This window comes from Triplophysa dalaica, chromosome 23, assembly GCF_015846415.1.
Source record: "Triplophysa dalaica isolate WHDGS20190420 chromosome 23, ASM1584641v1, whole genome shotgun sequence".
NCBI classification, from domain to species: Eukaryota; Metazoa; Chordata; class Actinopteri; order Cypriniformes; family Nemacheilidae; genus Triplophysa; species Triplophysa dalaica.
In genome coordinates, this window is record NC_079564.1 from 5,612,936 (window position 1) to 5,742,576 (window position 129,641).

General features: G+C 37.0%; 8 protein-coding genes and 1 long non-coding RNA gene across 18 annotated transcripts in view; 2 read left to right on the top strand and 7 right to left on the bottom strand.

Annotated features, from left to right (window-relative positions):
• The window catches only part of LOC130413216 (uncharacterized), a 21,255-nt gene extending 9,980 nt beyond the window's left edge, over positions 1 to 11,275 (bottom strand). Inside the window, exons 1-4 of the long non-coding RNA XR_008905465.1 lie at positions 11,115 to 11,275; positions 5,858 to 5,894; positions 5,322 to 5,396; positions 4,833 to 5,190 (exon numbers count right to left, since the gene is read on the bottom strand). This is a non-coding gene — a long non-coding RNA (uncharacterized LOC130413216). The remainder of the gene's footprint in view (positions 1 to 4,832; positions 5,191 to 5,321; positions 5,397 to 5,857; positions 5,895 to 11,114) is intronic.
• Positions 11,276 to 25,233: 13,958 nt separating this feature from the next.
• LOC130413455 (polyunsaturated fatty acid lipoxygenase ALOX8-like) lies at positions 25,234 to 32,107 on the bottom strand. The gene is made up of 14 exons (XM_056738685.1): positions 31,826 to 32,107; positions 31,365 to 31,578; positions 31,172 to 31,253; positions 29,879 to 29,968; positions 29,674 to 29,789; positions 29,361 to 29,533; positions 29,033 to 29,176; positions 27,216 to 27,419; positions 27,035 to 27,121; positions 26,780 to 26,949; positions 26,553 to 26,674; positions 26,288 to 26,388; positions 25,967 to 26,137; positions 25,234 to 25,767 (listed from the first exon to the last, which is right to left on the bottom strand). The coding sequence occupies exons 1-14, from the start codon at positions 31,997 to 31,999 to the stop codon at positions 25,588 to 25,590; spliced, it is 2,028 nt and encodes a 675-aa protein (XP_056594663.1). The 5' UTR covers positions 32,000 to 32,107; the 3' UTR covers positions 25,234 to 25,587.
• A 5,357-nt stretch (positions 32,108 to 37,464) lies between these two features.
• Positions 37,465 to 54,469, bottom strand: nrbp2b (nuclear receptor binding protein 2b). 6 transcript variants are annotated; one of them, XM_056738050.1, is made up of 19 exons: positions 52,845 to 52,971; positions 49,520 to 49,654; positions 44,453 to 44,575; positions 44,241 to 44,342; positions 43,968 to 44,057; positions 43,729 to 43,769; positions 43,546 to 43,640; positions 43,238 to 43,261; positions 43,033 to 43,119; positions 41,760 to 41,842; positions 41,559 to 41,654; positions 41,228 to 41,360; positions 40,566 to 40,668; positions 40,334 to 40,384; positions 40,115 to 40,250; positions 39,499 to 39,552; positions 39,282 to 39,345; positions 39,113 to 39,168; positions 37,465 to 38,684 (listed from the first exon to the last, which is right to left on the bottom strand). In XM_056738050.1, the coding sequence occupies exons 2-19, from the start codon at positions 49,568 to 49,570 to the stop codon at positions 38,601 to 38,603; spliced, it is 1,473 nt and encodes a 490-aa protein (XP_056594028.1). In that variant the 5' UTR covers positions 49,571 to 49,654; positions 52,845 to 52,971; the 3' UTR covers positions 37,465 to 38,600. The 6 variants fall into 6 exon arrangements, with proteins under 6 accessions (XP_056594028.1, XP_056594023.1, XP_056594027.1 ...); XM_056738045.1 differs by lacking the exon at positions 49,520 to 49,654 and having other exon boundaries at positions 43,974 to 44,057; positions 52,845 to 54,469; XM_056738049.1 differs by lacking the exon at positions 49,520 to 49,654 and having other exon boundaries at positions 41,760 to 41,815; positions 43,033 to 43,107; positions 52,845 to 54,469.
• Positions 54,470 to 54,613: 144 nt separating this feature from the next.
• On the bottom strand, positions 54,614 to 57,115 carry zgc:195173 (uncharacterized protein LOC792613 homolog). The gene is made up of 4 exons (XM_056738051.1): positions 56,743 to 57,115; positions 56,131 to 56,241; positions 55,589 to 55,690; positions 54,614 to 55,101 (listed from the first exon to the last, which is right to left on the bottom strand). Exons 1-4 carry the CDS (start codon positions 56,935 to 56,937, stop codon positions 55,012 to 55,014), a joined length of 498 nt encoding a protein of 165 aa, XP_056594029.1. The 5' UTR covers positions 56,938 to 57,115; the 3' UTR covers positions 54,614 to 55,011.
• A 448-nt stretch (positions 57,116 to 57,563) lies between these two features.
• Positions 57,564 to 59,039, bottom strand: si:ch1073-406l10.2 (uncharacterized protein LOC100536977 homolog). Its single transcript, XM_056738052.1, has 4 exons — positions 58,802 to 59,039; positions 58,570 to 58,680; positions 58,360 to 58,461; positions 57,564 to 57,966 (listed from the first exon to the last, which is right to left on the bottom strand). Exons 1-4 carry the CDS (start codon positions 58,988 to 58,990, stop codon positions 57,874 to 57,876), a joined length of 495 nt encoding a protein of 164 aa, XP_056594030.1. The 5' UTR covers positions 58,991 to 59,039; the 3' UTR covers positions 57,564 to 57,873.
• A 5,338-nt stretch (positions 59,040 to 64,377) lies between these two features.
• Positions 64,378 to 97,056, bottom strand: slc4a2b (solute carrier family 4 member 2b). 4 transcript variants are annotated; one of them, XM_056737895.1, is made up of 25 exons: positions 96,941 to 97,056; positions 96,482 to 96,584; positions 89,115 to 89,174; positions 85,653 to 85,801; positions 79,628 to 79,793; positions 79,229 to 79,470; positions 79,001 to 79,128; positions 77,402 to 77,601; positions 75,379 to 75,515; positions 74,466 to 74,646; positions 73,792 to 73,927; positions 72,125 to 72,308; positions 71,747 to 71,852; positions 71,479 to 71,663; positions 71,167 to 71,383; positions 70,191 to 70,397; positions 69,729 to 69,877; positions 69,347 to 69,541; positions 69,026 to 69,271; positions 68,803 to 68,892; positions 67,932 to 68,098; positions 67,566 to 67,819; positions 67,261 to 67,430; positions 66,943 to 67,116; positions 64,378 to 66,346 (listed from the first exon to the last, which is right to left on the bottom strand). In XM_056737895.1, the coding sequence occupies exons 4-25, from the start codon at positions 85,698 to 85,700 to the stop codon at positions 66,266 to 66,268; spliced, it is 3,663 nt and encodes a 1,220-aa protein (XP_056593873.1). In that variant the 5' UTR covers positions 85,701 to 85,801; positions 89,115 to 89,174; positions 96,482 to 96,584; positions 96,941 to 97,056; the 3' UTR covers positions 64,378 to 66,265. The 4 variants fall into 4 exon arrangements, with proteins under 4 accessions (XP_056593873.1, XP_056593871.1, XP_056593874.1 ...); XM_056737893.1 differs by lacking the exon at positions 96,941 to 97,056 and having other exon boundaries at positions 96,482 to 96,599; XM_056737896.1 differs by lacking the exons at positions 85,653 to 85,801; positions 89,115 to 89,174; positions 96,482 to 96,584; positions 96,941 to 97,056 and adding an exon at positions 84,219 to 84,377.
• A 141-nt stretch (positions 97,057 to 97,197) lies between these two features.
• On the top strand, positions 97,198 to 108,032 carry si:ch73-173p19.1 (uncharacterized). 2 transcript variants are annotated; one of them, XM_056738958.1, is made up of 17 exons: positions 97,198 to 97,331; positions 98,197 to 98,303; positions 98,670 to 98,803; positions 99,011 to 99,156; positions 99,243 to 99,401; positions 99,483 to 99,939; positions 100,023 to 100,124; positions 101,676 to 101,772; positions 102,213 to 102,430; positions 102,557 to 102,799; positions 103,428 to 103,526; positions 103,608 to 103,801; positions 103,899 to 104,073; positions 104,714 to 104,870; positions 105,973 to 106,126; positions 106,208 to 106,319; positions 106,397 to 108,032. In XM_056738958.1, the coding sequence occupies exons 1-17, from the start codon at positions 97,317 to 97,319 to the stop codon at positions 106,570 to 106,572; spliced, it is 2,745 nt and encodes a 914-aa protein (XP_056594936.1). In that variant the 5' UTR covers positions 97,198 to 97,316; the 3' UTR covers positions 106,573 to 108,032. The 2 variants fall into 2 exon arrangements, with proteins under 2 accessions (XP_056594936.1, XP_056594937.1); XM_056738959.1 differs by lacking the exons at positions 97,198 to 97,331; positions 98,197 to 98,303 and having other exon boundaries at positions 98,799 to 98,930.
• A 280-nt stretch (positions 108,033 to 108,312) lies between these two features.
• Positions 108,313 to 120,167, bottom strand: si:ch73-173p19.2 (V-type proton ATPase 116 kDa subunit a 1). Its single transcript, XM_056738236.1, has 17 exons — positions 120,051 to 120,167; positions 119,358 to 119,436; positions 118,329 to 118,426; positions 117,571 to 117,699; positions 114,631 to 114,713; positions 113,459 to 113,552; positions 112,644 to 112,856; positions 112,159 to 112,309; positions 111,709 to 111,842; positions 111,442 to 111,602; positions 111,093 to 111,186; positions 110,376 to 110,494; positions 109,927 to 110,134; positions 109,731 to 109,838; positions 109,104 to 109,221; positions 108,851 to 109,022; positions 108,313 to 108,403 (listed from the first exon to the last, which is right to left on the bottom strand). The coding sequence occupies exons 1-17, from the start codon at positions 120,165 to 120,167 to the stop codon at positions 108,313 to 108,315; spliced, it is 2,169 nt and encodes a 722-aa protein (XP_056594214.1).
• Positions 120,168 to 122,173: 2,006 nt separating this feature from the next.
• tmeff1b (transmembrane protein with EGF-like and two follistatin-like domains 1b) overlaps positions 122,174 to 129,641 on the top strand; it is a 15,503-nt gene continuing 8,035 nt past the window's right edge. Inside the window, exon 1 of the mRNA XM_056737720.1 lies at positions 122,174 to 122,762. Coding sequence (XP_056593698.1) covers positions 122,618 to 122,762 — 145 coding nt within the window. The 5' untranslated portion in view covers positions 122,174 to 122,617. The remainder of the gene's footprint in view (positions 122,763 to 129,641) is intronic.

Below are 129,641 nucleotides of genomic sequence, written 5' to 3' on the forward strand. Positions count from 1 at the left end.
AAGGTTATATAACGTGTCATTCATTCAAGAGTGTGAATCAGAAGTTTCTGCATCCTGAAATTATTACACAAAATCTCAGACATGCTTCCAAATCCAAAATCAAAAGTCTCTTAGAGACAAGCTTAAATCTTTCTTTCATGTTTCATGTCTGAACACATTCATTAACTATTATACTGTATTTCTGTGGTCAGTTTAGTTTCCTTTTCAAGTTAAAGATAGTCAAGTGAAATCTTTATGATGTGTTCTGAAGTTGCTCATGGCTTTCAGAATGATCTGCTCTACAGAATATGACAAACTTTGAAAAAGAAAAATGGGAACGAAATGTGTTTACTTTCTTTATACTTCAGTTAGCATTTCCTTTTTAAAAATGCCGCAAAGTGAACCACACTTTTTGCTGACAGTCACAACTCTAAGACAACTCATGTTTAATGTATTCAAATTTCAGGAATAAGTTATGAGAGTCATAGCAAAATACACATTTACTCTTTCTAGGTATGTTTTTAGGTAAAAAAAAAAATTCATTCTGTGAACTACAAAGAATATCTCTCCCAAATTTCCAATAAAAATATTATTTCTATTTGCATTTATTTGCAAAAAATGAAAACTGCTGAAACAGTTCAAAATAACAAAGATGCGGATTATTTTTACAGTCCTCAAATTCGGCGAAAAAAAAATTATATTCACTCTTAAGCAATAAAGAAATCATTTTTGTAAATATTTTTTTTTTAGGAAAGTTTAAAAAAAGCTATATCTTTTTTTACAAGAAATCCTCGATTTTTATCACAGTTTTAGCTTCTTGTCATGCTGTCAGTCTTTCACATTGCCGTTGTTGGATGACTTTGTCACTCCTGAGGTTTGATTTTGTTGTTGACACTGGACTGGAATGAGCACAATACATCTAGAAATGCTGACTTTGTGAAAATTTTGAAAAGGTTCTTAATGTTTTGCGTCTGTATGTCGAACTGATCACAAACCATTTAAAAGCAACGTGAACCAGTTTGTTATACTAAAAACAGTAACAAGGTTAGACCGAGAGTGAGCTAGACTCTCTGTGACACTTAAATCTTATCAAAGAGACAAGTCTCAACATAAAAGACATGTCAGCTTCCCATGGGAAGAACCGTGTGGTTCTACTGGGGAGGGGTTCCACTGATCTACAACTCTTCAAAGGTCACTCACTGCACGACTCTGTACTCATAAAAGAGACAAGATACAGATGAAAGACAAACTTGCTAATTTAAAAACGGTGAAGACACAACCAGCTGTGACGATGAATTAAGTTTTCATTAGTTGAGTAACACATAAACAGAGAAGTTATGAGTCTGCATGTGGATGTCTTTATTCTTGTACTATTGTGTTTTCTTTCAGCAATCCACTTCAGAGAAAAGATAAGAAGAGTGAATTTTAAATGCAAGCTGCAGAAGTCGCAGCTGTCACAAAACATACAGAGCCGAGCCTGGAGCGAATTGATCGTGGACTCTGTAGATCACGATGGATGAGGAGTGCTGAGATATCAAAGACAAATTGCAAATATACAATCTCACGGAAATTTATAACAACTTTACGAGGTGACCAATTCATATGAATTTTTACAATCATATTCGTACGTTTTAATGCGATTTGTGATTTCACACCAGTGACATTAGGTTTAGGGGTGGGGTTGCGGGAGGGGCTTCAGTATTCCGTATTTTTTATATTTGTACTATTTACATCGTACAATTAAATTGTTAATATGTGTTTAACAAACGTGAAAGTGAAACGTTAGATGGTTATATCCATTCTATAAAGCATTATTTTATCACATAATATGAATTATTAAGCAAGTATATCATTGCTGTATATTAGACATGCACCGATAAATCAGCCAGTAATCGGTATCTTATGATAGTTTCAAAAACAGCTGATGATCAGGGCCGACATATCCTGTCGATCAAAAGAGGACTGGAAAATGCAATGAATTTGTGTTCTGTGACACCACCAGTTTGATGTTAAAATTAACAGTCATTACTGTAATGAATTAATAAGATTCAGAAAATTAATCATGTAATCATCAGAATCTGTATCGCCATCAACAGATATTACTCTGAATAATCGGTTTATCGGTGGAGAGGTTGAGTATCGGTGCATCTCGAATGTATATTGGATTTTTCTTCACTATAGTGCAATGTCATTTGTTTAAATTCAAGCCTTGAATTGAATGGGAAAATAATCCCGAAGCCTTTCATTTGTGATGTATTCAACTCACTAGATTACACAACAATAAGCATAAGCACATGGTTGTTGAAAGGACACAAGTAAAATAGTTTTAAAACCCTTAGGGGTGTTAACAACATTCGGATGTGACCCTGGCACTTATGAAACACGGGGTCTGGGAATACGTCAATGCGGCGAACAACTTAAAATGCCCGGGTGGAGATCTGACCTTTTCATGGAAATCGCACGGTTAGCAGGTCATTCATTCAACAGTAAGTCATGAAATGAATACACATTTTCTCACATATAAAGCGGCTTCTCCGAAATCTACTTTAGACTTTCAATGCCTATAAGCCATACACCCCAAGCTTTTCACACAAACTCTTACAGAAACACAATGCTTTTCTACTGTTTTGATGATATTATATTCATATTGATCCTCTGGTTTTATTACCCTACTCTTCCAACACTCGTCTTGGTCGTAAATGAATAATTACAACCAACAAGATCCTTCTCGTCAGTTGCTTTGCTAAGAAAACATCCTCTTAGAAAATAATTTACATTTTAATCAGATGTGGCGTTGAGCTGTAAATTCAGGTTTTATGTGCACAGAAAAAAAAGTTGTATTTTTCGAGCATGGGGCCTTGTTTAAATGTTCCCCCTTTTTTTTAACAACGATGCTGACAACTGTAACTTAAAGTTCTAAAGACTTCAAGTCACATTTGATTTGAGGAACTATGAATACACTCGCATGCTGTGAGCCTCCACCAGGAATCTGTCAAGGACTCACGCTGGGTCTTCTGGGACACGCGGAGACGTGAGACGTACCCTGTTGTCTTATAAACTTGAACAATGAGATGTCTTTGAAGTAAAGGCTAAAGGCTGAACGTCAGCCTGTGTGACTGCAGATTCACTACAGAACCAGAAGAAATATTCACTGGCTCAACCTCAAGGCAGAAGATTTGAGATGACGGACTCCATTTCATCTACAAATCCAAAAGGTCGTAGTTTCTGCTTCTATGTTTTCAAGGGGAAAATGCTGAAGACGAAAATGTAACTCTGTTTTTATATTCTGCATGTTTTTATCAGTCCACCATTGAAAAGAACTGCTTCTGTTTTAAAACAGGTTAACCAACATATTCACCCAGCAAAAAAGGGTTTTGGTCACATTTTATTCCTCTAGATTTTGTCTTAACTGAGCTTTTCTTAATATAAATAATAAAACTGTAGTATCAATAGTAATGTAATGCCATCCATACTATAAATAATTGTGTCATTGTGAGGTTTTGGTTTTCTTACAAAAAAATACAAAATACAACATGTGTATCATAGTGGCCAAAAATGATGTAATTTGTCCAATATTTGCTCACTCAATTTACATTTTTGCCAAGTCTTAAGTTATTATCGAAGCTGAGCTTTAGTTTATACTCCAAATACAACTATCCAACATGAATACAAAGTTTTTAATATATCTTAAAATATATATTTTTCCTAAGATGGACATCACTTTTGCGAGAACTTTATGCATAAAAACGCACAATTATGCAACCCTCCATCCCTCCATCCTCTGATATCACTTCGAGGTAAAACGTTGAAATAGGCACAGAATGTACAATCAAGAATCAAGAACATAATCACAGTATGCATGATGCAAGATGTAGACTGTGACAACCTAGACCAAAGGTACAAGAAGTCAATTGTGTTGCATTTGGTACAATCTGTGTCGAGTGTCAAGGCCACCAGAGATGAAACACAGAACATCCAGGCTCTGGATGATGGGCTGATAATGGAATTACTCCGATAGCTGCCGACAGCACACAGGAAGCGGCACCTATTCCCTCAAATCCTTCGGGACAACCAGATATAGAAAAACAAGCACATACCGGCCAGCGAAGCAAATGTTTTGATGAGAAGCAGTGAGTAGTGGTTATAGGTACAGGGATTTAAAAAAACAGGATGTTTTTAGAAATTGGAAAGATACCGGGAGTGTACAAAATCACTAGGCACATTTTCTAAATCAATCATTTGGTGACTAACCTAGAATTAGGTTTTGGGTTCACATAATTCCACTTACATGTTTAATAGAGCACATTCTTGCTTTCCAAAAATAGCAGGATGTAACACAAAAAAAGGAACATAACACAATGTTTTTCTACCAAAAAGGACTTTTTTTAACTTAAAGGGATAGTTCATCCAGAAATGAAAAATCTGCCATCATTTACTCACCTTCACGTTGTTTCAAACCTGTATACATTTAATTGTTCCAATGAACACAGAGAAAGATATTTGGAAGAATGTTAGACATTTTCAGTTCTGGGACATCATCCACTACCATAGTAGGAAAAAAAATGTTTATGGTTCTTTTGAAACACATACTGAGATATTTTGAAGAATTTAGGAAAACAAAACATTCTCGGGCACCTTTGACTACCATTTAATTCTGCTATGGTAATCAATGATGTCCTTGAACCGAAAATGACTTACATTCTTCCGAATATCTTTCTCTGTGTTCATCAGAACAAAGTCATTTATAGAGATATGAAATGACATGAGGGTGAGTAAACAATGACTAAATTATCTAGCTAATATTACAACAACATATCTTGGTTCTAACAAAGAGAAAAAACAATGTTACTCACATACTGATCCGAATCAAAGCAACATCCACGGGGTAGATTTAAGGATGATCTTTCTCTCCAACGTCTCTTTACTGGAAAGTATCTCCAAAGATATCTTTAGGTATCTCCACTAAAAGCCTTAGGACCACCGGTCCTAAAAGCATCTCTGCTGGAAAGCCCTTATAATCTTACATCTTTATATAATTTGAACTCTTTCTACAGTCTTTCTAATGCCTTCATGATCTCTTCCCTGCATCAACATGAGAAGACGGTCTCAGCCTACGACATCTTTTTGTACTGTGAGGGCCATGTCGTGTTTCGAAAGGGAGCATCCTCAAGTTTCTGGTTGTATCTCATAATTCCATACACAGCCAAGCACCTGAGGCCCCAAAATAAATAAAGATATTAGTTCAACCATATGAAACATTTCATGCAAAAACTCTCAATAGCTCAAAAAGCCACGTTAATGATCTAATGGAAAATTATATATGAAAGGAAATACTTTCATACCATGTTCAAAAGGGAAAATCTCGAGCACCCTTGAGATGTTTGCCTTTAAGACTACAGCAAACATTCTTACAGTTCCTGATGGACACATCAAAGTCACAAGGTGATTAGCATTGGCAGTAAAATGTGCGAGAGGCAGCTAGAAGCATGCATTTCATAGGGACTTAAATCAGCACTGAAGAGATGGATCTCATTTACAAGCTCACTTCGCTCTCTTTCAGCTAGTATATCATGTTGCGAGGGCAATAAGGATGTCAAAACTTCACCAGCTACTTATTTCTATTACACGATTTTGGAAACTCTTGGATGTGCCGGTTTGAGCACGCAGTAGACGCGAAGAAAAACTAATAGTAAGCTGTGATGCATACTATGGACAAGAGTGTTAACACATATTGCTTTCTAAAAACAAGTATTCCCTTCTGTACCAGAATGAACAGAATTGTAAACTATTAAAGAAAGATAATGGTCTGCCGTTGAAGTCGAATAACAAACATCAATTTATTTTCACCCAAAAATAACAACTCTTATCATTTACTCACCCTCATGTCATGTCAAATCTGTATGACTTTCTTTCTTCTGCAAAACACAAATGAAGATAGTTTAAAGAATGTTGTTAACCAAACATCGGCCCTTACCGACTTCCATCGTGTTAACAGAAAACCACTTAGACATTCCTAAAAATATCATAGTTCACAACATGTCTTCTGCTGAGTAAAACATTTTTTTATTTGCATGTTACGTCAGTCTGTTGGATCGCTTTCCCTCAAATCCCAAAATGGACTAAAGATATTGCCATTTATAAAAGTATTCACTATTAAACATTACAGTTCAAATGAGGTTTATAAAGGAGAAATATTAAAGTATTCACTTAACATTACAGCTCAAATGTGCTTTATAAAGTAGAAATACTGCAAAAGTATCGTACAAGCAGAAAGAATACAGATTAGGGGAATTAACTGCGCTGGTCCAAGGCACTGAATCAGCATTTTGCCTCTAAGCCTGGAATGAAAACTGCTCATTTTCTTTCTTCTCGCAAATAATGAAAGAAAAGCTATTTTTTCCCTGCAGAATAAATAGTTTAGTGGGACGTACGCAGCTAAGCTGAATCTCTCTTGCTCGTTTTAATTCCATTACGGCCATGGTTGGGAGAAAGACGTTCCTCGTGAGTTTAATTGGAAGTGAGTTGATTGATGGACGATCTGCTACCCTTAACATTTCCCAAACACCTGCCTGCTCATTACTACCGCAGTACTGCAGAAGAATCAATCACTAAATGAGCCAGGTACACTCCGACAGAGTGAGCGAGAGAGAGAGAGAGAGAGAGAGAGAGAGACAATAAAGCTCTCGCTTCCAAAGATGAAGAGAGATGTTGTATGGGTACGTGTGTCACGTGTCAAGCTGTTAGAAAGCTTGTATACACACAGGTGACTGCACAATTTGCACAGTTTGTAGACTGTAGATGATTCATAGACTCTTTTGATTGTTACATTGTTTGACAACCGCAAATAATACATTTTTAATAAAGAAGGCTTTTGTGGCTTCAAAAGACTTAAAGGGACAGTTCACCCAAAAATGAACATTCTGTCATCATCATTTCCTCACCCTCAAGTTGTTCCAAATCTGCATACATTTCTTTGATATGATGAACACAGAGAAATATATTTGGAATACTTGTAACCAAACAGTTCTTGGGCACCATTGACTAACAAAAATGACAACGGTAGTGGTCTCGATAGTTTCCTGTAGCTCAGTGGTAAGACCATTGTGTTAACAACGCAAGGTTGTGGGTTCGATTTCAGGGGATTGCAGATAGCTAAATATAAATGTACAGGATAATACAGTGTAAGTCGCTTTGGATAAAAGCGTCTGCCAAATGCATAAATATAAATGTTGTTTGGTAAATGTGCACCGGAACTGCTTTCCTACATTCTACAAAATATATGTAACAGAACAGAGAAATGTACAAAGCAATTTTATTTTTTTTAATGTACAAAGCACGTTAATTTTTTCCCTTATGTGGCAAGTAGCCGTGTAATGAGCGGGATAATGTACAAGCAGCCGACTGTTATTGGGAAATATACACTGTCTGGGCTTATTTCTGCGATAACAACCGGCTGCCTGTACATTATCCCATACATAACAAATCTTCTTTTCTCATCAGACCGAGATCTTGAGGCTGAAACTGTCTTGAAAAGAATCTATCAAACGTACAAATGAGGAAGTCCCTCTCAAAATAGGCACCCAGCATGGTGGCGTCTCTTTCGTCTGGCAAGATGGTTAGGATGTTCTCCTGAGGGTCCTAAGGCCCATTAGAGCTCAGATTGATATTGCTTGAGATGGCAGGAAATCTTTAAGCTTGGGTCCACGTTCAGGTGGCTATCAATCAAATTTTTGTTCTCTCGATTGAGCAGGGCCTGCTCTGCTAGGAGGAAGCGGAGCAGGGAAATGCACCAATCGGGAGATGGATCATGCGAACAGGAAGCATTTTGTGACTTGGAAAATCTCCATCTTTCTGACAGCTGGTCAATATCATCAGTGGGCTAACATTCGGTCAACTGTGACTTTGTTCGGGGAACATTTAATATGAGGTTTGTGAAGCTCTGCTTTGTGTTACTGACTGACAATGCAACAAAATATCGAAACTCATTAAAGGTTGACGGGGTTTGAGAAAATAAAAGTGCTGAGCTGTGTGGTTCAGAAGCAATGCTCGCCTGCCTTTGGTTACCAGAACAGTTGCTTTGGAGATCTTTAAATAATGCATATGCTCAATATAGAGAGGGTTACATATATTTATGGGTCAGATATGCAGAATAGCTCTCTTTTAGAGCCAAATATCACCTGTAGATAGCCCATAATATATACAGTCGTGTTCAAAATGTACAGTACACCCGTTCTGTATACAGGACACCTAAGTCTGCGTCACTATTGTGCATGTAATTTCTAATCGAATCATGACAAACTATATATCATTGGAAAGGTCTAAGACTCTAGAATACAGATTTCTTCGGTAATTTTTTTAATAATTTATGTAGGGAGAGTAATTGATTATTTTTTTAAAGAGTGTACTTAGATTTTTTGTTATCCTTTTGCGACCAGCATTTTTTTAATGTATTTTTTTAATCAAAGAAAAACATAAACTTTTTTAATATGTTTTTTACAATAAACCTAACTGCAGCTACTTTTCTTTTTTCAAATGAGACCAACCGTAAGTCTGTATTCCAAAGAATTCACAAGTTTTCGCCCTTTTAGTTCCAACATGCGTTTTCATGTGTAGGCTTAAAAAGGGCTCCGACAGTTAATGTCTATTGACCTTCAGAAAACTCCTCCAGATCCTTCACAATCTTTGCTATTCCAGCATCTTCTACATATGTGACTCATGTCCAGTATAAAGATCTGTAAACACTGAGAATTGAGAAACACATACACAACTATTAAAAACGATAAAAACATTCCCTGATGCTTAAGTAATCAACATGAAACATTAAAAGTCAGGTGGGTGTAAACATTGAAAAAATTATCATTGGAATTAATTTTTATTTGTATTCTGTGAAATGATAAGATAATAACAATTTACACCAATCCAAGAGATCACATACACCTGGCCTGAATGTAATGTAATGTACACTAATCAACTGTTGATCAAATAAGTCTAAATGTTTCATCCTGCTATGTGGTAAAATACAGAACAAGTCTGAAACACACGAGCAAAGCCAGGATTCAGGCTGAAAATGAAGATCGTATCTAATGGCCCGCAAATGGCTGGATCCTTTTAAGGTAGAAAGAATGATGCATTGCAGTAATTAGTTGAATGCTCTGGCACTGATACCCCCCCCCCCCCCACACACACACTTTCTTTTTCCCCTCTCTTCAGGTGTCTCTGTTCAAATGAGCTGATAGATTTAGAATGATGCCAGAAGAATGAGGTCAGGCTATGTGAGGCCGCTGGATCGTAGCGCGTTATCTTCAACAAACACATGTCTTTTACATCAATTACACTCCAGCTGCAAATGGAGCCTCTGACTCCCATCCACACACGGACACACACACACACACACAGCATTGCTCTTTCAATTAGCAAACCATTTCAGGCCATGTCCACATATACACCTCCAAACCAATGGCAAACCACCAATGTCCATGCATACCACGTGAAAGTGCTCCACCCACACGCCGTGACATCGGGCAATCTCTTGTATTAGAGTATATATATCTATAGGTACATTATTTTGGGCAAATCTAGTTTATCTTAATATTATTATCTTTATTTCTTAAGATTTATTATGTGTATTAATCATTTTATGCCAGACAAGTAAATGGCCCTGTAATTCTGCCTCCAAGATACACCCAAAAACTAAGAAGCAATCGCACAAACCTTGCGAGACGTGGGGTGATAACATAATTTCAGAAACGGATTTGCTGTACACAAAAACGGAAGGGTGTCCTTTTTAGATTACTCCATTCTGGGACCTTGTTTCAAGAAATAGCGGTTTCAGACTCCCAAAACACTGGGCTCCTATTTTGATCATCTTTTTAGTAGGCATGACGAAGAAATTTACCAAGAAAACTTTTCCTACACTATAAAAATTATTTGTTGTTTTAACTTATAAAAAAATGTGTTACGCAGCTGCCATAAATATTTTGTAAATTCAACTTAGAAATATTGGTTAAATATGACCATTTTGCATCAAATTCACATAATAAGCATTTTTTAAGGTTGAAATAACTCAAAATGTTAAGGCAGCCAGATAACTTACTTTTTTAAGTTGAAACAACAAATCTTTTTTTTACAGTGTACTGTACTATGGAACTAAAAGTGGCCAAGAACTGTTTGCTTTCCTACATTCTTCCAAATATCTTTCTCTGTGTTCATCAGAACAGAGAAACAGATTTGGAACAAGTAGAGAGAGTAAATTATGACAGAATTTTTATTTTTGGTACTACTTCTAACACTGTACAATGGATCAGTAACATTAAATGTTGGTCTCCATTGAATTCTTATTTACAAGGACATGCCCAATTCTTTATCAGTAAAAGGGCTTCTGTTTTAGATCTGTACATGACAGAACCACTCCACTCATCACCATCGCTCTGATCAAAACTGTCATCAGACTATCACAGTTTTCACACCCGCAGGTCTTCTCACCCTTCTCACCATTTACTTATCTCGTTTTATTTACAATCCAGTCTACAGTTTTTTCATTCTTCACTCTCTGTCCCTCCTTCTCTCTTATTAGTTCTCCTTCTGTCTTTTACTACATCAAGTTTTCATGATGCAGCTCCTCTGAGGTTTAGCCCAGCGCATGCTCCTTCTCAAAACCATGCACAATTTATGTGCTGGCGGGACGTGCAGGAATCCGACTTCACTTCGAGCCTTAGATGTTTCCGTCCATTCTCAGCCCTATGCCCAAGGGCGCTTGAAACGCGTTATGTTATGGATTCAGAGGAGTGATTCCCAAAGTTTAAAATCATATGTTCAAGTTGCACAGTGCTGACCTGTTTTATGATAGAGATTAAAACTTACATCAATGATCCTTTCTTATTTATTTATTTCTCTTCATTTCAATTCACCATCCCGCATGCAAAACTTGGGAATTGAAGAACATCCTCAAATCATTGTTAATTCACATTTAAAATGTTTAAAACATGTCCTTCTTGCAATGTTTTTGTATGATTTCAACTAAAAGCTCGACCTGTAATAAATTTGGACAACCTCATCCAGTGTCATTTCAAGGTCGCGGCACAGATCTAACGAGCAACCTCGCACCCAACAATGTGTCTTAAAATTCAACATCATACCTTCAAGTTCTGGCCCAATTTTTGATGAGGTCTCTGTATATACTGGACGCAAGGAATTGTGTTCTTTAGAACTGTTCTGCATGGTCCGCTGAACTCTCTAGCTTGAAGAGCTCGTCGTCTTTAAAGTCCCTTTCAAAACAGAGGGGGATTTATGCAGCTGAGCTGTCATGGTTGTATTGTTCACAGAGAATCATATTAGAAACCACAGGGGTGCCATCCTGAAAACATTACAGCGTAATATGAAGATATGATACACACTCTAGTAATGTCACATCAGATTAGGTGTAAATGCAGAAAGGGTTTAAAAGGGGACGTCTCGTAGAAAATCTCTCTTGTTGTTTTTATATACAGCTGTATGGAGACGCACATCAAAACTCAAATCTCAGAAGCATTTACTTCAACAACTCTTCAATAGGGTCTAATTTGAAAAATCGGTTATCATCACAAGCATGAGCACACGTGACTGCCTCATTTACATATCTACAAGGACTAATCAAATTATTTTTATTAAACAATAACACAATAAGCTGAATAATTAAATAAAAGCCCCTGAATCAAGAGAATTTAATTTGATTATTGTAATAGACAAAAGCACTAAATAGACATTACAATGTGTCTTTTATATTGAATTATTATATGTTTATGATTGTTGTTTTTAAACACAAGAAGACATTGCGTGCATGGATCCTTACCCAATCGGTACTACCAGCTCTCGATTTAAAGTAGTTTCTCTTGAGGAACTTTTATGTTGTAGTCTATGAAGAAGATAAATAAGAGACAATTTCATTTGGGATACTATCAGACATCACTTACATGTATAAATATAAGCAAGCCTGAAGAATTTTGACATTTTAAGTGGGAAAAAGGCATTTACATTTATGGATTTTATTCAAAGTGACTTACATTACACTACAAGGTATACTGTTATCGTTGTATATATCATTGATATGATACAAAAGAAAAATAGTGTAGCATATGGTGCCTTTAAGACCTGCTGTCAATGCATATTCCTAAAATAAGCTCCGTTCAGTTTTAATTATGGGCTGCGTAGGTTTGTCCCATATCAACATACCGGTTCTAGAAGGGGCCAAAAACATCTGATCGTCCTTTCCGACCAGCAGATCTTAAACAAGCAACAAGCTCGGTCTCCACATCCTATGCACACAACCGATTCTCATTTTTCAATGAATTTCAATCCCCATTGAACACTTGTGTTAAATGAAAAATTATATTTTCTTAATTAGCACTAAGCTGCTTAGCCTGCTACAACTGAAGGCTTTTTAAATTCATCTGCCACATTCAACGTGCCTTCACAACACCGGGTCAATTTTGAGATCAATTTGCATATGCATGTACGCCATTGTTTGCATTTGAATATGATTTGATGATGCGTTACATTCGCGAGTGCCTCGGATTCACGTTGACAGTCTGTGAATGGCAGAAGCTCATAAATAATGAATCAATTCGGCCGCGATGAGAACGCGCCGTCACTCTAAGTTTGAGAAGAGACAGAAAACAATTCAGAGCCCACTGTAAAGAAAGTAGAACAAAGGTGTATTTTCTCTAAACTGTTAAACTCCATTTATCAGCACAACCAGTTTAGGTACTTCACTTAGAGTTGATGTAAAGGTCTGAGCTGCTGAAATGACTGCAATGTGACGGTTTTATTCTCTGTGCGTTCATACTAATGTGTTGTCTGTTAAAGGGACAGTTCACCCAAAATTGAAAACCTTGAGTTGTTCCAAATCTGTATACATCATGTTGTTTTGAAGAACACAGAGAAAGATATTTGGAAAATGTTAGCAACAGACAGTTCTAGGACTACCACATTAGAAAATTTATTGTATCACTTTTTCTGATAGACACAAAATATGATAGTTTGAAGAATTTAGGAAAGCAAACATTTCTGGGGCACCTTTGAAAAACATTTTATATTTTCTAGTATGGGAGTCAATGATGTCCCAGGACTGTCAGTTGCTAACATTCTTCCAAATATCTTTCTTTGTGTTCATCAGAACAAATACATTTATTCTGGTAACTTGAGGGTGAGTAAATGAGAACAGAATTTTTTTATTTTTGTATGAACTGTCGCTTCAAGTCATTAACCTCTTTTTAGACAAACATTTAAAAACATGGGGAAAAAAATGTGTTCTTAAATTGGGGCTGATATATGAATTGGAAGCAAATAATAAATAAACTATCCGTTGCAAATATAAACAGCTGATTTCACCATCAATACTGCCACAAAAAGAGACACGTTTCAAAAGATGTAAATCGCCAAACTTCTATAGTACTTTTATTGTTTTTCATATATCACTTTCATATCTCACCTTTATCGAGTGATATTTCGCTGAACACAATCATTGTGACATTCCTCATCGATGCCTGTTGGGTCAGGCAAAGGGCTTTCCGAGCCTATGAGAGCAGGAAATGAAAATCTAAATTAACACACATTCGATCTAAGCCAAAACATCAATGTTGAAATGAGTTCCAATTTGTGCTGAAATCCATCAATATGCAAATGTACACAGCGGAAAATGCAGGACTACGCTGAAAACTCCAAAAGCTCTCCGGATAGGAGACTGATGCTGTGGAGGTGTCTTTAGTTTCATCTTACAGGTTACAGTTGTTCATTTATGCACTGTGGTAAAATGAGAAAGTACCAGACTGTTTCAAATATATCAAAGTCAATCAGTCAGAGTCAGAGGCGGGAATGCATTATGCACACAAGCATAATGCCGAGCCATATAAGCGCGACACGCTGAATATTTCATGTGGAATATTCTGTACTGTGTTACAATCATGCTACGAGTGTTCTTTTCACTTTGCTTGCTGCAAATAAAAAACAAACAGACACAGTTCCCATTACCACAAAACAAACAAAAGGAAAGGAAAGAAACACATTGTGCAATGATAATCAGTGCATGGTTATGTCTTTGCATTAAATACCAGCAGTTAACTACTGGATATTGTGCGTAACCACTTCTGAATGAAAAAGAAATACGATCTTACTCATGCAGCTTGGATCAATAACATTTACAATCACACAATTAACAACGAAATAGACGGCCAAAGTAACATCATCAACGCATTTAACTCCGGCTCACGTTTAAAAGCATGAAAAGCAAAGCGGTGATATTATAAATAATGTGAACATCATAACACTGTTTTGTTTTCAACATCACTCATATGAAATAAATGCAAGAAAAAAATAATCATGGGGCTAATGAGATCATCCTGTTAGGTTACTAACAGGATGGTAAAAATATCCTGTTAGTAAAAATACCTAAATTGTGTGTGCGCATGTGATAAGAAGCAGGATGAAAAATATACCTAAATAGCAAGTGAGTGACACAACATGATGCTATAAATCAGTGAGGTTGTCCACTTGAGAAACAATGAATAGAAATTGTTTAGTGTTTCAAGTCTGAATAGTTCACGCTGAGTGCAACTTTGTTTAAATAAGTGGTGATGCAAATTGATCGACAACCAATGGGAGTGCAGTCAGTAAGGAAAGAATGACTTATGGTCACACTGTAAAAAGTCAAACTTGCAAAATGTTCTCCCAAAAAAGGGTAAATAAGTAACTTGAACATAATTTTTTTTGTTAAAGGGGTCAAATTATCGTTTTGCATATCCTACACAAAATTAGCCCAAACATTTCTTAATGAAGATTATTTTGTTGACTGGAAGTTTTTGGCCAAATTGCGTCAGAAAGTTTGCCGAACTTACATAATAGTGTGTTCTGAACAGACAATATTGCAAGAGTTTGAAAGTTCCCAAGATACATTGCAACATGTTAAATTCTGTGTTTCTTATTTGTTTTTCTTTTAAAGATTAATGTTTACTTCTTGGTGGCTTCATTTATGCTCTAATATCATTGTTGTCAGTTATCTGTTGTATTCAGAGTTTTTTTAATGAAAGATGTTTTTTTATTGTTAACATGGTTAAGGTTTGTGTGTTCAATGTTGAGGTGTAAGTGCATGACACAAGCCCACAAGCGATACAAATGTACTCATCACAAACTGATTACACAGTTATTTGATAAAAATGTGGTCTGTTTGAGGCAGAAATCAAGCAGCCTACAATTAAAAGACAAATATGATTTTTTTTAATAACCAATCTATATTCTCTATTCAAGCTAGGCCAACAACTTTGTTTGTTCTGTTGTTCATTAGGTAATCTTGACTATGGTGTGAAAACCAAGGACTTAAACATAATTTTTTAAGTTGGGTGGACTTTAGTCTCTGTTTGTTGAGTTAACTCAAGAACGTGTTGTGATAAGTTGCCTTATTATTTACTATAAGTTGACTTAACTATATTTTACAGTGTATTTTGTCATAGGGATGTTAACGATTATCAATATTGATTCATTAATTGTCAATAATTTAATTAATTAATCTTATGTAAAGGTCCAGTGTATGAAATTTAGCGGCATCTAGCGGTACTTTTCTACAATTGGCAAAATATATCATAATTTGAGTAAATGTGTATAGTTAAGGATCCGAAAAACAAGAAAACAAGTGACCCTAAATGGTTAGTGTTACCCTAAACAGTAGTGTACATCATACATCACTGAAGTCACTCCAATTATGTGGACTTATTTAAAGATCCCTGTTTGTGTTTAGTTGCATTAATGATTTTTCAAAAAATTGCTGGATCATTTAAATGAAAATCGATAAAAAATATTGCATACCTACCTGGAAAACTGTGTCAGTGTAGTTTATAGTTGAAACATTCTTGTTTGTTGCGTCCCTATTGATGAAGAAGAAAGAGGCAGAAACTGTCTCCATATAATAAATAGATTCTGTAGAATAGATTAATCTTAAAAATTCATCCTAATGCATTATATTTTCAGTAAATTACTGAATATATTAAAATGTTTAACATTAATGGACTGCATCTTGCACTAATTTACAGAATCTGCTTCCTGTCTAACTCAACAGTCAACAGGCTGCACATTTTCCCTCTAGAAAGCATCTATTAAAGGTGAAAGCTAATGACTTACAGGGTTATTAAAGGTCAAAGGTAACAATAATTACAGTGCGCCTGACACTCATCATGTTGCATTCAGCCATAGAATAATTACGATGTTCAGTCATTGTAGCAATTGCTTAATTAATAATTTGAATTATTCACACATGGCTAGAGATGTAAAATATATATTTCAAAAACTCAACACTGGAAAAGATTGCAGTCCGTGATGATATCTTTCAGATGTTTTTTCCTCTTTTCTACTTTTGTGTTTAAAACAACTTTGGATAGAAATGTGAATTTCACAAAAAAGTTTTGTTTGCACATAGTAATATACAAACACACCAGCCTGAAATAATGAGGCACCGTGGGGCTAAACCCTATTCTTTAATTTGTATTATTTACTTATAAAGACAGATTACATCCGTCTCTTAGTTGTGGAGTTATTATTCCTGTGCCTTCATGGTATTGTTCTTCAAACAGAAGCCAAAGTGTTATTTTTCATAATAATATTACCCACAATGCACTGCACAAATGTATTATTGAGGCTGCATCTGCCATGTGCTACTTCTATCCCTGGTGACCCTTAAGATTTTCAGAGGTTCTAAAATTCATAAAATCTTCAAGTGTTTACTGAATCAGCCAGGCTTATGAAAAATGCTGAAAAACTTTCTCCTGTTCACTTGACATTCAGCCAAACTAAGTCCAATATGAAGTTTGTTGGGTGTTTATTAGTGGAACGCCTTTTATTTGTTTCCAGTCTATAAAGGTAGGATGATCTCTGATCTGGTTTCATATTTATATTAGAATATAGCTCAGACAGCATCTTTTGGGCTGTTTTAAGGCCTAAAGCTATCTAAGAAGACAACATTTCACCACTTCATTTGTTGTTAAAGATATTAAAGAGAGCTCACTATTGATTTTGCTTTCCTATGGGCAAGACCATTCTAAAAAGTCAAAGTAGACAACATTTTTATGATAAATCTAATTTATTCAGTGATTAAAACTATTGTTAATTGTCTTTGTAGGGTTTTTAATCTTTAATAGTGTTGTTAGTTAGCAGTAAACACCAAATTCAGCTGAAGTCAATTGGAGTGCCGAGACTCTAGTATTGTACCACAAATAAAAGCAGGTTATAGCCACTTCACACCACTTTGCCTCCATGCCTACAATGTGACGTAATGCCTCCAGTGGCATATTTCTTAGTACACAATCCAAGTAACAGACCAAAACTCAACATCCCGTCTGAAAAATGCAAAAGAGAGAAATGAAAAACCTGAAGTACAGCACAGAAAACCGACTCTAAGGGTTTTAAAGTACTGATGACATGAAATCCTAGGCTGATTATGGCAGAATGGGATTACATGGATGAAAAACCAGGAAAAGAGGACGCTGGATGCTCACACTGCAAGCGTCCAGAATCATCATCACATCCAGCTGGATTACTCACGACAAAAGCTCACAGGAAAAACCTCAGACATTGACTTTCCATTGCTGTCGCTGACTGATCATTCAAGCATGAAGCAACAGGAGCTAGGAGGATTTTTTCACCACACAACCAACAATATAACAATAATAGGCTAGAAAACCAATGTTTATCTCCATAAATGTGTTTACTTAACTTTTGGCCCTGTGTACTTCAAAAGAATTGTGTATTTTCACACTCTCTCTAAATAAAGATTTATTTTTACAAAGCATTTACATAATATCATTTCCAGTAAGTCTCAAATTGTCCATTTATTTGGACGTTTTGGGGAATTAAACAGAGCCATTTGCATTATTTATTATAAATGCACTCACCAAAATCATGTTTTTTGCTACTATTTTGTTTTTTTCAATCACGGTCTTCATTCTCACTGTTACATTAGTAACCCAATACTTCCTTCTAAACCTTGAATGATCTTTGAAAATAATGTAACAAATGAGCCATGGTTGGTATTTATGTAATAAATTATACAAATCGTTTTCATTAAATGTTGAAATGGTTTGAGATGACTTCACTCTTACTTAATGGAATGTTTTTCCTATAGTTAAATCGAATTTCATTAACGTTTACAGTGTTTTCTTTTTTTTTGGTGCTCTTAAAGTTCATTTTATATGTAGATTTCTTTGTTTTATCCTTGTTTTAAATTATCAAGGGTCACTATAAAAATGTTGTTACATTTTAATATGGTCATTTAAAGACACAGATCCCTCAAAAATGATTATTCTGTCATATCTTATTCAAGCTCTTCTTAATTCAACCCAGTATGACTTTCCTTCTTCTGCAGAATACAAAAAATATGTTTTTATAACATTGGTAACAAATCAACAGCGGTATCCATTGACTTGCATTGGTTTCGTTTCCATACAATAGATGTGAAAAGGGATCAAGAGTTTTTGGTTACCAACATTCTTCAAACTATATTTTCTATGTTCTGCAGAAGAAAGAAAGTCATAAAGGTTTGAAATGAAAAGAAAGTGAACTAGGCATGCAAGGACCGTAGTAAAATGTAGTAAAAAAAAAACACGATTTTCAAAGAATGAAATCTACGCATAAATTGCATGTGTAGAGTAGCAAGTGAAAAGTGAAAACATTGTCAAACGTTGTAATGGAATTCTAGAAGGTGTCAAAAAATTCAACCCTCGAACCTAAACATGCCCACATCTGGTCCCACCAACAGACATCCAAAGGAGATGAGTTTTCTTCATCTCTGCTATTCTTCACTATGCAGTACTAGCAAAACACAACAGCTTCAGCCTAAGCCAGCGCGGCATTGTGTACACAAATGGATCAGACAGGAAGTGTGGACCGCGGCAGTAAACATCAGCCGTGGCCCAGATTTACAGTCCTAATGTCAGATGCAAGGAAAATACCCTTGTGCGCTCTGGAGCAGAAGCGTGGATTCCGTGGATTTATTTTGCTTCATCCTTTTGTCCATGACAACACCCATTATTTTAAGATCACTAACTGCGACTTAGTCGTATCCTAGTCATTCTAAAGAAATTGCTGTGGATCATACACGTTCTTTTAGAATGGATCATTCCTGCGGAAGCTTTCTTGTAGGATGATTTGAAGGACATCCAGCCTGTTTTCTGCACTCCATGCGGTGCCTGTTGTCATATGTTTATTGGGTTGTAATTTGTTAAGCCATCCTAAATTATGATAATTAATTTGAGATAAAGATAGTCAAATTCGAGGTAATCAATAAGACAGATCTTTTTTGCAGAAGAACTGGCATTTACTGAGCTCAACATAAGGGAGGAAATTTTTCATTTTTGTGTGACCTATCCCTTTAAAAAATGAGCAATATGTTTAGGAAAGGCTCCATTTCTCCCATTCATGAGTTTTTAATTACTGAACATTATCGGTTGTACTGCTCCTATACCGCATAAAAATGCATGAGACGTTACCGGCCCCAGCATAAAAATGAGACGTGTCCCTGATCATTCTCCTCACGTCTCCTTTTGGATATTATGCAGCATTACCAATTATTTCTGCTGAATAAACACTGTGTCAAGGGAGGTGCCACAAGGTGCATTTTCCTACAAATTAGTCAGAAAAAGATCAGCCCTTCTCTGCACAAGTGACAGTGTAATCGATATTTTAACGTCTAAAGCTCCGCTTTGGACACAAATAAGCAGTTTAGTATTCTGATATTGTTCTTTTATAACCACTCATTGTCGCAGTTGTGTTGCAAACCGTCTCTGCAATTTCTGGTAGTGTTGAGTGAAATGCCAATGCGGGAAGTACAGGCGGTGACAGACTAGGATGGAGCAGATAGGGATCATAGGGCTCATAAATTCAGCCAGGGAATCAAGGCTGTGTAATGTGTGTATGTGTGTATGTGTAGAAGGGAGATTGTTGACTGAATTTAAGTGTCAGAATGGTACTGCTGTAAACTTGGAGAGGGAACAGAAAAAAACTGAGATAACTTATTTCTTGAGATGTAAAAACAAACAGTGGCTTTGAATGTTTTATAAGCAAAGTATATTTTTTAAGTGACGAAAAGCATTCCGTCATGGGATCGATCCTAGATAACAAACTAACCAATACAGAGAAAAGCATCTTTACATCTTTTAGTTTGTCAAGAAAATAGATGCGCTGTTTTTGGAAAAGTGCACATCCGCATGACACGCGTGCTCTAGGACCCTGGGGAATCCCTGGGGGGAGTTACGTTGGAGGAAATGTATTAATTAAATAAATATTGTAGAATAATTAAGAAGGATTAATTAGAAGACGGTATTACTCCCCCACCTATGTCACACCATACACTATGTTGTTGAACCAATGTGGTTTAAACAACAGATGTGCTCCCACAAAGTTACTATGTTTTCGGGAAACAGTCGTGAGTAGATAGTAAGTTTCTGAAACGATGCATCGTACTATGGTGGTTAACCATAACTGAGTTATGTCGTTGTTTGGGAAACGCACCCCAGAACGCCTTGGAGCCTGCATAGCAACACCCTGGCAATGCAGAGTTTTTTAAACACATGGTTTGATAAAATATGGGCTAACTGTTGGTTTAAATTAATCTATGAAATGATGAAACCATGCGTTGATATAACCCAGCACTGTGGGTTGAAACAACCAAGCAAAGATTAACCTAAACCCAACTACTGGGTTTGTTCATATACAGTATATTTTTGCTTGGGCAAGCATCACAAATTTACACTCAATTTGCACACAAAGTGCTGGTTTGTGTTTAACCCATGGTTGGGTCAGATCATTTATTCCAACAGATAGGTTTCTCCAAATTTCGACCAAACCATGGATTGAAACAACCCTATTTTCATAGTGTTGTTTCCTAAAACGGTTACTCCAGCATTTCACAGCATTAACATTTTACACAGCATTATCGTTTAACATACGTCATTAAAATCACTTATACTGCGTATTATTCTGAAACATTAAAAAATATACTGCATCATTCCTTATGTACTCAGTCTCCTGCTTCAGCTCTTTATTGTACAATTTCCATATTTCCAGCATTGTAGATAATGATTGATATTACATAATTAGTTTGCAAAATGTCCAAGCCCAAAGTTTTGTCTCAAAAAGCAGGGAAATTAACAACTGTGACACTTAAATTCAAACCAAAACCATTTGCAAATTGATTATTTATGACTTCAAGAAAAATTGTTCCCCACATAAAACCAACCATGGTAGCTAATGAACAGTTTCTATTTTGTTCACTGGGTGTCATTGTGATATATAAAAGAGTGCTGGTTATTGACTCATTAATGAAACTGTTAATTAAGCACAACATTACTAAGCTTAAGTTTTGTGCCGAATGCCTGACGGGAAAAGTATAAATCCATCGTTTAACTTCTACTGAATAAAAAGCACTGAATGAGGAACGTAGCTAAGCATTACATCTCACAGATGTGATAATTGGCTGTTTGTGTTTCAGAAAATGTACCAGTTTCAGCTAATCGTAGACACACATAAGAGTCACAATGCGTAACAAATCGAGTCTATTGTCTTCCTCAGCACATTTTTTTGACATAGACGTTGACACTTTTTTAGCCCTAGTAAAAAAACTTGTCAACTTGTTTTAACCACTTCTGGTGTGTTCGTAAAAGCATTAGGGAATTATCAGCATAGTTATACGTCATTATCAAAGACATATATAATTATGCTTAAACATATCTCATTATTAGACACCATTTTGCATAATCATATGTTAATGCTCTTTGTGTCATTTTGGGATTCCCTCTAGATTCCCCCAAAAAATTTCAGGGATGATTGGAAAAAATGACGGGAAATAAAATTACTATTCATTCATCATGTGATTGGAACAAATGTTAGCGGGAGTGGGTAGTACCGGGAATAGACAAATATACCTTTGATATAAATAAACATATAATCTTCTGTTTGCATTGGTGTGGCTGGTTAAGTGAATGAGGTGCTCCCCAAAACCGTAACAGTTGGTAGCAGTAATGCATCAAGTTAGTACACAATAATAGAAGAGAAAAGGGCGAATTGCCCATGCAGTCACTAGACTGTACTAGACTCCAAAATGGAGTCAGACCCCTTACAGCGACTGCTCAGTGAAAATGATGCTTCTGTCGTGCTCAACGACATTTCTGTGCGGTCTAACTTTATTTTTTCTGTTACTAACAGATTTCGGACAAAAAAAAACGCGGGAGTGTGAGTCATTCCTCTGGGATCGGGACAGAACGGGATTTCCCCCGGTTTATCGCGGGATTGGGATGGGACGGAATTTTTTTGGGGGGGGGCAGTGGGATGGGAGAGATTTAAAAATGTACTTTAATAAAAAAGAAATAAATAGAATTGACAAAGAAACATGCTCCTATCAGTAATAGTTGACAGTCATAAACTATACTTAAACATATTAACTAAACAAAACTTGTAAACCCACACACTGCTCAGGTGCACTTTTTGTATAGCGACAATGAACATTTGAAGGTATTTCAATAGCATAAAATGTCATTTTAAGTATCAAAAAATGCTTTACAGGAGCAAAGAGAAAGAAAATCCTGTCACATTTACTCACCCACAAGTAAATGCAAACCCCTAACGAATGTGTAATTGGATGTAACGAAACGTAGTCCAATTTCCCTCGTCTTCTAAAGTCGTTTGCTGCATTTGTTTGTCAAAAATTCATATATTATTATTGTAATTTTTCTTCGTGCACAGTGTGATTTGATCACGTGACACTATGAGACTTGTAAATACGTTCACGTGCGGCTAAAACTAGTTTCGACTTGTAAACACGGAATTATCTGTGTTCGACTGCGCAGACTCGTCGACGTGTGGTATCAAAATATCGCGAGAGCGACTCGGAAGCATACGAAGCATCTGCTCTCGGTTTGTTCTCGCGATCCTTTGATGTCATACGCCAATTATGCTGCATTCACGTGCTGTCGGAAATCTTATCTGTCCCACTACTCATGTGAAGATTCTGAGCTTCTGTACCTATAAAACCTACTGCAGAGGCTTGTTTTACTAGCCAGTTTTATTGATGACTATTCTGCAATCTTGGTGAAATTCATGCTATTTCATCGCAGTGTATAAAACATACAGTATGCTTCAAACGGTTGCTCGTATATGTAAATATACTAATTTAACGACAAGAAGCTGTTGCGGAAAAGAATAATAAATTAAATCTGTCACAGCAGAAATCCTTCTCCAATCCGCCATGTTGATTTTGTAAGCCCCGCCCATTTCGGGAACATCATAAGGCGTTCATGTGTCATTTTTACCTCGGAAAATCATATTTCCTATAATTCCGAAAGCATGTGAAGACAGGGCACTACTTACTCATTTGACGTATAGGCTGAAAAATAAAAGGGCTTCCTTTAAGAATAAAAGCAATTTATCATTTTTGTCTGAATTTTTGTTCAATTGTGTGATTAAGTGTGTGATTACGTGATGACACATAACAAACATCTTGCATGTGAATGTTTTTATATGACAAATCTTGAGTTAAGGCCAAGATGACTGCATTGAAAATGAATAATGGAAAGGGGCTTTTATAGTGCAGGCAGGCATTTGCTGTTTCGGTAAAGGGGATATGTAGAGTGAGACGTTCCCTCTGTCCTGTGTACAGTATCCGGTCTTATCTGCATCTTTCAAACTGCACTCTCAGGATTCTGATAGGGGATGGGAGTAAAGCAGCTCTCCTTACATCAACAGAAATGCCTTATTGCCTGTGATGGCATTTTAAAGGCATTTCAGGCAGGCCAGGAATTTGCCTTCAACAAAATTCACACGTGCTTCAGCATCGTGATGGCACAGAACTGGCCTACACTAAAGGAGGCATTAATGCAAAGTAGTGCACATTATTGGGAAATTTGTTTCAAATGTATGAGGTCTCGAAGGTAAACGCTTTTTGATCTGTATATTGATTTTTCACTCTGAGAATGTATACAGGTTTATACATTTCTTCTGGAAGTCGGTGGTTTGAGGCGCTGCTAAGGAAAACAGTGAATATTGTACATAGGCCTATCTCAGGTGGGAATATTTTTCAAAGAAACAGCCTACTAAATTGTATATGGAAAAACATGATAATAGTTTGAATGTGTACTGATATCTCCTGTGAAATGTAGTCTGTCAAAGATAGAAAATACTAGCCACAATGAGTTAAGCAGCCTGATAAACATGAGACATGTTAAAATCCATCAACTATATTTGTGAAATCTCAAGAATTGCATAAAAGTACTCGGAGCATTGTGCAGTTTTAAAACGAAATCCATGAAAAACGCTTTATCGATTTAAGGGAAGGAAAAGCAATTGTCCTTATCACAGCTAGTATCTTCACCTCTTCATCAGTGTTTCCTTTAAAGAGACATTTTCTCATAACCACAACAGTGACAACGTCTGACTTATATCATTGTGCCTGTACAAAGACAATAAAGAGATGAATCTAGACTGAAAATAATATACAAGAAAAAGTTATGGAAAAACAGTACAGTTAAAATGATCTAAGACGGTAGGAATGCCATACAAATAGGAGATGTGCGCTGCCTAAAATAACATTATTGCATAAACAGGTTACACAGAACCAAAGTGTGTCTAAGAACAAGACCTGAGAAAAGTTACTTAGTTTGTTGCTCTACTTTAAAACCTTTACAACCACATAAAACGAAAAGTGTGATGAGAAAGAGAGTCAAAATATAACAGCAGTTTACAAAAATACCTCCATTTATATCACAAATGCAATGCTTTCAAGATCCTGTAAAATGATGTGAGCAACATTATAAGGATGCAGTTACCATAGTATTGTATTTTACTGTACTGTCATCTAGTGACCGTATGGAGTATTGACCGCTTGAATATCCACTGGTAAACGTTCCTCTTTATCCTTCTGGTAAAATGCATAGGCTTTCGATCCAGCGCAGCGCTTACTTCCGGGTTAGCCTACAAAAATACGTCATCTCTGAGCCTCTCCATAGTGGACGTGTGCGCATGCGCAGTCATAGAATGACTGAAGAACAGTTTCATGATTAATGATCTCTCTTTTAAAGCAAGTGTAGGGTACAAACGCGGACTATTTGTAAAAATGATACCGTTTATGATACAGTCCAATTCCAGCACACTCTTTGAATGACGCTCACTCCCATTTGGCCTTTTATTGTAAATGACTAAAATGTATTAACATTGACCGCACACTAGAGGGAGCGCGTGTCCTTTGTTTCTGTGACAAATACATCAATTCGGATTAAATGTCATTGTGGTTCATTTTAAAATACCTTTTTGAATCACACATGTAGAACAGAAACAAAAATGTATCAGACTTTTTCTATATATTGCGTTATATGTACTAATACATTTTTAAACGTAATAATGCATTTATTGGTTAATTCACAGATACTAACATATTTAAAAATGCAAATTTCAAAATAAATGCAGTGGTACTTTAACCATGTGTAGTGTTTATTTTTATGCAATGTTTACTTATTTCTAAAATCCAGAAAACCTGTTTAACCCCAGTTTAACACCTCAATGATAGGCCTACTGCTTCTAAAGAAGTAACTGCTTGATTTCTTATACTTAGATAGCCAAATTGTTTTCAATATTATCTGGGGACAGATAAGTGTAGGGTAACTCCAGCTGTTTGTTTCTCTTTGCGATGTCTCTTGCTATCTTCTTCAACTCCTTCTGTACTTTCTCCACAAGCCTGAGGATGGCACCACTGCGGAAGTACCACTCCTTATAGTGGCACAGGGGCAACTACATAAGAGGGGAAATCTAGATAAGCACTACACATGCACAATCATGTATGTTGACAAATCCAAAGAGGCTCAAACTGTCTACAGCTGCATAAAGTGAACATACACATGAATAATATATAGATACATATGTAAAACAATAGACACGTCAAGTAGATTAACAGTGTACAGTTCACAGAGTCCAGTCAACTACCACTTACATAGTCAATGGCATGTTGTGAGAGTATACTCAAGATGCGAAGGATGTGACAAGAGGAATTCACTCCTGGAAGGAAGGACACAAGCTCATCCTCAGTTATAAGCCCTTTGGTCTGAGGAGGAGGGCGTACCAGAGCTGCTGGCGTGTTTGGTATCCAAAGGTTGTAATCCAGCTAAATGTTGAGATGAATTGGGAAAGATAAACACATGATTACTGAATCGAAATAATGTATACTGTCATTCCGTATATTAGTTAGGTAGTACTTAGGAGTGTCTAGGGCTCTTTAAAGGTAGATTATACTATTCATGAACACTGAACATGCCTGAGAGAAGTTCACTGCTGAGTGAAGCGCAGAGCAGGTGAAGACCACCATAGTGACAAACTTGCACATTTCAGCAATAGTCTGAAATGACTGTGGAATTCCTGGAAAATATGACATGGAAGAAAAGGAATAATTCTCAACAATTAATAAAACCATTGTAACTGGTTCTGTGGGGAAACAAACATGGTTCTTCCATGGCATCGCTGTAAAATGTTTTTTTTTGACAGTTTTGTTATTGATTGTGTGCTTTTATTAGGGTGTTAACCTATTTGACTAAGACCAAGGAATCCCTCCATGAAGATCTCTCTAATCCAGTTCTGCAGCTCACAGTCCTGCTGGACGTCCTCATCATTACAGTAGTACAAACTACTCCAGCCCTCAACAAACCTGTATGCAAATCATGTATTATCTTCACACACTTCAAATTAAACATGTCTCATTCATAATACCAAAATATGCAACCATGTCGTCAGTCTTCCTAATGTTCTGTACCTGTGTAGAGCATCCCACACCCTGTTAGCATCTTGTGCGTAATAGCAGATGGGGAGTGTATCCACTCCACGGAATCTCAGGTCATCTGGCACACACATTGAGCTATAGCGCAGGTGTTGAGTTCCTCGAACAAACAGCAGCTTCGCTGCATCCAGACCACAAGAGATAGACTTCATAGAGAGGAAAGCATAATTTGTTAACTAACCATCAAGAATAAATGCATTCAATAACTTTCTCAATATATATTAAAGGAACCTTGTCAAAAACACCATCTTTGGCCAGAAGAGTCGCTCTACCATGAATGTTGATCTGAAGAGTAGTCTGAATATTTGGCATAAGGAGCTAAAAAAAAAAAAGGTCATAATCACTGAATTGTTATGAACTATCTAGAAGTAGTTTGTTCTGCTTCATTGTTTTGTAAGATGGCTTATGGTACCTGGTACAGTGGATGAATCTCTGGCAGCTGTCGGAGTGTGGCTGTACAAAACACCTCCCCTACAAAATGAGTCCGCAAGAGGTGGGAAACCACCTGATGCACTACAAAATCTGAATTACGCACCCACATCTTTGCTAACAACCAATCCGCTGTAGAATCAGAAGGCAAGAAAACAGGGTTCTCTGCCCCACGAACCTGTTGAAGCTAAAATGAGATAATTATTTCTTTGTTGATTTTAGTATAGATATTGTATTTCCTTATTCACACAATTTCAATTTAAGAATTGATTTCAGTGTTAAAAAATACATGTAAGGAGAGATTAAGGCCCAGTTAAACAGACAAAGAATTAGCTCAAACCAGCACTATGCCTTAGTTATTTTAGGAAATTTAAGTCCATTTACGGAAGCTGTCATCATTTGCTCACCCTTCAGTTGTTACTAACCTGTATACATTTCTTTGTTGTGCTGAACACAAATGAAGATATTTTAATGAAAGTTTGTAAATAAACTGTTTTGGGTCACCATTGACTCTCACAGTAGTTTTTGTCCTACTATTGAGGTCAATGGTGACCCAAAACGGATTTGTTACAAACTTTCATTGAAATGTCTTCACTTGTGTTCTAGTAACTAGTAAAAACATTTATGTGAAACTCCAGTTGAAGTGAAACTATAATTTAAATTCTAGCTCCTATTTGCGTAAACCCTATGGCCTTTAGTGTCAGTTTTTGATTTATAGTAGCCTACTTGACAGCAAACAAATGCCTAAATAATCGTTACTTGTTATGCAGGTCTTGCAAATTATCTTAGTGTGCATCGGAAAAACTGGGTGTGCCTAATTAATTGTCAGATGAATGGCAACCCCCCCCACTCTGTGCATCAGTAATGTTACAGAATAGAGTGGGTGCCTAAAACTAGGCTCGCCTGAAATGGAAACACATTTGCCAAATAAATTCTGACGTAGCGAACAATAAACCCACCAATTTCGAGCGTAAAAACTTTATTTGAGAATGAGGGAGTTTCATTTCGAAATTTGGCACTTTCATCACTAGGTTCTGACTCGAAACGTCAAAATGCAAAGCTGAAAACAAGCACTCCACAGAAAAGCTTGTAACCATCAATGCAATGTGAACAAAACACACAGTAAACTGTTCACATTGGGGGGGAAAGTCTTAATCACACGAGTCGAAAAGTTTGAGGAGTTGTTACCTTCCTCTTCAAGTCTATCCACCTTATTTTTGACGTAAATGTGGGTGCCGCCGTCTTTGAGCGGTTTGTGTTTAGACTTCCGGTAAGCCGCTATGGCAGTCGTATTGCGAGTGAGAAGAGTGTGCAGTTTTGACTGTCAACTTAATATTTATTATGGAACTTACATGTACAAGCTTAATGTGTGCAGTTAGAGGTTGCCATAAGTTCCAGTACAAATGTAAAAAATGTCTACAAAACATTTGTTTTGACCTTAATCCACGCACCAAAACTGAATATGGATGTCGCGCACCCTATGATCTGCAACCATTATTCTTTGGTTGTTCTTTCTCCTGGACAATTGATCTACTTGACTACAATAACTAAAACATCGTTCAAAGGCATGGATTTACGGGCAGAGTGACACTAAATATAAAAAAATATATAGTAGAATTGCTGCTTGCTCCAGCTTACTTATTGCTCCTATTGCTATTTCATAGCTAGGTTACTGCCATTTCATTGCATTTGCAGTACTTGTCCAGCCCTGTATCATTTCACACCACAGAACAGGTCGACATTGGTTATTAGAATATAGATGTAGTCACATTTGCAAAGGGGCAAACTATAAACCCATACCTGTATGGCAATTGGCTTCAGTTCTTCATTTTGGTTGTAATACAGCAGACATAAAGGAGCAGTCAAGTACGTCTGCTTGCCATTGACAGTATTGGCAGGCAATTTATCCAGAATCTCATAATCCAGAAGATAAACACGTCCTTTCTGTAATATATGCAACATTATAAAATGGTCAGTTCTGGTCCTTGATTCTGATTGGCTGAGCGGAGTTCTAAACTGTTATAAAATACCCCAGTAACCTGCTTCTTGGGTCTTATTGCTTTAACAACAATTACAGTTAGAAAAATCCAAATGCCTCATAGTATATCACACATGCACACGAACACACCTCCATCTCACGCTTCAGGGAAGACCCCTCCGGCAAAAAAGATCTGACCATCTTTGAAGAGACAGCGAAGTTGGGTGGCAGGCTGCGGATCTGTTTGACACACAGCGGATTGGAACCGTTGAGGCATTGATATCCAAAGAATGCATCCTCTTTCCAATGGGCCTGAATATATTCTGCAAGTGAATGAATGACAAGAAACTATCAAACTAAAACAAAAACACAGCTGAGAGTATTTTTTTAAGAGGAGGTACCGTTTGCAAAATAAGCAGTAGATATTGTGGTTATTTATTTGACGTAATGTATTTGTTCATACTTGCAACTGTGTTCTCCCTTCCATTGAACAGGAAGAACGTCTCAAGTTCTTGTAGACTATTCCAAGATGTTCCTCTTTCAGTAAAACCTTCTAAATAGTGCATGTTGTTGACTGGACTGACAGACAAGTGAAGCACATTGTCAAATTCAAAGAACTAATCAATAGTGAATAACTATTCTTGTTGTTTAAGAACAGTAAAGCGTACCTTTGACGAATGTGAGTCAGATTGGGGCCTAGAGCTGCCAAACTGGGCATGTCCACACAACGAACGACGCCGTCAATAAATGTGGTAAACCTAGAGAGAATTGTTTTTCTTATTAGCTGTGAGAAAACTGCTTTAAAGGGATATTTCACTACGGAATCAAAATTTTCCCATGTTTTACTCACACTCCAGGCATCCTAAACCAATATCACTTTCTTCTGGAAGAACAATGCAGTCATTTTTTATAATCCCAAGTATTTTGGGAATATAGGATGTCGCTCCTATATGAGAAACATTTGTTACCGCCTTTTGCGAAAAGCAAGCAACAGTGCAGTCGTAGCCCGAGAGAAAATGGAAGCTAAACATCGACGTAAATAGCGCTGTCAATATGGATATTTCTCTTAAACAAATGCATCAATTCGCATCAGAAGACCGTTGTTCAATCCACAGAGCTGTGTCGAGCCGTTCATTGATCGATGGATGTACTTTTTGGATCACGAAAAGTCAACTACCACCCACTCCCATTCTACTGCTTGAAAGTAAAATGATACTTTGATTATAACAACGACTGCATTGTTCTTCCAGAAGAAAATAATTTGTTTAATGATGCCTTGAGGGTGAGTAAAACATGGGGAAATTTTTAATTTTTAATAAAATTTCCCTTTACAGGAGTAATTCACCTTAGCAATTCATACTCCGTATGCAATACATGCAGTGGATAAAATAAGATTGTGTATGCTTCTCTGAGAAACAGACTGTTCAAACATTGAATCATGGGACAAATAAAGAGTTTGGTTCCAAAATAAGGTAACTCCATTTTGTCATGTTTTGATTATGTTATCATGTTTTTATTGTGTTAGTTAGCTATATTTTCTTAGTTATTTTGGTTTAAGTGCAAAACATACCAACTACAGTTTGACTGATATAAATTGGAATGCATAATAAAAAAACATGATTTTTGAAATAAAGACAAAGTCATCTCATTTTGGAACCAAACTCTTCAAATAGTCTCTCCTCACTGTGGTCTTCATCACGTTTTTTACCAAGTGCACCAGCTTACCTTTTACCTGAACTGTGAAATTACCAAACGGTAATACCATATCTGATTATGCTCTCTATAACCGCCGGATAAAACAACCACATGATTATCTGGTCCACTTCATAAAGCCTAAATCTATGCAGGAAATACAATCTTTGCTGCACACACAAACAAATTGATGCCAGATTTTTCACTTTGAGGTTAACTATTCCTTTAATAAATACGAGTGGCGAACAAACACCAATAAAACGGTGTACCTGATATACTGCTGTTTGTTCTTAAGAGCCTTCTCCCTGTGAGCTGTTAGGATTGCCAATGTCTCCTCCTTTCTCAGACACACTAAGGATTTTATAAGAAAGAATTTCAGATATAATGATGATTTGATGTCTCTAGAGTGTAAATAAACTGAATATTTTGTGGGTTTTCTTCCTGAAAATAGAAACACCTCACCTCCATCGTTACGAAGCTCAACACAGCCGTCTGCGCTCTGAATCCATTTATGGCAAGGAAAAATGTCCACATTGGGATCTTCACAACACTGTCTCACCTCAACATCCTGACAGTGCCATTTCATATCCGGAAAACCAGGCTGAGCCTCAAGACGCAGTTTCAGTAAAACCAATTTGCCAACTTCCTTTGTTGGTGTGATGACAATGGTATGGACCTGTTTCAAAGACAAAAGTTGTTCATGTTAGATTCTTGTACAAAAATGAAAACCTGTTCTTATGCCTTTTTTATAATTCTGAATTGACCAATCTATTCAATGACTTAAACTACATACACATTACATTTAGCAGATGCTTTAATCCAAAGACTTTCAAGTTGACTCAAGTGGATTAAGTTCCTGCTCAACCTCATTTCAAACTGTATCTGTATTTAGAGATGCGAGACATTTTCTATAAAGGTCTTACTGAGCTTGGCAGGAGACGATGTTGTTCTGGGTTCACTTTCACTGGAGGGGTCTCGCAAAGAGTACCGACCAGAGAGATCCAAACACTGCCATACGTTCCTGAGAGAGGTAATATGGAGGTACGAATTGTCACGTGAAATTTATCCATTTGGCTCATCATGAGGTTCCTTTGCATTGAAAAAGAAAATATTATTTTGAAACTGTTAAAGTTGTTATGATGTTAGTTCTATAGTGGGACAGGTTGTTATACATAGCCAGGGTTGGGAATCGTTTGAATTTTATCGATTCCAATTGTAATCCCAGGTCACTAGTCCGCAATTGCGTATGGAAGTAGCATAACACGTATATGATGCGTATTAATAGCCCCGCCTATTATTTTAGCGTCATGGTTCGCACGTGTGACGGATTGATAGAACATCAATGTGTAATCATTAGAATAATAAGCAAAGAGAGCGAAATTTCAATCAGAAATTAGAAGTCGAGTTATTGAAAGAAACTAAAAGCTGCTTGTAGCAAAAGCATGACGGAACGTATATCAGATTAGTCAATAGATCGTTGGTTTAACGACGCAGGTCGGAAAAGCTAATCAATCTGATTAGCATCATAGAATTGAATTTCTTCGCTAAAGAGCTGTTTCAATTGTTGTTGTAATTTTCTTGGTGAGTTTGCTTATTACTGTATTTAATTATATAATGGTTATTGTATGCTTTAACAAAAAAAGAGCAGTTATCACTCAGTAGAAATGTCGCGTGTTCATTGAAAATGTGGTTAATACAAAATGTTGTTAAAATATCTGTGAGAACAGTAATGTTTAAGATGGGATTTATCGTTAAAACCTAAATGTTGGGCTATTAACCTACATGTGGGAAATGTGTTGTGTTTAGCTCACGTGCGAATTGCTAATTGTGTGCTGGTAGCATAAAGCGTGGGTAGAGCTCTGTGTGCGTCGTGTTGAATGCATGCAGATGTTTAGAGTTATATTCGTAACAAGGGAAATTAGCTATATATATGTATATGTATATGTATATGTATCAGTTAAAATGCATTATTGTGTGAATTATGCTGTTCAACTGTTTATGGAGATAGGTCTGCATCTATATGACAAATAGACACTGTCCTAAGCCTTGAGATGAAAGGGTCCACATAAGGTCCTTATGGTTTATTTTTTTATTGGGTCTGGAGGAGAGAGGGGGATTGTGTAAATTTAGTGTCAAAGGCTCTGTGAATTATAGCCACTTTCCTATTGCAGTTGCATTAATCTCATATACTGAACAATTGTTTCCTTTTCAAAAAGAAACATTTTTCAAAACAACATTAACTGACGCACATACCAGACATGCAAAAGTTTTCATCTTCTGTCAAAATTATTTATGACCCTTGATTTATGACCTATCCCATGGAATATTTAAGACCTGTTAAACTTGTCTTTGAAAATGCTTATCAGTCATGCTTGTTGACAGATTTAGCTGTCACTTTGTATTGGCACCTATTGTATTATTGCTCCTGTATGACATGTCGCTTATTGCTCGCTTAACTCTTGGTTAGTCGCTTTTGGATAAAAGCTTCTGCTAAATGTAAATGTCCCAGGACCCTTTAAACTGGCCATCATTAAGCCTTTTATCAAGAAACCAAACTTAGACCCCAATGAACTAAGACCGATTTCAAATCTCCCTTACCTGTCTAAAATACTAGAAAAAAAGTGTTCACTGAGTTGTGCCCTTTCTTACAAAATAATAATATACAGGAAAAATTTCATTCTAGTTTTAGACCGCATCAAACTGTGCTTGTTAAAAACAACCTGCTTTTAGCATCATATAAAGGTAACATCTCACTCCTAGTCCTGCTTGACCTTAGTGCTGCGTACGATACTGTAGACCAGTGGTCACCAACCCTGCTCCTGGAGATCGACCGTCCTGCAGACTGTAGCTCAAACACTGCTTCAGCACACCTGTCTGTAATTATCAAGCAAACCTGAACACCTTGATTAGATAGTTCAGGTGTGTTTGATTGGGGTTAGTGCTGAAATCTTCAGGACGGTCGATCTCAAGGTGTAGGGTTCGTGACCACTGCTGTAGACCATAACATACTTTTAGATCGCATACACAATTATACCAGTACTCATGGACAGGCACTACAATGGTTTAGATCTTAAGAGTATATTTGAATTGTAAATACTGGTACATCATATATCATCATCATAGCATTCAACTAGAAATTCAGTGTTATTTAATATCATTATTGACAGAAATCTAAATAATCTCTGATAATGAACACTGTGGACATCTAAGCCTTTCAGTTAACATTAAAAAACACCAGTCTTAATCAGATAATAAATATATAGGCAAAAACAGAAATATATTATTTAGTGAACTTTTCCAAACTATCCAAAACAAAAGTTTAAATGTACATAGATATGTAATAAGTAAAATTTTGTGTTTATGTAAATGAAATCTGCACATCAAGAATTTTTTATGGATCTGCAGTTCAAGCATATTGACAATGTTAATACATCTGTCAATATAAAGTCCTAGAAAACACGCACAGAAGAATTGTATTGACTTACCTTGTGTGCTCCCTGAAGATGTGAATCAAAACGCACAGTTCACTTTTGGTTTATGCACTCGTGCACTCCGCCTCTCCGTGCGTCTTTCAATATTTTTTTTTCTCATATACAGTAATATGGGCTATGGGCCTGATGTATGAGTTTGAGCACTTGAACACCTGCACACACACCAAATATTTAATCGCACTAAGACAGGAACTGCACGTCCAACTCACATTCTTTTGTAGACATGTTTAATTAATCGCAGGAAGTCACGGGGTTGCTCATTAATACACTAAACCATGTTCCCAATTTTACACTGAATCATTTGCCAGAGTAAAACTGTGATAAATCATGTATTGTCCGATAAGCCCAAGAAATGAGTCTGGGAAATGTGTAGTTTGAAGTGCACATGATATCTGTGTATTTCTTTTTAAAATCCTGAGAGCCGCTCGCCACGAGTAAATTCTTAAACTGTGGGCCGGAAAGATAACTGTGGCAAGCAAGAACAGGACGGGCAAATAGAAAAAGATGTTCTCTTGTGAAACCTGATTGGCGAACACTATGAAAAACAACCTGAGATTCTATAAAAGTATGGAGTCAGATGTGTATTTGGTAGATCACTTCAGATGAACTCTGAATATCTCACTTTGTGCAAATAAAGTTTAACTCTTGGCATCTGGAACACTGGTCTGCGAGATTTCTTTCTGCGTTGGAAGGCCAATTCGCCACAACATATTGGTGACCCCTTGACGTGATCCAGGCTAGAGGCTGACGGCCATGACGGGTGAACCAAACAGCTGATCGCACAATATCAGGGCCCTAAAAATAAGGTCAGCGTTTTGCTTAAATAGTAGTGTGTTGTGTGATGTTAAAGGTAAGCCCTGAATGCCGTTGGTCCTCCTAGTCCTCTCCTAAATTGAATAAAATGTAGTTTTAAAAATTGCATTCGCCTGAGAAGATTTTAAATTATCCAGACCTCAAGAAAAGTGTGTGTGAGAGAGTGCAAGAAACGTACTGTGCCAGAGGTGCTGCGTAGATACCAAGAGGGCATTAATCCTGTTTAGGTAAACGGGTCCCGCCAAAGGGGACATGCCGCTTGGGACACAAGATTGCTAAAATCCTGATAGGTCTCAACAGGGAATCATTTCTGAATCCTGTTCTCAATGCTAAAATGACGAAATTACATTTTGTCAACCCTCATCTTGTAGGCCTGGTGCCTAGTCTGCCTGCACACAGAGAGAGCTTTTATAAATTCATAATGTGTGTCTGTCTAATATAATGAAGTCTGTCTCCCATTAAATTGAAATTAGCCTGTGTGTCTATACAAACATCACATTTGTTCCTCCCAGAAGTGAAACTTACATTTGCATGAGCATCATTGTGGAATGTTTGTGTTATTCTCAGAACAACACTGCGACCAGATGTTCACTGTCCCAAAGGGGATTTGATTTGTTTTGGATTTGTAAATAAATGATGTGCATAGCATGTGAACCCTGTCGTTCACAGGGGAATCAGAGAGCAGTTTGCTTACAGATCTCGCCATGACAAATGATATTCTTGATCTTCATCTAGACTCTTTTTGTGCAAGGTGACCATCTATCAAATGATCAGCTCTTTATTTAAACATCTATCCTAACATCTTTATTTTCTTTGCAGATTGCAGTGCACAAGTTACTCAGACCCCATCCATAAAGATTATAGAACCAGGACAATCCATTACGATAACATGTAAAACCAGCATTAGAGTCAGTGACTGGTGTAATAATAAATATTGCTTAAGCTGGTACCTCAAGAAACCTTGAGAAGCTCCTAAACTTCTCATCTATAGAGCAACTGTCCGATATTCCTCAGTCCCATCGCAATTCAGTGGACGTGATTTTGTTGATAGTTATTTCCAACTGACCATCAGTGAAGCTCAGAAAAAAGATCTGGGAGAATATTACTGCTTCTGTGACCTCGGTGCTTCTAGATATACGCAATGATAAGAGTCGTACAAAAACCTCTGTTATTTAGAATCCACTAGCAGATGCTGATAAATAAGGATGTTAAACACCAATTGCATATGGAATGAAGTATAAGCTTTGTCAGATGCAGCTACTTCTTAACACTGTGAAACGTGCTGGCTTCTCATGCTTAACATGGTCAACTTGTTAAAAAAACGAGTTGGACGTATGACGTAGTATTTCCATGCTTGATACACTCCCCCAGCACTCCAACTTGTTTCCGAACGTTTTTTAAAAGTTTGGATCCCTGTTTCGATTCGATTCCAATTTTCCCGGAAAGCACAGCAAGGCGAAAGAAAGAGCCCGCCCACGAGCCAACCAAAGAATCAAGATCTGAGACGCAGCTTGTGGACTGAAGTTTAGCTGTGTCTGTTTGTTCACATTATTTCCGTGATGGATGTTATATAAACTGTGGATAAAATGCTGGATTTGGAGATCGTTTGAAATTTATAGATGGCGTAGTCCCAATGCTAAAAGATGCCGGACATGAACAGCACTCAGTAAGTGAAACTAAGTCACTTGTCTGTGTTTTGTTGTCAATCAGCGCCAACGTGCATAATTCTATGCAGTAGTTCCGCCCACTTTTTAAGTATCTTTTAAAAAAAAAACGTAATTATCCTAATTTAAATAAGGCTGGTTTAAAATAATCCTTGAACGGAAACCGTCCCTAAATTAAGTTTGTCATTTTGCTATCAATGGAAAGAAAAAACTACAATCTTTATGCTTCCAGGCGTTTTGAATGGACTCCAATGACTTTGAATTGACTGCCGACTAAAGCTTATTTTAATCAGACCCTTGTCCTCTTCCCTACTGACCATTTTTATAGATTTATACATAAATACTAATTTTATAAATCCTAATCCACACAAAAAACCTTTTCAATAGAGGAATATATATTTGGTAAATGGACAGTCAATGTAACTCAAGAGAAGCTTCCCTCTTCCAATACTACGTAAACATTTCGGTTTTACTTTCTTTTTTGTTCTTAAAGTATGATTTTTTGCTTAACTGCTTCGATTTGTGTAGCACTTTTTACCATACATACGACAAATACAAGCAACAAATACAAGCACAAAAACAAATATTTACACGTTAGAGTTCATTTTCATTTTATTCATAATGATGTTTGAAACTAAAATAAATCACAACCAAAATTGTGCAGTCAGACGGCATGGTTAGCTGGCTGACTAACCAAGATCCTACACGTGGTTTTATATGAAATGTATCATTCTCTAAATTATTTTTATTTATAAGACACCGGCAGACAGCAAAGTTACCCAAGGCAATTTATTCCTCAACATGCATCATACAAAACACTTCAGCTGCATATTTAAACATTCTGATTGTGGAGAAATGCATTTGATTGCAAAAAACGTACAATCAGTTTTTTGTCTTCTGTCTGAAACCATTGGTTATCGCATCCTCATTCAGATAAGCATTTGGAAGATAGCATTGCGGGTAACTGTCATGTTAAAATATCACAGATAATATCATTGCGTTCCAATATGTGTCGTGATGCGACGATAACTAATATCATCCAGTTTAACAGATGTGACTGGTAATGCCACAAAGAGGCCGGCCCATAGGTCTTATCAACACACGTAACCGCAGTCAAAATGCATGGAAATGTTATCGGACTGCTTTCTTCAGGTATTATAAACTTAAAATATAGTTAAACTATCGACATGTTTATACCCATCTACTTAAAAAATAACACATCTGGTTTAATGGCACAGATAAGGTAACTCTTTCATACCCTTAAGTTATTAGGTTTGTTAATGTTGCGGAAACACATGAAATCGTGTTTTGTAAAAAGTGATAAGAATGGCAATATTGAAAGCTAAATTGTTTTTCACCCTTATATATCATCTGACTCAATTACTCACGATGGACACTTACTATACCACACACACCTCTAAAAGAAGGAGTAAATTGTGTCGTCGCAGATTAGACCCAAAGCACCCCATGGGATTGTGGGAAGGACAGTTCCTATAGGACACTTGGGATTACTGGACGGGGAGTTTAGCACAATCACTTTAGACCGGCATTTCTGGGGCCCCCAAACCTGTCCATCACATGTTGTCATAGAAACAATGCCATGTCTTTCAATCACAGGTCCAATTCTTTATTGGCTACCTATACTGCCCCTCTTCTATCTACTGATGGGCCTTCCTCCTAGTTCCAATGGCATGTCAACGTCCATCGCCATAGCAACAGACCGTTGTTGTTCATATTGTTGTTACGGGATTCGCTGACCCACGGTGGCGACTTAAGGCATCCTCCAAGAACGCCACAATCTTGTCACTGTCGTCCTGTGAAACGGGACAGAAAGTAAAATTGTAGCTGTATTATAGTTTTATTAATTTTTTAACCAACTTTTATTTTTATTTTACATTTTTGTAAGATGCTTTTGTCATTTTATTATTTATTTGTGTATCGCTATATAGGATTAAGTTTTATTTTGGTTGTTATTATTACAATTTCCATTTTTTATTTCGGTTAATTTCTGTGGCAACATTTCAATTGTTCGATTAGTTAGGTTTTTCCAATACTTTCTTGGCCAGTATATTATTTAATGTCAAAGTTTTATCATAAGTAAACTAAAATAGCCTTGAGGCTTCTACGTATGTGTTTTAATTTGTCATAAATCTAAATGTGTGTATGTCTCCAAGCAGATCAAATAAATGGAATTAAACCCTTTAAAGGCACCTGAAGGAAACATCGTGTTTTTTAGTCTTACCTCACTGATGAAAGCATAATGGATAAGTTCATTGACCAAATCTCTTGAACTGTCAGCTAGACATAGAAATATAATGTTATTTTAAATATGTTAATATCTATGTAGCTTCATGTTCTTAGAAAAACGGTTTATTCCATTTAATAAGAAAAATGGGTGACGAGTCTCTTACTTGGCACAATATCACAGCTGAGCTGGCGATGAAGTTTATCGTCCAGCTTCAGGAACAGGGTGAGCTATAAAAGCACAGTATATAAAACACTTAGGTGCTTTCTGTGTCCATTGAAGTATAAGCATACTGCTGTCCTTATAACTTTTAGATGCTTGTAGTTTAAATCACTTTGGATCAATATCTTTATCCAAAAAGAAATGAGAAATAGCAAACTCACATGAATTTTAGTCAAATCGTCATTAGACTCCAGGTTACAATGCATCTGTACCACCTAGAACAAAGTCAATATTTTCCATTTAATTCAATTTTAATGACTGCATTCAAAAGACACTTTAATCCAAAGCAAATTACAGTGCATTTGATTCTATCGGTATGTGTTTGCTTCCTTGAATTGAACTCAAATGGAAAGCTACAATTTGTGCTGCAGAAATAAACAACTGAAGTGAATTGTCAACGCGCTTAATAAGCCTGATGTCACGCCCCAACGTATATGGAAGGTAATATAGTCAGGCATGTGATCTGCCAAGGACTAAAAAGAGGTAAGACTTCATGTTTTCAATGTCTTTAATGATACTATCTGACTTTATCATCATAACGAAATCCCACAAGGCCAGTCACCGATTTGTTTTTCATAATTTATCCAAATATTGATGTCGGAGATTCTGTGAGCCAGGTGACTGTAGTGTATACTTTGAGTTCACACGTTTCGCTTAAATGTGCAATATGTGTAAACAGTGCTCATAAACATCTGTTTAAGCAGTTGCCCCTATTGAAATGAATAGATATTTGGACAAGATAAAAGTGACCCCTTAACAACCGAATAGCGGACACACCTTCCTTGTCTCCGCCTCTTGAGGTTCAGGTGTGGGGGTCTTTACTGTTTCCACATGTTCTTGGGACATGGTGAGGGCACGGGGTACAGGATGCGGTCGCGCGGATGCAAAGTTCATCAGTGGGTAAATGCCGTTCCTGAATGGAAAACCAAACCGATTAGCCTAATTTTTTTTTATAGCCAAAATGGTGCAAAATTTAGTGTGAAATGTTACACTGACTTCACGTCCTCCAAAAACTTGTCGAGTTCTAGAGGAGAAACATGAGAGTACCTGCATGACAAGAAAAATACAGAGGAATAATTTAAATAAAGAAGAACAGGAGAGTAAAGTTAAAATTAGACGCACAGTCGTGCAAAGTGCAGAATGTGAACAATTTCAATGTGAACAATTTCCTTTTTTTCCTCCAGTCTTTAGTTTCAAAAACACGTTTTGTGCTTACTGTGAGACTTACTTGAGCTGAACGTGAGGACGATCTTTGTGGAAAATCTCTGCCATGACGCCATTGGGATCAAATGATTTGGTCTTCTCTTCAACACAGTTCTCTGGCAGCATGTCTTTAAAAAAACAGATTTTGCTTTTGTGGTTTTCAAACAGCATTTTATTATAAAGCAACAATAAGTAGCAAGTACATTATTTTTAATGCACAATTATCATGAATCATGAAATATTGAGATTTGAACAGCGATTTAAAATTTTCTTCCCAAAATCCGCCCCCCCTTCCACCTATGAATAATATTAAATTTCAGATTTCTATCACACGAACTCACAAAACAAAATGAAAGCTCTCACTCTCAATAATATCACTGTATATTTCACAGATCTAACACTTTAGAGTGACATAACATAGAATAAATTCTGTAAAATGCAAAATTTGTACTAAAGCACCAAAATTATGTGTTACTTTGGTTTTAAATAATAAAACCTTGATTAATTTCCCTAACAGAAGCAATATTTACAAATAACGTTTCTATTAAACACACTTGTCTCATGTGAGGGTTTATTTAGGTAGCACACACAAAAATGAAATGATCTGGATAAAATAATGATCTTTTTACTCTTTAATGCTTTACCAGATTGTTAACCAGAATGGATATGTTCATTGAAAGCACTTACACTGGTTATTGATGAAACAGTGTGCTGCCAGCAACTTCAGTGAATGCACTTCAAATAACACACGGTGAAACAGCAGGTCATGTGCCATTGGCCGGAGCTTGGGGTTGGGACCTACACATGTCTGAATAAACTCCTGTGAAACCACAACAGCAAGATTCATTCCTAGATTTTAGAAACATCATATTATTGTACATTAAATTATAAATGCCACGCTATTTTCTGTTTTCTGGATGACCGCATGCAATGATTTTATGGTCCCAAGTCGGGACCTTTTTACCCATTTTATCATATGCCACGTGAAAAAAACAACAACGCTTCTGGGCACACATACTCTCATGAGAGGGTCTTCTAATGATTGGCCAGCATTAGTTATGGCCTCCTTAGACACAAGTGAATCCCCATTGGCTTGGATCTCCAACACAGCCATCTGGAGACATAAATGTGTTTAAATATTAGCGTTTGAGGGATGACGCTAATTTTAGAGCAAATAAACATGCACATGAATTATATCCATATCTTCTAGAGATCTCACATCCAATGCACAAATCCCAAAGGAGAAGATGTCTATGGCGTAGTCATCCTCACATGCTGAGAAGAAAGAATATATACACAGTACTGTGAAAAGGTCAAAGAAATATTGCTTTACGTTCAATTATTTGAAATTAATAATAATAACATGTATAATACCATATATTTATATTATTTATCTATACACTGTATTACATGCATTCAATTATGTATAAAATTGTCAAAAGCACTATATAAAACAATAAGTTTTATATTTCCAATACAATTTTAAGATATTTAGTATCTGTCTTTAATAAATATATATCATATCACTTACCCACATTTGTTTTTATTATCTTTATTAGAACCATTCTAACTATTACTAAATTTATTTTAACCCTATTATTTTTTTTTGGCATGTTTTGTACTTTTCAACAGTTATTCTTTAGACTTTCCTCATGCCCTTGCAACCCCACAGTTAAGGACCCCTACCCTAAAACGGTTAATAAACATCTTACCTTTTTATGGGTGTTGTTTTTTAACTTTATTATTCTTTTATTTATTTCCATTTCAAATGTACGGGATGTTGATATGTGTTAAAGAGTACGTAACATGAGATCATGAAAATTACATTTCATGCAGTGTGTAATGTTGCCGTGAAAGTAAGCAGTCTGCCAAGTTATATTCTCCAAAGGAGAATGAATAACAAAGTTATTGGCCTTGGAAAAAAGGGAGTCGACTCTGAATCATGCAAAGGAGTCGTCTCTATTCTGATTCGCGGCAGATTTACGTCCCTGAATATAGACCCGCCTACGTTTTGCTAGGACTGCCCTGCTCACTCTTCTCCCCCAAACACTGTAGCTCGTGAGCCTGATTCGGGGTAGACCAATCACATTAGACTAGACCATCTGACCAATCACATCAAAACTAGGTTGGCGGATAGGAGGGGATTAGACAGATGAATCATGGAACGAATCATTTGAGGGTCCATCGAACAGTAAGGTAAGAATAACTGCCTATTATTACAAAATAATTGTGGCTTTACACCCATGTACATGACCTTGTTGTTGGACACTCCATAAACCAAAGTAGGATCTTAAAAATCCCTAGTTATTTACTCTTTAAATTCTATGTTGTTCTTGTTAAAAAACTATACAAATTCAGTCAAAAGAAAGAAAATTGATGGGTTAAGCACATAATGTTTCTGCGCTGTATATAAACAGAAAACACTAATCTTGTTTATCTAACAGTGTACAAGAATATCTGAACAACGTCAAAAAAGTCATGCTTTAACTCACAGCCGTACTCTGGGGAAAAGAAGTGGAGGTTTTTTTTGTCTTCTCTATGTTGGTGTATCTTGTCATGGACACCTCCTTCAGGAAACACTGGGTAAAACAACCCATAAGACTTACACCCGTACATTCTCTTATATACAGATCATTTCAACGTAACATGTTATTTATTAATATAATATTTTCACAGAAATGATATAATGTCTCTCACCATTCACAAAGAGTCGGTGCCAAACTATAGGGACAGATAGAAAGATGTGGTAATACAAACATTTCACATCCATATGCATACTATACCTTACCTTGGCTTCATTTAAGCATGTGACTCAAACAAATATAGATTAACAGATATCACACAATGTCAATGATATCGATAGAAAAATATTTAAGTTATTTGCACCAAATAAAAAAAAATATATATAACAAGCAACACTTCTGCAAACAAACAGCAATTTAGTCCAAAATCTAATTACATCTAACAAGATTTCACTTAAACCAAATGTGCATGGAAAAGCATACCTGATCCGATTTTAATAAGGCCATTGTGCTGAATAAAGATTGTGTCACAGGTGAGATTGCCATGAATTATGGCAGGATCACAGGAGTGAAGATAACTAATGGACACAATAGTCATCAGTATAATCTCTGTGTGCTTCCTAATATACAAATGACACAAATCTAGTGTGTTAAAGATGATGTCACCTGAGGGCAGACAGAATCTGTGTGCACCAGCGTTTCCAGGCCTAAAAAATAAAAATCAACAAACTCAAAATAAATACAAAACATCATAATCAATCACATTATATCAAAACTTTAATGTTTGAACATCTTCAGTGCAGCCCCCCCTTTGCCTAATATTTCTACAAATAAGTGCATTCAAATAATGTTGAAAGTGCTGAATGAAATTCAATGTTTTTTATTTAATCATGTGAAGGATCGACCTTTACATTCATGGTCTTGTGGTTTTTCTTGGTCTTCTTCAGGAACTGCTTCAGGCTGCCAGAAGACATGTATTCTGTGATGAACACCACCTGTGAGACGAAGGTATGAACTCTTCACTAAAAAAACTGTAATGATATGATCTTAATACTTAAATTCTTAAAGTATTTCATTGTATCCCTGAATGATTCCAAAGATTAAAATGAAACATTTTAAAAAGACTTCAATTTTGGCCTTGCTACAAAAAAAGGACAATGCCAATAGCTGTGCGTTACCCGAGCGTGGTTGTCCCCAATGTCCAGCCAGTATTTGTGAAATTTGACAATATTGGGGTGGTCCACCTGCATGAGGTTCTCAAACATCTCCTTAATTTTGTCCTATTTACAAGCACACACAAAAGACCTAAAATAAACGTTTGACCCCACCACATAAACACATACTTGTGGAATACAGAAATAATCACACGTGCTGCTGCACACATACTCACCTCTACTGTCTTGAAGACCTTTTTGTCATGAAAAATAACCTCATTCCACACCACCTCCACACCCTCCTCAGTGTCCATGGCGAGAGAGGCGCTTTCCACACCAGGAACATTTCCCTGACTCACCTGCAGGGGGTGACAAACAAACATTTATCTTAAAGAAGTAAACACACAAGTCCTTTATGTTTTTATATATCTATCTTTCTATCTATATAAATTGATAAGGTAACTATGTCGATGTAAGGAAACAAATGTATGTGCACAATGTATACTTTCTTTAGACATCTTTTGTGGTTTTCAGAGAGAAGGTTCAACTGTGATTTGTGGTGGATCGATCGAGATAGAGATATATAGATATAGAGAGATAGAGAGAGAGATAGAGATGGAGAGAGAGATAGAGAGAGAGAGAGAGATAGAGAGAGAGATAGAGAGAGATAGAGATGGAGAGAGAGAGAGATGGAGAGAGAGATAGAGAGAGAGAGAGATAGAGAGAGAGATAGAGATAGAGATGGAGAGAGAGATAGAGAGAGAGAGAGAGAGGTACAATCCCATAATGAAATAAAGAGTCAGAGAGATGTCATGTTAAAAGTCATTTTCTAGTATTTATATTACACTATTATTTTTTTATCCTATTTTATTCTTTACCACCTTGTTTTTATTGCGAAACTATATATTTCTTGTTACGTCTTTTATGTTATGATTTGGGGGAAATTGTAAACACGTCATGTCATTAAAGTGCTTTGCAAAAGCATGAGTGTGAAATAGAACGTCAAAATAAAAGTCATTTTTGTGTCTATGTTACAAGAATATTTTTCTTTTTTATCCTTTACCCAGCATGTTATTTTAACACAACCTTATTGTTTGATGTTTTTGTGATACTGTGTTTTTTATCATTATATGTTTTAATAATGAAAGGCTTTAAATATAACAAATTAAGAAAGAGAGCGGTAGAGAGAGACTAGATTCAATGCCAAAATGAAACAAAGAGGTAGATTATGTGGCGACGCAGAAGATAGGTAAAGAGAGAAAAGAATCTCAGTGTACGTGGGCAGAAAGACACATTTGCGCATCTGTAACTGTCTGAATCATGACTCTGACTCATACGTGTATCTCGGAGAGTTTTTATCTTTGGCTCCCTGCTGTTAAACACACACAGTTTCTCATCAAGTAATGGATGTTAGACCAAACATGTGCTTCAATAGATTGCCTTTCTACATCTACTATATTTGTACCTCCTTAATAGACGATTTTAATTGGTTTAACATGAAAACATATGATTTAATGGTAAAATAAAACCCAAGGTAAAGACCATTTAAACATACAATATAATGATCCAAGTTGATTGAGAGAAAAATAATGGCCACCTATATTTGAGATTTTACGGTAGCTTTGTTGTTGTATGTGTTCTGTGCCAAGTGGGCTTCTAGTAATGATATGGGACGGATATTTAAAAAAAATCTCTATTGCATATTCATGTCAGATCGGCTGCTTATCTTAAGCGACCTTATGTGCACTATTTCAGTATGAGATGGTAATGTTTTTATGAGTTTCTCAAATGTGTTTGTTTTCAATTTGACCAGTTGGCTGTAAGAGATGCATTGTGGTATAGTCTGATTATCAGACACATTGAGTCACGAGCATGGAATCTATCCCAATACTAGACGAAGGCCCGTAATATATCACCCCCACAAACTGAATAAGACTACATACAGGCTTTCCTAAAGATTTTTTAGAATATGATAAACAAGAGGTGGCGGATTCGCTTCTTTGAGCAGAGATAAATTTAAATCATTGAGGAATTTGCTCTTTCAAACAACATTTTACGAAGAATGTCTTCGATTTAGACCAGGGTTACATAATGTTATTATTATACCTACATCTAAAAAAAATGATGGGTTATTTTCAACCAAATTCGATGGGTTATAAATATATGCTGGGTTGTTCCGGCCTAAATTGTTGGATTGTTTCAACCCAAGGTTGGGTCATATATGAACATTTCTGGGTTATTTTTGACCCACTGGTTGGGAATGTCCCATTTTGACCCAACCATTGGTTAAAAATTACCCAGCATTTACCAAACATATTTAGCTGATGCCAAAGTGAAAAACAAATGACAGAGCATTTACATTTTTTTTATATTTAAAGCAATTATTAAAGTTCCAGTGAAATAAAAAAAAATCTTGAAATAATGCAGCATTTATAGTAAATATCTTATCAATGTGGGTCATTTTTTTAATTCATGTACCCTCATAATCTTTGGTTAAAATCTGAAAATGCACTTCTGCCCTGAAATGACGATCCATCTGAAACGACTTCAATGAGACTGCATGGCCTGAGGTATCCGTTGCCCATTTCATTTCAAAATCAATGCAACAGCTGTTATTACACATCCAATCAATTTGCATCGAAAAAACGCAAGCCCCCGCCACTAGTTTTCTCCTTTGAAAGTCCTTTTCGCTCAGAAATGTGTCAAACAGAATTCGCAACTTCCGGTTCACGGAGACTTTAAGGGTAAAAACTATATCATGTGTGATTATTAAGTATTAATCTAAAAAGAAGACATAATAATATACAGTCGGTTCTTTATGGTTAAAATAAAACATGACAGGCTTCTCAAACATTTAGCTTCTATCCGTACAAGCTGCTTATTAAATTGCCTGAAGCTTAATTTAAAATGTTTTAATCTTCAACACTACAAATGTCCTTGCATATCTCTTCAAAGTATTTCAAACAGTTTTCTTTAATACTGAAAGGTGCATCGGGTTCAGCCTGCTGATCCTCTATATTAACGTACAAAAAAAGTAAACGCTAGTCTGAGCCCTGATTAGCATGGATTACCCACAATCCTTTGCTCATATGTCACACGTTTGCTTGAGCAGTAGGTAACACATTAACCCACACAAATCTATTCTGACTGCAAGAATGGATTGTCTTTATATTTCTATCAGTGTTTGAGCATTAACAATGTTTTACATGGCAGGTTAATGAACGTAAAGGGAGTTACCCAAAATAAAATGCTGTCATCTTTATTCACCCACATGTTCAGAACTCTTTCTATCCAAAAAGAGATATATTGAGAAAGGTCTCAGTGGATTTGTGTTCATACAATGGAAGTCAATGGGGAACAAAGTTTTTCATTTATCAACAATCTGTAATATACCTCCTTTGTGTTCTGCTGAAGAAAGAAAATCATACAGTAATTGATGAAATCATTTTCATTTTATTCCAGCCTGGGTTGTTCGGCCTAAAATGTTGGATTTTTTCAACCCCAGGTTGGGTCATGTATGAACAGTTCTGGGTTAGTTTGGACCCAGTGGTTGTGATTGTCCCATTTTGACCCAACCATGTGTTAAAAATAACCGAGCATTTACATTTATTTACCTAATGCCAAAGTGTCTATCAAATGACAGAGCATTTAACATGTTTTGATGTTCATACAATGGAAGTCAATGGGGACCAATGTTGTTTGTTTATCAACATTCTTCAAAATATCTTCATTTGTGTTCTACCGAAGAACGAATCTCTGATTTGGAAGATGTCAAAATGAGTAATTGATTAAAAAATTTCATTTTTACACGTTTTCTTACACAACTTTTACATGTTGTTGCATTTTATGCTTCTATTGATGAATAAAGGTAACAATAAGACAGTGTAATCTGGTCTGGTGTAGGTTGTGTGTCCTCATTTTGATCTCTATGCCCAGACGCTGATGTCAAACCCTTTCAACCAGCACACAGCTCTGATCTGAGCTTTGTTGCGAAACACCCGGGAGGGTTGCATTAGGACCACGGGTGACCTGGATTTGAACCAGAGACTTAAAAGTTAAAATTCTAACAGATGCATGTAAATCATGCATCAATTCCTTCTAATAATATACAGTTCTGTGAAAAAGTTTTACATGCAGTAATATGTTGTTAACATATTATTTCAACAGAAGCTGAAGTCGTAAACCTCTCACCATCGCTCCATGCCCTCCAATGTCATTGTGTCCAGTGTCACTGGATATATCGCTGTAGTTTAATAAGTTTTAGCAGGTTGTGTAATACATCAAAAGTTTACAAAGGGTAATGTGATAAAAGAAGCTAAAACAATAGGGACATTGTTCAAAATGATGGAAAAGTAGCTCATGTGCTCCATCTGCAAAAAATAGTCCCGTTCTTGCAAACCCCAAGAGAAAATGGTCCGGGCTGGTGTTTAAGATGTGGTTGTGGTAAAGCCAGCACGAGGGTGTATAAAAATATCTTATAAAATATCTTAAAATTAGTCTGAAATGGTGAACTGAAGAAAGAGTCAACAGAGATTTGTGTAAGATTATTAATAAATACAATAACCAAACAGTTGGCATAGTCCTGGAATGTAAAATAAAGTACTGAAATGTTTCCAATGGAAATGTCATGCAAGTCTCAAAGGTCATTTTGTGTGTGTTTCTATTAAATTAAACTGAACTTCGCTATCACACTCTTGGGCCAACAATTAGTAAAACATTTACAAGTTTCCTTTTTAGTAAATGATTCAAACAGATCTTATATATTAAGACACTTTACAGCGACAAAGAAAAAGCTAACAGTGTGTTTTCTGCAGATAAAAACATTGTGTGAATTATCATATTTGAGGTTGGGATTATCACAAAGATTATATTGCCTGGATAACAAAACAGTTACACTGCTAAAAACAAATACGTGTTGCAGTCTGGCCTGTATGATGGGATATACATTGGGTGACCGTGTTATATCATAAATATGCAATACAAATTTATGATTAAATTGATTTATTCACATGACAATAATTAATCAATTTATGCCAAATAATAATTTAGCAGCACCAAAAAAACGGTAAAGTGTTTGAAAGGTTTGTTTGACAGTCACCACGTACAGAATTAACAATAATCCGATGATTTCTTTGGAATTCTAAAATCTGAGATTACATTGCATTAGGAGTTGTTAAGAAATGCTTTACAACCAACCTTGAATGTTTTGTGGCCAAAACATAAAATCGGTCGTTCAAATGATTTCAATAGTCATTAAAGGGACAGTTCACCCAAAAATGAAAATTCTGTCATCATGTACTCACCATCGTGTCATTGTCACTTTCTTTCGCAGAACACAAAGCGCTGGCACCCATTTACTTCTATTGTATGGACACAAAACCAATGCAAGTGAATGGGTGCCGATGAACAACATTCTTCAAAATATCTTCTTTTGTGTTCTGCGGAAGAAAAAAAGTGACAATGACACGTCAATGATGACAGAATTTGTATTTTTGCTTGAACTCTCACTTTAAGGGCATGTGAGGTAGAACAATTCCTAAAAGGTGCATTAATGTGCTCTGGCGATACAGATTTTGATTTAAAAAGAGGACTATAAAGGTTTACTGGCACCCTCTGACTTAAATAGAAAATAAGAGTTCACATGTGAGAACGGCTGGCTTTTGGGGTTTACAGCAAACTGATCAAATCTACTCCTACACAGCAAGGTTATGAGTAGGTAAAAGATTACTGGAAGTAAATTTGCCTATAAATACCAGTAATATGAAACAAAAGTTTTAAAATCTAATCTTTGATCATGTTTTCTGCTTCGTGGCCATAGATTCATAGAGGTTATGGTTGCTTGTGACATTAGATGTTCAACTTTCCCAGAGGAGCTCTGCTCCGGCTATATAAACAATCTGTCCATTTCCCATCGCTGTCCTCATGAATCCAAACATGACGTTCATAAAGCGAAGCTCTTAGATTCTGCTTCTAGAATGAAGAACTAACTGAAAAATGTATTCTTGGTATTGCCAGGAGGTCAAAAGTTTAGGGTAACTTGATTGAAGTGTTTCTCATAATCTTGAAAAGCTTTTAATATGAAATTCAAGGCAAAGAGTGATACGGAGATACTGTCTTTAGTCACAACACAGTTCACGCAGTTACATTTGTGTCATCTCATAGTTAAATGAGTTTATTATTTAAAAATGTGGAAAAAACATAAATAAATAATGATTAGGCAACAGAACTGTGGTCATCTACATCTTGATTTAAATGAGAATCTACTGATGCCTTCAAATACACATTTAAAAAAATAAATTTGCAAAACATTGTTTTCTGTCCAATGAACTGTTAACGAAATAAATAGACTGCAAGCATAAAATAATATAATAAATTGTTTTATCTCAGACTCTTCCTCTCAGACCTCATCTTTAGATTAGTTTGAATCTGTAGAGCTTGAAAACTTCCCTCTTTGTCATTTTCCACAGGAAATGCTTATGAGAGACATTTCAAATGCTATCTTCAGTACCATTAGTGGCAAATTGAAAACAGTGGGCTGTACAGTTAATTAACACAAAGTCAGAAGAACAAGTATGAGATTTAGCGGCATCTAGTGGTGAGATTGCGAATTGCAACAAATGGCTCGCACCATCCCTCGCCTCCTTTCGGAGCACTACGGTGGGCTTACACGGGACTAAGATGTTATAACGTTTCCGCTTCTTTGCTGAAGGAGAGAAATTATGAAACCCATTCTTTAGAGCAGTGTGTTTGTAGGTAGAAATAGCTCATTCTAAGAAATTAAAAACTGATGCTTCATTATGTGAGGTCCTTATTATTCCTTTCTGCTCAAGTGATGCTTTTCCGTATGGAGATGTACTCAGCCATTGCCGGATACTCGGAATGATGATATGACTTTGTTAGAGTTGATAATTCTTTCATGACACTAAAAAGGCATCATACAAGAACCTTAGATGAAGTACATATTCGCTGTATAAATCTATCTTTAGGCATTTGTTTATATAAGGCCCGATTCACATTTTGCGTCTTTTTCCGTGCACATATTCGTTAGTTTAAATGTAGACGCTTGGCAATAAGGGCGACGCCGCATCAAGATGGAAGTAGTTCAACTTTTCGGAGTGCCACATAGTTATGTATAGTAAATAGCATTAAGTTTAATAGATCTTCCGAAAAAAATACACACTGCCCCTTTAATGCACTTTATGTTGCTCCATAGCATCTGCCAGGCAAATTAAGCCCCGATTCACATTTTGCGCCGAAAGTTCGAGCCGCGCTGATTTCGCTCTTCAAATGACCTGCGGTGCACGTGGCACTCCGAAAAGTTGAACTATTTCCATCTCAATACGATGTCGTCCCCTATTTGCCATGTGTCTACATTTAAAATAACAAATATACGTGTGGATAAGACGCGAAATGTGAATAGGGCCTAATATAAATAAATGCCTAAAGAATGAAATAATCTCTTGTCTTTATACAGCAACTGTCTAGTTCATCCGAGGTGCTTCTATGAGGCCTCTTTCATGTCATGAAAGAATTATCAATACTAACAAAGTCCGATATCATCATTCCGAGTATCCGGTCATGGAGTTCCACAGCTCCACACACCCTAATGGAAAAATAATCACTTAAGCAGACAGTAATAATGTGAAATCATCACATCTAAGTGCTTTTGTATTATTGTATCTGAGCGTCTCCAGTTCACTTCCAGTGCTGATACACTGATCTAGTATTTAGATATGCCTATCTATCTGTCAGCAGAAACCCAGACATGATTTTCCACAAAACCAAAGTCAGCTGAGTAACATTCATAGTTTTTAATTAAAGAGTAATACAGCTACTTTTCCAAAAGGAAGTATGGTTTCATAAAGTTGGCTATTCATAGCCAACATAACCATCAGGCCAACCTGACTCATGCATTCGTCAATGAAAGGAGAATCACTATTGGGGAGGGTCTAACTAATAATGCACTTGTCAATACAATTGACTGAAGTGTGTGAGGTTGTGATGGCATTCAGTACGGCCTTATCTTGTTAAATTCACTCAACTATAATATCCAAATTAAAAGATTAACATAGATGCTGATATAATAGGCCTACGTTCATATGGTTATGTGTGTGTTAATATTTTCTTTTGAACCTAAGTGGACCCCATAATGCAAGCTCCCTACCTAGACAGCAGTGTTTGGGCAATATAGTGAACTGTTTATCAGAGTATCATAGCACAGAGCCTATCTACACAGAACCTATCTTATATTGTGATCCGTCTACACAGCAAAATGTCTACCTGCCTGCCTTATCTCAGGCATCAAGCGGAGTCGCCTTCCTAAAACAACATTTTTGGAAACCTACAAGATCCCTACCAAGGCAGCAGATTTTAGGAAACATGGTTTACTTTATTAACTACCAACATGATGATGCCTCTTCCTGAGCATCCTTGTAAAGTACCTAACTAGACAGTACCAAACAGCCTGGGTAGCACATGCAGTACAATAGTGTGCTCCCAGTCTAGACAGATTTATAATTGCATCACAGACGTTGCGTGGGATTTATAGGATTCTCGTAATCCTATATTTCCTTTAACGTGTTATCGTGAAATGCAACGTGAGTCACTTCGGATAAAAGCATCACGTACCTGATCCTTTCTCTTCTGCCAGCGTCCGCACGGACTCTCCTCCACAATCTCGCTCTCATCCTCGCTTTCTTCCTCCTTCTCCTCACCTGAAGTCTTCTCCTGGACTGACATAGTCATTATATTTCAGCAAACAACGACTCGCTCCGTTCACATAAACAGCGCGCACCCGCTGCACACAAAACGCGCCCGAACGAACGTTGACTCGGTGTGCAATACGCGGCTGCGCGTGGTCACGATATCCGCGCACTCACTAAACAAACCTCACTGTTGTGAAATCGAAAAAAAACTATTTGTCTGTGATTATCTGTGTAAATGCTGTCGATCACACACGTAATAACACACAGGGTTGATTAAATCAACTGTTGTTATCTCATTCATTGCATGACACACAGAGCGCAACTGTTGGATCACCGGTTACCGTAATGACTGGAGAGCGAGAACATACGTCATATGCTCTCTACTCGTAGGGGAGAGCGGGGACGAAACTAACAGTGCCATGACTACGTTTGCGTTCCAAGCTTAGACGTCACGTTCAATACGCAACCTTTGACCTTGCTGTCGAATATCACGTGATTACGTCATCCTTTACGCCTGAAAACGGTAATCGGGCAGTACATTACTGAAGCTGTGCTTTTTTTCTAATTACAAGTTTTATTTCTCGTTACATGTGTCACAGTAATGATCATGATCTACAGGTGATTCACTGCTGTAACACATCCTGAAGTTTGCCTTGTCAGAGTTTTTCATTATAAAAGTAAATCGGGTTTAAATGTCAGGAGTTCCTGTAGGGACGAAAGTAACGAAAGTAACGAAAGTAACTGTGAGTAGATTACACTGATTTAATTACATTTTCATATTGTTCAAAGTGTTTAAACGTTTGTTAAAATGCATTGACATTGCCATTCATAAAATATTCAAAACAATAAAAGTTTGTACTACCGGGTTATTTTTTAAACGTGTGATAAAACTGAAATTTAAAATGAAATATGATGTAATATTTTTTTTGCACAGATAAAAGACATAAGTTGTTTGCAGTTACATATTAACAAGGTCATATTCAGTTAAATTCATAAAAACCAGAGAAACACAAAAAATATGTCTTATATTGGTGTGTTACTTTCGTCCCTATCGATGGGGTCGAAAGTAACGATATGCAACTTAACCTCAAAGGGAAATTCTTCTATTATACTAAGTCATTCAACATTTGAACAAAATGCCACCTGGTATTGCTAGACCCCACTTGTTGTTTACGGACCACAGCAAAAATATATCTCTTTCTGAAAAAAAATATTTTAAAATTATCCTTTACTATTGAACACTGCAGGCTACCACTGATTAGGTACATCACTTGGTGACTATTTATGTTTGTATGCAAATGTTATTCATTAATAAAAATAAGATGCAAAAATATCATTCCGTACATCGTCCTAAGTGAATTTGATAATTCACATATAGACTTAAAAAAGGTGTCCATGAAAAACTATTTTTGTTTTCACACCTAAAGCCACGTTAAGGTTTAAAGTCCCAGTGAAGTTAAAAATTAAAGTAATTTTTTTGATTTAAATATTGCAGCGTTTATTGTAAATAGTTTATCAATGTATTTATCTTTGACTTTTTATCCCCATTAATTATTTATCTGAGACAACAGATAATACTGTATGATTTCAGGAAATCCCAGTCAGAAGTGTCAGAGTGCATTTGAAGAATTTGGTTCCCAAAGGAGATAATCAAATAAAACTAATAATAAAATGAATTTGATCTCTAAGATCTAAAATCATGTTTTTTTATTGTGGATTCCAATTCGTATCAATCAAGCTGCCGTTGGTTTGTTTTGATTTAAGCTAACTAACACAATAAGAAACATGATTATGTAATAAAAAACATGATTTTGGATTTTTTTTAAAACAGAGTTGTCTAATTTTCAACTCATAATTATAATGTTTAATAAAATCTTGGTAGTTCACAAAAATGATAGACATTTGTGCATATATTGTTATACAGTATATTGGAAGACCAGACAGTAGCAAGAGTCACACGGTGCTAATAATGGTTTCTATTTATAATTATAATAAACAGTGCAACTTTAATTCTGTAGTGTGATGCATTCCTAATTTACTAGAAATTCTGTCAAAGTAGTACAATAAGATGTTAAATGATGTATTGTGCTTCACTGTGGTTTTCTCGCTGCGAGGAGAGTTGGGGATCCATTAGTGTAGCTCATTTTGGCGCAGTGTTCAACCCGTGCTGACATCATGTCCTGAAATGAAACACATGGTTTATTTGACTCTGACACAATCTACACACTTCACCCACCAAATTAAAGTGTTGCAATGGTCATTACAAAATATTCTTCCAGCAATTGAACAGACATTTGACTTGTGTTAGGCTCATTGTCAGTGCTATGTTTATTGGGTCTAGTTTTGTTTTCCATTAGAACAGATTTCCTGAGATCTGATTTCCTGGAAATGGGTTGGGTGTTCCTTGTTTTATGACGCTGGGAATTTTGCCCAATACATTAAGATGTGTCTGTTTTTAGTTTCTCTTCTTCTGCATGAAACCGAAACAAAAGTAAAATAATACATCAGCATCTATGGGTACTGATCCCTTTTTACAATATCTATTAGGCGGAAAAAGCAACTGTATAAAAGCTTATTATTACCAACATTCTTTGATACTGTACCCAAAAGAAAACAACTCACAATCTTTGTCATTCAATCAGCTGTACATTTGAACACACGACTGACCTGTGTGAGCTTTGGTTTGTAAACGCAGTGAATGTAGGGTTTCGGTTCATTCTGAATCTCTCCTCTATGCATCTTATAGCAGATTCCACAGTCTATCAGAGGCTACAAATACAGAAGCACAAATACATATTGAAGGGATACTTCACCCAAAAATGTTAATTATCTCACCATTTACTCACCCTTAGATTGTTCTAAACCTTTTTATATTTCTTTGTTTTGCTGAACACACAGGAAGACATGTCAGATCCCATCCACCGTTTACTGCCGTAGTAGGGGAAATAAATACTATGGCAGTCAATGGGGGATGAGATCCGATAATCTTCCAGATTTCTTCCTGTGTGTTCAGCAGAACAAAGAAATTTACACGGGTTTGAAAAAATCGGAGAAATTATTTAAATTTTTGTAAATTATTTAAAGTATAATATATATGTAAAATACATGTTGTCAATGTCATCATAACTACAGTGTAACGGAGGAATACAAAGACTTTGATATTTAAAATGCTATTTAAGACATTTAATTGACTTTGTGATGTTACTTACTCTGTCATTTCTAAAAGCACATTTAGATGGATTTGCGTCTGAAGTTCCTTTAGGGCATCGAGTGGCTTTAAGATAAAAGTGATGATAGATATAATTCACAGCAAACCCAGCCTAGAATGAACCACAGGACTCATTAGGGGTGATATTCATTTACAATACATACAGGTAGGAGCTAAGTCAGTCTATACTTCAGCATTATTGTAATATAAAATTGTTATAATAAAAGTGTGCAATAACTTATTAACATCTCTTACAAAAAAAACGATGGTTTTAACTAATATTAATAATATATTTATTTGTAGTAAAATTATAGCCTACTGACAAATTTACAAAGGTATTACTTTATTAAAAACATACTTTAACAAAAATATTTGTAGTAATACAAATTGTATCCACTAAAAAAGATGGTTACTTACAATACTTTTAGTTTATAATAAAACCATGTAATGATATTGATAAAAACAAATAATAAAAAAATGTAAAGTTCACATAATGAAATTCAACTGTTTAACTTTGAAACGAAATATAGTTTTTAAGTAGTCAACACTTTTCTCTTAAAAGCTAAGAAGGCAATCTTGTTGTTTTAAGCAAAATGAAGCAAAAACGACTTACATCAATGTCAGATTTGCTCAGACTTTTGAAGAAGATAAAGTGGCTCTTGATTCCTTCGTGGGAGTTGATTTGTTGGACAGCCAGTTCAACTCCTCTCTTGTAATCTTCTGGAAGTTTACTGAAGTCATCTTGAGCATCACATGAGCCCAGCAGGACCCAAACACTGACCAGTGTGAGAAACAAAAATCCAGACATCTCCACAGATCCTGAAAACTGGCTTCTGTTTAAATAAACCACAAGGTTTTCGAACTTTCTAACAGAAATGTAAACTCCAAGCTCACGGAAGCTCTGATGTAAATGAGAGGAGGTACAGGGGTGCGTTGACGATCTCTTTGTGTGTGGTTAAGATTGCACAATGTCTGGAAGAGCTGCAGTGTTTCTGCTTTCACTTTCAAGCACGGAGGTCGAATGAAGCCTTTAAAGTCAGAATGAAAACACTGTCATCTAGTGGAGAATATTGACCCATAACAGTTTATCGACACAGGTTTTTGGATTTTGGTTTTCCCAATAAAACATTGCTGAAACATCATCATAAAAACGAAAGTGAAAGGCACCTTAACTCCATAAAGGTAATGACAATTCCTTAAATGTTTATTCATCCTAATGTCACTACAAACCTGACTTGAACACAAAAGAAGATATTATGAAGAATGTCGATAACCAAACAACACTGAACCGCCTTGACGTCCATTGTATGGACACAAACCCGCTGAGACATTTATCAAAATATCTAATTTTACATTACACAGAAGAAAGATTCACACACAGGTTTTGAAAGACATAAAGAAATAAATCATAGTAAAAACAAACAAAATCTCAAATATTGGTCATTTCTCAGCTTTCTTTATTAGTAAATATTTTGTTTAATTTGTTGTACACAGTTGACACAGCATCAATACTGCACTAAAAAACAGCTTTGTTAGACCATTACTTATTTCATTTATAGTTTTCGAAAAAGTATTTAGCAAAGTCTACCCATCCTATAAAAATATATATGATCTTGCGCACACAGCTACAGAGATTCTACAGTCACAGACGCTTGCTTGTGATGACCAAAGTTCAGGTAAGCAAGAAAAGACACAAAACAGAATATCACAGGACTGAAGCTATTCAGGTTTTGTCTCCAAGTATTCATGGTGATTGTCTTCCAGATGCCAGCAAAGTTGGAGATCCGCTGCTATAACCCATTTTATTACAGTGTTCCACTCTATCCGTCTTCATCACCTTGAGTTAAATAATCAGAATGTGTCAGCAAAGTGTTAGCAGATGTTCACAGCTCATTCACAACAGTAAAGATCACATGAAATTACTACAGATGATTATTATTGTAAATCTCATGGTTTTCTGGTATTTCTATCTACTCAAACACGAACACAAATTTGAAATGTCGCGTTGAGCCGTTTTTAAATCCCGAAGATGTCAATCTATACAGGACGTATCAAAACAACGAATAAATCGATTAAATTACTTTATATGAATAAGAGCGAGATAATGTAGCCAATGATGAGAGAAAACGGATGTTGCGTTAATGGCGCTAAAAAATGCGTTGATTAAAAAAAATCGCATGAGTTAACGCGTTAATGTACACAGCCCTGAACACTGTGCAAATGGACTTACTTCAGTGAGCGCTGGTTTATAAACACAGTTCACATAGGGTTTAGGATCAGGCTCTATCTCTCCAGCGTAGGTTTTGAAGCAGACGGCACAGTCAATAAGAGGCTATACAAATAAAGAGGTGAATTTTATTTGTTAAAATAAAAAAAACACATTTAGACATCGAACGACGAGTATGCTATTTGAAACACCAGCACAATACAACGCACTTACACGATCGTTCCTGAACGCACACTTGGTTGTGTCCGCATTCTCGGTTCCTCTCACGCACTTGGTGGGTTTCAGGTAAAAATTTTGGTAGCTGTATGTGACATCAAACCCTGCCTACAGAAAGATAACAGATCAAATCAATTGAAGTTTAAGGACGTTGGACATACAAGGATTCAAAGACATGTTTTGGTGTGAAATCAGCAGCTCTTGTTTTAGTATGAGAATAAACGGTTACCTCAATTTGGGACTGTTGGATAGACGAAAAGAAGAGAAAATGGTTCTTGACACCTTCGTGGGCATTGATGTATTTTAGCGCCAGTTCCACTCCTTTCTTGTAGGTTTCCGGGAGTTGGTTTAAGGAAGCTTGAGTGGAAGTCAGCAGGACTCCAGCGGAGATCAACAGAGCAAACATCATCTCGGCCATCTTTAACCAGTCTGAACACGAAAGTCTTCTGCATCGACTCAAAACAGCCTCATTCCGGGAGGATTGGCTTGTGTTTGTGTAGCTGTTGGGTAACGTTGAGTCATAACTGCGATCTACACTCTTAAAAACAAATTCCTTAAAGCAAGGGTCTTCAACTACTTTTTTTGATGGCACCACACTACTTTTCTTTTTCCCATTTCATCATTTCTTGCTATTTTGTCTTTCCGTTAATATTGCATTTTGTTCGTTTATACTGTTTTTGATCCTGTTACTTACAGGTTATATATTAAAGATGTACACATATATTGCATCCATACTTATTCAGCCTAGATTTAAGTACACTTAAGTTTATCTTGAGAAGTATTAATATAAAGAAAAGTAGAAAATAAGTGCATGAAAATACAGCACTAAAAATATATTTAGGTGTATTATAGTGTATATGTGTATGTGTCAATAATCGTATTTATAAAGTTAATTATAAGTGCTTTTTTATTGCTTTATAGTATTTTTACGTGTTTATAAACAGGATGTTTGATCTACCACGACCATAGGCACGCACGCACGCACCAAAAGGACGGATGTGTTTACTTTGATTTAATTCCTACATGTCCTAGCATGACACCCAGACGTGAACTATGTGAACTAGTACATGAAGAACATCAAAGAATGTAAAAATAAACAACATTTTTCCTGTGATTAAAGTGACGGATTATTGTTAAATAGGTCATACCAATATTTATATCTATTATATAAAACAGCTGGATATTTTGGGAGTCATCCAAGAGAAATCTGGGCTGGGTGGAGTGTCTCCCCTTGCCCCCTGAACCTGCACGGCCCTGGAATTAAACATTTGCAAAAGTAACTCATCCAGTTAAGATACAGAAACAGACAATTCTGAAATATTTACAGTAATCTGGAATGCACATATTACAGTAGTTCTCTACTGCAAGTACACCAGTATTGAATAATTCTCTTCTTCAGATGTTATCTAATGTTGGGTTCACATCAATCGCGTTCCGCGCTCTTTATTACTCGCGGGAAAGTTCGTTATTTTCGCGCTGACTGATGCGATCTGACAAATATTTTCAACCTTCGCGGAAAAAGAGATCTTGGTGGACGTTGGCGTCTATACGAGAAGGCCACTTTGCCACATTTTGAGGTCTTTTTGTATGAAAAACATTTTGCCACGTCGGAATGTATTCAACAATTCACGATTAGGTCAAATATTATCATTTTATATGAAAAGACTATATATTCATATGGTGTAAACTAATGCAATATGACTTGGTTCTGTTCGGTATCATCTTTTAAATCGAAAGCATCACAAGCAGTCAGAACACAAACACAGAAAGAAGAAATAGGGAGTTACCTGAATTTCTACCTGATGAAAAAGAACACGGAGCTTGAATGTTTTGTGTGCATTGACCTGTCACAGTTTCATCCTTTTCCTAAAGTAATCTGTCAGTTTGATCAAAGGGGTTTAAGCTTCAGTGGATCTCAGCACGACTACAGCACTGAGCAGCACAACAAACCGCATCAAGAGGCATCTTAAATCGGCCTGAGCACCATCACTGCCTGCAGATATATGTTTACTTAAAAAACAACTTTGAATTTACTTAAAACCACCAGTACTCATTAATAATGCTTGGCATGATTGTTTTGCACTTTTTACTACAGTAAAGCCTGGCTCAGACTACAGGAGTTTTAAAATCCTGACAGATTTGAAATTCTGGTTGCCCTACACACATAAGGAGAATCTTGCAAGATTATTTTATGTAAAATCTTAAACCTGGCATTACATCTACATTTGAATCTCTTTTTCAAGCACTACAAAAATAGGTTTGCCCTTTGTAAACTTGAATTTATTAATGTGAAATGTCCAGAGAAAAAAACGTTGGGGGTAAAGTTGTGTTTATAAATAAGACTAAAAGTAGCAAGTGCAAAAATAAAAATTAATTGGATTTTTTTATTTCATAATGGCACATCAAAAGACATTTTAAGACACCAAAATACAGGATAATATTAAGATTATCATACCAATGGACGCCTCTTATGTCATCTCACCGGGAAACAGAAGTAAACAAAGCGACATCGCAGTTAATTTCACGTGATCTATTTGTCCTATTATGAAAAAAGTGTATTTCCACAATAGATGGAGGAAATGCAGCGGCTATGCAAAAGGTCTAGAGTGTGTAACTGTACCATTGTAACTGTAGGGCTACAACGGCGTATCCGCGGTGAAAAGCAAATGTTTCTGTAGCAATTAGTAGCAAGAGATTTATACTTTATTGTAGCAAAACTTTAGCAAGAAGGCATTCGACTGTGTCCCTCGCGGCATCTTGTGGAGGGTGCTCCGGGAGTATGGGATTCGGGACCCTTTGCTAAGAGCAGGAGCTTGGTTCGCATTGCCGGCAGTAAGTCAGACTTGTTCCCGGTGCATGTTGGACTCCGGCAGGGCTGCCCTTTGTCGCCGGTTCTGTTCATTATTTTTATGGACAGAATTTCTAGGCGCAGCCAGGGGCCGGAGGGCGTCGGGTTTGGGGACCACACGATTTCATCTCTGCTCTTTGCGGATGATGTCATCGTGCTGGCCCCATCAGACCAGGACCTCCAGCATGCACTGGGACGGTTTGCAGCCGAGTGTGAAGCGGCTGGGATGAGAATCAGCACCTCCAAATCTGAGGCCATGGTTCTCAGTCGGAAAAGGGTGGCCTGCTCACTTCAGGTAGGTGGAGAGTTCCTGCCTCAAGTGGAGGAGTTCAAGTATCTGGGGGTCTTGTTCACGAGTGAGGGAAGGATGGAACGGGAGATTGACAGACGGATCGGGGCAGCTTCTGCAGTAATGCAGTCGCTGTACCGGTCTGTCGTGGTGAAGAAGGAGCTGAGCCGCAAGGCGAAGCTCTCGATTTACCGGTCAATCTACGTTCCCACTCTCACCTATGGTCATGAGATGTGGGTCATGACCGAAAGGACAAGATCCCGGATACAGGCGGCCGAAATGAGCTTTCTCCGCAGGGTGGCCGGGCGATCCCTTAGAGATAGGGTGAGAAGCTCGGTCACTCGGGAGGAGCTCAGAGTAGATCCGCTGCTCCTCCACATCGAGAGGGGCCAGCTGAGGTGGCTCGGGCATCTTTTCCGGATGCCCCCTGGACGCCTTCCCGGGAAGGCGCCAGCAGTTAATTTACCCGGTACATTTAAAACCGACGCGACTTCTCCCCAGCTCTTTTCCTTATCTATGCGGTTGTGGTATGTTTTTGAGGATAAATTATAAAGACAATCCTGTTGTTGCCACAAGTTGTTCCTCCATCTCCACTGTACAACGTACCCCTGCAGGAGCTTTTGCGGTCGACATTTTTAAAGGTCTGTCAGTCATCTCCGTCAACTTTCAGATCTGTCTCTCATTGGATGTAGCCAGTGGTGTAGTCTACGTGATGCGCAGGTATACGCCGTATACCCACTAGAAAAGATCAAGAATTTCAGTATACCCACTTAAAAAAGCGCAAGGTTACGTAACAACATCGTTTGTGTCAGAAAAGTACGACGCACTGACTTTTTTTGATTCAGTGTTATCGTAACCCTGCCCCCGAAGCTACTGGCGCTTCGTGCAGCTGCAGCAAGTGTTACACATAATGAGTCCGACGAGGCTCATGCGATGCTTTACGCGGGGTCCCCACTCCTCGCGTTAGTGTTCCGGGGTCGCAATGCGCACACTGTTCGCCCGTGTATTATACTTTCTGCCTTTAACTCACCCCACTTTTAAAACCACTGCAAAGTCTTTAATAAAACAAGCATATTTGTTATCATTTAAAATAACTGTAAGTCATATTGTGACTGTTGGCATATTAAATTGTATCTAACTAGCCAACTTCACAAACATTAGTTTGTGTGTTGAATCAATACATGAGGGAGAAAGGGAGAGATAACTTATACTACGATGTTTATAATTGTTTTAGTTTAGTCAAGCTAGAGACACTGCCAGCAATCTATAGGTGCAACAGGTGCTTGATAAAACTGCACAAATGTTCATTGTTAATTATTATAGTTAACTTTCAATAATAGATGCAACTTACACACAAAGTGTGTGAAAAATCTAGTTATTAGGGACGAGTATCAGAGTTTGATTTTAACCATTTTTTTCAATATGATTTACTGTAAGTGTCTGACTTGGCCTAAGTCAAACTAAATCAAAATCTAAAGTTTATACATTCACAAGATATTCTTTACATTATGTAGTTGCCCTGCTTAAAAAAACAATAGAACCCTGCCCAAAACACAAGAGATGCAGATGGGAATCAATAGAAAAGGCATAAAATAAAAAATTATAAAGAAATGTGTTTCATAATGGTATTTAAATGGAAACCACTAGAATGTATGTAATTCTATCTTTAGCAGGATGGGTTTATGTAGAAATACTTAATAGCTTTATCCCGTGGATCACTAATGTGCATTGAAAATTGCCAGTTGATAAAACCTGTACTTTAGTGACTGTATACATAAATAAAACTCTTAACTGACTGATTTAAAACCAGCAAGTCCCACAGCTGTCATTGGCTATTGAAATCTTGCTTGCAATAAATCTTTCTTGATTACATATAGAGGCATACTCTATCCTTGCATTCGTGAGTGTGGTGGTGCTCATGGGTTGTCGACCTGGGACGGACTAGTAGGCTGGGGGGGATCAGAGTATACTCACTACAAAAAACTAGACTACACCACTGGATGTAGCGAAAGTACCAACGTCATCTCCCCGATTTAAAATCTTAAATATCAAACATGTTTGATCTGATCGGGGCGGCTAAGATTTCTCTCGGAGCAGATCGGGAGGTGAAAGATTCGACCTGTGAACGCCTCACGTTACGTGATAATCCTGGCCAAATCTCGGGCCTGATCGAGGTTCTGGGCCCGATTTTTTCAAAGAGTATCGGGAGGGGAAATCGGGGTAAAATCTGGCCGAGAATCCTGTAATCTGAGCCAGGCTATAGTTCCGTCACCGTTGGTTATTATAGTTTCTTAAAACAAAAACTATACTGAAACATTCATGTTAACGGAAATGAAATATATCATTATATAACATATATATTAATTACATGATATATTTAATAATTAAATCCCGACCTAAACTTTATTTGAAAAGGTAAGAATGATTGAATGATGCCTCAGCAATAAATGGAAATTTTAAGATGAGGCACTACAATCAATAACTGAAATTCAAATTTGACTAAACTTAAATTAAACTCAAAAAAGCTACTTAAAAAGACGCGTAAAGAAGTGAAGTAACATGAAAACGAAAAATACAAGAATCTAATTCAAAACATTAATGAAATGGCAGTAAAACCGGAAACTTAAATCGTAACTGACACAGACAGACACATAAATGCACAACCACATTAAATAGAAAAATCAACTTTATTAGCAATACTTGGGATTTGTTGTAAATATTGCACTACTGTATGTACACTGGAAAATTGAACAATTAGATATCCAATAACAGAAATAAAAACCTAACCATGCACACAAATGATGCTCTGCAGTTCAGTCTTAATGCAATTCATATCATCAGACATACAATAACCACCTTCATAAACGGTCATACACCAGCATTCATAAATACCATATACAAACAAGGGGTTCTTCACATCCACAGAAAATAACAACCAGCATTCACACAAAAGTGCTGCGATGCAATCACATTGTCTGCTCTTCTTCTGCAGGGCAAAGCTCGTCCAAACCTTCGGTTAGTCCATGAACAAGGGCGAAAAAAATGAACAACGGTGACAAAGTACAATGTGCTGTGATTTAAATTAAATGTATAAAAGCATTCTCTAAATCAAATCATTTGTATTTATGAAACATTAAGGCCTTTCCTATTGAATTAAAAATGCCGTCTACAGTTCTCGGATCAGCGTTGGTCCTTGGTTAGCGCATTCTTTCTAAAAAATTAACAAAATATCCACCCCAACATCCTATTAGTAAATGATCATAATACAAAAAGTGTATTAAACAGGAGTCAATAAGTGAAATGTAGATATGAGTGTGATGAACTAACCACACAGCCAAGTGAAAAAACAAAGTGTATTAAAACACTTTAATACACTTAAACAATTAAACAATTGTGTATTAACAATTGTGACTAAACAATTGTGTATTAACCCCTAAACCTACAAATGCAGAATTAAATAATCACAGCCGGAAATCATTTCCCCAAGGTTTGTGCGCATTAAATATGATAAAAGTGTGAAAAGGTCGTTTTGGAGATGAATTAGTGCATTCAACCCCAGTATCAGCAGATAACTGACTGTAGTGATCTAAATGGTGAAGCAAAGAGAAAGAAATGATAAGAATCAAACCTGGAAATCAAACTTAAACATGAAGAGTTGAGGACAACAACTGTTTTAGTGTTAGTTTTTACTGTGTTTTTCTGTGGGCTTAAAACCATATTTTTAAAACACGCATCTAATAGGGCCGGTCAATGACAGGACTCATACTAACCACTGGTCATATACAGTTCTTAAAAACGAACCATATTACAATACAGAGCACATATTACACCAAACAATATTGTTTTAAGATCATGTTAATTATCTTCCTTAAGAAAAATCGCTGATTTTTAAAACATTGGTCTTCATTGAGCACTTCAACACTCTGCCCTGTACATACAAACATCACTACATCTCACAGGATAGTTATGGTTTGTATGTACCTAATGTCAAATTTCAGAAAGGGCAAAAATCCTGCATTAAAAAATTTCACACGTTTGTGTAGAAATGTAATTGAAAAAAGCGAGAAAATGACCCGCTTTTGTCAAACAAATACTATAATATAATAAAAAAATACTGCCAATTGTGTCATTTGAAGAATTTCGTGGAGTACAAACAGAGCGATTCTCAAGACAAATGATAAGAAATGAATCTTGGCAATCTTTCTTGGTCATGAATAATTATTAAAAAACTAAATATATTATTAAACCCCTGTGTGTTATTGGAAATGTCCAGTTAACCTTATAGACAAATTCCTCACAGGTGAATTGATTTAAGGCTATAAAGGTGTTCTAGCAGCACAAACAATATCAGTCATTGGAGATGTTGGGTGGAGATCCAATCCAGTAATAACGCACAAATGCAATATTCTCACTTCTATAGTACATTCACCTCTGTGTCAAGACACACAGCGTTTCTGTTTTGTTTTGTTAATGATTGAAAGGCAACTGTCCCATTGGGTGTGACTAACAGATGGGTATAGAGGGAGATGGGAGAGATGCCAAGATGTGGGCGTGGCTTAAACCGGCATGTGCATCTCTGTGTACTCATCTTGCCCCTCCTTCTCATCAAAGGTGGGCTCGGCCTCATCTGCATCCAACTGAGAGAAAGAAGAGAAATGAATGAGAAAAAGACACTTCATATACTGCCACTAGAGGGAGAGCAATATATGTAGAGTTTGGTTTCAAAATGAGATAACTCCGTTTTAAAAAATGTTTAAAAATCAGGCTTTTTACTGTGCATTCCAATTAATATCAATCAAACTGCATTTGGTTTGTTTTGGTTTAAGCCATAATAACAAAAAAAATACAGCCAATTAACACAATAAAAACATTACATAATTAAAAACATGATTTTTTTAACAATTTAAAGTTCTCATTTTGGAACCAAACTCTTCATATATACATTATAAATATATATATATATATACTGTATATGGCTATTTCAAATAAAATACTATATTAAATAGATTTTTTTTTCTTCCAAAAAAGACTGACCACCATTTAAAGCGAAAAGTTTTTCTACACCTAATCAACGATGTACAACACACTAAATCATTTTATGTGAAATCTCTGAAAAGGTTCTTTTTACTTCACCAACCCCAAATATTTTTTCAACCCCGTAGCTCAAACTTCCCAATCCAACCACTGTTCGACATCTCTGTGTTTTTGCTTGAGAACATGTTTACATCCTTACACATTGCATTTCGCGGCTGCTGAAGATGCGAGCCAGGACGAACATCTTGACAGGGACGGTCATGATGAGAACAAACGGAAAGGCCAGCGACGCTACCGTGGACATGACAGCCCAGAGGACACCCAGACACACCACTTGAACCGCCGTGAACAGATGCATCCGCAGCGTCCGCACCTGAAAGACACACAGCATCACATCAAGAATAACAGTATGACCTTCTGACGTTGTTACCGGATGTTTTAAAAACCGACCAATCAGAATGAAGTATTTCAGATAGCATCTATATAAGACTGAGAATATTCTTCCTAAGGTTCTTACCTTGCGCACATAGATGTGGTCGGGGTGGTACTTTGGGGGCATCAGGAGCAGTAGAATGCGTTCTGTTAGCTGGATACCGTTTAGTGACATCACACCCATATACAGAAAGATGCCAAAGAGCACAGCGATGGGGATTTGACGCAGCAGATCTCCGATTACAATCGAAAGTCCTACATTCCAAGAAAATCTGTTAATTTGTCCTTTTTTTGTAATTGATCTTTATTTAATTTACAAAAATACATACAGGGGTAACATATCAAACCATTGATGCTAGACTTTCTTTAAATACATTTTTTTAAACCTACCTACAAGTATTGCCACCAGTAACCCCGTCACCCTCTGCTCCTTGACCTCCTGGATGCGTGGTTTGTCTCCCGGGGCGACGGCTTTGCTCATTACAGTCAGGGCATTGACGTGGGTTACGGAGCGCACGGTTGCCGCGGCCATCCACGGCAAACCGAACAATGCGCTGGTGCCACCCAAAGTCACAATAAGCAATAAATCCAGATGGAAACCAGAGCCTTTCACCAGCATGCGCTCCTTCTTACTGACTATCAACCTGACAGGACAGACAGAGAGATTTTAATACCGTTCCAAACTCATAAGACTTGTTCTTTCTTTCAAGGAGGATTGTTTTTTACATCCAACGAACAAATAACACATGCACTCACGTGGTGATCTGTGTCTCCATGAAGATGAGAATGAAGACGAGAAGTGCAGGGAGGAAGCTGGCAAACATCATCCAGATAGGAAACTGTCCATCTGAGCCCAGCGGGTTGATAATCCAACCACGCTTATCAGGTCTCGTCACAGAAAAGCCTCGAGGCACACTCAGTTTCTGCATGATTGAGCATTAAAACACAAGTAAATTCATAAGGTACCTGCCCATGAAAATGCTGAACTATTTGTTGGGTTGGCAAGGTGTTGCTGTGCTGTAATTAAGGTGTTTTGTGCCCTTGTTAGGGTGGTCAGGGTGTTGCTATGTTGTAGCAAGTGTGTTTTGTTTGGTTGTCAAGATGGTCCGGGTGTTTCTATGTTGTAGGTATGGTGTTCTGTGCCCTTGTTAGGGTGGTCAGGGTGTTGCTATGTTGTAGCAAGTGTGTTCCGTTTCGTTATTAGGGTGGTCAGGGTGTTGCTTTGTTGTGGCTTAAGCATTCTATGCCCATGTTACGGTGGTCAGGGTGTTTCAGGTATGGTTTTCTGTGCCCTTGTTAGGGTGGTCAGGGTGTTACTATGTTGTAACAAGAGTGTTGTGTGTCCTTGTTATGGAGGTCGGGGTTTTGCTTGGTTGTAGCTATGGTGTTCTGTGCCGTTGTTAGATTGGTTCAGGTGTTGCTTTGTTGTGGCTTAAGTGTTGTGTGTCCTTGTCAGGTTTGTCAGGGTTTGATATGTTGTAGCTAGAGTGTTTTGTGCCCTTCTTAGGGTGATCCTGGGGTTGCTAGGTTGTGGCTACGGTGCTCTTTTCCCTTGTTAGGATGGTCAGGGTGTTGCAATGTTGTAGCTGTTCTGTGCAAAAAAGCTGCATTAACTTTGAAGTCTCACCTGTGTGTATGTGTCTTGAATACTGGTATCTACCAGAACCATGATAAGAATTGCAATAGGAACTCCAAAATCTCCAATAACTCTTCTTAGCTGTGACACAGACAAACAAAAGATGTCAGAGGCAAGACGATTGGTTGCCTTGAAAAACTATCAACTCTGCGGAGCCATTTTTTCTTTAAAAACATACAAGCGCTCACTACTAGCAATGAGACTCAGATCTTACCCTGCCAGGGAAGAAAGCACTGTTTTTGAACTTGCGCAGGTAGAAGGCGATGAAGAAGGTTCCAGACATGAGCACCGAGGAAAGCAGAGCGGTATTAGGCTCCCCGACCACCTTCACCACCTCGGGCGAGCTGCTGTTCGTCGATATTAGACTGAACGTCATGTTCTCCATGCTGTAGTTGACCGCCGAGCCGTTAAAATCAACGGCCACAGCGGAGCATCGTCTCAGCGGATGCTCCTGGAATATCTAAGGGCCCGAGAACACATCACATTACGTGGAGAACAGTCTCATGTTTCTGTCCTAGGAAAAGATGTAAACTACCTTGGCCAGTTTTGAGAAGGTCTCATAGATGAAGATGAGAGAGATAAGGAAAGAAAAGATCTCTTGCGTAAAGCGGGACACGAATCGGACCAGGAAGCTGCCTTCAAACGCCACCATCACCACCACAATGATGATGAGCCAGAATCCGATCCACACCCGACCCGTCAGGTACTCCATGTTGTTGCTCTTACAGAACTGCAATCGGGAACAGATGGTAAACTTAAAGTAACCGAAAGTTAATTTAAACCCAACATTTACATATTTGGCAGATACTTCCATCAAGAGGACTGGATTTAAGGTACATTTTAATAGCATGTGCGTTCCCAGGGAAACAATCTCATGACATTCGTGATGCTAATGCAACAAAACAGCACAAACTCACAGAGAAGAAGGCTTCTTCAAACACCAGGATGGGTCCAGAGAAGCCCATCACCAGAAGCGGTTGTGCCCCGAGCAGACAGAACAACACACCCTGAACACATGTTCCCACAATCAGCTCTGATACACCCATGAGGCCTTCGGTCTTCTCACCTGCAGACAGATCAGAGATTTTATACATGAATTATTCAAAATCTCAAATCGTACAAGGGACACGCAGTCTGGAGTTTAAAGGGCATCTAATCCAAAACACTTACAAGGATTAGACTCACTGACTAACCAGAACAAACAACAATAAAAATGATTTCAACAAAATTTTAACTTTTTTTCTCAAGAACAATTATTTTCAATTTATTTGTTCAAAGAAAACCATCTATGTGACAGTAATACCATCCATTTAAAATACAAATCTTAAAAGACTTCATTTTGTCTGCAAGAGCGGAGATGAAACGTTTGAGTAACTGACCCAGCAGGCCTCCGAACGTGATCGCAGGAGAAAGAGCGGCAAAATAGATGAAGATGACTGCAGCCATGCACTGGGGGTTCAGCGCGTCTTTAAAGTCGCTGATGTATTTCGGGTAGCGCCGTTGGACGTCACGGATCAGCCCGCCGAACAGACGACCAGTGCGCTGCAAAGGATCGTCTTCAGGCTTTGAAGGCGCCAACAAGGCCTCTGATCACAAACATAGGGAGAGAGGTTTGGATACTGTAAATATAGAGGACTATTGGTAAAATAACAACGAAGGTTGCAAAACTAAAAACGAAACAAAATAAAATAAAACAAAACAAACCGATTTGGCAGAACAAATATAACAAATATAAATAAAAATAAGCTGATAAGGCAAAAGAAACACACAAAAGAAACAACCCAATAAGCGAAATAAAACTACTCAAGCAACAACAAAAAAGCAAAAGAGCACGAAAATCTAAATAAACCGAAAAAAGGTAAATAAACAGCGCAAATCAGCTAAATTAACTTAAAACTGATAAAGAAAAACAAACAAATGTAAAAAGAGCACAGAAGCGAAATAAAAATAAACAGATAAAGCAAAATAAACAGCACAAATAAGCAAAATAAAACAAAAGTTATAAAGCAAAACAAACAAATATTCTAAATTAAACCTAAAACTAAATAAACAGCAAAAAAGCTAAATAAGACTAGAAACCGATAACAAAAAACAAACTAACAAAATAAGCTGCACAAAAAAGCTAATTAAAACAAAATACAAAGATTTGATGAAAAATTAAATTAAGTAAACCAAACAAACATAATAAATAAGACATAAAAAGATGAACACATTTAACAAATAAACAAAACACTGATAAAGCAAAAGCAAACAAAACAGTGTAAATAAAGCACAAAAAAGTGACATGGTAAAATAAACAGCACAAAAGAAAACAAAACCTCTAAAGTCAACCCTGACTAAATCTTCACAGCTTACCTTTCTCCTCCAGGCTTTTGGACTCTTTGGTCAGCAGGGCCACCTCCTGCTCCTCTCTCTTGCGGAGCATCTCTCTTTGGAAGTGAGCGACAGACCGCAGGAGCTCTTCACCGCCCAACTCAGATGGAGGAAGTACAATACTACAGTCCAGAAAAGCATTAATAGCGTTCAGCAGATCCTGACGCTCGTCTGCCAGATATGCCGCTTCATGAAATTGCTGGAGTGACATTAGATCAATTGTGATATTAGCATTGATTAAGCCAGTTATTATACCAGAAGACAACAAGCAAAAGTTCAAACTAAAGCCCACACCTTGTCAGACATGAGCGTGGAAATGGAACGTCCGATCTGATGGTAGTCCATGTTGGTGCTGGGAGGTCCGAGCAGCACAAAGAGAAAGCGCACAGGAACCGGTACTTCTAACACCGAGGCTAGTTCCACAGCCTCCTGTAACCGAACAAATGCCATGGTGGGCTGCTCCAGAAAGTCAACGCTGCCTATGAATATTAACGTTTAGGTCAGATAACGGTGATAAAATAATACGAAAAGAAGTCGTTTAAGGTATGCTGTAAAATCTTACCAACAAGTACAACAGTTGCCTCAGCGTTTTCTGGAATTTTCTCTAGAAGTTTCAGCTCGTGTTTGGATTTGGATCTGTGCATGCCTATAGCTGGAGATGACTCCTTCTGCGAAACAACAATTACGGTTTTCATTATCGGAAAAAGTTTTGCACACATCATACATTCTCGGTAAAAAAGTGATTCAAATTTCAGAAAACACATCTTCGCTCATAATTCAAATACATGGTTAAAGATGCACTTAAAGTGTTGCATGTGTGTTGTGTGTAGTTGTGTTTGGGGTGTAAACTGAAGCTCAGCTTTGAGAAGAATTTACAGAGACTTTGCAAAAAAAGAAAACTTCACATTTCCAACCCTTAGCAACGACTGAAATGATTCACCTCGTTCTTCTCCATGTCGATGTTTGTGCTCTCTTGACCGGTCCCCATCAGAGGCTCCATGACAGAGGGTTCGGGGACGGTGAGATGGTTACTGCTGCTCTGGTGATGGGTGATCAGGGAGCCCAGACTCGCTGCTGAGATGTTCCTGGGGAAGGAGCTGTGTTCCTTCTCATCGCTCGGGTGACTAAAGGAAGGTGAGCAAGGGAACCAGCGGGTAAGAGACGCGAGCAAAGACTGCAAAGGGTCGTGTGTGAATCTACAGGACGAGCGGCATGATGACGGGTGTTTGCGTTTGGAAGTAAGTGTTTCCCATTCTTTGAAGAGACTTTGGCGGGCCACCATATTTTCACACGCAAACACGTACTAGAACACATGCTCGCGACTGCTTCAGCTTTCACGGTTGAAACGCAGAAGCGAGAACTGGCCAGGATTTGAGACATCGCCAAGCCATACAGAATAAAACATTAATTGAGGTAAGTCAAATCTAACTAATGTTTCAGTAATCACTGCACAAGTACAAACATGATTTTATCAATGTACGACAGAGCACACTGTTTTTTTTTTGTTTAGAGCTTTATTAATCCTCTTGGGGGCAATTTAATTCAAACTGTCGAGGTGCTTCACATACACAACCAACATTTAACACTACAGTACAATACAGTTCAACATACAAAACCATACAAAAAGAAAATATGATAGATATATTATGCGTTAGCATCATTATGTTCAGCTTCCATATTATTTCCAGCTAAAATACCAGCCTGCATTAGGGAAATTTGACAAACAAAATTTTTGTAGATTAAAATGAGCAACGTGTCTAGTCTACACGCCCCCATGAAATTTATAATGATCTTTCGGCACTATATCCTCTAACATCCTTATTTATCGACAGAAGCTTTTTGTTAAACCCTTTCCACATCGCTCGGATCGTGCTTCAAGCATAAAAAATGTTGTTTTCATGACATAAAATTACTATTATCAGATACTTTTTGTAACATATATTTGGGATTTCTAGTCATAGTAATAATTAATTTATTGTTTTATCTAACAAAAGTTAGAAATTGATTTAACATGTTATTACCACTGGTTCTAACTTAACTACTTTCAGAATCTAAATGGCATATTATTGGCTATTTGTATGTGATGCCACTGGTTAAAACTTAATGTTTGTACTCTCTATATATATGTACTATTATAAGTAATTCTATACAGTATATAATACATGTGTAATATATATAACTAATGTATGGTAAAAAATAAATTAGTTCAACTGCTGAACACCTTTTTGCTTCATTTTTTGATGGCTCAAGCCCTGTTTTGACTATTTATGAACTCCCATTTTACCATGTGTTGTGCCCTATCATTACCATTTATATATTTATGGAGCCAATAATCAAATTACTTATATAGTTATTGTATTCTTTATAAATTGAGTCAAATAATTTTGGTCTTAAAATGCACCAGTTTGCAGCATTTACTGTCCCTTTAAAATATGCAAAATTCACTTCCCGGGGGGGCATGCCCCAGGACATCCCTAGAGGAAAATGGATTCTGTGGGAAACACTGATTCATAACACATCATGTATATAATTCTGGGCCTGTCTGTTCATGGAAGTGTTCTGAAACTACTACATCTAGAACATCATCGTGTCATGTCAGGAACTTACCTGTGTTTGAGTAGGAGAGCGCGGAGGACGTTGGCTCTGTCCTCGGCTTTGATTTGGTCTGAGATGATCATCTGTTCAACCACCTGATGGCCGATGCCGGGCAATGTCTTCTGGTCCAAATCCAACAGCACCGCTCCTATTAAAAGACGTTAGAATGCATGATTATAATTTATTAATGTAAAACCGAATTAACGGATAAGATTAGAACCTCAAAATAGTTTGAATAGCTTTTATCAGGATGTTCCCCTCTGTTGTGTTCTTTAAACTTAATTTTCCTCTTTCGTTTTCTTTTTCATGTAAAGCTGCTTTAAAACAATGCAAAATTATAGAAAAGCACTAAATAAACTGGAATTGAATAGAATAAATCCATAATAAACGTATTCATTTATTAATTTGAGTAAATCCTGGTCACAGACTACCGTTGAAACATCACAAGCTGGCTTTTAACACATTTTCCACGCAGTGTTTTTAAAAAATCATCATATTCACAAACCATTCATGGACCCCAGAATATTTCTCCATACACCCACGTTCTTTTACAACATAGATTTAAAAGAGATATTCATAATTAGTGGATATATGGAAAATAGTGGAGTAGCAACACTGTGTCAACTCCAAAAGCTGGATTCTTACATCTAGTCTCCGCATTCATGAAGGTTTATCGAGACACTCACCATGAGATATAGTGCTCCTCAGCTCCAGCAGACTGCGGAAGGACAGCGACGCGACGTGCGGTTTCCCCCAACGGTCGGTTTCTTCCTCCACGTCTTCTTCAAATTTGATCCAGCGAGCCGTTTCTCTCCACTGCATCTCCTGGTTTTTATCCATGATGAGTTCATTGAGCTCCACAAACACCTGGTGAGTTCAAACGCAGAGAAAAATACTGTTTATACTCCGAAATAAAGAGAATTAAAGAGCTTCGATCAAGAAGAACAAGTGCGCAAGTTAAGGTCGGTTTCCACACAACCATGTTCTGACCTTCTGGTGCCGAGCGACCCGTCTGGAAAAGTCTAAAAGCACCATGCCGTTTGGTCAAAAGGCATAGACCGAGATCACGACTGTCCGAGGTCAGGTCGTGACTTTTTGAAAGCGAGAGGGTCCATACATACCCTCCTTTGCTCTAATTCAAGACTGGTTTACCTGTTTGAGGTGCATGCGAGGGTTTTAATAAAACATGGGCGAGTGTAAAGGCGCGCGATGGTTTTTGGTTACCCGAGCTGATCTTTTTTTTTATGCTTGGTTGTGTGAAAGGAAAGACGTTCATTCATTTTTAATTAGGTCCTGCCCCCTGAAATCCTCCTCATTTTGTTCAGGAGGAGAGCAGGAATGTGGCGAGCTACTTTTAATTTGAGTGTCTAAATGCATTAGGAGAACCAGATTTTGTGTCAATAACTCAGCTGGTCACAAAATGAGTTGATGATTTTGTCCTAAAACGTCATTGAGGGGACTGTGACGTATTGTAGTACAGAGCAAATACTTCCATGTTAGTTTTCGTAATCATACATAATATACCACAATTAAACTTTTCTTGATGGTCTTTTGTTTCTGTATGCAAGAGGAACAAGTACAAAGACGAAGATGCGTCACCTCGTGCGGCGTCCGGTCCAGTTTGCGAATGCGTGTGCTGGGCTCCTTATGATCTTTGCTAATGTGCACAACCTGACTCTTCATGCCTTTCCTAACCAGATGTCGACGGACCCCTGGAACATCTTCGAATCGATGACCTGCAAAACACCACACATTTATGATAATGTTTGGGATATTCTGCATCATATAACTATAAAACATATTTGATTTCAGTGTTCAAGAATATAAAATAGAACAACAGCACTTTATATTACGGTCCTGTTTAGTGTGTACTCTTAATGCGTCACAAACATGTTATAAAGCTTTATAAGAGTAAAAATGTCTTCTTATTTTCGTAATTTCATAATTTTCCATCCTCTTAAATAGTTGCAGCATTTTCTAAATCACTAAAAAAATGACACTATTCTGTGTGTATAATCACTTTTCCGGGGATAAGTCGAAGGTCACTGGCTTTATTTATAACATGAGGGTAAAGTTACAGGACGGGCCGGTGCCCAAGAGCATGTGGGGTCAGAAAGTTAAAGGGGATTTAACTTAACTGGGGATGGATTCTCACTCCAATCAAGTAAAGACGTCAATACAAAGCATCGAATTCATTCTGTGCGTACTTGTACAAAGCGGATGGTCTTTTCCCACACAGTTACCTGGTGACCTTTGTGGCGTTAAATCACCCAGTTTTATTATTTTCTGATGAATTGTAGCTCGCACGAATACTGACAACATGACAAGACGCATTAAAACAGTGAGAAAAGTCCAGGTTATCACATCAAAAATTATTTTTCCTAATGTACAAATATGACTGTTGTTTTACTTGTTTTCTTTGCTGTATTTAAACTTTCAGTGAAATTAAAAATGACAATTATTATTATTTACTTATTTTTTCATGAAATATTGCAGCGTTTATAGTAAATAGCTTATCAATGTGGGTCACTTTCTTTTTAAAATTCATGTGCCTTCATAATCTTCAGTTAAAATCTGAAAATGCACTTCCGCCCTGTAGTGACTATTCATCTGAAATGACGTAAACTAGACGGCTTGGGCGGAGCATCGGTTAACTCCTCCCCTTCAACTGTCAGTCTGCTGCCAGTTTCATATCAAAATCAATGCAACAGCTGTTTTTACACATCCAATCAATTCGAAGTAAAAAACACGAGCCACGCCCACTAATTCTCGCCTTTGAATTTCCTTTTCACTCGAAAATGTGTCAGAATGCGGAAGTAAAAACGATCGCAACTTCCGGTTCACGGGGACTTTAAGGTCAGATTTTTTTTTTCTCATTTTCACCTCTTTCTCCAGTTGTCATTTTCTGCAAATAAATTCAAATAGAAACAATATTTTTTTATTTAAAATTTGGGAGAAATATTGTTAGTAGTTCACAGAGTGAAACGAAAATGCAAATTTTACCTAAACACACACCTATAGATAGGCCATTTTAAAATCAGGTTTTCTTGTGAATCTTCAACGTGGCTGTATGTTTTCTCATGTCAATCTCTGAAAGTGATTCAGTTGAAATGATGCACGGCTCATTTGAGATAACATTAATTGTAAAACATCTAGTGTTCTTACTGTGATACAGTCTTTATATCTGTTCTGTGTTCTCAGGCTTAATACAAAGAGTAAAAGGCATCTTGTCTATGAACGCCATGTACTCATATTTTTCAAATAAAACAAAGAGCGTCATCGCCACTCCTTTTGTTGAGCGTATGCCAGCGGCTGGGCCTTTATCCCAGAGTAATTATCAGAAGAGAAGTGCTGATATACAGCTGAATTCTGGGAAAGGTTCATCCCACGGGGGCATAAAAGGCCCTTGCTGTGAGGTGTGGTGGGATTCATGGTACAAATCACCCGAGAGACAATTAAACCTGTGGAAACTCCTGCTTATAGCTTCAGCTGTCCTAAAAGACCTCAAAATGTATTTGATCTTCAAATGATTTAAACATCTGCACCAAAATATATAATCATGTAACAATAATGCGAGCAACACCAAAGCCACGGGTTCGGTACATGCTGAAAAAAGCCTCACTTTTGATGCCGTCCAGGTGGGCAGAGGCGAGGGTTTGAGCCTCAAACTCATCTGTGGGTATTCGTTGATATTTGGCCTGCTCAGTTCCCGTCATGTTGCCTGTACGACGTCTCTCCTGAAGGTCGTAGCTGCGACTCGACACGCGGGGCAGAGAACTGGATTCAGTGCTGCCGGAGGTCACTGGAGCCGGTTCAGGTGTTCTGCCAGACAGGATTGAAATGTGACTATTTGTTTTTTATCAAAGCTTTATATACGATATACACTCGCTGTATACGAGTGTATACAGCGAGGACTTTTGACGTGTTTATCCAAAGCCACTTTGGGAACATTTTGCATTGAAAGCCAAAAAACCAACTGTGTACAAAAATTTAAGTGAATGGAAAAATACATGAATCACATTCTCCATTAAAAACCTTTTTTACAAACATGAATTTCCTAATAAAATACTAAGGGAACACATACACATGTGTATTACACACACATACAACCAGTTCCTAAATACAATACAAAACTACTGTAATCCGTTATAACATGGTTGGTAGCTCTTTACAATAACGTGCTATTTGTTAACAATAAGTAAATGCATTAGCTAACATGACCTAACAATGAACAACACTTCTACAGCATTTATTAATATTAATTCATGTTAATGTCAGCATTTACTATTACATAATTAAATTCATATGTTTTCACTGTTAACATTAGTTAATGCACCATGAATTAACATGAATAACTGTTTTGACATGAACTACAATTGAAAAGGATTAATAAATGCTGAAAAAATAAATTGTTCACGCATTTACTAAAGTTAACTAATAGCAACATATTCTAAAGTTTTCCCAAAATTTCACTAAACACAGATAACAAAAGCACAAATGTAGAATTGAAGTCAATTCTAAATGACTAAATATCAGACCTGATGATATTTTTGATTGCGGACCTTGTCTTTGATGGACTCACAAAAAATGCTCTTACCTTAATTTGAGTTTTATAAAAAGCCTATAAATACCTCTTGTTAAATAAAACACAAATTTAAAGAAAACTAGAAAGAAATCAGCACACAACAAAGTCACCTAATGGTTATCAAGACACTTATGCGTTTGGAAACACAATTAAACAGCAAGGTAAGATGGCGAGGGGTATATAAAGCAAAGTGCGGTTGCTAGTGGCAACGGATGAGTGATGTGGATCCCTGCAGATCACTAAAATAACTTGTGCTTAGTAACGGCCGGGATGTTCTGTACCCTCGACTTCACATGACAGTAAACTTGACATGGTCGATGTTGTATTGGATCTGCGAGATGACAACCACTTTTTAAAAAAATGGATATACTGTAAAAATAAAACTACGTCTGAAAGTCAACTAATAACAATGACGACACGTTCGTCGCTTGTCTTTAAGACACTTGAGTTTTTTTTTTTAGGAAAGACGCTCAGCTTACCAGGAGGTATCATTTTATAGGTTACACTTGCAACTTTAACACACCGTGTTCTTTCCAAAGCTTTGACTTTAAGTAACAATGCTGTGACAGTATATCAGCATACCTAAAAAGTAGAAAAGGGGCATAAATGCAAAAGATGTCCAGCAGATGGACTTACTCGGTGGTCGAGCTGTCCTCTGCTTCAGAGCACAAAGCGAAGGTGGGCACGATCAGAAGTCCCCGTGCAGAATGAGACTCTGAACCCTCAGGCATGGGTACGTGAGGGTCATCGTCCGAAACAAAAAACTGGATGAGAATAACAATGGCATTTATCAGATGTTTATTTCTCATGCATTCTTATATTCATTATATTCTTCCCACGTATCTAAAACGAATATTATATTACCTGAACATTGTCTTTGCTCTCAGTTTCGGTTGGTGATATCGTGAGAGTGCTCTGGCCATCCGTACCCTCCTCTTCCTCCTCATCGTCATCTTCCTCAATGGCTAGAGGACTGCTGGGACCAGAGGTCGCTCGGTGATCTTTGCCGCTGCCTTTCCTCCTCTTGCGTGCACCCTTTTTCCTCCGGCCATCTCCTGGGAGTTTGGAGAGTGGATGGTGGATGTGATGGGACGAGTGACGATGATCTACAGCAAATCCGGATGAAATAAAAGTTAGTCATGCCGTTCACGATCGATCCGCAATAAGGTGGTGAAACTAGTACAGTGAAATTTTTTAACTTTTTAGGTTTGTTTTGGCAAAAAAAATAAAAACACGAGTTGTCAATTGTATCCTATTCCTCACACTCAAAATCTTCCTCATTGTAGACACGGTGCTGTTCGCCAGGAACTCTGGGAGCTGGGTTCAGGATCTGCTGGAAACGCTGAACGCCTAATGCCTTGTTCAGGTCACCATCCTCCTCTTCTTTTGATCTTTGTGAACATCGCACAGTCTGGACTGACGCCTCAGGCTAGTGGGAACAAAGAAAATGAATGCTAACAATTTTAATAAAAGCTTAATTTAGTCAAAAAAGAAACATGATGTAAGCTTAAGAATAGCTTCAAATCTTTCAGTCTATTTTTTCAATAACAAAAGTTTGAGCGACATTCAAATAATTACATTTAAGCAACCGGTTGGAGTTGAACATTAAGAATTTTGTTTTTACAAAACTGACACTAGGCTTTACTGTGTAAAACTAAAAAAAAAAAAAAAGTGACTCAAACTGATGAAGCAGGTCACCTGCATGCTGTTATGCACACTTTAAAATAACAATCGCAAATCTATCAGTAGATGGCGTCCTAGTCAAAATAATAACCCATACTTAAAGGGATAGCTACATGTAGCAGACTTTTATCCAAAGACTTACAAGGGGGTAAGACGCAATGAAGCGTTAAGTCGAGGTAGCAATAGGTAAGAGGTAGTTGACCCGAAACTGAAAATTCTGTCATCAAACCTGTATTAATTTCTTTCTTCTGCATAACACAGAAGATATTTTGTAGGATGTTTGTAACCGAAGATCACCGGCAGCCATTCACTTCTATTGCATGGACACAAAACCAATGCAAGTGGGGGCCGGTTAGCAGCATTCTTCAAAATATCTCCTTTTGTGTTCTGCGTAAGAAAGAAAGTCATACATATTTTTGGTTGAACTATCACTTTAATGACAAAATATTGCTGAACTTTAAAGAAAGGAGTTTGAATTATTTGAGAAAGCTAAAAGATATTTCAAAACAAATTAAGGCAAAAATGCGAAGAACACAGACATAGCTTATTGCTTTTGAAAATGACACATAAAACCAGTCAAAGTCATGTCGATCTTATTCACTTTACCTCAGCAGTCGCATTAAATTCAAAATAAACTAATGAAGTAAATATAATTCATTGGTTAATTAAATTGGTACTGCAAAAATCTTGTAGTTTTATTTTTGATTCTTGCAAACAAGGGACTACATCAAAAGCATATCAACAAATTGCATATATACGGTCACATTTATACGTAATAAAAATGTATGATATTCAATCATATGACCCCGCCAGCACCCACTGACCTTAAATAATGTTAACTGTCACCTAAGAATACCAAGTACCAAATAATGCAAATGAAGCATTTAACTTCTATTAATCAATATTCAGTTCTTGAATATTCAATTTCAAAATAGTTTTCTGAACAACCCCAAAACAAACCTTGAAAACATCCTCCATCCTTGCCAGATCTGGATCGACCACAACCTTAGCATACACAACTTAAAAACTCTTTAACCAAAGTATAAAACCTACCTGACTCATGGTTAGATGACGCTAAAGCAACTCAAAACTCTGAGAACCGTTTGCTCAAGAAAAATGAATGCGTTCTTGCTGTCAATGGAGGGACACATGTACACTAGGAGCTGTCCTTAATACTGCTGGTCTTCACAGGGTGAATAAAAACAAACACGGCGCGAGCACACGGTTTAGATTGTCCAGAACAATATAATCTTCCCAGTCACACTTCAACATTTTCCACAGGCAAATATTGACATGTTCTCCAGAGAGAACCTCCGTCAAGTTAAGGTTACCTTGCGCTGCTGACGTAACCATGTTGTACCAGCTAAAAACTGGCTGCGTATGGTTTCTGAGGGAAGATTAAAGGGGTGACGCTGAGATTTTATATCAGAGCTTCAAAGGGTTGAAGTTGTGAACAATTATTGCAACAGCAGATCCGTCATGTTCAGTTTCTTATGCTGGGTTCAAACCAAACGCGAACAATTTCCACAATTATTATTACATGCGGGAAAAGTGTGGTATTTTGTGTCGTGTGACGTGATCTGTGATATATTTTCAACCTCCACGGAAGATGAGATCTACTTGAGTTCACTGCATTATCATCATTATTATCATCGCCTTTAGCGATTTCACATCTATAAGCATCTTTGTATGCAGTTTACTTGAGCAAATCGCTTAATTCGCGTTTGGTGTGAACCCAGTGTTAGGGTCAGTGTAATGACACCATTTGATTAGATTTGTCATCATTCAAATGGAATATGTAGAAGACACACAATTGTTCAACAAAACTCAAGTCAACATCAAAGTCAACATGAAAGTCAAAAAATTAAAAAGCAGACGTGCGCACAAACAAATCAATCAAATTGTTTGCACACATATATATATACATACAAAATATTTTAGGAGCTGTTAAACATCCAAAATGTACCCAAGGAAAGCCATTTAACGTTTTGACCAGCAGCACCACCAGACCGGCAAAGGACTTATTTGTGGACTTTGAGTGCATCAACCGACCAATGTGCTGTGACGGTGGCCGTGACAACCGCACCACCGCGGTGGTAAAGTGGCATGACAGTGGTGAACTGCCATCGGCGGTGGTGCACATGCCTGTGACAAATATAATAAAAATGACAGTTGCGAATCAGATAAGGATGGCTTTTTGCAGACATCAATTCGTGGAAGGTTTTATAAAAAATAATAATACATTAAATCAGAAATTAATGGCATTCGTTTACATTTGTGTGTTGGAGCGCGAGCCTGCACGGTAAAACCCAGGTTATTCTGCGGGTTCTGCAATGGATCTTGTTTAGTAAAGATACACAAAATCGGAGTGCGAGCAGGGTTTGCCGCGGTTGCGGAGAGACATCTATTCATTTGCGCTCTGAGCACATCTTCTGAACGTGCATTAAGTGCAACTGTACACATCTTAATCTGGACAATGTCAACATATTAGTTTTCCATCAAGGAGTAGGAAAAAGTAACGTTTAATGGCAATCTGAACAGGAAAACCAAGGCAGGTTTAAACGCAACTGACTTGTTATTGTGCTTTTAAATCTTATTTAACATTCTTATATTATTTATGTTTCCACTATTTACTGATGTTTATTTAAATGTTTAATATGCTGCAGTGTGCCGTTTCACTAATGGATTTGCGCATTAAACATGGACGGATGTTTCATCCTAATTTATTTCATATATAATATTTCAAAACTATTTAAATAAGGTCTATATTTATCTTCCACTCGTCATGTGGTTGCAACATTTATAATATAAATATAACTTATATACTGTTTGTATAAATAATTAAAATGTTGCATTCCCAACCACCGCACCAGAGCGGTGGTAAAAAACTGCCACCGTCACAGCCCTACGTCAGCTTGTGTTAAGAGCCACAGGCCACGAAAGATTACCTGCACGGATCCGTGAGGTGTCTGAAATCCAACTGACTCTGCAAAGAGACAGCTCAGATTAATATCTTAACAGAGAAAATCTGTCTGTCTGTCCTTCTGTTTCTGCATCTGCACACATAGACATGCAATGACGCTCCTCTTTCACAGACTAGTTGGCAAATCAGTTAAAAAAAGGAGACCAATCAGATGCAGAGTTTACAATGATGTCATCATTGTCAGCTTGATATTGTTGAATAACTAACAATGTCAGTTTTTTGTAGAGTATAAAGCTTATTTAATATTATTATTTGTTATCCCAGTTTACATTTAAAGTGAATACAAAAACGAAACAAAAAAAATATAGATTTTATATGTCATGTTTCACTCTCCGACATAATTATTCAACGGTTATATAAAACATAAGTGTGTGACTTTGCAGATTTTAATCCACTTCTTATTGTTACAATGCTTGTATATAAACAATATAGTTAATATAAACATGTTATTTTGAGAGCACCCGTTACATCAACTGCACTTCTATTTCTAATTTATTTTTGTTTTGCTCTTATTCTATTTATATATACAGTACACTCACATTTTTTATCAATTTTATTGCCGTTTTATTGTTTCTTAAAATCTAAAGTATTTGTGATCTTAAATCATTTGCATTTTAAAGATACATCTTATTTCTCTCTGTCAATCATTTTATGTAAAGCACTTTGAATTGCCCTTGTGTATGAAATGTGCTATAAAAATAAACTTGCCTTGCATTGTGTTATCTGGACAGAGAAATGCATGTTTATTCATCAGCAAGTCTGCCAGATGTTCTGCTCTTTTGCGCCTGAACACTTTTGTTAATGAATAAACTTGCATTCATCAGTCCAGGTAACACAGCGAACGCATTATTAAATAAAAAATACATTACAAAACGTTTGAGCTGCGACTTGAATTTTTTTTTGGTTGAACATCGTGAGTATGAAATGCGCGTTTTAAAATTATGCAAAACAAGGTTTTTGTATTGACCTTAACTGATAAACCAGTGGTTACTAGCTATGGTCGTTTCAATGTCATTTATTTGTAAAGTATTGATTTGAACAACCTTAGTATGAACTGTAAATGATTTGCTATGGTTCTCAGACTTATGCGAACTATTTCTGCAAACCTTCATCAATAAGCATGCATGCTCATCCCGAACACCCAATAAAAGACGACAAACCAACATCAATACAGTCTTGATGACTTACCTTAAACTTGAACAGGAAATCCATCGGTCATCTATCACATCTCAGCAGTAAAACATTTTTCTCTAAAGCAAATTTATAAAACAAACGCACAGCACGCCGCACATGAACCTGTCGTGTCACATGACCACGGCAGGAAGAGGATATAGGACAGTTTCACAAGACCAGGCCTGCTTTTGAACTCCAATCATTGATTGTATAGTCTTACCCCAAAACACACCCCCACAAACACATGTTTGGACAAGACAGGCAATCGTGTTTAAGGGCTGATAATCATTAACTTTATAGATCAACAACTGCCTGCCACGAGGACGGCTAACATTAGTGATCGATTGCTTTCTCTGAACTCTGAATTTACGTTTATGCATCTTGCCGTTGCTTTCATACAAAGTGACTTACGATGCATTTTGTACGTGTGCTTCCTGGATATTAAACCAACAAACCTTTGCGTTGCGAACACAATGCTCTACGGATTGAGCTTCATGAACCAAGTCAATTCTACCAATCAATATAAGAAATTCATCTAAATCTGTATTTGTTGTTTGACTATAAATGTTTTTGCCAGATTTGCAGTACACTGCTATTTAGTGGTAAATTTACCGATTTTAAAGATTAAAGCATAACAAGGATATAAAAGAAAAGAAAAATGTAAAAGTGCCAATAAAAAAGAAATTTTATAGGAGACGAAATTTACACAGCCACTTATTCCTAACCCAAGCTAAAAATAGTAAACCAGAATACAGTGACTTTACAATACAAGCCTACAGTTTTACAGTCAAAACTCTGAACAAACAACACGGTTAGGAATGAACTCTGGGATCGCTGAATCAGCACATAGAGGGTTTGAAGAGGATACTGTTTGAGTCCAGAGAAACTTTCAGCCTATCACCAAAAACAGCTGCAGGGAAAAATGCCAGCAAGTTTCCTACGACTGAGTTTTACATTTCGAAAAATGTTGATAACCTTACAACACTGCACCCCATTGACTTCCATTGTATGGACACAAAACCACCAAGGCATTTCATAAAATATCTTCTTTTGTGTTCCACATAAGAATCATACACAGGTTTTGAACATCATGAGGGGGAATAAATGATGACAGGATTCTTATTGTTGGGCGAACTATCCCATAAACGATCATGGTGAGCACAATTTATGTGCAAAGATTGATGATGACTGACACCAACCACTTAGTCTGTGTTTAACAACATTTTTGATGCGTGTGCCAATTTTCTAAGCATTTACGCACATTAAAAACACCAAAGTCTTTAAAAAAGTACAGTAAAAGACAAAGCAATAATAAAAAATTAATAAAAAAAATTATGAATGGTTGTATAAATAGACAGACAAACGGTAAACAATATCCTAAGTAAAACTTGTAGGGGCCCTAACTAAATGGCTATATATAATGTCACTTTGGGGCATTGGACGACTTACATTGTTGGCGAGTTTATCCGAGGTGACCGGGTCATTCATGGTTGACATCTGATCTCCGTGCTCGACGATGAACAACTCTTCTTTCTAGACAGGCTTTAGCCCTTCTCTTTCTCACTGAGACTCAAGCAGGAGTTTATAGGCAGCATAACCTGTAACATGAAAACCAGAAGATATCAATGTCACAATTTAGACTTGAACCAGTGTTGCCTGCATGAGCGTCACAACTCAATGGCACTGTAGGTCTGACACACAAACTCAATTTTAACAGACAAATTACATGTAATTTAAGTTATTTATTACAATAGTAATACTTTAGATGTGTTCGTCAAACTATTCTTACCGCTACAACTGATGCTATAACATGACATCCGATGACTGATAACAACCGGTTACTACTGTAAGGACATGACTCCCGGAAAATAAACATTTATGATAATAAAAGATAACAATAAATATTCATTCAATGTAATTAATAACATTAATAATTAAAGCAAAAGTGTAAAATATATATATTTGAAAATAATATATATTTTTTAATGCTATTCGAGAACATAAGAGGTGCACAAATAACAAACTTAAATAGAAAATACATTTTCTAACAAAGCCTTTTCTCTTTAAAATGATTGCAAATATATTTACAAAACGGATTTCCGAATGAAGCATTCAAAGACATTAACACTCCTTTTGCCGGACTTCCTTAATTTATCTATGTGTCCCATTGTTATCGTACTGAAATGAACAAGTGTATTTTAATCTTAGGTCTCTGGCAACGGGAAGACAAATATCCTTATTGAATCGCCGATTCATAGAGCATGCGGTTTGCAAACCGTGCCGAAAAATCCCACATCTATCGATCTCTTCAGACTTGGCAAGCAACTCAACACACTTTCAGTTACATCTTTCCAATTCAATATCAAATCCTCTGCATAAAAAATATAGTGCATAGGCAGTTACATTTAGAAGAAATCCAGGCAGTTCTTATGTCTCAGGTTAGACACATGGACTCGGAAAATAACACATGCTATTTCACTATCATGGTCAATCCAACAAAAGTTTTAACCTGACCTTTGAGTTGATTTTCTATCAGACTGAATTGCTCTTTTAGCAGTGCATAAATCAAACATTGAGATACTAACTGTGCAAATACAGATATGAAAATTTGACATGAGCACTGAGAGAATGACTTCACGCTTTTAAGATACGCGTCTCGTGAGTCACGAGCAAGGTCACCGGTCTGACCATGTTCAAGAACAATACAAAAGTTTTTAACACGGATTCTGTTGCATTATCATCGGCTGGCAGCTGTGATTTTGTCGACCAAATAACCCCTCCAACCCCTCGAAGTTTGGTTTAAAGATTGGTTTAAGCTCTATCTATCATTCAAAAAAAAAAACATTTCCTCAATTTAAAACGATAAAGTGAAGGTGTGTGTGGTCCTTCGCTTTTTTCTAAATACACCGCAAACCACAAGCACACATCCACACATCAAATTAGCAGTGCCAATAAAATAACCAAACATGTTTCCATGACAAATGTGACATTTTAATGATAGGCTGTAATGTGACAGACACCACTAAAAAAGCACCTCAAGGGCTTGATGGTTTTTCCACACCTTGAATGCGAACACAAAAGAAGGTTTTATCCTTTGAAATCACAAGAGATTAGCTTGAGTGTGTTCCAACTTGGCACGAATAATGACATCGGGAAGGATTTTGCATCTAAATCTCAAACTCAACATTTCTTGTCGAACAGGAATTCAATCACCTCGTAAGTACATTTACATTTAGCAGACGCTTTTATCAAAAGAACATAAGGACAAGAAAAAGCCTAAGCGCAGTAAAACTGGTCTCATAAAGGCTTCCACAGTATACAAAGCTACGTTTTTGGGGGGTTTTTAGATAAAGTAGTTTCGCGAAATAACTCAAACTTAACCAGCAAACTTCCAACGACTGGTTGAAACTGGTTAGTTTCCAAACTGGAAAACCCTTGCGTTGGTTGAAGGCAAGCAAGCTTACTGGATTACAGTCAACTGTGTCCATAAAGCATAATTTTAGACAAAGCGTTCCAAAGGTACGGAGACCGCCAATAAAAAAATGCCATTCCGCAAACAAAAATTCAATCACGATGTGGAAACCAAATCATAAAACGGCCAATGACCGAGGAACCCTTTAAATATAGAATAATTACAAGTTTACTAGTGACCAACAGCTTGGCGGTTTGTGTATGATGTATAAACCTCATGTTAACTTAAAGGACGATCATTGTATGTGCGGTTAAAGATCTGGGCTTAGTAACCCAGAAGATTGTGGCTTCCATCTCTAAAAAATACATTTGTTGAAATAAACAAACTAATGCACTTATAATAGATGCCTATAGGACAATTTTTCACAGACATCAATCGCAACTCATCATGTAAATGTTTACACAAACTGAAGCACAAATCAAAATGATTCCTTATGGAAGCTAACAGCATACAATAGTTGTTGTTGACAAAACAATCAAAAGCCTAAAAATGTATTTTATTCTGTATAATATGTCACAGAGGCTCACAATAATCTAGTTGAAATCAATTCCATTAATCACCATTTAAAAATAATAATAATCATGTTTCTTATTATGTTTTTATTTGTTTGAGTAATTATGGCTTAAATCAAAACAAACCGTCTGCAGTTTTGTTTATAATAATTGGAATGCACAATAAAAAAAAACATGATTTTGAAAATAAATCTCATTTTGGAACCATCTTCATTTATTTGTATATATTTCAATCTTAGTGAATTGCGAACAACAGGCATACACATTGCAGACTAGCAAGTCCAATACATTCCATATCTTTTCTGTCGTTTCAATCACTCGAAAGTGTCTTAACAGCAAAGATGCTCAAGGCTTTGAGGTTACCGATATTAAATTACTTTATCAAAGTCACAAGACAGGTCACGCTGCCTTTGAGCTTGACAAACCAGCAGACCATTCCTCATTACACAACTCGCATTAAATATAAACACACCTACAAACAAACACAAAGGCAACTGTATGCTGAGATATCAGTAAAACTGTGGACATTTTACTGTTGACTTTGCAGTGTGCCATGATACGACATGCTGACTCTTGAATTTCACTTCCAGCTGCTGTGTGAGGTTCAAATGTAGCGTTTGGGACGTCCAATGACATGAAAAACATGCATGCATTACAAGAATTGTAAAACAAAACAATTCGAAAACTTGACATAAACAGTCAACATTTGTCTGCATAACTTCAAAAAAGGAATGTATATTATCTAGAAACAAAAGCTGAAGTTGTGTGGTTAAAGCAGTTAAAACAGCAACTGTACTTAAATCCCACATACTGAACAATTAAATGGAAACGGGAAAAAATATTAACGTTAATTTTTTTATTATTAAATTCCACTAGTCATAAGTAAATAGGCATATGTATTCAGAATACAAGATCATAGAAACTTACCTCAATGTGCTTTACTGAAGAGAAGCTGGTGTTGACATCTTAGCACAAAGCCAACCTCCACTGTGTAAAAAGAGAGAGAAATGATTGAGACGCTACAGAACACTATATATCTACCTTCAAACACACTAACACCAGCACTGATGGGTAAATCTCTTCCTCTACTGGATTATTTCCTCCCCTGAGACCTCAGACAGCCGGCCATGTGACCGCTGCTAAACAGTGAGTCAGCTGTGACACACACACACATCCTATGTATCAACTCATCCCAGAGTTTCAACAGTCAACACAGTTTAATGTCTTATCATTTCTGTAACAATTACGCTATATGGTTGATAAATATGTCATATTGGCTAATCGATCTTGGCAGGGACTCTAACAGTAGATACTGTTTCTCACTGTAACAGAATAAACAGTTCTGACAATTTATCATAACAAAAAGCTCTTAAACTCCACAAACTTGGAGCTTAATTTAGATAGAGAATTTCAATAGCAACGGATTACCATGAGTCATTAATCAGTGGTTATGAATGAGAAAAAATGTTTGCTTCTGGGATGATGACCGGCTTTGGATTGTATTGTGTAGTTCCATCTACCTATTGAATACATTTTTACAACAAATAAAACCATCCCAGTCAAGTTTTGTTTAGTGTTTTTTTAACAAATTGCATTGTATCAAAGCAGCTGTGCAAGAAAACAAACAAAAAACACATGTTGAACAGAGAGACTTAATAAAAATTTGTTAGATATAAACTTAACAGTAATATGAAACAGAGAAAGTACAGAAAATGTGTTATATTAAACCATGGCAACCACAAATGAATCATGGTTTTGTAACAGTAACCAGAGTTTTTAACAATGACAGTTGTAGTAAATAAGTAAAGAATTAAGGGAGGGGAGACTAATTTTACAGTTTAACCTCCCCAAAAATGCTTAAGATTAGGAATGCACGATCAATAATGGGTATATTATAGCCGATAAACCATAAATCATTTTCTCTGGTTAAACTTCTTCATCTGCACACAGTTCAAATACAGTGCAGACTCTCTCTCGTGATCATTCACTTACTGCTGTTAGCAAAAACACTGGAATAAAAAATACAATATTTATGGATGTGTAAACTATAGGAACAAAAGCATATTACTTGAATTACACTGCTGTCTGAATGCTTTCTGTCTTGAGACCTGTGAGGCATGTGGCTATTCAGAATTTTTTTGGGGTTGCTCTGGAAAAAAATCTATCATTTGTTTTATAAATGGGTCATATGACACGGCTAAAATAAATATTATTGTTGTTTTAGATTTAATCCACATACTGTGCATGTTTGTATCTCCTCTTTGCCCCGCCTCTCTGAAACATGCAGATTTTTTACAAAGCTCATCGCTCTGAAAAGCAAGGTGTACTATGATTGACCAGTTAACCAGTGAATAGTGATTGGTCAAATACGGCAAGCGTGTGACAGAAATGTAACGTTCTTACAGTATTGGGAACATCAGGTTCCAAAGCATTTGTACTGACAGATATGCCCTTTTTGCCTTTTGTTTCAGTCATAGGGAATTTTATATTAATATTAAGATAACGCATATCGGACAATATATTGATTATCGGGTTACAATGTTAAAGGATCATCGGTTATCTGCAAAAATGTACATATTGGTGTATCCCTACTTCAGATGTTTATAATCTAAACATGATATCTTTTAAAATTTATCAGATTAGACTTTTCCGACAGAAAAGAATCATCTTGGATGAGATATATTTATCATTCTATAACTAATAAAACCAAAAACCGCAACAAATAACAAAATACGTAAGATTGTAAATTGTTGCATAAAACGTTTAATAAAAAAAATTGTACTTCCTCAAATGGATACTAGGTCAAAAGGATCACTGCAGTCAAAGTTGCCATATACATCTATATTTACAGTACTAGTTTGAATGAATGACAGTGTACCATCATGAGTATGTGTCAGCCGGCATTGTGTTCACGAGTCACATGGATTTTACAAGGCCAAAAATGAGGAATTTAAACTTTAGTTGTCTTCAAACGTTTTCCACAATCCCAAAAAAAGTTGACCTTCCCCGCTTCAAGAGGTCACTGGCCAGTCCATGATGTTTGGTTTGGGTGCCAGTTGGACCAGTCTCGGTATTTTTATGAACAAGTCAATACATAACCGAGACGCTTTGATCTATCCACGAATAGATTAGAGAGAATTTACTCCCTCATTGCAGAAAAGTCAAATGTTTCAAGACTTCGTCATCACACAACCTGTTCCACAAAAGCTACACCATTTCAATGATAACGGTGGCCTTGACTCTCACTTTGATGAGGTAATATCTAATGAATCCACTTGGATGAGTGACGAGCCTTCTTGACTAATATTTAATAGAATCATGGTTGAAATCTGGAGGGTCGCTATTGACTATTTCAAGAACAGATGGTCAAGTAAAGTAGGGGTGTCAAACCCTGCAGCTGAAGGCCTTCACCCATAAACAGAAGGTTTGACCAACTGATTCAAAAATAACAAGACCAAAGAATTAAACCCCTCACTTAATTTGTATATGATACAGTTGGACTCTTCTTTTATACGTAGGCCATTATTAAGAAACATACGGTCTGTAATATTAATTGAATGCTCGGTGACAAAAACAAAGGGGTTAAAAACAAAGTTTTCTTCATTTATCAGAAGTCTTGCATTCTCAATATGATGCCAAATGGTCATTAAACCTTTTCTGGTTTTAAGGGATGGTTCACCCAGAAATGTAATTTCTGTCATAATTTGCTCATCCTCTTATCATTTCGAATCTTCTGTTTTTTTTGAAGTACGATGGTAAACAAAACCATAAGTCGCCATTGACTTTCATTGTCCTTGTGTTTATACAATAAAGGTCAATTGAGACCAACGGTTTTCGGTTATCAACATTCCTTAAAATATCTTCATTTGTGTTCTGCAGATAAAAGTAATACATGACCGAATGTTCATTTTTGGGTGAACCATCCCTTTAAGACTTGACTTGCATACGTTTCGTCATTTCCTGACACAAGAGAAGATATAACAAATCTCTATTTAGCAGTCACCAAATGGGCTGGGAACAATAGGCATACTGTGATTTTCTGACCCAAGATTCAGCAACATAATGAACAAAAACCTGCTGAAAACAGCAGAACCTTCACGTTCTTCCTGTCGCATTAGCGGTTGTATTGTCAGCTCCTCTGGTCACGATAAACAGGGAAGTAGGTTCAAACAAATAGTGGGCTGTTAAAACATTGGGAAATAGCACAGAAATGAAGAAAAGCTACTGCATAACTACGTAGAGACGTGCACAATGACAGACAGAGGAGACAAAAAAATAAACAGAAGACAAACACACCTTACAAGTGCAGGAAAAATGATTTTACACGTATTTCTATGTCCTTAAATATATATGTAAAACTGCATAAAACCAAGCTAACTCGCTTAGATAGTTGAGTGTCCAGTGCCATGGTTATTTGTAGTGCAGGGTAACCAGATTTCACAGTAACCTGGTACGTGGCCACATTTGCCTTTGGCGGGGCAGTGTGAACTTCTACATTGGAGAATGTTCAAGAAACATCCCGTAGTCCCAAAACCACAAACACTGAGAGGACGTCTCACAAAGGTAACCGAATTATGAAATATAAACAGATTATGTACAATGTTTTCCAACTCGAAAAAGTTCAGCAACAGGTCTCAAAGGACTCAAAACGCTGGCAAAGTGTTCATGATAAATGGAGCAAGCAGTTTGTAAATATGTATTGGAACATGATAGAATTTACTCCAGCTGTAATCAAACCAATGCCGACGGGAGACTTGCAAACACACTGCTAACATCTGTGTGAGGTTAAGATTGAATTTAACTCCTGGAAGTAGTAAACTTAGCCTAAATTGTTTTCAATTGAGCGGAACATGATATGTAGATTTAACAAACCACTGGAATAATTTCTTTTATCGTTAAAACCTCAATTTTAAAGCGGTCCTGCAACGGTGTTTTATGCATTCTTACTTCTTTACAATGTCAAACGTGTGGTATTCTTATGCTTAACATGGTCAACTTGCCAAAAAACTAGTTGGGCCAATAACATAGTATTTCTGTGCTCGATACACTCCCCCAGCGATCTTACAGGTTTTGGAGAGTTTTTATCGAAGCGTCGAGCATGGGGAAAAGACGTCTCTTTCACCTGTATGCAGGAGAAAGCCTACGTTCGCGAAGTTCAGGAGTTTGTTTGTTCGCTGCATTTGGGTGATGAATGTCCTATAAATGATGACGCTGGATTTGGAGATCATTTGAAACTGATATATGGAGCCGTCCTAGCTCTTAAAGATGCCGCACATGCTTTAGTTCAGCCTATACTTATCACACCAATAACGGTCCATATACCTTATCAATGGCCACATCAAAATTAAAATATCGCTGCTGTGCTTTTGAATTGTTTTTGCCGTAATGATGAATAATATGCACCATCCTTTATGTTTATCACTGGACTTTACAAATATCTAAACAATAAAAATATATAAAAAGTGCTTGTCAACACTGTATTTAATCATTAAAAAGTACAGTGTTTTTCCATTTCCTGAAAAACAGCACATTTGGACATCCAGGTTTTGGAAGGACTGTAAAGTCCTATAAAGAGGCATACCTTCTCCGTTTGTTGGGATTATTGCTTCTGGTTTGTGCATTTTAATGGTCTTGACATGCTTCTTTTCTGTTGGTTCAAATGAATTCAGAGGAATGTTTATGAGCAAAACTTATGAGAGGGAAGATTTACACACAACAGTATAAAAAAATATTCCTTATTAAAAGATGTAAATTCATGTTATAGGGCTCTTAAAAAACTATTTGACGCATGCTTTTTTCCCCTACGGGAGCCAATGTTATCTTAACTGATTTTTTGTCTATAGCCCTGACGCCAATAACACGCGTATCTCGCTCAAATTAAATAGAAAACTTGTACAGATATTTTTGTTATGTTTGGAAACACACGTTTAGGAAAATATAAACCGATGGTTCAATTCTTCGGATTCATCAGATTAATCACTCATGACATTCAAGTGACCTTTAAAGTAAAGCAGTTCTGAAGATGTGTTTACCAACAATTCTGGAGTTTGAACAAAAGAAAATGTGGTGAGATTCAAACAGCTGTTCACAAATCTTGAATTACCACTTCGAGACTAAACCTTGCCATCCAACCTGCTGGACTTTTGCCTACTCGCCTTACAGACACACAAAAGGTCCGTCTGTGTTCTCACACTTTTTTTGTTTAACTTGGAGAGGACGATCACGTCTTTGTAATATGACAGCAGCGAAACAATTCAACAAAGCAGAACCTGACCAGAGGAACTCTGATATTCATACCCTCAGTCACACCAAAACAAACAATTGCAATGAAAATTTGAACCAGCCCACAGCACAGCGAGTACAGTAACACATATCCTGGGAAATTGAGGATTGCAAAATCCACTGGATGCATTGAGCAAGTGTTAGGTCACGCAACCTGCTGTAAGGTTAGATTTACTTAGACTTATTTGCAAGGGAACCGTTTCAGATTTGTATTTTGTGTGATTTATCATGTGATTTACAGGTCCATGTGATGACAACATTTCAACCGAACAAAATATTTTTTAGCTGATTAGGGCGGCCAGCTGGGTGGATAATTACGAAAGCCCAACCGATGTTTCAAAATAACTTTGGCCCCGCAAGAAAACAGTAGCAGCCTACGGTGTTGTTTTTTTAACGTGTACTGAGCGAGGAGGGCTAAAGAAACTATCAGCTGATCTTCATTGGAATGCTAGCAGAAAACAGCTTTTCTCAATATCATTACTAGAATTCTGTAGAGTTTGCAAAGCCAAGCAGCAGGAGGTAAATCTGAGGTATATGGAAAAATAAAAAAATAAGTTTTGAGACTGTACGAATTATGCTTAATGACCATTTTATGAATCGAGTACTTAACTCATATTTCTATACCAATACATGTGCCTTCTGCAGTTTAAAACTTCATTGCGTTACTTTGGGACTTTGCAACGGTGGTCAAGCTCTGGTAAGCAGATAAGAAACAGAATCATATCTCTTTCTTCGCTTTGTCTTGTAATGCGCACTGATTTATTAACTTCTTCCATTACGCCTTAATCGCTACGCAAAACCAAAGTTGCCAAACTTTAAGCTTGTAAGAACTAGTTTGACCAAGTCAGTCCTTTGTATTTCTAAGAAATCGGACTCCTTCGTGGCTTTAAAACTCTGATCGGACCAAAATCCAGCTGACCCTTGAGAACAAGCACAAACCAACCACAGAAGCTTAACATTTAGGAATCGTAATCACACTACTAAGCCTTCCTCACAAGAATGGGAAAAATGTGCAAATTGATATTAACATTCATATACATTTATGTCATAGTAATCTTGCGATTACTTGTATACTTTATGTTTTACTGTTGTTTTAACAGAACTGCATCTTTCCTTTTGTATACTGACAAGGAAAAGAAGTAGACTATGACATTTGCTTTAGAAACTGTTTAAATGACAGCACAAAGTTCTTTAAAACCCTTTTTGCTCCATTTGTAAAGTCACACATTATGTTTGCCATTGTATTACATTATAAACTATCAACCCCCCCAATAAAAATAAAAGTACTGATACAGGAATTCATTTTGTACTTTTGCTTTAGAAATGTGTTTTAATCTGACTTTTTTAAAGAAACTGTTTGGTTAAATTGTTTTGTTGTCTGTTTAGTGTACAAATACTTTTAGGGTCAAATGTGTGTATGCCCATAACATGAACTCTTTATGCATGTGTGTATGTGTATGTGTATATATATATATATATATATATATATATATATATATATATATATATATATACACACACACACATAAAGGGGGAGAGAGAGAGGGAGAGCATATAATTTCCAAACTCTATCGTGTCCATTTTTAACTTTCAAACACTACATTTATATCACAGTTCTTCTTTCTGATGTGTTTTAAGTAACTCCCAGCCTGTGGACATCACGTGGCACTGGCTCTTAAATGAGTCTATCGGTTCATTCGTTCCTGACAGCTTTCCAAGGACCACATCTCCAACAACTGACCAGTCATAACAGACACCGGTTTTATTTAAACAACCCACCGTTTTTTCCGACGCGTGTTTATTAAAGATTTCTTTCATTAAACTAACTTTACCTGTTTGCTAGCGAAAGCTAACGTTCACCGACCCACGCCGACACACGAGCCACGCAAACCCACTTTTCAGGCGGCTGGACCCTTAGTGTCCAGTCAATACGAACACAACCCCTGATGATGATCACAGTCGGTGCATATTTAAGTGTATAAAACACCAAGCAAGTGTGAAATGTGTCCTACCTCAACTCATCTCTCCCCGGTTTGGATGGAGGATCAGACTAATCTGACGCGCGCTCCTTCGCGCGCGTGCGTGTCATACATATTTTTTCAGCTGGGAGAACTCCTTCCAGTAGAAAAGATTTAAAAAAACGTATCGAACAACACGCTTTTATTTACACTGTATGCATGAGTGCACACGTCAGCTCAGTGAGGCACGTGACAAATGCACGCAGTCATGCATTATGAAGGCGATTTAAATTTAACGTTACAACCTTCTGTGTGATACATTTTTACATATATGAATGATTTATATGTACTATTTAATTAAAAAAGACATAGTTATAGAAATAAAGCGTACATTTGAGATTAATTAAGAAGCCGTTTTGTTCTTTTATGAATTTGAGTAAATTCTAAAACAATGCTATCATTGTAATCCACACGAAAAATATGATACGACATCTGTCGGCCAAAAATACTCACTGCATCCTAGAAATAAAATAACTCCTGTCTCAAAATGGTAAACTATTGTTTATTTAATTATTTAAGGCTTTGTAAAATGAACGATAATTAATTTTGCCTGCTCCTTTAATTAACGTACGTCCAGGCAGACTCTCCGTGATTGACAGGTTACGTTACAGTTGGTAGGGATCTGTGCAGGTCATGGGCGGCTCTTATGGGCGTGTCCAATCGCCAGTCATCCAATCAGCGTCTACTGTACGGCAGTTCGGACGGAAGCTGTGACGTATAGCCCAAGCACGTTCACCATTCTGTGCGGACATGGACAATCAATAAACAACCTCAGTAAAGTGTCAACAAATCCTAATATTCAACATTTTAAAAGATATTTAATAAAACTATGGACTCCACAGCGGTAAGCGAACAATGTGGTTGATTAGAGTCGCTTCTGTTTTTTTGCACGTTGTTGTTTAGCGGTACTAGCTTGTACGAACAGGATGAAACATGCTAAACTGTGACAAGAGCTTAAAGTGTCTGTAGAACACGAGCATGCACGAGCTTCACTTTGTTTTTCTGAAAGGTTTAAGTCATTAATGGATTGTGTGTGTAACTATTTAAGGTAGTAAGTAAATACAGCAGGCCTACGCAGGAGAAAAGCCTTCTTCCATCAAAACAATTGTAGTTATTTGGGTACTTCGTTTTATGCATTGCATGACCTTGTCAATTGTAAAATGTAGATTATTGACAACAGGAATCAGAAACTGTCAACACGTTTCCTTTTTGAATTGCCTACAGTGGTATTTTGGGTAGTTTCCGGTTCGTCATCGAATTATAACTGAATTATGACTTGGCCTACCCATCCTAGACATGCTTTAATCGACAAGTTGTCGACTATAGAATGTTAAGTGACAATTGAATCAACTAAGGATCTGGCTTTTAATATTCGTATTATTGAAAGATAATTTTATGTAAAAATGGTATTTTATATTTTTTTAACATGGCCTCTACATTCTTCATCTTCAGTCTTTCTTTTACAGCCTTTTTGTGACGTAAGCTGATATTTGCCTGTTGCCCATTTAACTGACTTAAGTCATATTTAGTTTGGACTTTCTGGTCACTTTTATATTTACTATAGTACTAAATGATTGCTATATTTATATGGTAATACTCCTTACCACATTGTGTATAGTACTTTAAGTTATTATCAAGTCCCAAAATACCATGGAGGTATCATGGTACAATTTTATTAATGTTCCGTTTTGTTATTTTTTATTTTGCAGACCATTGGGGGGTTCATAAAGATGCTCACTGAGATGGGCTTCGGTGAGGATCAGATACAGGCTGCCATCCAAGCGGGTTTCTTCTCTGTGCAGGAAGCTGCTGAATGGTAAAAATCCTCCAGGATGTCACATGCATCTGCTTTGTGTTTCTGTGGATTTTGACATCATGCCATGTTTGTAAAACACAAAAGAAGATCTTTTGTGGAATGTCACTGTGGTTTTGTGCACGAACATCAAAAGTCAACAGGGGCCACTGTTGTTTTGTTACAGACGTTTTTCAAAATATCTTCTTTTTTGTTCTGCAGAAGAGAGAAAGTCCTTAAGGTTTGGAATGACACGAGGATGAATAAGTGATCAAATAATTTTCAGTTTTGAGTGGTTTATCCCTTTAAATCTATCAGTTTTAAGGTATAACATCAGCATTGTGGTTCATAGTCAGACACCCTTTAATGCGATCCATGTTTGCTCTGTAGGCTTCTGCAGGGTGGGAGTCCACGGCATAAGCTGGTCAATCAGCCATCAGGGCCTCTGGAGACGCCATTCTCTGCATTTAATGCTCCCAAAGATGCTCTGCTCGCAAACAACAGCTCACAGTCTGAAGCAGCCGGTACAAAACTAAACATTTCCAGAATTCGTTCAGTGCCTGTTTGTTTTTGGCAAACGCAAGTACACTTCTTTCGGTGGGGGTTAACTTTGTACTGGGAATGGAAATGTGATTGCGAACAACCTCACGTGTGAGTCATGTGGTTTATGCAATAGAATGCGGGATTTTCAAAGTTATGCAATGCAGAGTGCTTTCTTATGTGTTTTTTAGGTCCTTGTTTGGTTCTTGGACCCCCCTCAGCACAGGAACACCCACCACTGGAAACACGAATCAAACAGGACAAAAGTAATTTCCATGAGCAACAGAGGCAAAAGGTGGCGCAAGAGGCGCGTGCGGAGAGAAGACAGAAGAAAGAGGTGATTCAATTCAATTCAATTCATACAGATTCATCACAATTTCACATTTTGGTTACCGGTGCACTAAATATTTGATGTTTCAACAGGAGCGCGAGTCGGTATTAAAGAGGATCGCAGAGGACCGCCGCACCCAACAGATGAAGGCACAATCGGAAGCCATGGCTGAGACGTCTTCATCCTGCGAACCAGGTCAAAGACTCGGTGGCCGCGTGGAGACAACCGTAGACAACCATTGCATCCTTATGGTCAGCGTTTATGCCAGTTGATCAAATTGTTAATCGATAGAAAATCTGACCTGTTTGATTTCTTTGTGCCCTGTGATGTAGATCCGTCTTCCCTCTGGGGAGTCGATGCGTGAACGTTTCCCTGCAGACACGCCTCTAAGTCACGTTGTTGAGTACATTGCTGGTCGACATCCATCACTCCCGGCCTTCTCTCTCCTACAAGGATTCCCTCGGAAGCGCTTCGGTGAATCGGAGCTTGCCTGTTCACTCCGGTTTCTGGGACTGACTCCCAACGCTGCCTTATGTATTCAGACCACGCCTCCTGAGACTCCTCAGGACCCGACTAGTCCAGCTTCCCAATTGGGCGTTGTGGAACAAGCAGAGGTGGAACTACCAGAGCTGGCGAGACCACCCAATGACCCTCTTCAAGAAGCGGCTGAAGCTGAGGATGATCTGGTGGTGCCTCCGCAGTTGCCCCGTGAGCTGTGGGAGGAGGCAGTGGGGTATGCTGGGATTCCTGGGGTTGAACCTCCATTTGCAGATCCGGCTCACCGCTGGGGTAAGAAATATGAAATTCGAAATTCTATCGTCATCATAATTCCTACATCTGTAAATACATTAAATATATTTTTGTGTTTTAAGGACGAGGCCAGAAACTTGTCCCAGGTGATGCCGAAGACGAAGAGCATTCGGAAAATGAAGCACAGCCAGAAGACGAAGTAGTACCTCCATATCATCTCGAAGGTATGTGCGTTTTTTTTTTGTTGCAAATATTTTGTCAAAAGATTTAAGTGGGGCCTTACAATGAAACAATAATAGGACATACAATTTAGCAAAGGTGGTGCTCAGTAGACCATGACAGTCCATCTCATAGTCTCCAATATTCTTGTCTCTATATCTGACTTGAATTAAAGCCTATAACTTTGATTTCGGCACGTATAAGCTTCTGCAATGTCCAAAATGTAAAAAAAAAATTCATTTTCGCCAATATCTCGTATGGATGATGGGAAAGTCTTCTCCAGCATAACCCAAAGACTCTCAATGGGGTTAAGGTGTGGACTCTGCGGTGGCCAATCCATGTGTGAAAATGATGTATCATGCTCCCTGTTCCACTCTTTCACAATTTGAGCCCGATGAATCCTGGCATTTTCATTGTGGAATATGCCGGTGCCATCAGGGAAGAAAAAACCCATTGATGGAGTTACCCGGTCATTCAGTATATTCAGGTAGTCAGCTGATCTCATTCTTTGAGCACATGATGTTGCTGAAACTAGACCTCCAATCAAATGGGTGGCTCTTACCCATTTGTAGGGCTGTCGTGAATACCATTTTTTGAACTTCGGTAATAATCAACATCGAATATTCTAAGCTTCGTAGGGAGGGGGCTGAACATATTCGTCTCTCTAATAAAGGCAGGAATCTCTGTTTCTTTCTGTCTGTTTGCATTTTTATGTCGAGAAACGTTTATTTATCAACGGATTGATAAATGTAAGCTCCTGTATGTGATCATAATGGCGAAAATCTCCTGAAGAGGACAAGGGTGGAGCTCATAACGGATATAGTGTCTCCCTATAGAATCATGTAACTGATGAATAGATGCCTAGCTCGTCATTTGGAGGTTGCATGCAAAGCTGACTGTTCAAAAATCTGAGGGAGCATAGCATGACGCCTCTGACCTTTAGACTATTTACGCTGTGCTCAAGTATGTCACATCTTTGCTTGTATAAGAAATCCAGGAAAAAGGTGAATGACCTGAACTGTTGCAGTTTAGGCCCGGTTTATAAGTAAGAGTAGTTTAGATGTGCTAGACAAGAGAATAACTGGCTGAGAAATCTTATTGACACGTGAAGCCTCCGAGGAAGTTTTTATGTTAATTCGCACTCGACAGCTTTTCTGTAGCTCAGTGGTAAGAGCATTGCGTTAACAACGCAAGGTTGTGGGTTCGATCACAGGGGATTGCATTTACCTAAGTATAAACGAAGCCATTGAGAGAGGGGGTGGGATTGGGAAAGGATCACGAGTCGGGACTTGAACTCGGGTCGGCCGAAGCGCAACAGCGCCATATGTCTGAGGACTAACCACAAGGCTATCGGCTCCGACCAAAGTCACTTTTAAAGAAAATCTTTTGAAATGGCAATTTCCAGGCTTGGAAAATATCATCAAGTATTTTATCTGCTTACAATTATGAATGGGATTAATCATACGATATGGAACTATGAAATGTAAAACACGTTATACAGATTGTATCATTGTACAGTAGATTATAATAAACAAAACATGATCTTGGTCTGGCAGGAATGCCGCAGTTGCCCTTTTTCATGGATAACAGAGCTAGAGGGGCTCTGGAGCCCAGACATCACTGGCCTGAACAGGGCAACAGACTCAGCAACAGGTGAGAAATAAATCTAAACCGGTGTGAAAATTAAAAGGTCATTCATTTTATTTTCATTGTTTTCAATTTAACACACAATTTCACAACCTGGCAACTGTTAACAAAGTAAATTCAGAATTTGTTATTGATGTTCAACACGAAAAAGTGCAGAACAAACATTACCAGATTGTTTAAAAGAAACATTAATAGAAACATTAACGCACCCCAGAATGTTTAATCTTTACATTTAGCATTTTTAGAAAAGTTGTATTATTTTTAGACACAGTCTTTTTAATACCTTTATTTTTAACATGACAGTATAGGTTTTGACAGGCAGTACAGGTCAGAGAGAAGGGAACTGGCACAGGACCTTAAGCCAGGAATCAAATACGAGACCCTTGAGGCACAGTTGCACAGTATACAATATACATCGGCTCTGACTGACTGGTTGTGTTTTGAAGAGAGCCGGAGCCTGAAGTCCCGGCAGACCCTGAGGAGGAGCGTGGATTGCGCGTGGCAGCGGGTCAGGCGGCGGTGGAGCGGTTACAGAGAGCCGCCCATCAAGACGAACAGCAGTCACCGCACGGGCAGCCCCCACCCCCCAAGAAATCTTTCAAGACACCTCGCGTTTCCACACTCTGCTCCATGGCAACCAGAGCCACCGTTTCTCTCATGACAGGTCAGAAAAATGTGACGGAAATAATGCCTCATTCACTCGCTCTCATTTTAATTTGCTCCTGCACAAAAATACATTTTATTTACCAAAACATTCTGAAATGTCGCTAATAAACACCTTCTCTCTCAGCTCCCAGCATGCAGTACAGCAGTAGCCTGGCATGTCTGACTCCAGAACTGGCCGAACTCTTGTTGACTCACATGGCTCGCGAGCGTCTCCTCCGTCCACGCACGCTGGAGCTGTTCTTCGGCTGCCCGCTGCAGAAGTTTGTCCTCAACTGTTATCCGTACACCACTAATGAGATGCTTCGGCAGCTGAGGGCCTTTTCCTGTCTGAAGCATCTCAGCTTAGTCAACTCTCCTCTCATTACAGGTCTCTGCGTTTGTTTTGTGCCTTTCAGATTTTATATTGGTGTTAAATTCCATTTTTATATTATTTATTTTTTCTTCTTCATTTTATCACAATTATACAGAAAATCAAACACACCTAGATTTTTTGGGGGTAAATTTGAGAGGTGCTTGCTTCGGCAAAAAGTTTATTAGACAACAATTATAGTTATAATATTATAAAGATAATTTAATGTAAAATACTATATAATATAAATATGATCATGTATTGTATACATATAATTATAGTTATATACAGAATATATCATTTTATAATTATTATTATAATTTTACAATTTATATATTTATAAAATAAGTTAAAATAATTATTAGTAAATATACATATTTTATACATATAATACAATTTACGTTTACTGTGTAAATACAGGACAATTAAATAAAAAGCACTATTATGGTAAATCATGTCTGGACACTATATTTTAAGGGGTGAAACCCCCATATATTCACCACAACAATTACTGCAACAACATATAAACTTTGTACAACTTCAAGAACATTTTTCATCTGCATCACAGTTCATAGGATCTTTATTACATCGATAGGTTTAAATCTTTTGTGACTCCAACCTCACTAGTTCCTCTTTTCTTTTTCAGACGCCGGTCTTTCTGTTCTCTCCAACCTCACAAAACTACAGCATCTCAACCTGTCTTCCTGCTGCAAGCTAACAGACAGCTGTCTGCAGCACATCGCAGGTGAGACACACAGCAAACCGCATGATATCCAATAGCAATTGTCACATGACGAATGACTGACTCCTTACCATCTGATCTCAGGACTCCACAGTTTGACGTTTTTGTCTCTGGATCAGACTAAAGTAAGCGACGCAGGGATGGTGATGTATCTACAGTCAGGTTCCCCTGTACTCTGCCAGCTGAGTCTGAATCAGACAGTAATCACTGATAACACGCTAACAGTTCTGCCCACGTGTGCACCGCAGCTACGGATGCTGAGCATCAAACACACAAAAGTAATAAACACAACTACATGTTATGGTTGTTTTTAAGTGTGCAAGAGTCTGAGATTTTCATCACATTATATTTAGCTTGCGTCTTCTATCACTTCAGGTGAGGGATGTGTCTGCGCTCGCCGAGCTCCGAAACCTGCAGACGCTTCACCTTGACAGCACAGGTGTGCAGGAGAATTCTCTCCAGCGCCTGGCAACCCACCCCAGCCTATCAGCTCTCAGCCTGGCCGGCATAGCGGTCGCTGATGGAAACCACACGCTGGAGATCATTTCAGGTGAAACCCATCAAGAACAGTTATATATATAAATAGTTATATTATCATATTTTGTTAATATTATTATATTTATAAGAATTATTATATTTTTATGGATTCTTTTTGCCTTCTCGATTTATATTCAAGAACAGAATTGGAATTTCAGTCTACTAATGTATTCATTTATTATTAATTCATTATATTAATTTATGCAACAATTCACCATGAGCCTGTTTAAAATGGATTATATATGTGAAGATTCAAGCCAGTTGGAATGTTATTTGGATCGCAATGCATGTTTGGAACAGCAGGGGCCGCTGTTTTTACTGCAAACTTGGAAAACGTGGATATGCTTATATTTCTTAAATGTAAAAATTACAAGAAAAGCAGCGACCAAAAAGAGATTTTGGTATTAGTCATTTTTATTTTATTTGGAATTTATTTTGAAATTGCAGTTTAAATTTGTTATTGGACATAATATAGATTTTTACTTTACAAAGAAATGGGCAGCATTTCAGAAATAATAAAATAGCAGTTTTTTTTAAAGTGCAGAATTCATGTGAAAATAAATGGTGAATGAATTGTATCGTAAGATCAGTATTGTGAATCGCATCGTGAGTGGAGTGTATTTTCAGCGTCTGGTTTTTCTCTTCTGTTGCAGGTCTGAGTCTTACCCAGTTGACCCTGCCTGGACGACACTCTGTGACAGACATTGGACTTTCATTTCTCTCCAAACAGACTTTTCTCTTAGAGCTCGACCTGACAGATTACACTCAGGTCACAGACCATGGCATCATGAAGCTCTCCAGCATGACCAGGTAGAGCTTTGAGAAAAGTCAGAAATCCAAGACAGACACATTTTAGATGTCTTCTTGAGTAAAACGAGGCATATGTGTTCCTCCTACTTCTGAAATCTTTTGCACTTACTGTATATTATGGCCTCCTTAAGATAAGAAAATCGCATAAAACATTCGAAATGTAGAAGAGAATGAAATGAGTAAACAGTTTTGACCGAAACAGCAACGCTGAGGCAAAGTCACGTTACGTTTTTGATGCACGTCAAGTCCTGAAAATGTGTTTCCATCCGAGTTTATGGGCATATCATCTTATCCCATACACAATGTCTTTGACTCATTTGTGCGCTTGAGCGTTTCCACGTAAGCATAGTTTTTATTTGATATCCCAAAATGTGGATAAAAATAGATGGAACCGTGCCTAAATGTAAATTATCAGCATGACCCAAATAGGGCTGTTAAATGTCTGTGTGCTGTGCATATTAATGTTGTAAATATAAACACATAGATATATATATTTTAGAAATGTTTGTATATAATTTAAACTAGATATACACATATATATACTGTACCATGCAAATATTTTCTAAATATGCACATGTATGACACATGTATGCGTACATGTATGTGTTTATAAATACAAATTTAATGTTCACCGTACACACACATACAGTATATTAAGTAAAGACAAACTTTTATTCTGAATTTGATTAAGTGCGATTCATCGTTTCTAGTCCCAAATGCTTTCATCGGCAATTAGTTGTAAACAGTATGCACCGAATTTTCAGAATATGTGAAATGGCCGAATAAATTTTACCGAACATGGCGACAGAGGTCGCGTGCACACAGTTCCCTGTACTAAACATCTTGTCAAAGTATGTTCTGTGTATTCCGGCCAGTTGTATTGTATCTTATTAAAAAGCCTAACAAATTAGTAAAAGCACATTTTGTCTATTAAGTTTTGCTTAAGAAATGACAAAAAAAACGTGTTCGGTATTATTCCGCCAAGTGCTTCACATCATCTTCGGCTTCAGCCAAGAATTTCGGTGCATCCCTAATTTTTAAACCTTTCCCTTTTACCAATGATGGAAACGCAAACCCCACTTTTACCTCTTTTACCTGACAGGTTGAAGAGGCTGTCTCTTAGCAACACTCAGGTGAGTGATGCTGGGCTGCAAGGATTGGTCAGTCTAAAAGAACTCCAGGAACTGTGTCTGGACCGGACTGCAGTCACCAGCAGAGGCGTGGCCAACCTAGTCATTCATTTACCACATCTGCAGGTACAGCCACCACCAACATTTATCAAAGATATAATGTTAAATATGTACTCAAAGAAACTTTTAAGTATGTTTGTATCGTAGGTAATGGGTTTGGCTAGCACACAAGTGGGTGATACGGTGATCAGACGAGGTTTAGTACACTGTCCTCAGCTGCTTAAAGTCAACCTCAGCAAAACCAGAATCACAGATCAAGGTACCGACATGAACCTTCATTTAACATTAGGTGACAATAATTAAGCTTTTCTTAAATGTGCTGTTTTTATATCTCAGGTCTGAAGTTTCTGTGTCGTATGCAGTTAAGTCAAGTGAATTTGGATAGTACGGGTGTGACTCTAGTTGGCATTGCCAATCTGATCTCCGCCTGCCATCATTTGACAAGCGTCCGGGCCAGCAATACCCGCGCAATACCGCCAGACCAGCAGTCTGACGACGACGACATCGAATAATGACAACAGTGCACCCAGTGCATTATGATCCTAGTATTCTTATTTTGGCATCTGTTTAACGGTGGGGAGAGATTAGTACCAAGATGAAGAAACTCAAATCCCACTTGAGATCGACAATCAAGTTGAATGTTATTGCTAAACAAGTTGATCTGGAATTTTAACATGCACGGTTTTGCATTTTCATGTACTTTTTCAAAATATGATTTAAAAATGCAATTTAGTAATAATGACCCTTCTACAGCAGGACCCAGATTATGATGATCACATTTTTTTGCATGACAGATGTTGAATCTTTTACCCGGTGAGAGCATTTTGGCATAACTGGTTTAATTTGAAAAGAATATAATTTAAAAACTAGATGAAAAGTAATATTAGTTATTAACGAACTGTTTAAGTAAATATATTTTGGATACTTGCATTGCTTAGAATGATTGATAAACTGGAAGGTCATTTAGTTCAGGGATTACGTACCAAAGTTTGCATTGAGTGTTAAGCATGTTACCGAATCCATAAGAAGTTTGATTTTAAATGCGTGCTGCTTTTGAAATGGTCCCATATGTCTGTTCCTGTTGAATGTACATGTGTTATTATATCTGAAACTAACTGGAAAAAGGTTAGCCTGTTAACAAAGTCTGTGTTTCTGTCAAATTACAAACATCTGTCCTTAACCAACAACATTTGAATTTAATAATAATTGAACAGGTGACAAAAAAACATCTATACAGTAAAAATGCAAACGGGAGTAAAATGGTTCTTGGGAAACCAAATAAAGCATCACATCATTGGCATTCGACTGTTTCTGTAGGAACTCATGCATCAGGCTTGCATTTATGCATTTGATTTGTTCCTTTAAACATCTGAATGCAATAACATTTGAAAATAATAAAACGATAACAATATTCAATCACATCTGGAGGAAAGGTCTGCATGGGAATATCTCAATCTGAACATAAACACCTCAAATGCAAGGAGCTGTTTTGTCTTGGATTTAACTCGAAGGTTTGTGTTGAAATTGTTGCGTATATGTACGCTTCTCATGAAATGCAAAACTCTTCATTTAAAATGCCATGATAACCACAATTAGATTTTCTATATGCATGTTCATATGGACATTTCTCTGACATTAACCCATCGAATGCTCCTCAGTGTTTAGAAAATGTTGGTTCTGTGCATACTGTATGCATTTCTAGATTGTCTCAAAATGTTATAAGACGTAACCAAAAAATTAACAACATTTTGTTTGGAAAACCTACTACTGTAACCCAAATTCACAGAACAGCAACCTTGTGTGTGTGTGTGATGCATGTTGTGCTATTCATTCAGTCTGTTTGAAATATACTTTGAAATGTTTTTCTGTGTTAATAGAACGTGTACAGTTTATTTTCTAGAAAACTAGGATGTTTTAAGACTATTTTGTACTTCAGGCTTACACCATTAATAAAATGACATTTTACAATGTTTATTTTGTTTTGTCCGAATTGAATTGTGTTGTGATCGATAGATTTGGTCTAATTCAAAGTCCCGCTTCAAGCATAAAAGAACATTAAGTGCATCATTACATTGTGATTCTGTTTTCTGAATGTATTCATTTACTAATAAATGTTAAATCAAATGGGCCAATGAAACCCAAACCTACAATTTTCTCCTTAAAATAAAATTATATGTAGAGGTCTACAAAACAAAATAATAAGCAAGATGTAAAAATAGATAAATAGCACAGTACAAAAAGCAATATAGCGACTACTGCTGCTGAGTTTTCAAGAGGCTGTCGAAAGACAAGGGTGTGAACTTGTAACCAGATCCCTCATAAAACTTGTTCTGAAATTCAACCCTGAAAACAAACATATATAAAAAATCTGTCATAACGTTGAGTTATTTAGGTAATATTGTGTTCAATCACATAAGAAATCTCAATATTTTCTACTAGACATCAATTAGATTAGATGAAGAACAAATGGAAACTTGGAATCTTCTGCATATATTTCTCTTTAGAAAGATCCTGAAATCTCACAAACGTCTACATTAGAATTTTATAAGAGTTCTCATCAATGTCTCAAAATGAGCTCAGATTTGTCTCCAATCAAAATTTAAAAAAAAATAAGATCTCAAACATTTCTCGTCAAATTGACACAAATCTAGATTATATTCCATGTACTACATTCGTGTTACACCTCCATAAAATTTGTCTCTATACTTCGAAGGTGTTGCAACACGTTTGTACCCTGATAATCACATCTCTGATATTCTGTGGTAATGAATTATGTTTTGTATTTCTCACCAGTGTAGCCGTAAAGCGTGTAGAAAAGCAGAGAGACCTTCCATAACCAGAAGAACAGTCACCGTGAGAACCGCAAAAGCAGCAAAGATCAGTGCTAACACGAGAGAACCCATACCGGAGGAAAACCTCAGTCCCACCTGAAGAACCATCCGCCAAAGCACCTCTGACAGCTCTGTGGATGAGAGGGAGACGTTATACGTGCTCTTGTATGTGTTTGAGATGAACGACTGATCCTACAGTTTGCAGAACAGACCTGCATGAGCCAGACTGAGAGCCCAGAGCCGCAGATACGAGGCCGTGTTGGAAATGCAGCCCAGGCAGAACTCGATTGTATGGATTGCCTGATACACAAAGATGTCACTCATGCTCGCCTGCAAATGAAGATGAAACCAAATGATCTTAATGTCAAAAGAAGCGAGAGCTACTATACAAGATATTCTTGTAAGATGTGAAGGATTGGAGATGCTTACTGTCTCATCACTCTGACGTTGTGAGAAGGAAGAGCACGTTTCTGCTCCATGCTGATCGTTCAGAGAGTTTCCAAACACCTGTAGAAAGACTCGACTTCATCACAAGCATGTTCAAATAAATATACAAACAATAAAAACATTTTGCAAATTAATAGTAAAAATAAATTGCTTCAAAAACGTTTTGTCAAGTAACGGAATGAATGAACAAATAAGATAAAATAACTTGAAATAATTCAATCTTATTATATACAATTATTTGTAATTGTTGTATTTAAAATTTCAGTTATAAAATGAAAATGAATTGAATTTTTAAGCACATAAATTACTAAACTTAATTATTTACCTTAAGTTCAACTTTTAGAATTTGGCACCTGATTGATTTAAACATTTTCATAAATCATCCAACTCACCGGCGGTCTGGTTTTCATGTACGTTCTGTATGCGAGAAAAGGTTTCACCATCAGCATCACAGGAACCATGAGAACAGCTGTCACAACCAGACAGATCTGTACAGCTTTCTGGAGAGGGTTACAGTATCAGTCATTTTGTAATATTGACTGCTTCAGCTGATTCATGCTTTTGGAAAAGTGAAGCATGAATTCAAACCTGTCCTTTATAAAGAAGATGATGTTGAGACTGATAATCAAACAGCATCATGTTAATGAAGAGTAAGAGAATACTGGGAGCCACGTCGGATGGTATTGTGATGCACCATTTGTAGAGGATGAGGAACACCAGATATCCAAAGAGAGACAAGAAGAAGATCGTACGTGGAATGAACTCGATCAAGATGTCCTGGAAGTTTCGGAAATATCTGAAAAACAGAATGATGACAAATCGGTTCTCAATACAATGTATGTCAACTTGTAATGTGGAAAAAGTATTGCAGAAAAGAAGGTACACCCAGATTCATAAATGGTATTGTGTGAAATAAAAGATTGTTGATTGTTATTTTATCACTAACTGAACCTCACTAAAAGTGATCAATATTTTTTTATTAAAATGATCTAAAATGTACATTTGGCTGAATTTATATACAATAAACAAATACCTACGCATAGTTAAACAAGCTGAGGGTCACCCCAAAAAGCATATGACTGACTCCCAAAATCACAGACATCTTCATTTTGAAAGAGTTTAAAAACGACAGCTTATTTGATGCAATGTTCCAAACCTAAAATTCAAAATTGGAGAAATAAATTCACGTTAGGGTTGGTATGGTGTGAATGAGGCAAATGTAAAAACCTGGAATTTTTTGATTTTGCAGATGATGCAAATGTAGAGAGCTGTTACGTCAACTATTTACATTATTTACATTATAATCTCATTTGTGAGTTATATACATTTCTTTTGTCTCTTTATACCTTTATAACATTAGGGCAGTCAGTAAAATTGCGATATACACACACATAGCTTTCACTATGTTAACAATAAAGTCTAGCCATCAAATTGATTGTTTAACATTTTATTATATTTTATCATTATGGTTATGTGATAATTTTATTTTATTTATACATCAATTTGTTTTTAAAATTGCAACTTTGCATAAACTGTCATCCGAAAAGGCAAAAAAAAACACCTACTGAACAGAATAATATAAGATAACCTCTCCTGTCTTGAAGCAATAGTCTATAGCCGGCATCACAAAGTTGTAAGCAATACATGATGAGACGTTAAAACTTGAAAAATTACATTTAAGTATGAATATATATACTGTATATATATATATATTTATAAAAAAGTTGTGCAAACCAAATGTTACATGCACTAACCGGATCAATGCCAAACACATATGGGACACCAGAATAAACCCCGGGAATGACTGGGTCCAGCTGAAGATGCTCGCAATCATGTAGTGTGTCATTGCTGAAACACAGCACAAAGAAATGTGTGTAAAGATGTAAGATGTGTTTAAAGATCTTGAGGTAAAAGCATACTTTTGAAATTAAAAAGGTCATGTTAGATAAGAAGCATATTTTGACCATATACAATAGTTCTAAGTTAGTACAGGTTCAATTATAATATTACATCCTTATCTAAATGCATGAACACAGGCCTCTGCTAACAGGAAAAATGAACGTGACAGCTACTTTAAAACCTTCAAGCATTTAGTTTACATACTGCCATGGCCCGTGGGGGTGAAACATGGGCTGAACACGCCAGGAAGAACCAAACACGTTGAAGGACTTTGAGAAGCAGTCATTGTAAATCAGGCCAGTGTAAACAGAGAACATTCCCATGAGCAAAATGATGTAGCGTCCTCCAACCAGGACACCAATAAGCTGTGAGAAAAACACAAGGATTATGAATAACAAATATTAGTCAACACAAGCCAGAATGAGATCTGAATTTATTGTGGCAGTAAAAAAGAAGATTGTGGTTTCATGCCTCATTTTTATATCTCCTCAAACATTCGGCCTGTTTAATGATCCAGACCGCAAACAATGTCATCACTAAACCATGACCACAATCTCCAAACATCACGGCAAACAGGAAGGGGAAGGTTACCATCGTGTATGGAGCTAAGAAAACAGAATGGGGAGAGAAGGATCACAGTCACCTGCTTTTTGCTTATTTTAATTTTGAATATCTTAAACTCATAGGAAATAATAACAGATGTGATTTCTTTAATATCTCAATTACTGTTAAACATAAATGAGATTAAATGGAGAGGAAATGATGACGTCAACAATTTATTTCAACATGAACTCATTTGTTCGTCACAACTTTGTATTTTCACTTTATCTAAATACATCTTAATAATTTACAGTGAACTGTCACTTTAATTGAAACCTAATTGAGAAGTCCGACCAATAATATTTTCTGCCGTGCATTCACCTGGATTGATCTCCTGATAGGTACCGACCCCATAGGTGTCAATAATGGCTTGAAAACCCTCACTAAAGCTGTTGGTTCTGTTAAAGGTTGGTGGCGTTTGTTGAGTCTGAATGCGGTTCAGAACTGGAGTCACACTGGAACCACTCTGCTCCTAAAAAAGAAAATTCATTTGTAAATTAAACCTTGATATCTAAAAATTGTCATCGTTTATTTACCCTTTAAAACCTTTATATGACCCTTCCATCTGCAGAACACGAAAGAAGATATTTTGAGAAATGTCTCAGTGGTTTTGTGTCCATACAATGAAAGTCAATTGGGGCCAGCATTGTTTGGTTGCCAAAATTCTTCAAACTATCTTCTTTTGTGTTCTGCAGAAGAAAGAAAGTCATACAGGTTTAAAACGACATGAGGATGAATAAATGATGAAAGCATTTTCATTCTGTCTTTAAAACACATGTACAGATATTATCATATGCAATACGTACAGATCCTTTAATCAGGGCGTTGTTTACTAATGTGAGATCTGACACAGGGCACCAGATCTCAGCTACGATCAGCTTCTGTGTGATGTCTATGTTACAGAGGTTCAGAGTGTAGTAGATGGCCTTCATCTTCTTCACTTTACTGCTCCACTGGTGTACATGATCTGCAGCTTTCATCAAGACGCCAGCGCGATACTCCTCGGTCCTTCTCAGGACCTTAAAAGCACATGTGGCCATAAAAAAGCATTATGTTTTTTCTAAAACAACATTATTAAAGGTCCAGTGTGTAATTTTTCATAGTATCTATTGTCTTCCAAGGTGTATAAAGACCTTACATAATGAAGCATTGTGTTTTTATCATCTCAGAATGAGCTATTTCTATCTACATACACCACGGGTCCCCTTAAATGGAATTCATCATGTTGTTTCTACAGTTGCCCTTTCGTAAATACATTATCTCCTTCGGCAAAGAAGCGAAAATGTGACGACTTCTTAGTCCTGAGTCAGACACCGTAGTGCTAAAAAAAGGAGGGTTGGAGTGAGCCCTTGGTTGCAATTCGCAACCTCACCACTAGATGCTGCTAAAGTTCAAACACTGGACCTTTAAGGTAAATAAATGAGAAGAATTTGCTTGTTTTATGGGGATGAAATAATCAGAAATAAAGAATCATGATTGAAAAAGACGTCACGAACATGGTTTGTTCGTTTGTGGAATTTGAGCATCGACCAGCCATGAACACAGGTTCCCTTTTCGACAGAAGTAATGGTTGGAAAAAGTGCTTTATTTGGAACTCAAAATAGTCTGGATTGTGACTCACTAATCGTAGATCTTCCATCCGCGTCATGATGTTGTTGCTCATCTCCTTGCGTTCATGCAATGTTTTGGGGCACGAATACAAACTGGCATGAAAGCTTAGGGGATTGAAATAATGTGTTGATAAAATGAAACAATTTCTTAAAAATTTGTAACGATGCATCAAGCTAATGCAAATAACTATATTGGCATAAAAAATCAATTACAAAATCTATAATGTAGGGGTGTCACAATATACCCCTGGAAAAAATCGTGATATTAATTGATATTGTGTTAATACTACACAATACAAATGATAATAATTGTAAATAATTTAGTGCATGGTTGACACTCAAACAAGTAGGTGGCGGTTTTGAACCAATTTATACTCTCTCTGATTCCTTTTTTTATTTTCTATTATTTTGACTCATTCATTGGCCAAAAAAAGAGAAACACAAAACAAACAAATTTAAGATGACTTATAGCACAATTTATTTTTATTTAAATAAAAATACTGTGATAATTGTGTTTTGTTTTTCTTACATCCTGTTTCCTGTCTTCGATTGTAGTTTTTTGTTGAGCTTCTTCACATTGATTTTGTGTTTATTTTGTGTTTCTTGTTACCCAGTGTATTTAAGCCTTTAGCTGTGTCTGAATTTGTCCCTTATCTCCTATATAGTGCACTATATCGGGTGTCCGCCATTTTGTAGTGTTGTCCGAATTCTGAGTAAGGCTGCGTCCAAATACCATCACTTGCGGTTTTTGCACTTGTCCACTTGACTACTTTCATGCCGAATTTCCTGTTTTTGGCCCAAGTTTTCTTGGGGGTGAAGATCCCAAGTGACCATGTAGTATTTCTACTAATTCTTCTCATATGGACTGTGTAGCATTTGCTATATAGGGAATGGTGCATGAGTGAACAAGAGGCGAATTCAGACGCATCTCTTGTCTATTAGTTATCCATTGTGGGGGATTGAATAGGTGTTATGTGGTGTTCTTGTTTTCATTTGTTATATTTAATGAAAGACCATTGTTTGGATTTAGATCTGCTTCCTGTTGTTTCCCTTCACCGCAATAATAATATTGTTGTCGTGAATTGTTTTGGCTATAATAATTGAGGTATTGTGGCAGCCCTACACCCAGCATACATGTATATTTAACTCTTATATTTTATGTATTTGGAAAAACGTCACTCACCCGTCACACACCTTTCTAATCTTTTCTCGCACGTGATCTCCCTGGACGAATATAATGAACACATCTTTCTTGGCAAGTCCCCTCTGCTACAAGAAATACATTTTGCTGACCATGTATCAGGAATGCAGAACACATATCGGCATGAATGTGCACTAGTGCCTATACATAGAAAAATCTATATCTTCATGTGCATTTCAAACGTGAGCAGTATGGCCACAAGTGTGGTTTATATTGATGATCTGATAGCGTGCGGGTGCTTTAAATATTCATGAGCAAATATTAATAGACTCAGATAATGGATTTTGGACTCTAGTGTCAGCAGAGTGTTGCAAGTCCTTAAAGGAGTCATCGGATGAAAATCCACATTTTTCTGTATTTAACTATAATCCGGTCCCCGTGCATATAGCAACCCAGAAAACGTGAAAAACGAGATCCCAATAAGTTTGTTTTGATAAGCCTTTCCCTGCAAGCATGTGAGAAATCGAGCCGTTCAGATTTTGCTCCTGATGTGATGTAAAAGCAGGATCTTATTATAATATTTTTGCCCCTTAATCTATACAGATCCACCCACGGCGCTGCCACCATTGTAGTTTTCACAAGCGAAAGCGGTGTACGTGACGCCATGGCTAAAGTTCGTGGCAAATGGGCACTTGGAGTTTAGCTGTATGTATGTGAATACATGATGTGCGTTAATTTGTTCAGCTGCGACAAGCTGTTCATTTTGCTAATTTTTGCAACACTGCCTTTAGTTTCATTTTAAATGACTCAAATCTTTCGTCCTTAGGCTGAAAATCTGTCACAGCATACTAGTTATGCTCTCACATTGTGTGTGTAACGTTATAACTTGTCATCGGCGAGCGTTAAAATCCACGTAATTCGGCTGAGATCTGCAGGTGCATATTCCGTGGAGTTAAGGCAAGCATATACGCACAACAGATTTTTCCGTCCCCGGACGAATGATTTGAGACGTTTAAAACAAAACTATCCGCAGAGGAGTTCAAGTAACATAATTTAGTTAAACCATTGCCATGGCAGTACTACATTTTTGTTGTGTTGACATGCCTGACGGAGGGGGTTGCGTTGTAACTCATTATCATTTAAAGAGACATGCACCAAAATGGGTTGATGTGAGCATAGTTGTTTTTGACGAGTCAAGAAGGGTTTTGTTTACACAGCCATTGAGTGTCTTTAAGCGAAATATGTTCCAGACATTTCATGAAGACCCCAATAAATCATACCAACTTGTTGAAAGTGCTCATCCGACGAGTCCTTTAAATTTATGTTTTAAAAGAGTAATGCTAAAATGGATAAAGTAGGAAGAAAATACAATGTTTGGGAATTTCTCACGTCTGTCTGGAACTCTTCTGTGCACTGTATCTCTGCATGCCGAAGCACAAAATTCCCATGGAAAAGACGCCAAAGAACCTTTTCAAAGGCAGGAAACCTTTCTTGTTTGATAACACCCGCTATAAATCTAAAAGAATACAATATTGAAAGTGCAAATATTATAACTTATACTTTTCGTTTTTTTATTAATTCATTTATTTATTTTGTTCAAGCATTTTAACATGAAATTAGTTATTTGGCTTAAAACTTAAATTAATGGGTTCTGCATTGGATGTGTGCAGTTCTTTGGGTTTAGTAAAAAATCTCTTATTATAAAGAACCATTTGACACTTCGCTTGGCTCCACGATGGCCATGTATGTATGGCCATACATTTGAAGAGTTTGGTTCCAAAATGAGAACTCCATGTTTTTTATTTATATGTATATATATATATAATTTTGAGCTGTCGGGTATGATTTTGCTGTTTGACTTCAACTTCAACATGTAAAGTTACCTGCAGATTTATGTTTCAAACTGAGATTGATATAGTGAGGCCAAATGCAAGGTTAGTGTACGACATCAGGCCTTTGTAACTGTGACCTTTATTTCAGATTGAGATAATGTGTTAGATGTACCCCAGATATGGTGGTCCGACAATGCTGGAGCTGCTGTTTCTGCGACTGGTGATGTGCGATGAGACGGTCATACACATGGAGTCTTCAGAAGGAGGTTCAGAACACGACATCAGAGATTCAGCCTGCAACACAAACATTAAACAGCTGATGACCAGTTGCCGCTGGTGCATACAAATTAGGGGGGAAACAAGAACAATAACCAAAAAATTACAACATCGATAATGTGGGACTAAATGTATTTTGTTAAATGAGCATTTGACAGGTTATATAACCATGTATCATTACCTCTTTGCTTATAATGAAACATTCAACCAACAAAGCATGTGGTTGTAGCATTAATAAGTGAATTTTTATTTATTATGGATTAATTGCAGTAATAAACTGCCAGCCCACATGACAACATACTGTGGTAGCCTATTACTTAAAATAAACTGTATTCTTAGATGCTATAGCGTTGCTGTTATACAAAATGCGCACAGTTTATATGTACATGTACACTGTGAATATGTAAATTGCCTTAAAAGAAAATGTTGTTTTATTTTCACAAAATACATCAAATCTAGCGGGTCGAAATCTAGCGGTTCGTCTTCAAAATCTCTCGCAGTAGGCTACTGGGGTTGAGAATGGTGCAATCACTGCACAAGTTAAGGTTGCGAATGATGACGCAAGCAAGTAACCTAACTTAGGGGAGAGCTTCGGAAGAGAATGCATTGCACTTTGCAGGGCCTGAATATGAAGGGACTGAAGTAAAAAAAAAGATCTTTGTATGGAAGTCAATGTGAGGGCAGTTCAGAATGGTGAGAGCAAGCATATTACATTTGTTGAATGTGTCCGAAAAAATCCCTTGTTTTCCCACTTTGGTGGTTCGCTGCCCCTGCTTATGACATACTGCAGCATGTATCAAAACCAATTATTTTAATGGTATGAAAGCTTGTTTGCCATTTTAGGATTTGCATGGATTCATCTCAGGACGTTCACCTCTTCAAAGAAGTCCTCGGCCATCCTCAACAGAGAATCGATGTCCATGAGTTCGCTGAGGTTCTGACGGAGTGCGACATGGTTACGGTTGATTTCTCTCAGGTCCTGCTCCAACTTCTCAAATGTGGACTAAAGAACATCAGTTGTGCCGTTTTTAGTCGTTAAATAAAACAATGGAATAGATACAGTCAATCAAAGCATTTTAAACCTGGGGGCGTGGTTTAAAATGGGGGGGATCCTGTAAGAAAGCGGGACATTTGTTGCAACTGGGGCGATACAAATATTTAGTAAAAAAAATGATGTGAAATTACAAATGACATTTTCACCGTTCTTGTAAATTTGTTGTCTTTTTCTGTAATTTCTATGGTTTTTGACGGTATTTTAAAAGTAAAGAAAAAACGTGAAAACGCCAGAAATAAACTGCAAATGTGCAAATGTCTTTCTTTTAAAAAATCCCCGAAAACACTGTAAAAACAGTTAAATTCCATAAAATTACTTTTTAGGACATTATACCTGAAAAATCAGTAAAATTGTAGTAAAATTCTGTAAAATTACGTTATTTTACAGTGCTGTACACAAACATTGCAAAAGAACTATATATTTTAATCTTATATTTTAAGGCATAATATATTTTTTCCTTTTCAAAGAAATGTATAGTTTGATAGAATGAGGCCTTTTGACAACTCAACTGACAAATCTGAATCAAGTATTCTAGAGAGCACTATAATAAAAAAGATAAGTGCCAAAATAATTTTCACCTCTAGCTCGAAAACATCTCTGGGACAGGGGACGACCTCCTTCTCCTTCTTCAGTGCAATAACAATGTTAGATTTCACCATTTCCTTCTCGAGATACCCTGAGTGATATAACATTTCAAGAGAACTCAATGGGACTGTGTTTAAAGAGAGATAATCACATCAGGCCTGCCGTTGAACTGTATTAAATGAATCTTGGGAACATGATGCTTGTGAAATCTTTACTAATTTTATACTGTAAGATTTCTTTTAAAAACGTGTTAAAAGTTTTGATGAGATGGGTGAAGGACAAAATTTATGCAGTAGCCCAAAAGTAAGTAGGCACAAACGTCATATTAAAAATGTATGAATATCTTTGCATTATATAAAAAATTAAACATCGCACAAATATAATTTAAAGCTAAGTGTGTCACTAAAGGATTTTGTGTGGTTTTATGTAAAAAAAAGTGGGTAAACTAAAAGACAAAGTATTAACTTTGGATCAAATCTATAGTTAATGTGATAAACCACACCTGTGCTTTCTCTGCTAGGACCACTGAGAGGAAGTGACATCATCACAGTGAAAGAAAATCACAGCTGAGATGTCTTTACCATCTTAATTATTTCTCATCCACATCAATTAAATTAAATGGAGAGCAAATGGAAACTTTTGCCCGAGTCTCCGAAAAAAGAGCCAAAAATCTCACAAATGTCTCCATTACAGTTTCAGAAGAGATGTCAACATTGTCTCAAACGGAGCGCAAATTTGTCAAGTCTGCGATCAAAAGTCAATATTATTGAACATCTCAATATGAACTCAAACATTTCACATCAAATTGGCTGAAACCCAGATTAATCTCCATACTCTTTATCTATTTTAACAATCATTTCATTAGTTTTTATTTTTACAATAATATCTTAGAAGAAACTTGGATACATCTGAGACTAAGATAAAAATGAAAGAGCAACCTCTGAGCAAAATGTTGCTTTCTAGTATTTATCCATCACAAAAACCTTGACACTGGTTGAATAAAGAAATAGAAACGTTCTTACTCAAAATTCTCTCCATCTTTTCACATTTCTTCACTTCTTTCACAAATCGCCTCTGAAAAGCCGCTACAGCAGGATTCAGCTGAAAAGATCATTGATAACTCAAGGCAACGTGTCAAAACAGAATATATACAGACTTATTTTAAAAGAGCATTCATTTTATATAAATTATTGAAATAATCCCTTCTTTAAAGCAAATTGACAAGAATAATGTAAGTTTGTCTCTTTCTGCATTGTTTTGCATTGATCGATTCACCCAATGGTGAGATATCTAGTTCAGGGACAATGAAAATCCTCTATGAATGGAACAAATGTCCAGAGAACGAGTTATTGCGCTAGAACGTGTGCGTGCCACTAAAAGCAGACTACATTTAGAAATCAATGGAATGCAATTAAAGGTTACTTGAGTGCCAAAAAGGCCGACTATCTAACAAATGAATCCTCCATCAAAACATTAAAACTACAAAATCAAACCAGAATGGAAAGCCATTTATCCATGGAGCGATGGCTAATGGACCTATTGATGCTCAATTACATTTTTATCTGTAATGTTGTTTGTACCGTGTCGTACAACACAGACTTTGTGGCCACTTTGCTCTGTCAAACCAATTGTCAGCGTTTTAATTCTAATCGGCCTACACGAGTCACTTACACACAAAAACAGACCCACAAAAACAAAACTGTAAGGTTACTCACGTCTTTAAACTGAACCAGCCCGAGATGTCCAAGTTCACTGATGCAATTGTGGGCGGATTCAGTCTGAAAAAACAGCTGAGCGAGACACATCTCCTCACTTCGAAAAGATGAAGACATTCTTAAAAGTTAGTTTTTAATAATGTGAGTGAGTAACTCATATAGGCTGATGGAGGGGCTGCTGTGATTGTCGTTTTTTTGTAACCCAGTCTATTAAATGTCTGTCTGACAGATCAATACTGCTCTTGTGTGGCCCCAGAATCAATATTGACAACACAGCTGGGGCGGCCCAAATATTTCCATTTTATCAAGCAAACATGCAAGTCTAAGGTTTCATACGGCTTATTTTTCTGTAATGTAGGTTATTATAAATAAAACATTTGTATTCAATGTATGTTTTTATGCTATAACCCTGCACCTGTGGATGCATCTATTTGCCAACAGCAGTTATTTCATATTTCAAATGTATGAGGATTAATGTATTGCATCTATTTTAATCTTTTAATGTCCTTTAGATTTATTCCTTTTGTGACAGAACTGAATCTGATGTCATTATTAAAAAAGCTTCATACCAAGAGCTTACTACAAAACTCTATACAGTATGTAATTGCCTTCAATAAACCTTTGACTTTTGTATGAACACAAAAACCCAGCTGTTCGCATATTTACAGAAAGACTGTCAACACAACATTCAACACATTCTAAAAATTCTTTCTCTCAACGGGTAGTGGTCTATTCTTTGTTGAAACCAGTAACTTTGTATTGGCACCTATATTGCTCCTGTATGACATAACGCTCATAGCTCCCTAAACTCTTTGTAAGTCGCTTTGGATAAAAGCTTCTGCTAAATGACTAAATGTAAATATGCTTCAGTGAAGCGCAGGAACAGCTAATACCACAAAATATCTCAGAACTATTAAAATCAAATTGCTAATGCTTGCTCTTTTCACGTTTTATTTTATTTTATTGCAGAAATGGGAACATACAAATAATAACAGTACAAAATTAACAAGTAAAAAAAGGCACTGGTCAAATTCAGTTTGAATAAGGATATTACAATGATCATAATATTTTAAACTTGTCACAGACTTTTTGTTTTTTTAACCATCTTATTGAAGAAATATAAGTTTCAAAGTCAGAATAAAACAAATTTAACATAGGAGATGACGTAAGACCTTTTTTTAAATTTCGCTAATAAAATAAATGGTATGTAGAATTTTGAAGTGTATTTCCCTTATTTTATTATTAATACAACATTTAAAAGGAATTAACCAAGCTCTTCTCCAGTCATTATTCTGGGAGATATTTTATTTTGTTTTATGAAAATATTACAAATATGTTTGTTATTAGATTTTTTTCTCAGTTAACTCAACACCTTCTCAAATGAACTTTGGATTCGTCACAAATAAAGAATTATAAGAAATATGACTTTCGACAAGTTGACTTACAGAAATGCTTTAATAACTGACATAAATTCCCTAAACCGTACTGGACACTTGTAAATTAACATGAATTGTTCGTTAGTTAAAAGATTGCAAAAATTGTCAAACATTTTAATAAGATTATTCATTTCTCTGTTGAACCAATTTGTTAAGAATACACAGAAGCAGTTATATTACCATTATTCCAAATGAAAGAGGTGTGATGAATTGCTAATACTTGTTGTTGTTTCCAGTATGATGTCATTTCCTGAAGGGGTGTCAATTTGAAAGAGAAACTGAGAAACACCTGTCTTTCTATTTTTTTTTAAATTCCAGGAAAGGAATAAAAGAAAAACATTTTGGTGAATAAACATTAAAGAAATAGAAATACATATTTCAGTTGTATAAATATATACAAGAACATACACAAAATATTTCAATAATAAAGGCGTAGATATAATATATATTGTTTGTTATATACAATGTCATTATATAGTATATAATTGTATATATATTAATTAAACAAACATATATTTTAATAATAACTATTATAAGTGTACATAATTATTACACATTGTGTTACAATTCATCACATATATTTAAACACATAAACTCTATTGTAGGAATGACCCAACTGTAGGGTTGCAGTATATTTAGGGGTGCTGCATTTCCTCCAGGAATTGGGGGAGGTGGTTCGGGAGTCACGTGACCGCGACCTATCCGTGCCGACCCTTTGTTTATGGGATTTTCAGCGAGGAGAATAGCGATTTTATCCCGACAAGAAAGCACCGAGATCGCTTACAAACGCCGCGTATAAAAACAATTTGTGGAGCGCATCCGGATACGCATCGAAACACACGCGCACATATGAGATGCACACAAAGACATCCGCGAGCTGTTATTGAGACGTTCAGGGGCTCATGCAACACACGCTTGTGAATGCAAACCCATGCAAATGTGCTGGTGATCGAAATGCACGTTTGTTTTTAACCGGAGTGATGCTTTCACGGCTGGATCTGCCTCGCTGGGACCCAAACACGGTTTAAAAGGGAAGCTTTGGGATATTTTCTCCGCATCAGCCATAGGTTGCTTTGTTTCTTGGCATCTTCATTTACCAGGTTAAAGAGGAGATAAAGACTGCAGTACATCATGTTGGTGGCCAGTGTTAGGTGGACCGGATCCGAACTGTCCGTGTTATGCTTGCTGACCATCACCGTCCCAACAATCCTTGGATCAGTTCAATCCTACCCGCAGAACTCCGACTGTGTATCCGGCAAAGGGAAAGGCTGCTTAGGTACAGTATGCTTTCAAGATTGCATGTGTTGCATGGGAAGCATGCTTACTTTTATATCTACATTGCAGATCTTTTTTGTTTATCGTCTTGAAGATGGAGGTTCACGCGTGGCCTCTGGAGACATCCATGATGAAGACAGTGTAGGGATGCAAAATCCACAGAAACGCTTCCAGTGAAATACATGAGTGGCCTAGAGATGCGTGTGGTTATTTTTATTTCCATACTTCATCTTTGAGGTATTTTGATGGCTTGAGTGAGTTATATACCTCGCCTACATCAGATCAGGTGAACAATATACAAGGGATGCATGAACCCCACCCTGTATCATCACCCTCAACAGGGTCTGTCATGGCCATGAATTTCCATAGATTTCAAGGATTTGGGGTGCGGTAAATGAGATGCTGGGCTTTACGTTACGCTCGGTGTGGTTTTCTGGATGTGCATGGGCAGGGATAGGCCAATTTTTATGTTTTAAGCCACGTGGTTTATCCTGCATTATCCGCTGCGGTTTGAGAAGGCATCAGTGAGCAGGGGGGTTTCAACCATCCCGAATGGACTCATGGCCTATTTTAAAAGCTTGCATTATGCTTTTCTTTGTGTTTAATGTCCATGATTCTTATAAATGGGTTTGTTGTCTTGAGATTGAATATTGGATGTCATGTAATTGTCTGATAGATTAATCACAAAAGTTGAAGCTCTGTCTTGTTGCATAATGTTACTGGTTTTGTGATTGCTATTTGTACACCTATTTAAGCCTATTTACAAAGCACAATTTAGTTCATTTATGTAGTTAGATAGATATTGTTTATTTGGTGTTTATTCAAGCCAAAAGCGAGTGTTAACTTGTAAATTAGCCACCTGATGACTTTTTACAAACAGGCGGAAAAATTAAAACAGGAAGCCTTTTGAGTGTAACCGTTTAACCAAATGGTCATCCATAGTCTTTTGGGTAATCAAACGTAATGTAAACTCTCCAGATGGGCCGTGTTTTGTCTTTTGAGCGCTCTTTCTTTTTCAAATCCTGACACCCTTTTTGTCACCTAGAATTAATAGAAGGGAAAGCAGTTGACAATAGCGGCTTTTGTGCGCCGGAGTTCTTCGAGCATTCAAAGGTCCAGGCACCAGTGGTTTAATCAGTGGCTGTCCTGCATAAGCGCAGGGCTGGTTTTGTTAAAGGCAGGGACACAATGGAGTGAGTCTCAGGGGCATCAGAATTACCCAGAGCTGTTGGTCGGTAGTGACCGCAAGCATAAAAAAAACTAGTTTATTGAGGCTTTGCTTGGTGGGACTAATTTACTAGGCGGACTATATTTTGCCATTACATTGACATTTATAGAATTTGTCAGATGCTTTTATCCATACCGCCTGAATTTGAGGTATAGACTTTTAGGATCCGTATATTTTTACCTTGAACAGGCGTACCTGCAATGATTTCATAGAAGTAGTGCTGTCAGGGATGTGTTTTGGTTTACTTGCATCAGTTTCAATGGTCTCGAAAAGTGCAGTGCTCAATGACCATGGTAGTGATTTGGATCCTAAAGGAACTGTTCACATTCAAAACAAAAATTCGGTAATCATTTACTCACCCTGTTGTCGTTTTAAACCTGCATGATTTTCTTTCTTCTGGAAAACACAAAAGATATTTAAAAAAATGTTGGCAACTTAAAACCTTTGGTCCCCATTGACTTGCAATGCGAAAACGTCAATGGGGAACAATGGTTTTCTTTTTTGTGAAAACAGAAAGTCATACAGGTTTGAAATGACATAAGGGTGTGTAAATAACGAAAGGTGAACTATCCATTCAAAAACACAGCTGTTCAATATAGCTTGTGTACATTTTAAATACTAAACGTGTTTTGTCAACCCATAGTTGGGTAAAATACAGACAAACCCAACCAATGTTTTAAACGAACATAGAAAATGTCCATTTCTGACCCAATTGTTGAATAAGTTGAGAGTTGGGTTGAAAAAACAGCATTTTTACCATTTATTAATATTTGTTAATGTGTTAATAAAAAAAGTACATTTGAGTTCAAATGCTGAAAAAAATTATGTTAAGTTTTTTTCATGGTTAGTTTCTATGGTAAACAAAAACAATCTTACTTAACCATTACTGCCTTATTCTTTACATCTGAAAATCGTACGTAAAAAAAAACTAACACCAGGCTAGGCTTAATGCGTTTGTGATCTAACATCTTATTTTGACCCATTTGAATTTTAGATAATGCCATTATCTAATGTGTTTTAAATAGAATTTACTGTGAGCACATCCTGTGCACTTATCAATCAGGACAGCCGTCTTTATTGTACCTGAATGAACACGCTCGCTTTGAACCTACACTGAATAATTTCTTAAGTACTTCTTCAACCTGTTTCAACGCATCTGATAGAATATCAATTGATGCTCGACCAGTGTTTTCTATTCAAGGATACGGGGGTCCTAAACCAAGGCCGTGTTTGAACCCAAGTCTTAAGCTCATCGGTCAATTTAATGGCTTTCCATTGAGCAGTCAAACTGCCTCTAAATCACTGGGCTTTGAGGGAGATGCTTTATGCACCCGGCTTCCCCATAGCCCGCAGCTCTAAAATCAATGGGGTCTGCTGTGGCAGGGCGAGAGGTCGGACGGAGGAAAGCGGTATTGCGACGTTTTGCATAATCCACGTATGTAGATGCAGCAGTTGCATGCAAACCCAATTAAAGCAGTGTGTTTGCTGCATTCAGTTGATAGTTGAACACTCCATCAAATCTCCTGCGACATCTGAGCAATAACATTTCTTCCGGTTGTACTAGTTTTGTGTCATGCCACCGAGGTGTGTTTTGTTCTTCTGATGTCATACTTGTGGATTCTGTCATTTCCATTCCAGCATATAATTAAGAAGCAATTATTTTAAGGAAGCCCGTCACAGATGGTGCCTTCAAAGAGGCCCATCCCACAGTGAACCACAATTACTCCCACCCACAGCCTCTGCCAAATGGACCATACTGCTAGTCCTTTGTTTCTTCATCTTCAGTTATACCATTACTTTGATGGTTCTACTCTTGCATACTTCAGAAGACCATTTCCTAAAGTTAGATTTAGTTATGGGGGGGTTTGCGTACCGTATATCCCAAAGCAATCTTACCATATCGAGAACACCGAACTCGACCGATGTGTTGTGACAGGTGTGCAAACCATGCGATCAGAATTTAAAGCTGAAACGTCACCTGGTTCATGATGCATTCTTTGCTATAAATGATCTTACAAGAAACAGAAAGGGTCTGTGGAAGCATTCATTCATATATTTACAGTAAATAGCTGTAGAAATAATTTAGAGTCCATTTCCGAATTATTTTCATGAGTTTTTCCGAATTACTATTTATAGGTATGACGTTAAATTAAAGCAATAAGCTCCGCGAAGCAGTGGGTTACAGTGCATTTTATAAGTAATTAAAACCCCTTTATACGGATCAAAGCTGTTACATCTGTCAGCCCCATCGCATCAACAGTGTGACGGTATGACCGCTTCATACCTTTCATTCTTTGATCTTGCGGTTATCATCCTCTTTGATCTCAAAGATTTGGCTGAATTTATAACAGCAGTACTCGACTGAAACTCTGAAATGTATTCTGTTTGGAAATCGTTACAAAAACCAAGAATCTCTCCGTTCTGTTTTTAGAGCGTTTACCACAGTCTCAGTATTCCCTGCCTTGACTGCCAGGATATACATCTCTCCATTCTTAAACTGCATTTGCCTGCTTGTCACCACCAATACAAATTATAGCCTGTCCACTTTTGCGTGCCTTATACGCCAGGGGCAAAAAGGCACTGTAGACCAAACCCTTCTATTAAACCCTTCTATTCCTCTCCCCCCACACGGCAGTTTACAGTCGTACAATTAAAGCAGAGCCCGGAGCTTTCAGACCCATTCAGAGAGATAGAGTTTCATCCCTCCGGAGAACACAGGACAAATATTCACCTTCAAGCGCGATTAGATCTAAGGATATTGAGTATGCAGTTAAAAACAGCCTGACAGGTATTTGTGACTATTTTACCAAGTGGTTCATTCAAACGAATTTGTACAATGTGAATACTGTAAAAGTGAACCAAGTTTTATACAAAAGAAGATATTTTGAAGAATGTTTGTAACCGAAGAACGGGGGTACCACAGATCTATATAAATGAATGGATTGCTCTTGACGTCATTACACTGAAGCTACCGCACCTCCATGTTGGTATGCCCTAACGTTCCATTTTATCAATAGGGAGTTAATCACATGTTCATGATAAAACGGTAACTTACCAGTCCCTGTTTTTATATCTAAAGTCTCGCAAGACATTCTTACAACGCATATGTCTTAAGAGTGTAAATAGTTAACTATTTAAAGTTGGGGATTTTCCCGTCTTATTAGATTTAGATTGAGTTATGTCATTTTCATTTAAGTAGCGCACATAATAGATCGGCAGACTAACAGGACACCTCAAGGTATGACAAATGTGCTTATTCTGAGATCTAAATACAGATCACCACTGGCTGTATATGTTCTTCAAGTCATGAAGCTTTATTTCTAAATATTAACACATGTGCCAACAGTGTGCAATACACACTCACTGTCTATACGTTGGTTTCGTTACCTCGCTATTCTGCCCAAAATACACATAAACATTGGAAAAAACATCAGAATTAACAATTAATTTAAAGACACATGTGTACTAAAACCTTATTGTGCGCCTAATAAGCTTAAAACAGGTTATTTTGTTGTCATTTTGACTGTAAGTCAATGGCAATCTTTGTCAGTTGGGCATACCAGGATGACTTCACCTCCTGCCGTTGGTTTTGAGTTCTAGGCGCAATCCAGTCATTTATATAGATCACTGGGCGGCACCCATTCACTTACATTGGTTTTGTTTCCATACTATACAAATGAATGGGTAGCGCCGCTGTTCGGTTACCAATAATCTTCAAGATATTTTCTTGTGTGTTCTGCAAAAGATTGAAAGTCATACAGGTTTGAAATGACAAGAGAGTAAATGATGAGAGAAATTTCATTTTCTGGTAAGCTATAGTTGTGAAACCCAGTTAAGATCATTACTCTATCAGCAGCATCCCTAACGATTTTCATTCTTGTAACAAACCGTAATTTCTGTTAAAATACTAAAAGCTTTAAATACACAAGTAGCATCAGATGCATTAAAAAGTCCTTAAATAGAAATCCAAGACCCAATATATCGCCACAATTTACAATTTTTTTAATGAGAGACTTTGCGGGTTCTATTGATCCGTTGAGGAGATGAGTATCGAACGGTCGTGAGCGGATGAGCTGTTTGGCTAAAGGCAATGGACTGATGTCCTTATCTTTCAGATGTCATTGATTCCTGCCTGGGCTCTGATTATCTGTGCTCAGTGTGAGATCTGGGGCTCACGGCCCACTTTAGACCTGCACACATTGTGCTTTGTGTTTGTTCGGAGACGGATGTGCAGAAATGGGTCACTTTAGATGAGGGAGGTTTAAGAGAGTCAAGAATTAAAGGACGTTTTATGTTACAGGTCACAGCATTTCTCAGGAAGTCAATATCGGCTCAGTGTGCAGAAAAATGTGTGAACTTGAGTATAACGCAGGAGTATTTGCCAGCAAACTGTGAGAGCAATGTGACATTTGCAGGTCAAAACATAATATTTTTATAGCATGAGATGAAATATATCCACTGGAAATAATCATTATGTGTCTTAGAAGATTTAATGAAAATAAATAATTAAAACAAACTTAATAGAATTATGTTCCTGTTTTTAACTAAAACAAATTGTTAAAATAACTATATAAAAAAAGCTACTAATTTTAGTTAGGATTTTAATTATTTTGTTTGAGTAATTTTAATTGACCACATTATCAAGTAAATACAACTCAGTTTTATTATGTTAAGGCCATTTAAAATAGGTAAAATTAAGTTAACTTATTTATTTTGTGTTGAGACTACATAAATCATTTTTGTAGATATAGCTACCTTGGCAGTTGATCTGTGGTTCCCAGAATGCTTTGCATCTGACTGCATTAGGAGATTCATTTTTCAGATTAACTATCAATTTAAGTGTTTTTCAGTAAAAGAAAGATTTCAAAGAAAGGTTTGTGTTTTGTGTTGATTTATATTTGAGATTTAGGAGAGTTCTGTTCTTATTTTTAAGATTGAGTTTTTTAAGTTGTTACTGTTGTTCAGATGAGCGGTGCTTGTGCCTAGGCTGAGGGAGGCACAATATGAGTAACTGTAAAAATGTCAGTACAGAGACCACAAGTTTCTTCTCACTTGACCATCTATTCTGTAAAAAATCGTATATTTTAATATGAAAGTACTGCAAAGTTAGAGTTAGACACATGTTTTTCAAACGCAAATGTTTTTATTTGTTTACATTTAGTAATATTTACTTCATATTTAACAAATCCTAAATGTATATAATAAGTAGAATTTACTTTATTCTGGTTAGTAAGTTGTACTTGAATTATAGCAGCACGTTTTACATAAAGTAAATTCTACAAGTTATTTTTTTCAGTTTAGGCTAATAACAATAAAATATATTTACATGTAAAGTATCATCATTTAGTACCGTTGTATGTTTGAAAGTATTATCCTTTAGGAAATTAAAGCACTCATATAGTTAAAGTCTGTAATGTGTTTCTTTGTGTAGATTGAGCACATTTTGTATTTTTATAGTTTTGCTACACAAATACCATGGTAAACTATGTTTACTGTAGTAAAATCATGGTTAATTTGTAATTGCTATTGTTTAAATACAAATGAAACTTGAAAACAATGGTTACTAGTTGAATCGTGGTTAATTTTCCAAAGGCTTGTTAAAACACTGTACAAATACCATGCTTTAAAAACATATTACTTCAAGAAAACATA

What these genes read in the sequence shown, in the direction of transcription:
- LOC130413455 (XM_056738685.1), bottom strand. Translation starts at nt 31,999, where the DNA reads ATGCAAAGGAACCTCATGATGAGCCAAATGGATAAATTTCACGTGACA. An exon ending in CTGACTCACATTCGTCAAAG is followed by an intron (nt 29,790 to 29,878) that starts GTACGCTTTACT and finishes CTTGTCTGTCAG; the next exon opens with TCCAGTCAACAACATGCACT. An exon ending in AAGATGGTGTTTTTGACAAG is followed by an intron (nt 26,950 to 27,034) that starts GTTCCTTTAATA and finishes CTCTCTATGAAG; the next exon opens with TCTATCTCTTGTGGTCTGGA.
- nrbp2b (XM_056738044.1), bottom strand. Translation starts at nt 52,961, where the DNA reads ATGACTATGTCAGTCCAGGAGAAGACTTCAGGTGAGGAGAAGGAGGAA. An exon ending in CAGATTCTGTCTGCCCTCAG is followed by an intron (nt 43,641 to 43,728) that starts GTGACATCATCT and finishes TGTGTCCATTAG; the next exon opens with TTATCTTCACTCCTGTGATC. An exon ending in GCACCGACTCTTTGTGAATG is followed by an intron (nt 43,120 to 43,237) that starts GTGAGAGACATT and finishes TGTTTTACCCAG; the next exon opens with TGTTTCCTGAAGGAGGTGTC.
- zgc:195173 (XM_056738051.1), bottom strand. Translation starts at nt 56,937, where the DNA reads ATGTCTGGATTTTTGTTTCTCACACTGGTCAGTGTTTGGGTCCTGCTG. An exon ending in TGAGCAAATCTGACATTGAT is followed by an intron (nt 56,242 to 56,742) that starts GTAAGTCGTTTT and finishes GGTTCATTCTAG; the next exon opens with GCTGGGTTTGCTGTGAATTA. An exon ending in GTGCTTTTAGAAATGACAGA is followed by an intron (nt 55,691 to 56,130) that starts GTAAGTAACATC and finishes CTGTATTTGTAG; the next exon opens with CCTCTGATAGACTGTGGAAT.
- si:ch1073-406l10.2 (XM_056738052.1), bottom strand. Translation starts at nt 58,990, where the DNA reads ATGGCCGAGATGATGTTTGCTCTGTTGATCTCCGCTGGAGTCCTGCTG. An exon ending in TCCAACAGTCCCAAATTGAG is followed by an intron (nt 58,681 to 58,801) that starts GTAACCGTTTAT and finishes ATCTTTCTGTAG; the next exon opens with GCAGGGTTTGATGTCACATA. An exon ending in ATAAACCAGCGCTCACTGAA is followed by an intron (nt 57,967 to 58,359) that starts GTAAGTCCATTT and finishes ATTTAACTCAAG; the next exon opens with GTGATGAAGACGGATAGAGT.
- slc4a2b (XM_056737895.1), bottom strand. Translation starts at nt 85,700, where the DNA reads ATGTCAACCATGAATGACCCGGTCACCTCGGATAAACTCGCCAACAAT. An exon ending in GAGGAGCACTATATCTCATG is followed by an intron (nt 73,928 to 74,465) that starts GTGAGTGTCTCG and finishes GTCTTTTAATAG; the next exon opens with GAGCGGTGCTGTTGGATTTG. An exon ending in TTCAAGACACATACACACAG is followed by an intron (nt 68,099 to 68,802) that starts GTGAGACTTCAA and finishes TCAATCATGCAG; the next exon opens with AAACTGAGTGTGCCTCGAGG.
- si:ch73-173p19.1 (XM_056738958.1), top strand. An exon ending in ACCTCCATATCATCTCGAAG is followed by an intron (nt 100,125 to 101,675) that starts GTATGTGCGTTT and finishes TTGGTCTGGCAG; the next exon opens with GAATGCCGCAGTTGCCCTTT. An exon ending in CAACTCTCCTCTCATTACAG is followed by an intron (nt 102,800 to 103,427) that starts GTCTCTGCGTTT and finishes TTTCTTTTTCAG; the next exon opens with ACGCCGGTCTTTCTGTTCTC.
- si:ch73-173p19.2 (XM_056738236.1), bottom strand. Translation starts at nt 120,167, where the DNA reads ATGTCTTCATCTTTTCGAAGTGAGGAGATGTGTCTCGCTCAGCTGTTT. An exon ending in GGCTGGTTCAGTTTAAAGAC is followed by an intron (nt 119,437 to 120,050) that starts GTGAGTAACCTT and finishes TGATCTTTTCAG; the next exon opens with CTGAATCCTGCTGTAGCGGC. An exon ending in AAAGATGGAGAGAATTTTGA is followed by an intron (nt 118,427 to 119,357) that starts GTAAGAACGTTT and finishes TATATCACTCAG; the next exon opens with GGTATCTCGAGAAGGAAATG.